This window comes from Rhinolophus ferrumequinum (genome assembly GCF_004115265.2).
Source record: "Rhinolophus ferrumequinum isolate MPI-CBG mRhiFer1 chromosome 5 unlocalized genomic scaffold, mRhiFer1_v1.p scaffold_110_arrow_ctg1, whole genome shotgun sequence".
NCBI classification, from domain to species: domain Eukaryota; kingdom Metazoa; phylum Chordata; class Mammalia; order Chiroptera; family Rhinolophidae; genus Rhinolophus; species Rhinolophus ferrumequinum.
The window spans coordinates 13,179,550-13,305,544 of record NW_022680355.1 but is presented as its reverse complement, the minus strand read 5'-3'; the positions used below and the strand labels follow the sequence as shown (position 1 = coordinate 13,305,544).

Sequence of the window (125,995 nt, the reverse complement as noted above, 5' to 3'; positions counted from 1 at the left end):
TTTTTTTTAAAACTACCATTTTGTTTATGATAGCCAAGCACATGCCAAAAATAATTTGAAGTGTTGGTTCAAGTACAAAATACAAATAGATTAAATTTATCCGTAAGATTATGAAGGCTTACTGATGATTTTTTTTAAAGGTCAACCACATTCTGTCTTTAAGAATTATACTTTATCTCCACGAGAGAAAAACAGACTAAAAGTTGAGATTGCATTAAAATACTTAAAAACAGGGACTACAAAGTTGGCATCTGGTTAAAATATATGTCACGGAAAATAATAAAAAGAAAGTCAGAAAAGATAATTAAATCTAAGATTAAATATGAACTATTTAGAGAAAGAAGATAATAAAATAGATTTTTAAATTAGAAGAAAATGATAGAGCTGTTCAATTTTAAAAATGGAATATATAATAATAAATTAAAAATGAAAATGAGATGTGTAATTAACTTGAAAGACATTTTAATAATAAATGTAGTTATTACTAATACATAGGGATATTTATTAGTATGTCAAATTTATAAGAAATCTTATATGAAGTGTAAAATATTTTAAATGGTCCATAATATGGAGATAAACCGACCAAAAACAGACAAATAGAAAAAGCTACATAAAAAAGACAGTTGAGCTTGACCATTTTTTTCTGAACTTCATAGGATATGTATTATAATATCTGTATAACATACAGAAAGTGACTACATGGTTTTTTATTCATTTAATGAAGTCAGTATTGTTTTTACCCCCAAATCTGAAAATTACAACACACATACACACACACACACACACACACACACACACACACACACACACACAGTTTGAGACCCACTTAATTGATCAAAAAGAATAAATATGATGCTGGACAACATTTTGACTCCATGAAAGAATAACCCACGATAACTGAGAGTGGATTAGCCTAGGAAATTGAGGCTGGTATTACACAAGAAAACTTATCAAAATAAAAAGTTGGGCAAGAAAAAATACTAAAGATTATTGCACTATCTCAATAGCTAGTGAGAAGCCACTTGATAAATTCCATTTTTTTTTTTCAGATTAAAGTGCTGAAAATATTAGTTTTAGGAGGCAATTTTTCTTAACATGATGGGAGGTGTGTGTGTGTAAGTAAGAAAGACTATGCAGAAAAATTACTTCTCTCTTAAAAAGAGAAACCAAAAAATAGTTTTGTAGAGGACATGATTCATTATCTAGAAAATCTAGAGAATCTAAAAAAAAAAATACTAGAGGTAGTACTTTTTATCCAAACAGCAAAATAAAAGGTGAACCCACAAAATCAATTACATTTGTCTTTACTAGTGATTACACAAAAAATACCATGAAAAAAGTACCTTTTTAACCAATTGTATTGAAAGCACATAAGAATTTAAGTCAGAGATTTATAACAAGAAATAAACTGATAAAATAAAGGAAGACATGAATAGATGGAGCACTCCACTATTAGAAATACTAACAGTTAATACCAATAACTGAATTAGCTAATAAGTAATTCATTAGCTAAATTACTATATACATTTTATAGAACATTGATGTTTGTGTCCCCATAGAAAAGTTTATAGAACCTAAGAACTCTAGAGGATAAAAAGACAATAAAAGCCAAAATAACCCCATGATTTTAAAACAATAATTATGCCTAGTTCTTTAGATTCTAAAATATATTACAAAGCATAAATTAAAATATATGGTTTGAGGCTTAAAAATAGAGACACCAATCAATGGAATAAAATAGTGCATCCAGAAATACATTTCCTATAGAATATATTGCAAATCTAAAGCAACACAACATTGGGGAATGAATTTAGCCCTAAGTAAATGTTATTGGAACAATTAGATAGTGGTATGAGAAAGAACTAACTTGGATCCATTTCTTCTCCCCTTTGGCAAGCCCCGGCTGGACAAGCTCCCAGCCAGGTGGGTGCCTCCACCCAACCCTCATGGAAAAATCCTGTCACAGCTTTGCATTATCTGCTGAGATAATGCCTCTGAGCAATCGAGACCCTATGGCATATTTTTTAAAAATAATTATGGTTCCCAACATTATGGCCTTTTCAGTCATTCGTTTCATCTCTTGATTGTAATCTGATCTACGGAATCACCTCAGAACGACCAAGCCGAGGGCAGCCTGGGTCAGTCTTCTCTTTTCATGCCAATAGCCTATCTCCAAATCCCAAGGTCTTGGACAAAACACCATGTTTGATCTCTTCATGTTCAGAAGCTCCACGACTCCCTATCAGGGTGTGTGTGTATTCAGGTCACCGGATCCTGGGACCCTCCCACCCAGCCCCAGGCCCGGGCAGCTGTAATGTGCATTGAAAGTATCCACTGTAACTTAAACTCTCCTGATTTATAGGATGGAAATCACTACTGTAAATGCCACCAGAATATTCACTTTCATATATTTGAAAATCAGAGAAAAAAATTGACTATATTGGAAAATGTATAAGTAAAATAATAACTCATTAAGTACTCAATAAAAATTTTAAGATATATCAACCAACCTGAGATTCATGACTCTGAGGGTAATTCATTGTGGTGTAGCTAACAACATGTGGCGATAGCCATCACACCTTTCATAAAATTCACTTCTGGTTCTATCATTGGGAACGTATAGTTCTAAAAGTGCAAAGTCAAAGGTTAACTAACTTACAAATACCTCTATCTGACCCGCAGCTGCTTGTTCATTAGTTCAGATGAGACATAATCTGCAGGTCTGTTTTCTACACATACATGAACTCTGATGGCTTCCTTCTCATAGTGAAGTCCAGACATTTTCCTTTAGGTTTTCCAAGAATTATTTATTTTAGTGTCTCAAGATGATATTCTATTATTCTGTCACATCTTTTTTTCCCCCTTTTCTCTTAGGCACAGGTATGGGTTAATGTAATTTGGGGCCAGAATATAAAGAAGTTTCAAAAGAAAAATGTTAGAAATTCGATACATGTGCCACAAGCCAAAAGTCTGACATCAGAGAGTGTGGGGCTTAAAACAAAATTTTGCTTGGTTCTTGGACATACTTACTACCTGTTGCCCTGACTCAGGCCCAGACTGAGGGAGGCATGGGAGGGTGGACGGGAAAATGAGGAGTACATTGATCAAATGCTTCTACCTGAAAGTGACACAAGTCATTTCCATTCATAGTTCAATGGCCAGAGCAAGGCACATGGCTGTGCTTCATTCCAAGTGGGGAGGAAATTGCAATCTTTTCCTGTGCCTGGAAGAAGAAGGAATTTGGATTTTGGTGTAGAATAGTGTCTACCACTGGAGGAAAGCTGGGACTGAGACTGTGTGTTCAGTGGGAAGAAAATTGGATGTTACCAGAAGAATTAGCTCCAGAATTTGTGGAATCTTGGGGAGGCCCTTGAACTTCCCACCAAGCATGGAATAGCACGTGCAAATCACATTTACCTAAACAGCAAAGGCGAGTAGCTGACAGAGGGTTACCGCAGTCACGAATTTGCACTTTCCATCAGATCCTGCGCCCCCTCTCCCCTAGGCACCCAGACAGCAATGCTGACTTAGCCAGGAGGCCCTTCATCATATTGGGAAGAAAATAAGTCTTTGGAGTCAACTGATCAGGAGAGGACTCACTTCTAGGAAACACGGGGTGTTTTCAGTAGGGAGCTGCTGTGTGGCATCAAGAAAGAGGGCAACAGATCAAATACATGGTGATGGCTAGTGAACGTACAATGTGATATATAGATGACGTATTATAGAATTGTACACCTATATAATTTTACCATTGTCACCCCAATAAATTTCATAAAAGAAAAAAAAGAAAGAAAGCACTTTGGGAGATTCTGTAAGAATGACTTTAGAGCCATTCCATAATGGGGGGAATGAGGCCAGTTTTATTTGAAATTTCTTTCTTTATGTTTATTTATAAGTCTATCTGTGTCTTTTGGATGGTATCTATATGCAACTCTGATAGCCAAGAGTCACTTGAAATGTTTTTTCAAAATGTGTTCCCACTAGATGGCGCAACGGGCTCGCCCATTTTGAGCTGATCTAAAGGACTCCTGCAAAGTAGGAAGAACTTGAAAGCATGGATCACACAGTTGGCGGGGAGGGAGTTATGAACTACTGTGTCATTCTAGACTAATAAGACGCTTTAATGTAGTGCATTAAATAAGCATAATCTGATACTGTTAGAGCCAGTTACGTCGTTTTCCTCTCCAAAAACATTGAAATCATCACATATTAAAACTACTGATTGATTCTGACATACAGTAATGAATATACAAGAGTGCTTCACTTGTAAGTATTATGCACAGACTGTACTTGCAAGTCAGGAGATGTGGATATTTATTTACAGTAAACTAATCAGCCAGTCAAGCCACCAATAGTCACTGACTACTTTCTATTAGGTTGGTGCAAAAGGCATTGCGGTTTAAAAGGTTAAAAATAATTGCAAAAACCGCAATGCCTTTTGCACCAACCTATGCAAAGCAAGCTGTCAGACTTTCTGCAGCACATGCAGCCGTCTAGGGGAGTGGTGAAGAGCCATCTTTGAGGGCCCAAGTTTGCACCTTTCATTTCTACCACTTATTAGTAGCTATAACCTTGGGAAAATTACTCAACCTTCTTGGAATTCTTGTTAAGTAAAAAATAAATACCGTATGAAGTTGGCCACTGTTTCAGCACCTGCTGCAGATGAACATATCCTGTCTGGTGGAATCAACGTTTTCTTTAAAAAAAAAGTTCTTATCACGGAATGTTTCAAAACATAAAAAAAAAAAAAAGACTAGCATGAGTGCACATGAGGACCACTTTTCTCAGAAAACACACCTTTCCATTATTTACTTTTACCATGTGTTCACCCCAGCATATTTGTACTTGTCACAAACTTATAATTCCAAGTTACCCTTAGTGTCAGTTCTCCATATTAGTGCTATTGGAGTATGGGGAACGTTTTTAAAAAATAACTGTTAAAAATTGAGATGAAATCACGTGACATAATATTGGTGGCACGGAGTATATTCACAAAGTGATACAACCACCGCCTCTATTGAGAATGGGGAGGTTTAACAGACGTCATAAGTTAAGCATTGGGCTCTCCCTCCATTTCCGGTTACGTGGTTTGCCTTGCGGTCGGCTGGGACGCTGTCTGTGGGGAGTGGGTGGGTCTCTTTTTTCCTTCCCCCTCCTCACTCTTGGTCCTCAGCCCTTCACCAGCTGTGTCCTATATGGTACCCAGGGCGAGAGAGGGAGGTGAGGGCTAGGAAAGGCAGCTGTAACTCAGCAGAGGCTCTGTGATGGTTCATTTTATGTGTCCACTTGGCTTGAGCACGGTGCCTAGATATTTGGGCAAACATTGGATCCTTGTTTGAGGGTATTTGGGGATCATATTAACATGTAAATAGGTGGATTTTGAGTAAAGCAGATTGCCCTCCCTCATGGGGGTGGGCCACAACCAATCAGTTGAAGGCCTGAATAGAACAAAAGACTGACCCTTCCCTGAGCGAACAGCAGAACAGCTCTGTACTCAAACTGCAGCTCTTCCCTGAGTCTCACCCTGCAGATGTGGGACTCACCACACCTCCACAATCACGTGAGCCAGTTCTTTACAAAAAATCTGTTTCTTATATGTACACATCCTGTGACTTCTGTTTCTCTGGAGAACCCTGACTAAGAAGGTGCCCTTTGAGTGCGGCTGATTTTGTTTTTCTCATGAACAGGATGGCAGGACACTTTCTCCTGTGGGGGAATCTCCAACTGCAAACCCATTAGCAGCAGCCGTGTCCTGCAGTAGTTCAGGCCGTCTCCCTCAGGCCTTGGCTTCCTGCTGTCTAACCCACCTTGCTGGGATCATGTCGAGTGTCTCCTTGCAGTTCCTACATGGAAGCCAAGTGACCCCACAGCAGCTCCCTCCACAGCTGCTCGTCTCTTCCCACAGTGTACACACACCTGCACCCCGGGCAACGGACAGCTCCCACCTCAGGTTGCCTTCTCCCCTCACAGATGGCTCCAGCCAGCCTCTAGGGGAGGCGCGACACCAGAGTGCCACAGGGGTCCCTTACCTCGGTCTTTTCAGGCATCAATCCTCCAGGAAGGTGATGTGTGAAGGGGCACAAAACCCGTTTGGGGGGCACATCTTTCCAAGCACTGCATGGGAGTGATGGTAGCACTCACTTTGCAATGTGTTACGATGTATCATTTTGTTTTTGATCTTTGACAGAGTCCTTTGGAAGCTGCTTCTCTTTCCCCTCTCTTCAAAATGCAAAGTGCAGGCATTGGGGCAAGATGCCAAATAAACATTCAGAGGACGCGGTAGGCTGGATAGCAGTCCCCAGTATATCCCCCGTCCTAATCCCCAGAACCTGAAAATATGTTACTTCACAGGGCAAGAGGGATTTTGCAGTTATGATTAAATTAAGGCTCTTGAGATGAGGAAATGATCCTGGATTATATGGGTGGGCCCTAAGTAATCACTAGGATCCCTGTAAGAAAAAGAGAGAGATGAGGGTCGGAGTCAGAGAGGAGATGTGACGGCGAAAGCGGAGGGTGGAGTGATGTATGACCATGAGCCAATGGAGGCGGCCCCCAGAAACCAGAAAAGGCGAAACATTCTCCCCTGGAGTTCCCAAAGGAACAGAGCCCTACCAACCCACTTTTATTTCTATTTACTTTTACTTTTTTATTTTAGTTTATTTTTTGTTAGGTTCAATTGTACAAAACAATTAATAGTTAGACATTTACTCTATTCCCTATGCTGTACTCCATATCCCGTGACTATCTATCTATCTATCTATCTGTCTATCTATCTATCTATCTATATATATATATATATATAAAATTATAGTTGACATTCATTATTGTTCAGCTTCAGCTTCAGGTGTGCAGCGCAGTGATCAGGCATCTACACCGTCCATGAAGTGGTCTCCCTAATAAGACGAGTGTCCATCTGACAGCCTACAAAGTCTTTACAACATTATTGATTATATTCCCCAAACTGTCTTTCATATCCCCATGGCAATCTTGTGGTTACCAATTTGTACTTTCTAATCCCCTCCCCTTCTCCTTCATCCCCGCCCCCTCCCATCTAGCAACCCTCATTTTTTTCTCTATATCTCTGAGACTATTTGCCAAGCCATCGTTAGCCTTTAGACCTTCAGAGCTGTAGGAGAATGCAGGTGTGTTGTTATAAACTACTACATTTGTGGTCATTTGTTACAGCAGCCAAAGGAGACTAATACGGCTGTTCTCTCGGGCATCTGTCACTGAAAATATTCATACATACAAATATATCATATAAAAGAATATTTGTCTGTTGTGATGATAAAATTATCTTGGTATAAGGGGGACCTAATTGGCATTCCTATTTAAAAGGTGGTAAACCCATGGCAATGTAAAAATAAAAAACATACTCCATTACAAGTTTCAATTACTGAGTCAGTGGCATTTTCTATGATATATTTAATGACTTAAAAAAATTATAATAGAATTTAACAGAGGCCAAATATTCAATAAAAACACAGCAGCCTTATGAGGAAATATAAGCTATGTAGATATTTTGAGATTTGGATATCATGGATTTATTAAATGGCTGCATCATTTTGAACACCTGCAGGAGTTACTTCACCATTCTCAAGTCATATTTTCATCTGGGTGATGGAGATTCTTGAGGAAAAATAAGATATGGCGTGTACAAATGTCGCATAATGTTGGCATAGGTTGTATTAAGAAAAACAAATTAGCTTTCTCTCTTGTGTTTATAAAGTTATTTAAACGAGACTCTTGATAGAAAGGGGACATGTACTGGTATTTCCATCCAAATGGTGGTGAAACCATGGCAATATTTTTAAATAAACAAAATCCATATACCCGATTAGAAAGTTATGGAATCAGTGCCAGAGCTGAGGAATGACCCCGTTGGGTTTCTTTGCCCAACAATCTCCTCTATTAGATGTGTCATGTCTAATTGAATGTCTTTCTTTATTCAAATCAGGCAGATCAAAAATAAAGGTGGTGAATATGGTATAGAGAAGGTAGAAGACACACACACACACACACACACACACACACACACACTTGCTGGAAAACATTAGGGATGGCAAGAAAAGACCCTGCCCCCTCCTCCACCTAGAGTCACTTTTTCTACAAGGAGGTAGAGGATAATAAATGTTATTTTTAATTTTCATTTTATTTTGAGAAAATTATAGTTCACAGAAAGTTGTAAAAATAATACATCCGGTCACATGTGCCCTTCACTCGATTTCCCACTGGTAACATCTGACATAACTACAGCACAGAATCAAGATCAGGGGAATTGTCATTGGCACAATCCACAGACTCACTCAGATTTCACCAGTTTTACATGCGTGTGTGTGTGTGCGTGTGCGTGTGTAGTTCTATGCAGTTTTGTCTCACATGGAGAATTGTGTGACTGCCACCACCACAGACGCAGAACTGCTCCGTCACCATAAAGATGTCCCCCAAGCTGTGACCCTTTCATAGTTACACCCACCCGCTCCCCTCTTCAGTCCCTCGCTGTGACCCTAAACCCTGGCCAACACTAGTTTCTTCTCCATTCCTATAATTTTGTTTTTTTCAAGAACATTATAAAACAGTGGTACACTGTGTGACCTTGGGGAATTGGCTTTTTTTGCTGGGCATAATGCCCTGGAGATCCACCCGAGTTGTTGTATGTGTCGCCACTTTGTTTCTGTCTATTGCCAAGTAGTATTCTGTGCCTCGAATGTTCCATAGTTTGTTCCGTCATTTAACCATGGAACACTTGGGATGTTTCCAATTTTGGATTTTGATGAATAAAGCTGCTATGAATATGCACAGAGTTTTGTATGGACATAAGTTTTTATTTCTCTGGGATCAAAGCCTGGGAGTGGGATTCTCGGATCATATAGTAAGTGTATGTTTATTTTTCCCCCCTTTAATTGCTAAACTGTTTTCCAACATTGCTGTATCATTTTACATGGTCTCCCTCAATTCTGAGAGATCTGGATTTTTTTTGCATCCTTGCCAGCATTTGGTATTGTCACTGCTTTTTAGTTTCAGTGGTTCTAATAAGTATGTGGTGATGTTTCTTCGTGGTTTTAATTTGCATTTCCCTAGTAGCTGACAATGTTGAACTCTTGTCACGTCTTTAGTTGCCGTCCATGTGTTCTCTTGGTCTGTTTATGGCTTTTGCTCATTTCCTAATCGGTTATTTATTTACAGTTGGGATTAGAAAGTTCTTTGTATGTCAAAGGACCCAATTCCAAATATCATCACGCTCGGGGTTAGGGCTTCAACATACGAATTTTGGGGATGGGGGACACAAACTTTTGGCCCATATGCAGGCGATGCCCAAGGACCCGTGGCTTTTCTCTCATTCCTTCCTGACTTGATGGAACTTAGAACCCATCACCGCATCCATGGGAAGGCAAAGAACCTAAACTGAAAGCAATAATTTAATTAAAAAAATCCAAATGGATGGTTCATCATGAATTGGTAAAAGTCAAGTTCGTTCTCCACGGGAGAATGGGAACTCAGTAGGGAGACAACCTTGAGATGTAGAAAGAAAGGATTACATATTTCTGTTCGGCAAGTCTGCACCTGTGCGATCCAAACCTGCTACATGTGTTACAGAGACCAGAGGCCATCTCCCTCGCCAGCCAGGCAGCCGGCACCAAAACAAGCTGATGACAGCTTTGTTGTCAGGTCTTGATTTCATGCACTGTGATACAGTCTTGGCACCAACCACAAAACCAACACCTTTACTTCAATCAAAACCCTTCCAAAGGCACACCTGTGGCTTTTGGCAAAAGCTCTCTGGCCATCTCCCAACATCTGGAAAAGGTTTGGCAAGTCTTCAGGGAGAAAACACACCCCATGGATCAACTTCAGGCTGTTCTGGCCTCTCTCTTCATGCCTTGGAGTCAGAGAAAGTAGCGGGGTGGGGCCTATGTGTGGGCACCGAGGCGGACTGCACTGACCCTCCCTCTCTATCACCCCATCAGCGGAGCTCTGTGCTCTTCCAAGTTTCCTGTGGCCCCAGGTTAAGGCCCAGAAAACTAGGACACCACGTCTCATCCTAGGCGTCCTTCCAAAAGAAAGTAAAAATGGTTCTTAATCTTGCACTGAGGTTGTTCAATGTTTAATGAGCATTTCTATAGGACAAGCCATCACTCAACCGACAGATCTTTTTCTTCAGCACTATTTGCCTGACTTTGCATTATGCATTGATGCAGTAATAGACTAGTGAATGCCTGAGAATGAAGAACTGGCTGTGATTTCGTGTGTTTGTGAGCACCTCTAGGAAATAAGGCTAAATTAACGCTCATTGTGTCCTCTGAGAACCACGGGAATACTAAAGTTATATTACTACGTACAGAGAGTGCCAAAAAATGTATACACATTTTAAGAAAGGAAAAAACTGTATTAATTGTAATATGTAGTATACCGATAACAAAAGAGGAATACAAGTCATGTTTGACTTCTGCAATTACAATAGATGCTCAAAGTGGTTACCATCAGTGTCCAGACACTTCTGATTACAGCGAACTACTGCTTGAGCATAGACAACATCGCGTAAAATGTGTATACATTTTTTTTTGGCACCCCCAGTATTATAAGCTTTAAACATTTTTCAGAGTGAGAAATGCTTTGAGTGTGTGTGTCTGAAGAAAGATTCTAGCAGTTTCTGAGAGCAGATTTTTTTGGGGAAGATCCTTGAAGGGACAAGGCATTCTGGGATAGAAATATAGAGCTAGGAGTGGGGAAATTCATGGATTGGAAATTGCTTCTCTCACCATGTAGAATCCAAGTGCATCTAGAATCTAATGCTCTACAAGAAGATTAAGCATCAGAGAGTATTTTATCAAGGGTCTAAAATTCAGTTGTTTTCCCCCAGTTCTTACAACTGAAACTCTCAAAAAGATGAATACATCATAAAGAGGGATAATTGCGCGCCAAAATGTTTTTGGCAGTTGCGGAGTCAATATTTTGTTTTTCTTTGAAAATATTCATCTCCGGAGAGGTAAATACCATATCTAAGCTCTTGCGTCCAGTGAGGAGCCATGCACACTGGTGTTCTAGAGGTTCCCAATGAAATGTCCAACGTGAAAAGCATATCATTGTACCAAGGCTTCCTTACTAATTCAACAAACGTTTCTCAAGATCAGGTGATGTGCTGGCTGCTGACAAAATGTACAAAGATGAATAGAACACAGAGCCCGCCCTCCACTGAGTCTTGATTTAGTTGGATAGACAGACATACAAACAAAGAGATGAGGGCTCCATTAGAGGCAAGAATAGCACTTAGCAATCTGGAGGTTCTGACATTTGCAGGATGGGATGTGGAGTCAGGGGAGGCATTGCAGGAAAGAGAAGAATTCATGCAAAGCAAGGGAGCAAGAAAGAACAAGAACGTGTTTAGGAATCCAGAAGTAGTTGAGTATAGTTACAGTGTGTGTGTGTGTGCGTGTGTGTGGTGTGGGTGTGAGAGTATGTGTGGGGGAGTGTGTGTGGTGTGTGTCTCAGAGTAAGTGTGTGTATGGTGTGAGTGTGTGTGTGGTGAGTGTGTGTTGGGGGACTCCCAGGAAGGGAGGCTAGAAGTGGGGAGTGTAGTTCCCGCCCGTTGTGTGCTGCTGAGGTTAGTAATTATCCAACAAGCCCAAGTCAGATCAAGTCTGATGTGACAGAAACCTGAGGAGTCAGCTCTTCCACTATTATTACTGTTGTTATTTATGTTATAGTTACAATTTTAAATTACTGACTAATCCTGAATAGGTAGTACCTGTCGAGTGTTCAAAAATCAAATATTAAATGTAAAAAACAAGTCCGTCCCTTCCTCTGCTGGATCTGCCCAGTCCCATCCTGTCACCACTCCGCCTTCCTCACTTGTCCCCATTGTTTATATTTCCTAGAATTTCTTTAATCAGACACAAGCATTTATGAATATGCTTTCTTCTTCCTTCCTTACACTAAAGTCAGCACGCAGTACCTACGACACTTGCTCTTTTAGCTTAATGATTTACTAGGTTGGATATCTTTATCAAATACATGGAAAGCTTCCTCATTCTTCCAACTTCATAGCATAACTTTATATTTGACCAGACACCTGTTAATGAACTTTTGGATCATTTCCCATCTTTGGGCATTAGAGACAATGCTGTAATGAATAACTTGTGCTCACATCGTTTTGTGTCTGAGCGGCTTTATTTGTATGATAAACTCTCCAAAGTGGGTTTGATGGGCCAAAGAGTAGGTGCATGTGCAGCTCTGAGAGGGACTGCCGCCCGAGCCTGACGTAGATGAATCCTGGGTGGACAGTCGATAGCACTGAGGTCATCAAAAAGTACTTGCATTCAGCTCCTCACTTTATAGTATTGATAACGGGAGCAAGCAAAATAGTAATAATTTCTGTCACTTCTAGGTGTGTAGTATGTTTGTGGGGCATGCAGGCAGGATTTCTGAATCATCTGGGAGGTTTTTCAAATGACGTGTCTCCCAGTGCCTTCCTAAGATTCTGGTTCACCATCTCCTTCTGCTCTCCCCAGCATATTCACACCCTTGGAGACATACTCCCCCCTTTTCATTCTCCCACTCTGAGGGCTCACAGGGAAACACTGTCAATGGGAGTGACAGAAAACTTAGAGCAAAGAAAGGCCAGTTCTTTAAAGTAAAAAAGAAACTTTATGAAAAAATATAACACAATGCCTTCATTTTTCTCCTTTTGCAAGGAGCTGGAGCAAACGCTGTCATGAGCCCACACTGGTCAGCAGAATGGCATTTGGGGACCCTGCTTTCTCATTTCCCACCTTTCAGCTCAAGAAAATTCTACAGAGAGCTTCCCAAACTTGAATCTTTCCTCCAGTATTTTGTATTACCATTTCAACAATGTCAAAGACTTTTCCGCTCTTACACCCTCCCCTTCTGTCTCCTTAGTGTTCTTTCTTCTCCATCTGGCTTTCAAAATCTGATTCATGCAAAGAATAATAATCCACTTCCTTCACAAAGACATCTCTAATTATTCTAGTCCACAATTACAGCCTCACCCTCTTCTCCACTTAGCGTCTCACATATTTGTTAGTCCTACCTTCAGATCTAAATGGTACACTCTTCCAGGTCAAGCATGGACCATGTCTAAAACTTTAGTTATACTGCACACAACTAGCACAGGGGAGTGAAATGGCAGATACACATTCTTTCAGCCATTAAACATACTGCATGTCGACTGTATTCCCAGCCATGTGCCAGAGACTCGGGATATAAAACTGATCATGAGACAACCTTTGCCCACGAGGACATCAGAGTCTAATTTGGGTCTCCAATCTGTAAACAGATCGTTAAAATAAAACATGATGTATTACACTTTGTGACTAGTTGATAAATTCAGCAAATCATCAATCAGAAGAAAGTAGAAAATTTTATTTTCTATATCCTCTTCCACAAATCTCTCTGGATAAAACTCAATGGTTGATAAAATAGGTGAAAAGTGGGTATAACTAGTCTCCCAAGATATCATGGGCTCCTGAGAAATTGTGGAGCCAAAGCCAAAAAGACTCCATTTCCTCCTATCTCTTTGATGGAGGAAGAGGAGGAGGAGGAGGAGGAGGAGGAGGAGGAGGAGAAGAAGAAGGAAGCCAAGTTTGTAAAAAACTGTAGTGATTTTGCAAAGTTGTCAGGGGTCCAAGAGAAACACAAGGTCCTATAAGTACCGTGTTTCCCCAAAAATAAGCCCCAGTTAAGATCGTCAGCCAGATGAACGCATTTAGTACGTTATGACGATGTTCCAGAAGAAGACATGGCTGTGTTTGAATAAATGTAGATTGTTGTACATGAAAAAATGAGACATCCCCTGAAAATAAGCCCTAATGGAGCAAAAATTAATATGACTCAGTCTTATTTTTGGGGAAACACGGTAGACAAAAAGGTGAGACCAAGGAGGGGAGAAAGAGCTGGCCCAGGATAGAACAATGGTCTCAGACACTCAGGAGCATTGGGGAGGGCCCTAAGGGGGGCCCAGAGGACTTGAGGAGGGCTTCAACCCCAGAACAGCTGGATATAGGAACCAGGGGGTATCAGGATTTAAGTTCAAGGCAAAGGAAAAGAAAACAGACCACCTGCCTTCCTCTTCAATCTCTGCCTTGGCTAGAGTAGCCATGGCTTTGGGCCCGTCAATGAGCAGTCACAAGTGGGAGATCAGGATAAAGCTGGTAACTGAGTCTGATTCTAAAATGTGAGGACACTTGGCCCATCCTTCAGTTACTTGGGGAGACATTTCCTTGAAAGAGCTGGCCAGAGCGCCTCTCAGACCCAGGCCGACAGCTCCGAAGCCCTTGCTGCTGAGTCCTGCGCTTGGATTGTGTTGGGGAAAATCTGAGGTGTTGCTGAAGGTTTGCCTTTAACGGGCATGTGGTCCTGGGCAAGTTCCTTAAGGTGTTTTGCTGGAAAAATCAGGATTGGGCTAGGTGTCCTTTAGGGTCTTTTCCAGCTTTGAAGTTCTAGGAGATCAGTAGTCTCAAACCTGAAAATCCGCTCCTGCAAGTGAAATGAGAAACATGGAAATGAGAAAAAGGATAAATGTGTGTGGGGAAACCTCAGCTTCTTTGGGAGGGACAGTTCGTTTTCATCTTTATTTATAAGGCCAATATAAATCATTGCCTATGCTGGTCTACAGTGGTGAAAAACTTTCACTGGGTCTTTATTTATACCTCCCTAGTTTTTAAAGACCATTTCTATTTGGTCATACAGGTGCTCAGATGTCACATAAAAGCCTAGGCTATTACAGCTGGCAACTACTGGGAAGTTCATGACTCCCAAATCATGTAGCTAGACAGCGGTCAAGTTCAGATGATAGCCCAGCCTTCCTCTTCCCCAGCACAACGAGCCCGGCCTCCCCTGTTCACCCACGCAGATGCAGAGGAAAGCCCCCAGACTAAAAAATCTACCTCCCTAAGCGGAGGGCAGGGAAAGACCAAAGAAAGAGGCTGGCCTCTCCAGTCTGGTAATGAACGGAGCTTATTAAGGGAAATTTACATTCAAGGTATGTCTTGGGTGGCTGCAAGACAAAATGGATCCCCGTGCCACCTGGCAGGAGCCAAAGAATGATATAGGGTAAAGGGGCGGAGGATCAATCACCAGTACTAGTCCGTGAATGCTACCAGGTATGGAAATGACATGCCTGACCAGGTCAGCACAGTGGCCTGTTCCAGGAACTAACAAGTAGCAGGAGGCAGGGGAGGGCTGCTGATTTATGTCAGAAACAGTGTCAGTTACCATCAGACAGTCTCTAAGGGGAGTTTGCAGAAAGCAGCCTCCGTTCTGGCTCGGGTTCAGCTTGCAGAACAGACAGGGATCACATCATGGAACACTCTCTTGTGCCCACCCACAGCCCCAAGTCTAATGCTGTTCTTCAAATTAAGTGCTAAACTTATATTTAGCACAGTACTACAAGTTGTGAAAGATACTGTCCTCAAGGAACTTCTACTCCAATTACAGACACTGGCCTGAAAACACACCTTAAAAATGCCCCAGCACCACAGCTTGGGGTTGAATTGGAGAGTCCTACAAGATGAAGAAGAAAACCCTCACTTTCCTTAATATTGGACCTCTGCAGAAATCAGTTGGGACAAATTGGACAAAGAGCCGATATAAGGCCAATAGATGTAAGTAGGAGAGGAGGTGGTAGGAAGGGATGATGATATGTGGTCCTAGTTCTCTTGGAGTAGGGCTTACAGGCAGGAATTCCTGCCCGTTCTCAGGAATTTTTTTTCGCTTTCCCGTTCCCAAATCTCGAGAAAAGTTGGTCGGGAAATTGGGAAAATTGGATCCGTGAACCCAGGTGGTTGATAGTATTGGCCGTTACTTTGTGGAAACGATTCATCGTGGAGAACAGAAAACAGTTTGTATCTTGGGATTCGGGAAGGGGAAAACGAAAAAAATTCCTGAGAATGGGCGGGAATTCCAGCCTGGAAACCCTATCTTGGAGGATTGAAATAATACAGCTGTTATTGTCCCAATAACCTTTCAAATAACCTGGCTTTTTCCAAATACAACTTGCAGTTCACAAGTAGGTATTTTTTCCTCTGAGAGGGACAGAAGTAGCAAACCTGGATTTCAGAAGATTTGGGACCATTCTCAGTTAACAAGAAGGAGGGGGTGTCAGCAGTTTCTAAGTCGGCCTGGGGTGTGGGACACATTTGTAACTCAGGGTCAGGTTGTCAACTAAAACTAAAACTAAAAATCCTTTCACTTCGTTCAAAGCACTCCTTTACCAGTGGTTTTGCTGTGGAAACCTTGTGGGACCAGCTACTGTCACTTCTTGTTGGGTACATGCTTTTTTAATTAGTCCGTGGTTAGGCTATTAAATGATTAACTTCTAATAACAATGCTTTCCCTTTCATTTATTTCACAGTAGCAACATGCTTCTGTTCTTTTTTCTTCTCCCGATGTCTCTGTTGAACAAACAGCCTTTCAACAAGAGTAAATAAAATATTTTAAGAAGAGATACCACCACAAACTAACACACCCACTGTTTTCATTTTTTCAAGTTTCTTTCCCTAGTTCTTATGTCCATGCATGCGTATTTTTACCTAAATACAACCATTCTGATGATACAGTTATGTAATCTGATTTTCCCCCTTTATTTTACCCTGGGAACGTTTTTCATGTGTCCATAGACTTCGTGATATTATTTAATGGCTGCATAATATTCCACAGAATAGATGTTCCGTTTTTTGAGTGGGCCATTTCCCTGTTCTTGGCTGTTGAAGTTGTTTGTAGTCAACCCCTCACTATTATGCAGCTCATCAATTTAGATGCAATTGTTACAGAGACACAAAAATGTCTTTGAGGCGATGGTCTTTTGGAAGAGGACATACACAAGCAGTTCCAGCGATGCTGTGTGCCTACCAGACCAAAAGGTGGTGCCCAGACTCTGACAGGTCATGGTTGGTAGATAATAATTCTTCCTATGGCAGGATGGACACATCACCAATAGTTTGTAACTAAGGTAACAGTGGTCTGCATTTCCATGATTAATGACCAAAAAATCAGAACTACCACACTACATGGTGCCAGCTCTAGCTTCCTCCATCCTGTCCCCTTATGGCAGAGCCACATAAATGCCAGCACTTTTTGCATTAGACTACTAATTAGCATTAGACTACTAATTTGGCTTCTAAATATCAGTGCCTGAGACTAAGCCGCATATGCTGTGCTCTGGGCAGAGGAAAGGTCTACTATTGTCCTTAGGTTGGCAGGAGGGGGTGCAGGTGGTGGTACTAGGTGGGAACTGGCATACCTTTAGCAGGGAAAGGGGGAGTATATATAGCAGCCGACCGGGTGGGCTCTGTATGAAGTGTCAAGCTGGCCCTTCCCGTGTCCTCCGACAGGAATGAAGCGAGTCCATGAAGAAGCATTCCACATCTTGCGAGAGAGAAAGGAGTTGGGAGGTGGGGTGGCAGGTGTCACAAGAGCCGGATGGAGAAGGCTGCGAAGAAGGCAAGGGAGGAAGGGAGTCGGGACGAGCTCCCGGGGTCTAAGAGTTAGGGGACAGGGCTGAAGGACGGGCCAGGAGCGGACCCGTGGGACGCGCTGTGCACGCGGCTGGCCGGGCTGCAGGGTCTTCTCCCTAGAGCAGTGGGGACCCGGCTCGGACACGGGGCGGCGCGGGGCGGGCCGGGGGCGGGGCGCGCGGGGCGGCGGGCGAGAGGGGTGGCTGGGAGGCGGGGCCGTGCACCTCCGCAGCCGCCAAGCCCGGGCGCTGTCCCCTGGGCGCGTCCGCTGCCCGAGCCCCCGCGCTGTCCCCTGCGCGCGTCCCGCCGCTGCCCAGTGCCGCCATGCTCCTGCTGCTGGGGCTGTGCCTGGGGCTGCCGCTCTGCGCGGGGTCGCTGGAAGAGGCGAAGAGCTGGGGTGACACTTCGGAGCAAGTAAGTGGAGATCTGGGGGACCCAGGAAGGGCGCCGACTGCTGCTCCTTCCCATCGCCTCCCTCGGGCGCGTGGACGCTGGGCAGGCTCTTGACCTGGAGGCGAGGAAGGGAGGGACCACCCCCATCTCCTGTCACATCGTCCCCCGTCTCCTCTCCGTTCCCCAGCCTTCTGCGGGGGAACTCCCCCATCTATTGGTCACTCGTGGTGAGAGTCTGGATGGTGATGTTTCCTGCAGAACTGTGTCTGGGACTTCAGAGTCCTGCAGAACCAAATCTCCTTGGCTTCTGTTATCCGTGCAGATTACTGCTCGTAGTTTTTTATTGTTCATTTGTGAGCCAGAGCCCTAAGCTAATTACAAGGATCTTTAAGACAAGTGTGCAGGGCAGGGCGTTGTTGCTGTGGTTACCAGCTCTCCAGAGAGAAAGCACAATCTAGGGAAGAAAGTTCCCAACTGTTGGAAGCCTCTGCTTTTCCCATCTGAAAGCAGGGAGAACACGACTCTCCACCAGGTTCTTATCACGGGGTTAGCAGTTTAAAGGTGGCCGGGTGGCAGGCGGAGGGCCAGGAACCAAAACATCTCATTTCTCCTAGTTAGTATGCTGTGCATCTGCCAGGGTTTGTGTTTTAAATGGCTCAACCTCACAGGTGGATAAAACCCACAAACATGAAATCTCAACTCAGTGTTCGATGAACAGAAAAGCTTTATGAAAAACAGAGAACAAGTTCACAGGAATATCGGTGTAAAGACCTTGGAGGGAGAAGTAGCTCTGTCTCAGGTAGACATCGCCGCACGTCCTGGTGTGGTTTGCACACACCTCATTTAAATTATATTCAAATTGTATAGCCTAAAGCCTGTTTTCGCATGATGGGAGGAAGAGATGAGTAGACACACTTCCCCCCCCACCCCCCCCCCCCCCCAGCACCTTGGTGGGTTTGCAGAGCAGATCTGGAAGACAGAATTGGCCTGAGCATCAGATGGTTTCCTTCATGTTGACTCTGCCTCACAGATGTGCTTTCTGCAAAATGGAAGAAATGGTCATCTCTCATAGGCTTGTCAGGAGGCATAACCCATAAAAATTCCAGGAGGCTGTGCAGTGGAGAGGGGAAAGTGCTGGCGGGGATCCAGAGAGAAAGGCTGGCCTTAGCCATTTCCAGTTGTGTGGCCTGGGGAAGCCGTTTCATCTCCTCGTTCCTTCCTTTCCTGTTGATCACAGCAGGGAGAACGTCTCCTTGTGGGCATACTTGTAAGGATTCAGCGGCTATTTTGTGGCAAGAACTCGGTATACAGTGAGCACTTAGTAAATGAGAATGTTTTAGTAAGTGGTTAAGGGCGTGGGCTTGATGCCAGGCTGCCTGGGTCTGATTCCTGATGCTGTCATTTAACAGCTCTGTGACTCTGGATGGGTTGCTTGGGGCCTCAATGTCCAATTCTGTAAAATGTGGGAAATAATGGGATGATGAGGATTGAACAGTTAATGTCCCTAAAGTGCTCGGAACAGTGTCAGCACTTCATGTTGGCACTGACGGGTCGGCTGGGGCAGCTGAAGTGCTGAGGGAAGGAATTTAGGGTAAAGATCTTACAACGTTTTGGGGGGTGTGGAGGAAGGAGTGTGTGGGAAGAACTGCAACAATAATTCTGTTTATGCACTAGGAGGAGAGATTGAAGTTCTAACATCTGCAAGTCCAAGGAGGCTAAGCCCCCGTAGAATAACATGGGTTTGGCCCCTTGTAGTGATTTCATGCTGTCTTTAACCCATGGCCCTATTTATTTATCTTGAAACAGACTAACTTAGAAGAAAACTCCAAGACAGAAGAGTTCTGTGAACCTTTGCAATTTAACCTTTTTATCTCGACTCTATTACAATTTTTAAAATGTACTTATTTATTTATTTAGTGTGAGGTAGGATTTAAGAGCACAGGCTCCAGAACCAGACTTTCTAGGTTCAAATCCTGGCTCTACACTTTCTGGAGAGTTACTTAAGTACCCTAAATACTTACTAAGTCTGCGAGCCTCTGTTTTCCTCATCTCTAAAATGTGGATGATGTGACTTAAGAGGATTTTGAAAATTAAGAAAATTAATGCACTTAAAACTGAGGGCAGTACCTGGAAATGTAGTTAGTGCTCTAGTCTCAAAATGATGGTCTTCAAAATTACATGTAAACTCAAGTTTTCTTATGTAACTGAATATGCCTATTACTTTGCATTGCAGTTTCACAGTTGTTATCTTATTTGTCATTTACCTTTAATTGGAGGTATTACTAATAATACCTTAGACTCAAATTTCTTTCTTATCCATAACCAATATTCCCCATAGTAGGATTTTTCAAACTTTGGTGTGCAAAAAAGACACTCAGGGAGCTCATTACACATGCAGATTTCTGACCCCCACTCCCATCGACTTAGATCCATTAGGTTTGCATGGGGCCCAAATGGTTCTGATTCGGGTGGTCTGTGGACCACAGTTAGAATAATACTGCTTTAAACACATCGTTCAGGAAATTAATATTAAAAAAGAAATCTCTTGTATAAAATCAGACTGCTACAAATTTAGCTGTTTTGTAAGTTTCAAGTTGATATGGTTTCTTTAAATAAGAATAGGGCTGTATTCCTGTTATTACAAAAGCAGTTTTTAATTTACAAAATAATAATAGCCATCAATTATTGAGGGTCCATAATGTCCCAGAGAGTTTGCTAGGAGCTCTATGTAAAAACAATAAGAAGCAATCAAGTGTATGGTTAAGAGTACTCCAAGTGGAGCCAGATGGCCGGGGTTCCAATCTGGATCCCACCACTAACTGGCTGTGTGTACTTGAGCAAGAAACTTAACTTCTCTGAGGCAAAATTTCATCTCTGTCTGCAAGATAGAGTTGTTAATAGTTCCTACCTCATAGGCATAGGGGTAGGTCTGGGTTTTGAGGTTTACACAGTTTGCAGGGCCCTCTTGAAAATAAAGAATATCACATTGTGACTACCCAACTAGGTGCTAAAGTGAACATTTATTTAGGACGATAAGCAAATCACAACCAATGATACATTTGACAAGCCGACAAATACTACAAGTATCACCCATTTACAAGGGATTGTAAAGTGAGGACTTGTGAAGCTTATTACATTTTATTAGCTTCTGAATGATAATAAAATATGAAATAAAATAATAGCAAATCACTTATGCTCTTACGGTTGTTGTGAGGATTAAATGGATTAATTCAGGCAAAGGACTTGCCTATAGTAATGTTCTCTATTGTTAGTATTTATGTATAGCCTGGTTAAATCTCTGATTATCACTGCAAGGACAGTCTCGGCATTCTTACTTTACCCACGAGAAGCATGGAGGTCCACCCAGAGGTGTGACGTCCCTATGTGCTCAGCCTGGATTGGAACGCAGGTATGCTGATGACAAAGGCAGGTCTCGGTGTCGCCTCCAAAGACTAAGCCACTTTCATATTGACAATTGAATGTAGTTTGTTTCAGTGTGATTTTTATTTGTAGCTCCTGGCACGTACACAGTGTTCGATAAATGCTTGTAGTGGTACCACATCGATTGGGATGACGCATTTCTAATTCCCCGAATTGAGAATTTCTGGAGTTTTAATGTGTTAGGATCTCTCCCTCAGAACCAAACCTTTGCATTTGGGAAAACAGAAAACCAAGGCAACTGTGCTTTTTCTTTTCTCTTTTTTTAACTTTTGAAAAGTAAAGGAAATAAAAGATTTTGTGAGCTCCAGACCATTCAATAATGTCTCCTTTTTATGGGCATGGGTGGAATTGTTGAAACGGAGGCGTAGAGCTGAATGGGGAAGGAGATTCCCCATTGTGAAAGAGATTCCAGAGATTTCCTCACTCCCAAACCAGCCCTATCTTGTTTCTTTGTGGGGCGTGGGGTGGGGGGGAAGGAAGGCTGGGGATATCCTGAGAATCGGGTGAGGAGTTGTATGTGGCTTGCCATTCCTAACTAGCAGTCTTCCCAAAACCTAGATGCTCAAACTTAAAGCAGTCTTGCCTACGGTGCTGTCAGAGTTCCAGTGGGAAGTCCCAGCATGCTTTCTCAAGAACAGCAGCATCTATTTAGGAAGATGGGGTTATGGTATGGGATGGAGACCCGAGCATTCTGGGGAAGGGCAGGAGGTCCTGAACCTCTTCATTATGTTCCCACAGGCAAGGTCCATTTCCCTTCTTTTTCACAGTTAAAAGAAACAGAGACTTGCCCAAGGGTAGTTGTATTTCTTTTTTTTAAGTTGCCTGGAAATTGTTTGGAGTTTTAGCCCCAGAATGAAATTTCTTCTTCCATTACTGAATTATGGGCAGCCCAAATTGCAAATGGTTAATAGCTGTACAACCTGCAGGAACATTGCTCCAAAGGAAGAACACTTTTGTGCAGGTGGTATAGAAGTATCCAAATGGGGATCTTCCCAGACTACCCCAGGTGATGGATGGTGTCCCAGTGTCTTCCAACCTGTAGCCTTTGGTTTTGTTTCAGGTCCTACAAGAGATCTCTGAGGCAACTGATGCCTGAGTTCCCAGGTCTTGGTTTCAGGATTTCAGAAGTGGGGGCCAACTGGTCGATGCCTTCCTAGTTCACTGCATCAGGCCCTCGGTGGTGTGCGGCTGAGGCTGGCCTAGGTGCAGCATCTCATGGCTCTGTTATGGGACCTAGAGTCACAGACCGAGTGACAGCTCTAGAGGAAAGTAGAGGGTGTGAATCCTACCTTGACGACTCTGTCACTCAACCTGGGTCATTAAAGCACCCACACCAGAAAGCAACGTATGTGGTCCACGTGTTCAGCGTCTCTTCACCACAGGTAGAATTAGGCTTTACTGCTCTCCTGACTTCCCAGGCTCTTTCCCATTTATGTACTTTTTAGAGTGCTTTCAGGGTGTTTCTCCTCTTTTCCAATTGTGATCCAACACTGTGATAGACTCTGGGGAAAAATACCATCTCTATTGTCCAACTTATGTCATTTAAGCAGCGCCTGCTGGTATTGACCTATAGTTGGACTAACTAATGATGGGGGAGCTGGGGGAGATTGTAAACGCCTCAGGCCTGATAGTGTTCTTGCTACATCACTTGTGCAAAGGAAATCTTCAACCACCCTCTACCTCCTGGAAGTGAATGGCCACCGTCACCTACACAGCCACCTTTTCTCTCGGGCCCCTGGCCAACAACCAGGGCTGTCCCATGCTCCCTGTGTGGGTCTTCAGCCCGCAGCTGGACTCACGGATGCAGCAGCTGTTGGGGGTCAATCCTCGTGGACCCCAGAGGAGCCCCCCCCAAAAAAGAACAAAAGTTCTGGCCACATCATCACAATCATGACGATTGTCATGATCACTAAAGAACATAGTGCAGTCTTCTTTTTTTCCCCATTTCCTTTGTAATTTATAAAAATTACTTTGTCTAGTAAATGTTCATGAGTATATTTGTTTCTTTTAAGTTAGGTAGTATGGTCCTTGATGGCAAGGACATTGACTTACATTTCCCAGTCAGTGTTGTGGCCTGGACTTCTTCTGTTCTGATGCTGGAAGAAATAAACTCAGCTCAGGAAGAGCGAAGAATCGTATTTGTACCATCTCTTAAGTCTATGATTTGGGGCCCCAAGCAGCTTGGTGGAGGCTCTAAGATTATTATTCACGACAGTGCTTGATATTAAGCTGGAGTCAGTTACTTCTCTGTCCTTACACCTCGCTCCTAGATTCTCATAAGGCAATGGGATAACACTCAAACAATGAAAGGGATCAGGAACGCCTAACTGAGAACAATGATGATGACATTGGTGTCATTCCACTTCAATCCTAGCTGGCACCAGGAATCTCTGTATACCGGGAAGTTTTGATTCTGGTTCAATCTGAGTTTAAAGTTGGACTGAAGTGTAGCCATAGTGGTCCCCTGAGAGGTCGGATAATCATCTCAAAAATGAAAAACCAACTTCTCTTGTTCTCCTTAAAGCTTGTTTATTTTCTTGGAAAACCTATTTTACAAAGGAGGCAACTTCAAAGAAAAGACTTCAATCAAAGAACATAATACCTGAGAGGGGCTGGGCTTTTCTTCTGACCATAGTTATGTGAAGTGGTCCCCAGCCAATTTCACAACTTTAGGGAAAGGGAAAGCCTGAGATGAATCTGCAGAACTGGTAAAGACCTGGCCTAGCATGCTTATTGTGGCTTTCCTTGAACAATCTCACACATCCTACCTCATTTTACAAAGAGAAACCAGTATCCTCCTAGTAATTGGTTGGTTCTTATTTGGAGTCAGGGCAGATGTCAACCTAAGTTCTATAGTATTTCTTTCTATTTCATGTTCTATAGAATAGGCTCTATAATGACTTATAATGGTAATTTACGAGTGTGTGTGTGTGTGTGTGTATTCTTTTCCCCCAAGGAGGGATCAGGGAGAGGATGGGGATTAAAACAGTTTCTGTTACAGTTTTAGTTTACAGATGGAAATATCTTTTTTGTTTTTTCTATTACTGGAAGTAGTGATTGCTAATTTGTCAAAAACTGAAGTAATACAGAAAAGTTTAAAGAAAAAGAATTCAACCACCCAAAGTTAATAGCCATTAGCATTTTGGCTCACATTCTCCGCGTACAAACACTTTTACTTACAAAAACTAGGTCCTGTTAGAGATCATGCTTTGTTATCTGATTTAATCACTTAAACATGTGTTGTGACTGTATCAGTCAGAATTGGCTGGGCTATACTGTCGTGACAACCCCCAAAGCTCAATGTCTCAATGACAAATGTCCATTTCTTGCTTATACAGCTTGTCCATCTTGGGTTGGCAGTGGAACAGGAATGTACTTTGTAGTCACTCGGGGACGTGGGCTTTATGGAGTAGCTGCCACCTCCAACATTGCTAATTACTGTGCCATAGAGAAAAAACATTTCTGCAGGATCACACATCGATAATTAAATACTTGGACCAGAAGTGACAACTGTTTCTTACATTCATAGCTTATTGGCCAGAACCTGTCACATGGTCCTGCCTTCCCACAAGGGGCCAGGAAATGCAATACTTATGGTGGAAAGCTAGAGAAGTATTCGGTGAACGGCACCCAGTAAAGTCCAGAAAAATTAACATTTACTGATGTCAATAAATATATTAGATCTACATCATTATTTTTAATAGCTATATTCTAATTAGTCGGTGTATCACAATATATTTAACCAAGCTGCTTTTTAAGGCTATTTTCGGCTATTTCCAATTATTAACAATTGTTTTAAAAGATGCAAAGAATTTTCTTGTACATTTATTGTTTTCTTCTACTGATTCTTTTTCCCCTTATAATACTTTTCTGTAAGTAGAATTTCTAAATTAAAAGACATGCATACCATGGGAACGAAAGTGTTACAGCCACTAGGAAAAGAGTGGCGATTTCTTAAAAATTACACTTAAATTTACCGTATGACCCAGGAGTTCCACTCCTAGGTATCTACTTGAAGGAAATAAAAACATATGCTCTACACAAAGACTTGCGTGTGAATGTTTATGCAAGTTCCACACAACAGCCAAACAATAGCCCCAAAGTGGAAATAACCTAAATGTCCACCAGCTGATGAATGGATAAACAAAATGTGGTCCATCCATGAATGGAGTACTATTCAGACACAAAAAGGAATGACGTACCGATACATGCTACATCATGAATGAATCTTGAAAAGATTATACTACGTGAAAAAAAGCCAGTTATGAAAGACCACATATTTTATGATTTTATTGATAGGAAATGTCCAGAATGAGAAAATCCGTAGAGACAAAATAGATTAGTGGTTGCCTAGAGCCAGGGGACAGGCAGGAGTTTGGAGGTGACAGTTAAGGGGCGTAGGGTTTCTTTTGGGGAAATAAAAATGTTCTAAATCAATTTTTGTGATGGTTGCACCATTCCATGAATATACTAAAAAACATTGGATTGTGTACTTTAAATGAATGAATTTTATTGTTTGCAATTCATACCTCATAAAGCTGTTTTAAAAAGATGCATAAAATCTGGGCACATTTTTCAAGTTTTGGGTCTACGTTGTCAAATTACCCTTCAGAAAGAACGATGTATTACTCACAGTAATAGTCGTTAACACTTCTGTTATTTAAACAGTGTTTTTCACGAGTGACATTCAACAGCTAGCTAGGACTTTTTCATTAATCCAGAGTCGCTGGTTAATTAATATGATTTTTGAAAACGAGGATTTCTATCACCTTCCCATGCCCGTCCTCTGCATGTGGGAAAGTACAGCAAATTATCCAGAAAAAACACAGTAAGCAAATTCAAGATAAGTTCAGTTTTGCTTCCAGAGTTTTCTGGAGTTTTGAGTTGAATAACTGAGCCCATCGGAGTAAAGCTGAACACGTTTACTCATTTTAATGAACACAATAGCAAAGAGCTTATTTTCAAGCCCCAGTTAAAATGAAAGAGTGTAGATATTCTCATGAACTCTTAATGCTTGTCATTTTACCCACACCCCTGGAACAGAGTTAAGGGCACTCAGGTAATGTGACGACAGGGGTTAAGCAGTCAACCAGATGTGAAAGGCGTGACTCCTACTTCTGGCCTAGAAGCTCCCTGATGAAAAGTCAAAGCTGCTTTTCAGGGTGGATTTTGAAGTGACTTTCAACCCCCTCATGTAACTCCTTTCAGAATGACCTCGCAATCACATTTCACGACTCTTCTCTTTTTATAGGTTGGACTCAGGGTCCCAAGGCAGGTCCGGCTGCTGCAAAGGCTGGTATGTATATTCAGGGTGCATCTTGTATCTGCTCCCGTGTGTCTGTGCGTTTTTGAGCCAGGGACTAACTTTGCTTGCAGCTCCTCCAAAGCCTATAAAGTTGCTTCTAGAAGGATTCTAACATCACACAGCATGTGTAGCTTTCATAAGGCTTTCTTTAAATGGATTTTCCTTTCCGGAAAGAGACTGATTTTTTTCAGTAGGCCTATGAAGACAAAGTACGGAGTTTTAAAGGCCTTCTTAAAAAAGAAAAACAAAACCTAAATTTACCTTAACTTCTTTTTATGACATTCTTACCCAAGAAATAAAGGCTTCCTCGTGAATTGAACAACTAAAGCAAGCAAAGAATTCACATTTGTAGATTAAAGCTCCATGCGATGCAAGTTGAGCAAGGCTCTCCAGGCCTGTGGGAGGCTAACAGGTGGGAATTTGGGCATTCATTCAACAAGTATTTTTTCTGAACGCTTCCTGTCTGCCCTGCACTGTTCCAGGCACTGGGAATACAGCAAGGGACAAAACAGGCCAAAGACGCTTCTTTCATAGAGCAGGAATGCTGAAGGGGGCAGAGATAAGCAAAGTAAATAATAAATTTTAAGTGTATTAGTAACAGAGAAGATGAGTACCATTGAGAAAAATAAGACGGCAAAGGAACATGGGGGACCTTACATACATTGGCGTCTAAGGGATCCCTCCCTCCCTGCCTGCCTCCCTCCCTTTGTCCCTCCCTCCCTCCCTCCTTATCTCCTTCCTTCCTTCCTTCCTTCTTTCCTTCCTTCTTTGCTTCCTTCCTTCCTTCCTTCCTTCCTTCCTTCCTTCCTTCCTTCCTTCCTTCTTTTCTCCCTCTCTCCTTCCTTCCCTCCCTCTTTTCCTTCCCTTCCCTTCCCTTCCCTTCCCTTCCCTTCCCTTTCCTTTCCTTTCCTTTCCATCCTCCCTCCCTCCCTGCCTCCTTCCCTCCTTTCCTTCCTTCCTTCTTTCCTTCCCTCCTTCTTTCCTCCCTCCCTCCTTTTCTTTCTTACCTATGAGATTTCTGATCACTACTTTCAAACAGTGGGATCCTATAATCACAGCTAATGTTTACTGAGTGCTTGCTATATGCCAGGCATTGATCTAATGGCTTCATGTGTCATAGCCCAATCACCCTTGTCACAAGTCCTTGAGGCATTTTACAGAGGAGAAAACAGGTTCATTCAGCGAGACTGAGGAACTTGCCCTAAACTCCGTGGTTGGTAAGAGGTGGTAGCAGTTTAAGTCCCAACAGTCTGGCTCCTGAGTCTTGTGCTCTTAGCTAATACACCAAACTGCCTTCTCAGTTATATGTATTTTTCTATTATTCTTTCATTCACCTGGCCTAGATCTGTCCATTCTTTTAGATGGTGAGAAATGCTCCAAGTTGTTGGCACATCATAATTTATTAAGCTTTCTATTATTGATGAGCTTTCAATTGTTTTTCAGGGTTTTATTTTTCCCCCTATAAACACCACTGCAAAAATCTTTTTGTTCATTCTATCGTGTGGGTGTGTTTAATATTCAATGGCCTAGATTTTCAGTAGGAGGATTGCTGGATCAAAGTGCATGTACATTTTAAATGTTGATAGATGTTATCAGATTACTTTTTGAATACTGTTCCACTTACTACTGTCTGTATTAATTCCATTTCTATCAGCAGTGATGAATATGCACATTTCTGCCAGCAGTAGATATAATTACTCTTTTTTGACTTGCCAGTCTCTTAGATATAAAATGATATTTCACTGTGCCTTTAGCTTGCATTTCCTTCACTACTTATGAGCTTGGACTTTTTTTGGCCATTCACAGTAGTTCTTCTCTGAACTGATTTTTTTTTTTCCAGGTCTTTCACCCATTTTTCTATTGTGTTTTTTATCCCCTCATTGCCAGTATGTTGAATAACCTTGTACAGTGTGGATACTCTATTTTTGGAAGAGTTCTCACTAAAATCTGTCATCTGTCTATTAACTTTGTTTATGGAATATTTGCCATATGAAAAATTTTAAGTTCCAGAGTAATAAGTTTGTCGTTTCTTTATAGCTTCAAGTTTTCATTCTTGACTACAAAGATGTGCTTGAGCCTTTGGCTTAGACTGTCTATGTAACCTCTCAGATTTTCTTAGAGTGCTCTAGGAATTGTAAGTTTTACTCTTACATGTATCATGCTTTTCTAACATGAGCTTTGCCCATTCAACCAGGACCCGAATGGTCTTTCCAGCAATGCACACCCCTTCAGGGACTGCACATCACCTGCAGAGTTAACTCCAAGGACATATAAGGCCCTGCATGATCTGGCTCCTTTCTGGCTCTGTGGCCTCAGTTTACCCTACAAGTCTCCTTATATTTATATTAACTGATCTGCATGTTCTGTTCCCTGATGAATAGAATGTGGGTAACAACAGCTGGGACTCTCCCATCACAGCCAGTCCTTGACCACAGGGATTTGCTTGATTTCACTCTGAATTAATTCGTTACCCTTTTTATAAAGCTCCGTGGCATCACATACATGCAAAACAATATTAGTAGTTTGAAAGCCAGAGTTGTCTTTGTGTCTGCGTCTCCATGGCGCTTAACAAATACAGGCCTGGTTCTCCTACGACAATTCACTGTCATCATGTAACCTCCCAATGTAAAGGGCCATGCCTGGCACCTCCTTCATAGCAGTTGTTCTAAAATTTGTGGACTGGATGTGTTTTAAGCAAACGTGATAAGACACATAGACACGGAAATGATCTTCGTGAAGGAAGACTCACAGATCCGTGGGAACAGGAGGCATGGCGTGCGACGAGGACCAGCTGGGGAAACCCAGGGCCAATCAGGAGACAGAACAGGCAGGAGGACAGCACAGTCCAGAGCCTTTACTGTTTTGGTTTGGTTTGGTTTGTTTTTTGCAGGAAAGAATTGGTGAGTAAGCTTAGGATTGGATAGTTTGAATAATTTAGGCAGGCTCTGGGCTACAGTGGTGGTCCCTCATTGTCCAGCATTGCCCTGGGATGATTCAGGGCAGGGGGAATATTGATTTGGTGTGTGAGAGTTTGATAAAGGAGGTGGTTGGGAATGCGGGCCCTGGACTGGTTCCTGGTAGATCAAAGGTGTGCTCACAGGGGAGTTGTTTGTTATCCCTAGGAATTAGAGACAGCAAATGCCAGAGCATCAAGAATATAGAGTGAATCAGAAAGTATACACAGTACAGCAGGTAGCATGGTGAGGGGTGTCGTTACCTCCTGGAGGGTTAGTTATACATGAGGTCAGACAATTAAGTTCATGAACTCATCCTAGAAAAAGTGCTACCTGCCTCATTGCTAAATATCACTATGGTCACCTTCCAAGTACTCCTCTTGGGAACCTTGCACCGATGCCAGTGCCCAGTCCACCTTTCAAGCAATTTTGGAACTCTTTTTCTGGAATGGCCATCAGAGCTGTCGTCATATTACCCTTGAGGTCCTGAATGTCACCAAAATGTCTTCCTTTCAATATTTCCTTTATTTTCGAGTAAAGAAAGAAGTCATTGGGGGCCAGATCAGGTGAGTGGGGAGGGTGTTCCAATACAGTTATTTGTTTACTGGCTAAAAACTCCCTCACAGACAGTGCTGTGTGAGCTGGTGCATTGTAGTGATGCAAGAGCCATGAATTGTTGGCAAAAAGTTCAGGTCGTTTAACTTTTTTATGCAGCCTTTTCAGCACTTCCAAATAGTTGACTTGTTAACTGTTTGCCCAGTTGGTACAAGTTCATAATGAATAATCCCTCTGATATCAAAAATGGTTAGCAACATTGTTGCAACAAGTTCGCAAACTAAATTGTCAGATCTTATATATGTCTGTCTCCCCACTTCCAACTCTAAACATTACGATTTATCTTTTTTGTAGGAGGTGTGTAGAGCAGGCTTTTTTTCGTACATAAAGGTGATAATAGCATTTGCTCTTTCCTCTCCTCTAAACATAATGAAATATTGCTAAGTAGAATGTATTACCACAAATAAGCAATCCAAAGCTGAGGCGCCCCTCTGTCTACAGGGGGTAAATTATTTCTCCAGTCTGGTAAATGCAGCCCCTAGGGAGGTGCCTTGTCTGGAGGTCTTCTGCTTAATGGAATAACAACATGGGTTGTGCTGTTTTTCCTCAAAAAGGAGAGGCCTTAGGGTTTCGTAAAATCTCTGGACCTGGAGTCAGCCAAATGCCAAGCCTCAGCCTTCTCCTTTCTTAAGCAAGGGGGAGCCAAGGTAGATGGTTTCGAATGTTCTCTATCTCCTCCAAAATTATTTATTCTAATGGTTCCCGAAGAACTGTTAGACCAGGATGAAACAACAGGTTAATCTTCTGGGAGGAGGCCTGGCTTCTGGCAAATTCCATCACACATTCCTCAGTTACATTTCCAGATGGCATCTCGGGTAATTCAGGACATCCTCTGGGTGACTTGATTTTAAAAGACTCAGATGAGTCACACGAAACATTTGGCCTCTTGAGAAACTAATTAAGACACTCCCTGCCTCAAACTGCTTTTCCGTCTGTTTAGCTTTTGTAGGAAAATAATGAAGAAATTATGATGTCACAGGAAGACTTGATATTTGCCCCGTTTTCCAGTTGACATCCCCAAATGAAATGACTTAAATATAAAAATAGGAAGCATGTTGCCTTTTTAAGAACCATGCATTGGGAAAAATTGAGGTACCTGTTTTATATCCTTCCTTTTATGACACATTTTCATGAACTTCTGTCATTCCGAGTTCTGTACTTGGCTTTTTGGGGTTTCCTTTTCCTGAAAATTTCATGTACCTGATCAGTATTCTTCTTACAATGTGCCTTTCTTTCTGATTAAACTGCTCGGTTCTTTGTTCCAGGAATGGGATGTGGTTCTTTACAACTTCCATGAATTTTGTGTTTTTAAAATGTTCTTTCTGTTCTCTTTCATCACATACAAATTCTACAGCTTTTTAAAACCCTTTCTTTTACAGATGTCACTGATTTTGCTTTCTTCTGAAAACTGTAAGGTCTTATAGCCAATAAGTCATGAATATATGTATATATATAGATATAGATATATATATGTGCCAAAAAATGTATACACATTTTAAGAAAGGAAAAAACGATTAAAATGGTAATAATATACACTGATAACAAAAGATGAATACAAGTCATGTTTTACTTCTGCAATTACGAGAGGTGCTCAGAGTGGTTACCATCAGCGTCCAGACACTTCTGATTACAGCGAACTACTGCTTGAGCAACGTTGACCAAAGTGTCCACTTGTATACATTTTTTGGCACCCCTGGTGTGTGTCTGTGTGTGTCTGTGTGTGTGTGTGTGTCTATATATATGGATAAGGAGATATATATATATATATCAGATATATATATATATATATATATATATATATATATATATATATATCCTTATATCTTTCTATGTTGCTTTTTATTTTTGCACTTTCTTCCCAGTGTGATCATAGTGCCTTGAGAGAAGGAACCATATGTAATATTTCTTCCCCATCATTCATAGAATTTAGTCTATCACAGTGCTTAATAAATACTATTTTATTAAGATTTCCTTTTCTTGGGATATATATTTTTCTTTAATCATTCAAGATTCAGAAAATTCAATTCAGTTCCGTAAATGTTTTTAAGGTTTACCCTGTGCTGAGAGATGTGGGTGAAAAAAATGGAGTAAGTCTTGCGCCTGTTTTTCGTGAGTTTACAATCAAGCCGGGGCGGATAAGGGGTGGGTGGCTTAAGGGGAGATAAGGGGGGGGCATAGGTTTGTACAGAATCGACTTTAATGGATTGTAGACTGACGATGCTGTGATAGAAAGGCAGAGGCTACGACCCATAAATAAGAGCAGGGGCTCCTGTGGGAAAATAGTAACTGGGAAGAAGCAGTTACTGGGAAGAAACGAAAATAGTTAAATAGTTTCCTGAAACTTTCATCAGCCTGTCTCTTGGGCCCATAAACTTTGCTTCCTATTCTTGATGTAATGTTACGGAAAATTCTACTATATCCATAATCTAATTTAAGTCCAAAGAAGATGCTATGGTATAGTTAAACTGAGTATTTTGTCAGGTGTCTTCTAATTTTCACACTTTACGCTCAATGAAATTATAATTGATAATCATCTTATAAATCAGAACAAATCAACGTGACATCAAAAATTGTCCCAAGTGTACCAAGAAGGAGATTTCTAATTATTTTGAAACTAGTACTGGGCAAGGACTGCTACTGATGGAGCTACGTTATTTGAAATGCTGTGCAGCTAGAGCTTTACACTCTGGTTACCTAAAATGTAAACTTAAGATTTCCCCCTATTAGTACTCTACCTTTATGTAAAAGAGCTACATAGATTGAGAAGAACTTTTGGACAATGTCAGAATATGACAACACTGCAGAATGGGTTCAGCTTCATGTCCTATGTCTTGAATGTTGACAATTTAATGAATGATCACTGAGGTTCACAGGTAACTTTTGAATCAGCAACAAAGACTGAATTATATTTAGCATGCTTTTGGAGTTCTGTATTTTATTGGCCACCTAACAATGGTTGCTGCAGAAAGCCTTGAATGGCCAGGCTGCCTCTGAATCCTTTCACAAAAGAGGCCAGGATTGGAAGTCAGTGACTCCAGGTTCTCACGCTGGGTTTATTACCTCCTACCTGTGAGAGCTGGGGCAGTAAACTGATTGGCCTACGTTCGTAAAGCAAGGGGATTGGACTTGCGAGTGTCTTATTCTTTATGTTTTGTCTTTATAATTTATACTGTAACTTCATTCAGTAGGATTTCAGGGTATTTCTAATATGCAGAAGTCTAGTTCACAACACAAAACAAATAAAAGGCATAGAGATCAGAAGTAACATAGAGTTCAAAATAACCAACAAAATGACTAAATCCCACTCAAGCGCGAGTCACAGTAAATGCAAATGAGACCAGGCGGGTGTTCCAGTTTCTATTGCTGTATAAAACCTGTCCCCCAAACCCAGTGCTTTAGAGCAACAACCATTTTATTGTACTGTTTGTGGGGCAGAGGTTTGGGGAGGGCTCAGCTGAGTGGTTCTTCTGGCCACATGATGTCCGTGCAGGTTGCTCTGTGCTATTGAGCTGGCAGATGGGCTCATCTGGACAGTTCACTATAGCTTTGTTCATGTGCTGGGCCCTCGGGCAGGAATGACTGCTGCTGGACTCCGCTGCCACCGTCACTGCAGTGCCTATATATGGCCTCTCCAGTGTGACAGTCCCAGTCTTACATGGTCATGCAGGGCCTCCAGAGAGTGTTCCGACAGACCTAATGGAAGTGGTGAGGCTTCCTGTGACCTGGTCTCAAAGTCCCAGCAGGATATCACTGCCAGTGGATTCGGTAGGTGAAACAAGTCACTAAGGCCCAGATTGAAAGGGAAATGAATTAAACTCCAGCTCTCAAAAACAGGAGAAGCGAAGGATTTGTGACCATGTAAAAAAAAAAGCATTATTATTTTTCTTTCATTTTTTAAATTATTGTAGTAAAATACACATAGCATAAAATTTACCATAACGCTTTGAAGTGTACAGTTCAGTGATACTAAGCACATTCACACTGTCATGCAGCCATCAACACCACCCATCTCCAGAACTGTTTTCGTCTTGCAAAGCTGAAATTTTGTGCCCTTTAAACAGTAACTTCCCCCTCCGCCTGTCCCCCAGCCCCTGGAAACCACAATTTTGCTTTCTGTCTCTATGAATTTGATTTCTCTAGGAACTTCAAATCAGTGGAATCATACAGTATTTGTCTTTTTGTGACTTATTTATTTTACTTAGCATAATGTCCTCATGGTTTCTTGGTGTTGTAGCATGTGTCAGAATTCCCTTCCTTTTGAAGGCGGAATAATATTCTGTTATATATATATACCATATTTTGTTTGTTCGTTCAACCATTGATGGACACTTGTGTTACTTCCACATTTTAGTATTGTGAAAAATGCTGCTATGAATATAAGTATAAACAGGGCCCATTTTTAATCTAGTAGAACAGAGGACATCCATGAGTGTGAAGTAAGGAAAAGTCCAGTGAAAACGCAGTGAAAATGACTACTCTCTGTTGGTCTCAGTGTTAGTGAGATGATTGGGATTAGTAGGTCCTGGGAGCTGGGAGTCTGGAATGTGGGTCTGATCTAAAGTAGCATTAGTGCCACCATTAGTGCCACCATTAGTGCCAGCAGCTCCTGGTCATGTGGGAATGTGCAGCCAGAGTGCCCATTTTCTGTTTCAAGAGAAATGGGCATTAGAGATTTTTATGTGAACTTACCCAATTTTGTAAGTGCTATCACCTAAACTTAAATTTTTTTTTAAAGATTGTGCAAGTCAAATAAAAGTATCTATGGGCTATATAATTTGAGATCCCTTCCTAAAACACACCAGTCAGTAAAGATAGATAAAAGACTGATATCACAGCCTACTTGCTTAAATAGTGTAGACCAGGGATCAAACTTTTTCCTAAAGGAGCAGATAGTGCTTATCAGAGGCTTTGGGGATACAATTAATTAGCACAGACTTTCCTTTTTCCTTCGGGCTGCTAATTCTCCAAACACTTTCTTGAACTCAGTATTGATTCCCATTTTACTATAATGTGATTGTAGTCCAAATGGGAAAGCCCAGCATACAGGGTCTCTAAGTGGATGTTGAAATTAATTTGAAAAGATGAGAATTTCTTTAGGCATGCTCTGATTTTTGATCAATTCAGTGATTCTATAAATGTGACCTAAACGTTTATAACAGAAAAATGTATAGACTTGAGGTACTTTACTTCTAAAATTCCAACAATTCATTAATCTATTTAAGCAATGCATATTCTCTTTTAAATGGGACATCTTAACTGTTCATTTGTTCAAGTTCGGTTAAAGGATTTGCGTCTATGTCAGAAACTGGTTTTTCAACCACGGTTGTCTTACAAATGTAGGGGGTAAAAAGTGGGACAATCAAGAGAGACAAAGAAAGAAGCAAAGAATCACGTGCCAGTGTCTCCCAAATTGAAAGTTGTTTCTCTTATGGAGAAAAAAGACTTACATCTACCCCCAAAATGGTTGAATCATGCTTTCACACATCACTGAAAATACTGTGTGTGTTAATTCTAACAGAAAACCAAACCCTTGATGACAGAATTCTCAGTGAAGTCGACCATTATTTCTCGCTATGCCTTCACGACGGTTTCCTGCAGAATGCTCAACCGAGCATCTGAGGACCAGGAGATTGAGTTTCTGATGCAGATTCCAGCCGCAGCCTTCATCACCAACTTCACTATGTAGGTGACTCATGGTCAGAGACCCTGGAGCAAAGATTTCTATGTGGGGTGGTCAGGGTGAGCCTGAGATGATGTGTGGTCCACAGTCTTTGGCTCTGAGAATTTATTTTCCAGTGGATGGTAAATGGGTCAGAAGGCTGATTTCTTGTTCCCCTTCCTCCTTCTCTCCTTCTCTTCCTTCTCCCTTCCTTCCTCTCTCCCTTCCTTCCTTTCTTCTTTCTTCCCTCCTTCCATTCCCCCTTTTTTCCCTCTTTCTCTCTTTCCCTCCAATAAGTGGGTCCCCATTCAGGGCCACACACACTTCCAAGTGATTGTATACTTCTGTTAAAAAGACAGTACTGCTCTCCTCCAGAAATTCTATAATAATAATAATAAGTAAAAAAATCAATAAATCAGATATTTTCAGACAGTAGCAAATGCTATAAAGATGGCAAGTAGGCTTGAGAGGGCTCGTTTAGGTCGGGAAATCAGGGAGGTGGCTCAGAAGAGACGATGTTTAAGTTGAGATCTGAATGATAAGACAGCATGAAACCTTTGCTAGGCAAGATATATTTCTTCTTTTCTTCTGAACTAACAAGTAAAGATCTGCAAAATAGGGTAGGTGTTTGGTCTGAATTTTACGCCTGAGCACGATTCACATTGGTGAATCGTCATGGAAGTTGGTTTGAATAGATCTGACTTCTTTCTGGAGAATCAGAGGCATCCTGGGTTGGGTCTTACCATTTGGATCGGTTAAAAATTGCCATAGAATGAAACGAGTGATTCAAAGTAGTGCCCCGATTTGGAATATAGTTTCTGCATAGCTAAGAGGCAAATAAAAATATTTTCTCGTGTTTTCATAGTTATGAGATCCATGTTTAAGTTTGTCTCGGAAGTGCCAGCTGGTAACACAGCTGTCTCTTGTGTTTCAGGCTTATTGGAGACAAGGTGTATCAGGGAGAAATTACAGAGCGAGAAAAGAAAAATGGTGATAAGATAAAAGAGAAAAGGAATAAAACCACAGAAGATAACGGGTAAGTGCCATTTAATTAAGAATTAAAAATTTACTTCAGCAAAGTGTCACATTTTCTACCTCTTTGCCTAGCCATTTGATCTCTTTCCTTCCTTTAAGTATTTTTTGAAAATTTTTATCATCATAATAATTAAATCTACCTGGTTAACAATATAGTCGATAAGGGTTTATAATAAAAAGGAAGATTTTAACACTCCCATTCACCAGTGCTCATTTTCTAAAACATTCACTTCTAATAGTTTTGTAGTTTTTTGTAGTTACCTCCCTAACTGTAAATATCATGATAGTCTTGCTTTTTAAAAGTTTCTTGATAAAAATCAGACATTATCTGTTGATTCTCTGCTATGAAGACAGAGTATTTAGCATAATTACAATAGTCCCATTTTCCCTCTTGTATTCCAAAATTTTACATTATTATTCCTTCTTCTTCCATCAATTTGAGCAGTTATACCGTCTTACATGATAACATTATACCGTCTTCCTTGATAACATTCCCTCTCTTACACTTCATCCTACCTTTCCAATTCCATTTCAAGCACCTGTCTTTTCTTACCTAATCATTTATTTTTGCATTGTCAGAGTTACTAACATTTAAATTCTGATCTGTCACAGTATTTGTATTTTTGGTTTTGTTTATGAACTGAATCTAAACATTGAAAACCAAGAGGTAGCGTTTATTTTTTGATGATACATAAATGAGGTTAACTGCAGAACCACCTAGTACTAAGATTTTATTTCTCTCTCTACCAGCCCCTTTGAAGGAAAATGATCTTAGTATCTAGGTGAAATGAGAACGTGTAAACCTGTTTCGTTCATTAATGAAAGGATGTAGTTTTGAGAAAGCTTGTTTTCTAAAATCATAGACTGCCAGAAACTTTGCTGTTAGAAATCCTACTAATGAGAATGGACCACATGAGTCAAGGGTTCACTTTAATACAGAAAACAACCACGCTCCACAGCTTCAGATAAGAGGTTATCAGACACGAGAGTCCACATTTATCTTAATTTTGTAGTTGCTAAGAACAAAGAAACTTGAGTTTGTTTCTCAGTCCTGGCTGATATTAAATGCTTTACACACAGCCTTGCTTTTCTTTGAGTCTCCAAACACTGTTTCATTTAATTTTACCTACACTCCACCCTTTCTCCAATCTTATAATAACCCTGTGTCCTTCTTTGTCTGGCAGGATGCTCCATGATGCCTCTGGTACGTAGTTTACCTTGCCACAGCAGGTTATTAAAACCTAACTTTGTTAGACTCTAAGTGGATCCCAAGGGTCTTTGTTAGATATACTGTATCAGCATTATCTTTTTCTACAGTTCATAAATTGTTCAGAATCATGCCACAGTTTAGTTTAGTTAGATCACAACATATACATGTCTGTTTTTCCTGGAGTCTAATTGTCTTTCTTATGAGATAAAACTTAATTTTGTTTGTCGCTATTAACATCTAGCAAGACACATAACTCATTTGAAATGGTGACTAAATGAAGAGCTATGACCAAGTTTTTGCAAGCAGTGACATCCATGTCATTGCCAAAAGTAACTGGAAGGAATCACTGAGTGGGGGAGACATCCTGATTCCAGAGCTGTTAAACATGGAAGAATGGGTGTCTCCAGCTCCATGGAAGACTGTCATTACTTTACAGCCTTGTCACGTAATGTTTACCCTGTGACGTCTTTTCATTTTCTTTTCTTTTTTTTTAATTTATATTTTATAAAGTTTATTGGGTGACATTGGTTATTAAAGTTATATAGGTTTCATGTGTACAATTCTGTAATACATCATCTATATATTGCACTGTGCGTTCACCTTCCATCATCATATATTTGACCCTCTTTACCCTCTTCTACCACCCCCTCTCCATCCTTTACCCTCTGGTAACCACTAAGCTGTTGTCTGCGTCTATGATTTTTTATTTGTTTGTTTGTGTTGTTCATTTGTTGCTTTCAGTTTTATCCCACATAGGAATGAAATCATATGGTTCTCGAATGTTTCTGCCTGATTTTCATTTTCATCTAGGTTGGTTTCATTACTTCTTGTATTCCATATCTTTCTCTTTCTTGGTTCTCACCTTCACCTTGCTGGAGTGTATTCTGAAGTAGCTGCCTTAAAATGGGCGTGTGAGAGGCAAACTTTCCAAGACTTTGATTCAAATGTTGACTGTGTATGGAATTTAAGATTCATAATAATGTACCATCCAAACTTGGAAGACATTGCTCCAGTGCCTTGCAACATTCAGTATTACTGATGGTGCATCTAATGTGGTCTAGTACCATTCCTTTTATTTGTTTTCTCTGCCTGACGTTCTGAAATTGGACAATAATGAATTGAAGTGTCAGTTTTTTTTCGTTCATTCTGCCCACCTCTCAATGAAACGTTTCCCTCTTAACACTTGCAACAAACACTGTGTCTCTTTTCAGCTCCGGGAAAAAGGAGTGTAGGAAGCGTATCATCTTAGTCATTCATTTATATGTGGACTTGGAGTTCTCCTCCCTATCTTTGGTCCCCCTTCTCATTCCCACCTTGTGGTGTCCTCCTGAACCGGAGCCTGCAGTGTCTCTGAAATTCTGCAGGCAGTTTGTTTCTCTTCTTCGCTACAGTCTCTCCCTATATAGTCTGAGCTGTAGAGTTCTTGCTCTACTGAATCTCCAAATATTCCAGAAATGTTTTGAAATGTCCCAACAACTGAGAGTTGCCCGTGCCCTACTTATTCTTTTGGTTTAATCCTTTACTCTCCCTCTTATGGTCAGTCTGCCATCTAGAATCAGAGAACCCTCACTCCGAGTCTCCTACACACATCCACCAAACTTTACCAAGATATAAAAACCTCACATAGTAGCTATTTCAAGTTGTGTAAAACATCAGGTTCCTTTGGCCATCCCTACAAAGAGGAGAATGCAATTCACATCTTGACCCCAAAGCTCTCTTTTCCAGCAGTTCACCTATTTCAGCGTCCCCTTTTCCCTTTGCCCCCCTCAGTCTGACTCAGGGAGAGGGAGGAGAGTTCAGTAGTGTTTGAATTCTCTACTTTTCAGTATTCTTTGCACCTTTGCAACCTTGCTCTAATGCAGGCTTTTACCTCTCTTCCCAATGCTAACTTTTATTTTCAATTTCTAAGGACCCTCACAGAGTGTTTGGTGTACCCCAAGGGGACTTGAGGGAACCTGGCTTTCTCTGACCCTCTGTTCCCTTTTCTTTTCCTTGCAGGGAGAAGGGGACTGAGACCTTCAGAGCCTCCGTAGTGATTCCCAGCAAGGACAAAGCTGTCTTTCTCCTCAGTTATGAAGAGCTCTTGCAGAGACGTCTGGGGAAGTACGAGCACGTCATCAGCGTGAGACCCCAGCAGCTAGTGGGGAAGCTGATGGTGGAGGTGAATATTCTGGAGAGGTCGGGCATCGCGTCGCTGGAGGTGCTTCCTCTACTCAACAGCAGACAGAAAGGCAGCGGGAGGGCAGAAGGTGAGTGGTTCTTGCTAGGTACCCTCAGGTCTTCTGGGGTAATTCACAGCGGGGCGCTGGCCTTAGAGAAATCTATAAAACGCATGACACCCCTTCAAGAAAGGCTCTGAGTGTTTGAGGGAATCAGAAAGATAGCAACAAAACAAAGATAGTGCCCTGTACTGTGTGTGTGTGTGTGTGTGTGTGTGTGTGTGTGTGTCTGTGTGTGTGTTTAAAGCTAGGCTCTATCAGAAGATTTAAAAATGTTTAAACCATTTGTCACAGTAATCCCACTTCTGGGAACCTATGTGAAACAGCTAAAATATTGGGAATGTTACATACATGAACCTGTTTGATAATGTTTGTAGTAGCAAGAACATTCCTTCATGCTAAATATTCAACCATACGGATGTGATTAGGAAAAGATGGTTATAAACACAACTCAGCACGTGACAGGGGGAAAAAAGACACAACTGTACATACCATATAATGTTAAATATGTTATAGAGCTGACAAAAGTCTAGAAAATTGTATAAAATAATCATTTTGTATTAGGGTGAGGGATGGTGGGATCATTTTCTTTTTTTTTTTCTTTTTTAATTTATTGGGGTGACAATTGTTAGTAAAATTACATCGATTTCAGGTGTACAATTCTGTATTACATCATCTATAAATCCCATTGTGTGTTCACCACCCGGAGTCAGTTCTCCTTCCATCACCATATATTTGATCCCCCTTACCCTCATCTACCACCCCCCACCCCCCTTACCCTCTGGTATGATTTTCTAAAAATCTATTTTTAAAACTACTAGTTTATATTAAATATTCACTTGTGTGTGCCTTATCCTATAATACCCATAATGCTTAATGTCACATTGGGTAACAAGACAGATGTGTCAAAAAAACTGCACCACATCAGAACGACAAGATTTCAGATTGTTGTGATGTTGAGATCAGGCAAATGCTAAGTGACAAGTGAACGTGCAGAATCTTAATTCAACCCCTGTGATTGCAAGGAGCGTGGCCCAAGAAGGCTTCTTGTGCATGAACATTTAGGAATGAATATTTGGGAAGGAGAGTGGAGGAATGAGTTGACAAGTAGGATAAGAGACCGTTGTGAAAATAGTCCAGACTTGGAGCTGGTCTATAGAAGAATAAACAGTATGGAAAGTATACTTACCTCACCAGCACACAGTTTAGTTAACGACTCTCCACATGATAAGGAATTTACCCTCAAACACTGGAGTGTGTCTGATCTGTGAGGGACTCAGGTCTTTTGATGTATGTTGACTCCAAACACCGAGTTTGATCCTCTCAATCCGGATCTAATTTGAAAAGGTAAGAATAGTGTCAAGATACCTGACATTCAGAAATGGCATGAGATACAATACACCACTCTTATGTCATATAGGCAGCCCCATGTATGATTAACAGATTCTAGTTCAGTTATTAAATGTAACCTTGAAAAATACTACCTAGACCCTGTGAGATGAAGCTTGCACGTGGGCCAAACAGGGGTGATAACTATCTCATAGGGTCACTGGAATGTGTTACTGTGTATGACGTGCCTGGGCCAGAGTAAGAGCTTAATAATTGTTAAATATTGTTATTGTCATTATTATCTTATATGTACTTTTTTCCTTTGCAAATATTTATCTCCCCAATTAGATCATAAGTGATTTGGAAGGCAGGTCTTTGTCTAATTAACCTTTGTCTCCTTACAATGCCTTTTAAAGAGTAGACAGCTAAGTAAGTGTCTGCAAATTACAGATGAAAAGCAAAAAACAAACAAACAAACAAAAAAACCCCAAAACCAAAATGACTAACAAAAAATGATTTTAAATTTCATTTTTTCCTGATCATAACTTATAGGGAAATTTTTCTATGTACAACTATGTGAAGGAAATATGTTTGCGGGGGAAGAGTCTGAAAGTTGGTAGGGTCTTAGAAAGGACACAGCAGCTGTGCAGTGTGTCTTGGGTTTATGTCCAGGGCTTGGTAGGTGTGTCCAGGCCCTCGGCAGGCGATTCTGAGGGTAGTTTTGCTGCAGTCATGAGACATCTGTGTTTTGCCTCGTGTAGAACCACTAACTCTTCTGAGATTGTGGTGCATGTGTTGTTTGGAGGGGTTATGAATTATGATCGTTGGCTGAAAAGTTGCTTACTTTTCAGGGCCTGAGAGAATCTCAGAGGAATTTTTCCAGACCATTGATCTCTTGGGAACTGTTTATTTTTAAGGAAATTGTTTTCCGAGGTCTTTATAGCGGAGCAGACATTTTCCCTCCAGAGCATGGTGGTTTCCCAAGCATTTCCCTGGGCCAGGTGCAGTGGAGGGATTGCCTTTTTTTGCTCTTCATTGCCATCTTTCAGAGCTCAGCAGTGATTGTTTCTGCAAAATGGCAGCCTCAGCAGAAGAGGAACAGATGTGATTTTTGTCTGGACACTATTGCGTGTTTCCAAAAGAAATCCAGGGTAGAGATCAAACTAGACTCGGCCTTGCATCAAAACATGAGCTGTAATTGCGTGAATGTGGACCCCAGCCAGTACATTCCTCTGATAGGGCAGGCTCTGTGAAGAAGTCAGACTTCTGGAATTTCTCTAAGCAGATCTGTGACCACGGATGCATTTTCATCTTTAGGGAAGCAATTCTAGAAATGGATTGCTACGTGCTAGATACTAGATTCAGCACTTGCATGGATCATTATCTTGTTCAATCTTTATAACAACCCTCTTAGGGAGCTTTTGTAAAATATTGAGGTTGTGAGTTCAAATTCCCAGTCTCTCCCTAGTTCTCTAAAAATACCAAAAAAGGCTAAAAGCAATATCACCTATCTTTGCCCCAGTTTGCTTTTCTGTTGTGTCAGAATTGGGCCCACGGCTATGGAATAGTAAATTAATGCGCTCCTTCTCAATCTGTAAACTAATTCTGTGAGGTGTGATCTGGAAGCCAAAAACCATAATAAACTCTCTGGATTATTAAAATAGTTTACTTATGTACTCAAAGCGTATGTGATTTATGTAACTCATGGCTCAGAACCTACAAGATGACAAACTGGTGTGCAGTGAAAGGCAAGTCTCTCTCTCTCTCTCTCTCTCTCTCTCTCTCTCTCTCTCTCTCTCTCTTTTGTCCCCCACACCAGTTCTTCTCCCCTAAAATATTTTGATGATTTATGGCCTCAGTAGAAAGAATGTTTGAAATTCAGACTATCCTGGAATATACTTGGGATGTGTGGTCATCTGAAGGCAAACACTGAGCTAGATATTCCATCTTTGTGATTGGTTCAAATTCAAGGGTGGTTATTTCACTCTCTGTGTTAAAATCTCAAACTTCCTATTGTCCCATAGCCCTAAAAGTAGTATTTCCACGATCCCCCTGCCCTTTTTTTTTGAATAGGAAGTTTTATCATTTGTGATGATATCCCTAATAGCTAGGAGTAAAATAAAATGAGATAAACAAAGTAAGAAAGAAAACCTTGCCTGTTTTATCCAGCAGCTCTCAAACCTGGCTAAAACCTATAGTCACCTCGAGAGGTTAAAAAAACAACAACACAAAAACACAAAGAAATATAGACGACTGGGTCCTCCCTCAAACACTCAAATTAGAATTTATTACGGTAAAGCCTAACTCGCTGTATTTTTGGGTGATATTCTATGAATTTATGTGAGAAACTGAAAAAAAAAAGAGTGCTTTTAATATGTTTATTTATTTGTAAAATTAAAGAATAATGCTGAATATTTTTTTTACCACTAAAGAGGTATGGTGCTATATGACTTTACTAGTTTAGCCTTTATATTCTTTGCCTTTTTGAAAAGCAGTTTTACTGAGGTTTAGTTTATATAGCATAAAATTTACTCATTTTAGGTGCACAATTTCCTGATTTTTGTACATTTGTAGAGTTGTGCAACCATCACCACAGCCTAATTTTAGAACATTTCCATCACCCCACAGAGATGCTTGTACCTCTTAGCTGCCACTCCTGGTTCCCACCTCAGCCCCAGGCAACCACTAAACCACTTTCTGACTATAGATTTCAGATAACTGCATTTTTAAAAAGCAGCCCAGGTCGTCTGATCCTCAGTAAGTGTTGGGAACCCTTACTCTGGACTTCCCAGCAGAATTTAGGGGTGTTAACTGTGTCCGGATGTTGACCTCCAGAAGCAGCTTGTAAATTAAACAGGATTAATTCTTTAATTTCCCAGACCCTGAGAATAATCTCACTTTTGATCTTTATTAAAATGTGTATCATTCCTCTTTTCTACCAACACGTTTTTACCAGTGGCTACAGGCCAACACAGAATTACTCACACAGTTGGTGGGAAAGAACCTCGTCTCGTGCCCAACTTCTCCTCACCAACATAGAACCTTGAGATGGACAAGTATTGACAGGCCGTCTCAGTGGGGTTGGCGCTGTCCTTCTAACACCGTCTCAAGCTCGTTAAACTAAGTGTCCCATCTTCTTTTGGAAAAGGCAAACAGGATCGTTCAGCACATTTTTGGTTTCAAAAGAGCTTCTCTGCTTCCCTCCATCCCCACCATGGCTTCCTGAGCCTGTGGGAACTGTCCCTCTCCTGCTCTTTCCACTCTCCCCACCACTGTGAGAGAAGAGGGTCCCACCTCTGCAAGCCTGGCTTATGCCCACATTCATCCTGGCTGTCTCACACAGCCTTGGCTTCTTGTTTTCAAGCGTTATTTGGCTTTCATTCCTACCACTTTGTTCCCTAAGACTTCTTCTGGGCTGCTAACTCTGTCTCCAAGCCTCCCAGCTAGAATTCTCAAGAAATCTCAAGTCCTTGTTTCTGTCAAAACTAAGGGACCCATGTGACATCACCCTAATTTGACATAAAAAGGAAATTTTATTTTCAGGAACAAGGAGACTTTCATAATTGTCTTTGTGTTCTCCCGGTGTCTGGTTATCATTGACCATGTGCCACACTGAATACAGTAGAAAGGTAGAATATCGACTTGTGCTCTTTGGAAAAAAAAAAAAAAACATTTAAAAAAGATAACCTACAGAATGGGAGAAAATATTTGCAAATCATATATCGGATAAGAGTCTAGTGTCTGGAGCATATAAAAATTCTTCAACTCAAACACAAAAATGTAAACAACCCAATTAAAATATGGACAAAGGACTTGAATAGACATTTCTCCAAAGCTGATATACAAATGGCTGACAAGCATATGAAACGATATTCGAGACCATTAGTCATTCTGGAAATGCAAATTGAAACCACAATGACATACCACTTCACACTCACTGGGATGGCTATAATAGTGAAAAAAGAAACAGAAATGGAAAATGCATTTTGGCAAAGATGTGGAGAAATTGGGACCTTTGTATATCGCTGGTGGGAATGTAAAGTGGTACAGCCACTGTTGAAAACAGTTTGATGGCTCCTCAAAAAGTTAAACATAGATTTACCATATGACCTAGCAGTTTCTCTTAGTATATACACAAAAGAATTGAAAACAGGTGCTTGTACCTGAAATACTTGAATTGAAATACTTGTCTGTGAATGTTCATAGCAGCGTTGGTTACAATAGCCAAAAGGTGCAAACAGTCCAAATGTCCATCATAGATGAATGGATAAAGAAATCGTGGCCTATCCATACAATGGAATTAGTCATCCATACGAAGGAATGAAGCACTGACACAAGCTACAACACGGATGAACCTTGAAAATATTATGCTACGTGAAAGAAGCCAGACTCAAAAGGTCACATGTTGTATGATTCTACGGATATGAAATGTCCAGAATAGGTAAATCCATAGAAACAGAAAGCAGACTGGTGATTGCCAGGCCCTGGGGGAGGAAGGAATGGGGAGGCACGGCTGAATGGTTACAGAGTTTTCTTTGCGAATGATTTTAGAACTGGATAGAGATGGTGGTTGTCCAACATTGTGAAAGTACTAAACGGCACTGAAAATGTACACTTTTGAGCGGTTAATTTTATATTATATGAATTTTAGCTCAAAAACATAAAACGAAAAATATCACATTTTTGGTCATTAGAATCCCACTTCTTCAAGTGCCCTGGAAGCCACGTTTGCTGTGCTCTGTAGGGGTCCAGCTTTGCATCCTTTACATGCCTGGGAAGGCAAATAATGGGACTAGGTGGAATTCAACCTACGGCTTGCTTTTCAATTGTATCACCCCTATGTAAACTTCCTATACAATGTTGACCTTCAGATAATCCTAAGAACTGAGAAGCTTATTTAGAAAGAAGAGAACCATGCAAAATACAGTTTCATTGCCTTGGCTGGTGGAAGATGAGGTTGGTGACGCTGTAGCGGTCTTTGAGAAAACGCTAGTGACCAGCCACATGTCCCGCAAGATCAAGTCACCTCTGACTGGAGACCAGCACAGTGTCTTGTATTTCAGCAGATGCCCTAGACAGGGTCGATTGAATCTGTTTTAAAATTTTATGTTTTTCTTTGCTTGGTCTGTGAACCTCATGACTTTGCCTTTTGTTGTGAAGGTTTTCTTAGAATTGTATCCTAGGTAGGTGGCACGGTGTCAGGCATACAAAGGGCGCTCACTGAGTATTTGTCAAATGACCTTAGGAATAATAATAAATTTCATGGTTGACAATGAAACGGCTATCAGGTTTTCAACACTTTTCTGGTTTAAGTTGATGAACTTTGTCAGCTCTCTTACTTTGTTGTGAAGGGAGGGATTAGGAGACAGAACTTGGTTCCAAAGGACGGTTATAAAAATCTAGATCTCTTCTTCCTTTGCCAAGATTGCCAGATAAAATACAGGATGCTCAGTTAAATTTGAATTTCAGATAAACAGTATGTCCCATGCAATATCTGTGACATACTTATACTAAAAAAAAAAAAAAAAGAAAAAAGAAAAAGAAAGGAAGAAAAGAAAAAAGAATCATTCGTTGTTTTTATCTGAAATTCAAATTTCACTGGGCATCCTGTCTTTCTATTTGCTAAATCTGGCAGCTCTGCCCTATTAAAGGGCTGCATTGTGACTGATCGCCCACCCAGGTCTAGTTCCCTGCTGCTCCGTGCCTTCCCCTCCCCCCATCCAGCCTCCACTCTGCAGCTGGAAGGGCATGGCCCTGTTTGGCCTCTGTGCATTTGCCAGGAAACAATCTGGTTGTTATGTGAGGGTTTCCAGCATTGTTCAGTGCAGAAATTATTCAGGTATGAATCATTTGCCTTCATAGTTGGGTTTGTTTTGTTTGGTTTTTAATACCGATACGAGAACCCATGTTATCTTGTTTGTTCTGACAATGGCTGTAGTTCGGTCAAGGTCAACTGTGAGCAGGATGGCTCAGAGAGACCCGGAAGGGTGGCTTTCTCTCTTTAACTTCACATTGGTGAGCAACCTACTCTTCTGGGAGACCTCATCTGTTTCTTCCTTTTTCCTGCTGTGTGAGGTGGGATGTTGTCTGGGCATATGGCACTGTCCACCATAGCTGTGGCTGAAACCAGAGATGGGTCTAGGGCATGTGACACTGGTTACCAAGAGCATCTGCCACACCCACCAAAACACTTTCTAGGTGATCCTCTTGAAGGGCTCCTCTGTCCGTCTGCCAGACTATATACCAATGTGTTGAGTCATCTTCACGTTACACGTTCAAAAATCTTGTGTTGAGTTCTCACCATGTTCCTGGCACTGTGCTAGACACTTGGAACCTAAACATGACTACCTTTTGTCACTGCCCTTGAGGAACCAGAGTCAGCAATTTTTAATAATTAAAAAAAGTGTTTAATTGTGGTGAAGAGCACATAGCATTAAATTTTCCATCTTGACCATTTCGAAGTGTACAGCTCCGTAGTGTTGACTTTATTCATGTTGTTGTGCACACAATCTCCAGAATTTTTACTTCTTACCAAACTAAAACTCTATATCCATTCAATAACCACCCCCTGTTCCTCTTCCCCCAGTCCCTGGCAACCACCATTCTGCTCTCTGTCTCTATGAGTTTGACTACTCAATGTACTTCATATAAGTGGAATCATACAATATTTGTCTTTTAGCGACTGGCTTATTTCACTTAGTATAATGTCCTCAAAGTTCATGCATACTGTGGCATGTGTCAGGATTTCCTTCCTTTTTTATGACTGAGTAGTATTCCATTGTATGGATAGACCACGTTTTGTTTATCCATCATCTGTGGATGGACATTTGTGTTGCTTCCACCTCTTGGCTATTGTGAATACGCTGCTCTGAGCATGGCATGTAGGATCTTCAAGACCCTGCTTTCAGTTCTATTGCAACAAAAGTGGAATTGTTGCATCATAGGGTAGTTCTATTTTTAATTATTTGAGGAACCGCCATACATTTTTCCATATCGCTATACCATTTTACATTTATAGCAGTGCACAAGGGTTCTAGTTTTTCCACATTCTCGCCAACGACTTGTTTTTTTTTTTTTTTTTTTTTTGATAATAGCCGTACTATTAGGAGTATCAAGTAGGCAATTTTGAACAATAAAAAGAGAAAACCCTCTGTAAGGTTGAATCTATAAAATGACACCCAGGTTTTCTGAAGGATTGGGCTGTGTTTTACCTGCAGGCCCAAGGACAATGTAGAGGAATTTAACAGAAACCTCTCCCCTCCTACTCCTTTGTTGCTCTAACGCTACTTTTGGTTCAGTTTCAAGTGCTTAGGGCATCTAGTACTGAGGTCCTCAATGGACACGAAATGATATCGGGAAGGGATAATGCATGTTTTTAGGGGTGAACTGCTTTTAGAATGCGTGAGTTGCTCGTTTTCATGCACATTTTCTCTGGGGAAGTAAATCAAAGAGGGAAAACTGAGAGTCAGTAATGTATTCTTTTAGGAAGAAAGAGCATTGAATAAGTGGTGAAGAAAGCTGCTTTACTAAGAAATCTGGGCAAACACCACTTAACTATAAAGTGATAGAGTTGAATTTGAACTCCTTTAACTGTAAATTTACGTTATTATTCTATACTATATGTAGCTGCCATATCTATAGGATGGTATTTTCCTAGAGGATGTAAAATACCAAATATCAATATAGGGAAGAAAACCCCCTTCCAATGAGAAAACTATATATAATAGGGGACTTTTGAAGGTATTTAACCAAATGCTTTCTCATCTTCATTGTCTCACTTTACTCTGAGACCCAGCCAATATTTTTTTTCAATTGAAGTATAAAGAACATACACTATTATGTTAGTTTCAGGTGTACAACATAATGATGTAATAATATTTGTATGTATTGCAACTTGATCACCACAATAAGTCTAGTTAACACTCATCACCATACATCGTTACAGATTTTTTTTCTTGTGATGAGAACTTTTAAGATCTGCTCTCTTAGCAACTTTCAAATATGCAGTACAGTGTTATTAACTATAGTCACCATGCTGTACGTTACATTCCCATTACCGTTTCTTTTAATACTCTGGTGATTTACTTGGATTGTGTTTTTATTGCTACCATCAGAGATAGTTGCCCAATTATTCTCAGTATTTTTGACTGCCCTGTATTTAAGAAATCTCCCCACTGAAGTCCAGGGGAGCAGGTCCATGAACAAACGTAGATAATTCAGCCACTTTTCCAAGGGGAAATGAGTGGACAGTGTTTGTGTGCAAATTCTTTTGTACAATCACCAGGTGTTGGCTGCTTTTCTCCAACCGTAGGGAACCCCAGGGTCCACAGGAAACAGAGGGCAGGAAATCCCTCTGTCCATGGACTCAAAGGGGCGTGGCTTCCAACTGACGTCCTTGACTGTGGTTCTTTGCTCCTAAATGTTTTCACCTTTAGTTATTTTTACATAGCAGTTGGCTTCCTTCCCCGTCCCCCCCAATGTGGTTGTCTAGGAGGAGAATGTTTATTTGTGAATAACATCCATGTTCCAGGACATATATATTGTTTTCTTCACCCTTCATACAAAATATATGAAGTGCCTGTCATTACAAAAGAGAACCAATGAGAGGAAAGTTTAATCACACTGTATGCATGGTTCTTAACCTTATGTTGACTCCTTGGAGAATCTGGTGAAAGCTATGGACACTCTCTCCAGAAAGAACACAAACACGTATGCTTTCATGCAAAATTCTGTATATAATTTCAGGGCGTTCTTGGGAAGCTACTAACTGCACTGCACTTTATATAAAGATTGTTCTGTATATAAACATTCTTGAATTTCTGTTATGCATGTTTACTGAAGTGTGCCTCTTATCCCCTGCAAATAACGACTATTTGTTTTTACTAAGCCCACAGTGGTGTAGAGAAACCCATTGTGGCAAAATGTAACATGTATATTATCAAAGTATTTTAAACTCATGAGTAACCTTTCATTCTAGTTAGAGAGAACAAGAAGCTACTTCTGAAGGGGAAGAGGCTGGTGGCTAATAAGTGGCGAATTGTATCTTCATTGCTACCATCAGAGGTAGCTGTGTGCCACCTACTATGTGCCAGCCAGCAAGCTCAGTTCCTTGTATATGTGATCTTACTTAATTCTGACATTGATTCTAGGACGTGGATTTACTCCCGTTTAACAGATGTGGAACTGAGGCTCACAGATGTTAAGTTAGTCATTTTGAGTCTGTAGCACTCGAGAGCCCACTTTGTTCAGTAGTATGTGGCTTCTACAATAACACATATTTTCTTGTTTGAAAATTCCGGGCTTTCGACAGGAAGAGAGCATCATGGGGATGCTGGTGACCTGAGAAGGGACTGAGAATAATTGGGCAACTACCCTTTGCTGGTAGCAACAAAGATACTATTCAAGCCAATCAGAAAGAGCCATTAGTGAATATCACTGAGGACACACTGGAGGCAGTTGTGTGCCCCCCGAAAGGTTATCTTGTGTGAGACCACTGATGCCTGGATTAGAACAGGAAGATGACGTTAGAAGACTCAGCTTCTTCCAATTCAGACCAATTGCCACAGTTCACTCCTACTCCAAACCAAGTGGGCATGAAGGAAAAAACCAACAGGAGGGAAAGATATGTGGCTTCTCATTAGACAAGTAGGTCAGATTCTCCCACTTGGTTTGCTCCCAACCTCTTCCCTTGCCCTGTTCATTATCTTTAGAACACAACCCATGACTGCTGAGGGCCCTGCTAATAAAGCTCATCACGCCTGTGAACTATTTTGTGGCGGTCAACAGTAAGGAAAAGCTGAATGGTATCATTCCGTTTTGGGATTTTGGTCAGTGATGGTGGGACAGCCTATACTATACTTCATTGACTTTTTTGTTTTTCCTCCTCAAATAAGAGAAATTTATTTGCTAGAGATATTACTCTGGAATTTTTCCTAGCCAAATTAAGAGGGAGTGGAAAATTCACTGGGTTTCATTGACCATGTGGTTCTTAATGGGTGGAAGTCAGCCTCAGGAGCTAGGCCCCTTAGTGAGTGACCAAAATGAGAATCAGCCCCCAACTTGGGCGTATAAAATAGGCCCATTTAGAGGAAATCTCATGAATTTTCATCATGAACTAGTGAACATCAGAGGTCAGTAGGAAACTAAACTAATAATACACTACCCTTTCTCATGGCTTATATCAAAGAGCCTAGTCAAATGAATTATGAAGAGAAAAATTATACTTTTTAATCCCCAGTGCTTTCATTCAACCATGAATGGTGTTAATTCATGGTAGTTGTAAAGAGCATTTCCATGAGAGATTGAAACAAGAAAAAGTAGGTACATACTGACAGTACAAAGAGTCAGATCTAATTACAGTAATGTTCGAGGTGTGAAAATTAAGTTCACAAATTCATGCTAGAAAAAGTGCTACATACCTCATTGCTGAATATCACTACAGTCACCTTCGAAGTACTCCCCTTGGGAAGCTATGCACCGATGCCAGCGCCTAGTCCACCCTTCAAAGCAATTTTGGAACTTTTTCTGGAATGGCCATCAGGTCTGTCATCGTATTACCCTTGATGTGCTGAATGTCATCAAAATGTTTTCCTTTCAGTATTTCCTTTATCTTTGGGTAAAGAAAGAAGTCATCGGGGGCCAGATCAGGTGAGAAGGGAGGGTGTTCCAATATAGTTATTTGTTTACTGGCTAAAATCTCCCTCACAGACAATGCGGTGTGAGCTGGTGCATTGTCGTGATGCAGGAGCCATGAATTGTTGATGAAAAGTTCAGGTTGTCTAACTTTTTTCACGCCGCCTTTTCAGCACTTCCAAATAGTAAACTTGGTTAACTGTTTTTGTCCAGTTGGTACAAATTCATAATGAATAATCCCTCTGATATCAAAAAAGGTGAGCAACATCGTTGCAACAAGTTCACAAACTTAATTGTCAGACATCGTGAAATGTTAAACTTAGAGGCCATCGAGTGCCACCCAATTACATACATCAAAAACATGTGACCATTGTCTCTGTGCAGGAACCAGAATCACCTTGATGTCTTGCTAAAAATAGGACTTTGGGGTCCTACCTCCAGAGTTTCTGATTCACGGTTTCTGGGTGGGCCCGAGAGTTTATTTCTAGCAAGTCCCCCGGTACCGCTGAGGCTGCTGGTCCAGGACCACATCGTGAGAACTGCTCTACACCATCCCGGCGGGTGACTGAGTCACCCAGGGTTGGCTCCAACACTTCTAATGAACTGAGCTGTGAAAGCGGCCTCTGCCAACAAGACACGTGTCTTAGAGCTTACTGATGCTGCACGAAAAGTGCTTCCCGGGAACTCTCTCCCTAGTCCGAGTTCTGCCAGCTGGAATTACTCTGAATGCACCTAATATATTCTGCTATCCAGCTCCCAATGACTTTATTTTTTAAAAAAATTGGGGTATTCATGTAGAATAAAGTGTATGCATAGTCTGACAATTAAGTTTGTGAACTTGTTGCAACAATGTTGCTAACCTTTTTTGATATCAGAGGGATTATTCATTGTGAATTTGTACCAACTGGACAAACAACCAAGTTTACTATTTGGAAGTGCTGAAAAGGCTGCATGGAAAAGTTAGACGACCTGAACTTTTCGCCAACAATTCATGGCTCTTGCATCACGACAATGCACCAGCTCACACAGCATTGTCTGTGAAGGAGATTTTAGCCAGTAAATAAATAACTGTATTGGAAACCCCTCCCTACTCACCTGATCTGACCCCCAATGACTTCTGTCTTTACCTGAAGATAAAGGAAATATTGAAAGGAAGACATTTTGATGACATTCAGCACATTAAGGGTAATACAACGACTGCTCTGATGGCCATTTCATAAAAAGTTCCAAAACTGCTTTGAAGGGGAGACTAGGCGCTGATGTCAGTGCATAGCTTTCCAAGGGAAGTACTTCGAAGGTGACCGTAGTGATATTCAGCAATGAGGTATGTAGCACTTTTTCTAGGATGAGTTTGCGAACTTGTCAGACTGCATATTATGTGTACAGCTGGATGGATTTCTATATATGTACACACACATTCAGCTACTTCCAGGTCGAGAGTATTTCCACCACTCCAAAAGATTGACTTATACTCTTTCCCAGTCATTCCTCACCCCCAAAGGTAACCACCATTCTACTCCAATTGCCATGAATAAATTGTGCAGCTCTTGAATTTTATATAGATAGAGGCATAGAAAATATTCTTTTGTATCTCATGCTTTACTCAAAATGTCTATGAGATTCAACTGTGTTGTAAATAGCAGTTCTTTCCTTTTCGTAGTATCCCAACTTTGACATATTGTCATACATTTAATTCCTTGACCTTTCTTCTATTTTGTATATATTTAAGGTTCCTAGTAATGTTAGCTAGGACGACTGCTTCCCGTGAATCAGAAGGGCACTAAGTACATTACATCACTTAATCTTTCCAATAGTGTGAGTTTGGTAGACCATTAATCCATTTAACAGATGAGATAACCAAGGCTCTGTAACTTGCCCAAAGTCCCATAGACAATGAGAGGTAGAGCCAGTATTGAATGCAGGGCCTTCTCATTCATTCATGATCCTGAGTGCTTAGCTAGTGTGTTATGCTTCTCATTCTTGGTGCTTTGACAATAATCAGTGAGAGGTTGACTCCGGAGAACATGCAAGTTTCCTTCTAGTTCGAGGACTTTTCCATTTTTCAGCCCGTTTTCCTTCCCCTCCATCCTCCCATCTACCAGGCTGGTGAACAGGGGGCTGGCACTTGTCAATGTGTCATCGAGATTTTCCCAGTCCCGTCTTCAGATGAGCACCTCTGTTGGAAGCATAAGACCCTCCATACAGCTGTCTTTCTACAGGAATGAACGCTCCTATTTGCTGGCTCTCTGGTCCCTCCCCCAATTCCTGCCCTTGCTAAGTACAAATAATAGAAGACTCAGGTCTGCTCTGTGGTTCCTGTTAAGGTTATACCTAAATGTCTCTGAAAAAAAATTGTCTGTTTTGTGGAAGAAAATGTTTAAACTTCCTTTGTTTTTAAAGACTAATAAACCCTCAGCAGAAGGAAAGTTATTCTTAAATACAAATTACCACAGGCACATTATTCTTTGTTTCCTTTTTCATTTTGCTACTTAGGGATGGAACTTTGCTTGTCAGTTTACTCCATGGTATCAACTTGAATAGATTTAAAAAAATATTAAGATGCTTTGCAGCAGTTTTAAGTCTGGCTTTGGTTCAGTATCTGGGTTAAAAAGTCTCCGCATACACTGTTGTTTATGAATTCTCCGTTTTATTTGCCTATTCTTTATGGTGTATGCAGACCTAAAAGTTTGGGTTTCTGTTTCTAAATATATAGACATGGTGGTGTTTGGATTTGTAAAGGTGGGTAGTCCATGAAATAATTCTGTGTGTTCTAACAAGAAATGAAGTTTAGGCGTTAAAAACAGGATGCTCTTTGCTTTAATAAGTCATCTCACTATTTTTTCTTAAATCACGTGAAATCTGTTTATCTGTTTATCTTTGTGGGATTCTAATTTATATCTTAAGATCTGTGCTGGGGAAAGCTTTGGGAAAGGTGTTTTTTTGTTTTTGTTTGTTTGTTTGTTTGATTGTTTTTAAAGAGTCATAAACTGTCTGGACAACCCGTATGGTAGGACAACCAAATGATTGTTTGAGGAAAGGTGTTCTTTATGGAAGTATTCCATATGGAAGAAAGGACAGAATCACAACACACCTCTTGCAACTCTAATGAAATAGTGGATCTAAGCAAACATCATCAGCAATTGATAAAACTCTTAAGTGAAAGATCAATGAGGAACATTATCATGGGTGATCAGGTGGACCATACGGGAACCCACCATCAATCTTACCAGCGCTAAAAGTGGACGACTCGCTATTATGTGCCTTCTGATGTGATGAAGTAGTCAGTACTCAGCACCACTTCTAGCCAAGCCTCCAGCTCTACCTATCAGAACACAAGGAAGACAGGGCATTGAGCTGTGGTTCTCAGCCTTGACTGCACGTTAGACTCACATGGGGAATTTAAAAGTCCTGAGGCCCAGGCTGTGTCCTGGACCAGTTAAATGAGCTCTTGGCCTGGGCGTCAGTATTTTTTCTAGCTCCCCCAGATGTTACAGTACAAGGCACTAGAGGAGCAAGTTAAAAGACAAGACAAGAAAACAATCATGAAATACAGAATGCGAGAAAGTCCATAGGACAAATGACCAGTGTTTTGTAACACATATACGTAGCAGTAGAAAAAAGGCTGGGGAGAGGGGTGGACACACTTGTAGATTAAAGGAGACTTAAGAAACATAAACCAAATGTGACGTGGGAACTTTGTTTTGATCCTAATTCCAACAAACCAACCATCCCGAGACATTTTCTGAAGAATCAGGAAAATCTAAATACAGACTGAGTATTCGACTATAATAAGGCCTCAAGCATTAATTTTGTTACTTGTGATAATGGTTTTGCTAAAAAAAAAGTTCTTATAGTTAGAGAGTCATACTGAAGTATTTATGGATGAAATACAATGTCTGGGATTTGTTTTAAAATACTCTAGCAAAAATGGTGAGGGGATACATAAAAACAGATACAAAAGATTGATGAAAAGTTGATGATTATTAAAGTGGGGTGATGGGTACATGAAGGTTCATTGTACTATTTTCTCTACTTTTGTGTGTTTAAAAATTCTCATAAGAAAAGATTTCACAGGAGGCGTAAAGGTGAAATATACGATAACATATCTCTTGTATTGTGATGTATTATCAGTACAAAGTCTAGGAAGTTCATATGGAATACAAACCTTTATATATACAAACATACACAATGTATCTGTTCAGTTATTAATCATGCGTATATCTTGTTTGCAGGTGGTGCTAGGCTGCCTCCTTCTACTGTTGTCAACCAAAATGAAACTTTCGCCAAAGTCTTTTTTAAGCCTTCTGTGATACAACAAGCCAGGATCGCCCAGAATGGCATTCTGGGAGATTTCATCGTTCAATATGATGTCCATAGGGAACAGAGCATTGGAGACATCCAGGTAAGGGGTTCGTTGTTGATATTTCATGTTCGTTGCCTGATTCTTCTAGTTAGACTCAGAACTGGGGTTTCCAGTACTTACCTAAGGGTGACAGAACTTTGTGAGTCTTAGGAAATTTGTTTTAACTCCAAATGTGTCTCCAAGGAGACTACTGGTGTTCCCTGGCTGGAGGCTGAGGGTATCTATTTACTGCTTCAGTAATCTGGAGAGCAAACGAAATCTACAATTTTCTCTGTGATGTTTTAGATGAAGTTAGAATTTTACCTCTTCTTCATTTTTAATTAAGAGAGACTGGTCCCTGGCTCATTTCCCTTTAGCTTTTATTGCTCCAGGGACAGGGTCAGAATAGTAAAATGTATTTTTGTGCATCCAGTATGTAGATAACCTTGACGTCTCAACTTGTAAGATGCTTGGTAAAAACCAGACAATGAAGGAAGCAGGATTCCCAAGTGACAAGGGGGCAGAAAGGGATGGATAATTTAAACTGAATTAGTCAACATAATCAATAAATTTTTAAGGGATGATTTTATCCTTATACAGATTAAATTAGCAATTCATTCTCTTGGAAGGAGCAGCACCATAGATCCTTTTGCCCTGGGTGTGGAATCAGCCCCTAGACCCCATTTCATGCTGTCTTTGACTTTTATATGTTCCATGGGCTGTCCGTTCTACTTAGTTTTTCTACCTATTCTGGGTGCTACCGTTTTTCCTTTCTCTCCACCCCCAGGTTCTAAACGACTATTTTGTGCATTACTTTGCCCCCAAAGACCTTCCTCCCTTACCTAAGAATGTGGTGTTTGTGCTGGACAGCAGTGCCTCCATGGTGGGAACCAAACTCCGGCAGGTGAGTGAGTGCCACAGGGCCATTTTTCCCTCTCTCCTTTGCCGGGGACAATGATGTTCTCTGTGGGTAAAATTCAATTGATGCCAAATGTCTGCGTTACCCTTCAGCTATTCTGCCTACAGAGGACATTCCTGAACTGATTCAGTTAAGCCATTGATGTTAAGGGAGCAGAGGGACATGTTATAGAAACACCTTGAAGTAAAGTGGGCTGAGAGAGTGGGTAATGTTGAGACAGGACTGCACTGAGGGTCACTCAGCAACACCACTGTGGATGGAATAATTCTGTTCAGTAATGAGGTCCTTTGAGAACAATGGCAGGCAATTATTGGTACCCCCCAGCTTATCCTTAGAACAAAGGATTTGTATCTCAATAATTCAGGCCTGATGTTCTCACAGTATGTAGGATGAATCCTAAAATTCTAGGGATGGGAGGGACAGTAAGGGTCTATGTAGTGTATACTGAAAAGTAAGTTATCCCCAAAACATTACTATTTACACTTTTTTCTTTTTTAACAAACCACTGGAAAAAGCTATGCTTATCTTACTCTGATATCCTGGCTATCAGAAAGTTGCATTTATAATATATTTCCAACTCACGTAACAGAAAACAGCTACTGGGTGCCAGACTAAGTAACATCTCCACATCCATTAGAAACTTGGCTCTCTTAGCTTTCCTTTCTTAACTCATTATCTGTTTTTATCAATTAATAATAAATATGTGGTTTAATGAGGAACAGGTATCTCAAACCTTGTAAGGACCCTCTGTTTCACCTGTTTCCACCCCTAAGTCTCACCCCACAGACACTTGAACCTGATTCTAGCTAATAAACTATTGGACATATTTTCTCTGTTATTACTTGTGAATGGTCTCTTTGGCCATTTAGATTTAAAAGTCATGTAGTATAGAATATTGGTCTTTTTTTCATGGCATTTAATTTTTCTTCTCTTCAAAACAGTAAAAAACAAAAAATATCCAAAATGTGATATAAAGATTAGCTTTAACTATTTTGTTTCAGAGGATAGCCAAATATAATTTCTCATTAATACAGGGGGAAGGTAACCTCACCTGGTAAGTCAGCTTCCTTTAGGTCTTCAACATCACTTTCCTGTACAGAAGTCAGCCTGCTGACTCCTCTATTTTTACTGCTTTTCTTTCCTTTGACATCTCTGATCTTCCATCTGAGATTACTTTTTCTTTTGCCTAAGGAACAGTCATTAGTATCTTTTTAAATGTGGTCTGCTGGTAAAGAATTTCTGATTGTTTATCTCTCTTAAAATGATTGATTTCATTCTCATTCTTTAAGGATACTTTTCCTGGTATGGAATTCTAGGTTGGCAGTATTTTCTTTCAGTCCATTAACAATAGATTCCATTGTCTCCTGGCTTCCATTGTTGCTGGTAAAAAGTCAGTTAGATGTTTAATTTGTTCCTCTAATGGCAACTTTTATTGTCAACTGCTTTTAAGATTTTCCTTTGTCTTTAGTTTTCTGTAGTTTTAATACAATGGTTCTAGGTGTGAATTTCTTCTTATTTTTTTCTGCCTGAAGTTCCTGGGACTTCATGAATTTGTGGACTCAGCAGAAAATCCTCAACCATTATTTCCGATATTGCTTTGGCTAACTTTTCCTTCTGGGATTCCAATGTTAGATTTTTCTCTCCATGGTCTCTATGTTTCCAATGTGCTCTTCTATTTATTCCAACATTTGCCTTTCCTTAGTTCACGCCAAAACTATCTTCCAGTTCACAAATTCTCTTTTCAGGTATGTCTGATATGCTGTTAAACTCCTCCATCAGGTTATTTCAGTTGTTACATTGTTTTAGTCTTAGAATTTCCATTTAGTTCTTTTGCAAATCTGCTCTGTTGCTTTTTAGAATGTTCGGTTATTTTACAAAGTTTTTAATGATTTTTTTCCTCAAGCACAGTAAACATAGCTATTTTAAAGTCTGTATGCCATCATTCCAAATTCTGGAGATGCTTAGGAGCTGTTTTTATTGTTTCTCATTTTCTCTCCTTGTGTGACTTGTTGTATCTTTGATTGCATGATGTACATTATATTAAAAATTGTGTTTGTAGAAATAATTTGAGGCCTAAGATGATGAATTATGCCTGTTGAGAAAGTTTAGATTTGTTTCTGTTAGGTAGGTGCCTGGGGACATTACAGTCTAGGATCACTTTAGTCCATGTTTTCACGGCTTGAGATTTTTCTGGGCAGCCAAAATGGCTCAAAGTTGGATAACACAGTTCTTTCAAAAATGGGTTTATTTTTATTTTTCATAAAATGTAGTGGGTTTACCAGAGCGCCTATCCTTGGTGGGCTGTGGACTTCAACTTTTGGCCTCAAGACTACTAAATGCTCAGTCTCTCAACACCTCTTTCACCTTGACAAACATCCCTTAGACAAAAGTGATCCCCGATACTGAGCCCGCCTCTTAACATTTTCATCTTCTCCCAGATGTTTTTTCTCATGATTTTGTTAAAGCTCTGATACTCTCAAGATTATTTACAAATAGACATTTTGTTTAGCTTTTAAAATTGTTCTCATTGGGAAAGTTGGATACAGATTACCTGTAGGTTTTCTTTATGGGCACCATTTCCCAAAGTTTTATTCACGTATAGTGAAGCATTATTTTCGTTATTGATGTTTGAGAGATCACACAGCCTTTCTATATTTATGAAGTACCCTGTAAAGTTCTTTGCTCTACGTACTCCAAGTTTTTAAGTGCCATCATTGGCCAAGTTGATTTTGTGACTTTCTTGGCTGGATAATAGGATATTGACAGAAGGATAATCATTGCTTCTTTTGAGACCACTGTTGAACACAGAATGCAGCGTTAATTAAGTCTTGTATCTGACCTAGTATGATAATTGCCATTTGGATTTTGAATCAATTAACAGCTCCTGAGTGGGTGCCATATGAGTATACTAGTTTTCTTCATGTGTCTTGTTAAATTCCTATATACCTATAAAGCTTCAGCATTTTTTTTTGTCTTTAAGACAATGAGCTTCCTGAGGGCAGGGTTTGGTTTTCCCCTGGCAAAACATAACTTGATGAAGATATTGATGATTAAAGTTACTGCAACCAATCTGAATTTGTGTTACCACCAAATATTTTGTAGTTTGATATTTTTACTTACCATAAAAAAACTATATATATATTATTAAATATATTATATTTTATATATATATATATATTAGGTATTCTTTAAAGGTCTGTTTTCAATGGCCACACGAAAGCACTATTCTATAGGTACTTCTATAACAATGGAAATGCTCTATATCTGTGCTATCCAATGTGGCAACTACTAGTCACATGTGGCTGTCAGCACTTGAAATGTGATTAGCAACTAAGGAACTCAATTTTTAATTTAATTTTAATACACTTAAATTTAAAAAGCCACATGTGGCTAGTGGTTACCATAATAGACAGTTGAAGAAAATTTACTCACTCTACGACCCATGAGAGACTTTTAAGTTCTTTTCTTTCTTTCTTTCTTCTTCTTCTTTTTTTTTTTTTTTGCTATTCTTGACAGCATTTGGATGATTGTATTCATGTAAAAGTCCTTGACCACATGCCCAATCGTTTTCTTAAGTTAGATTCTTAGAAGTGGAATTACTGGGGCAAAGAATACCAACTCATTTGTGGTTTTTACAGATATTTCAGAAACATTTTCTAGAAAGGCCATACCAATTTATAATATAGATAACTGTTACCAGAGTAGGAATTCAAAATGGATTAAGCAGTTAAAAGTAATCAATGAACCACACTCCAAAATATGTAAGAAAATATATGTGTGTATTTAACTGGTTTTGAAGTAGGAAAGGACTTTGTAAGCCTAGAAGCAATGAAAGTAATTCCAAAGGAAAAAAATAAGTAAACCTTAGCTATATAAAAATTCTCGACTTTTGTTTTAAGTAAAAACAGAATAAAAGTGAACAAAAGATGGAAAAAATATGCAGCAAAACATTTTTTCTTTAATAGATAAAGAGCAATAGGAGTTTATCTTTAATATATAAAGAGCAATTCCAGATCAATAAAAATGAATCCTGTATAAGAAAATGGGCAAAGAATATGAAACAATTTAGAAGAAAGAAGTAAGAAGATTTAAGTAGATTATGAAAAAGTGTCAATTGTACGAGTAACTAAAAAAATGCAAATTTTAAAAATACTATTTTTATCTTCATATTGTCAAACTTAAATAATGTAAATTACTTATAATGACAGTTTCTATAGTATGCATTTGCAGAACTCAACAAAATTATAATATTTCGACTATTTCCCAATAAACACTAAGAAACACCAAAACAGTAAAAGGCGTGGTCAGTTCTACTGCATCTTCACACAAAGGCCATCAGTCACCCTAAGGCCACAGCAGCTTGCAGCACTCACGTCTTCAGATGCCTGAGTCACTTCAGAGTTTAACCTCAAACCTGGTCCATTCCAGTGCACAGGGTCTCCTTCCACTTTTGATGGGAGAGCTATCAAGAATTTTCTTAGTAAATAACCCCCAGAAAGGTAATTCCTTCCCCAAAGTGTGTAGAGAAAACCAGTTAACCAAATCAGGGCTCCTAGACTTACCTTCATAATAATTTGGGCACTTCTTAAAAATGCGGCTTGGAATACTTTCAACATGCTAAGGGTATCACACGTACTATTGAATAAAAGAATATGTAATCTTTACAACAATTTGGTTGTCATTCCCATTTTACTGATGAAAAAAACTGAAGCTTTGCAAAGGTAGATAAACTCAGCTAGTAAATGGCAGGGCCAAGCTTCAAAGCTTGGTATGACTGTGAAACCCATGAATCAAACCGTAATGCTACGTGTATGGTGTCTCAGTGCAAGTAGCAGTGTGATGAGGCAGCACTCTGCAATGACAGACGTACAAATGGCGCAGGGCCAGTGCAGTGTGACATTTCAAGGCTGCATTTCAGAAGGAAGGATTCCCTTGCATTGTGCAAGGGCAATGTAATGATAGATGTCACTCCATTTGTAATTCCCCCCTCTTCCTTCATTCCTGGATATGAAAATCCCATTCCTGACCAAGCACTGAAAATCTGGCATGCACTCTGCTGGCTTCTAAGATACAGCATGGCCTCTTTCCAGGAGAACCACCCAAGAACAGACAAACACATGTCAGAAGCCTCTAGGTAATTTCTACTGCCCATCGCTGCTGCCTCCAGCGGTTTTGAAAACCATTGACTATCGTAGAAGCTCTCAGCTTCTCTAAGGACACAGCTCTGAGTGAAAAACTTAGTTGGCTCTTTGCAGCATCTCATACACAATATCATGTCCACGGGTGAGGAGGCAAATCACAGAAGCACAGGGCTTTCATGATGTGTCAGTGGGTTTGGCAACAGCAGACATTTGTCACAAGTCCCCTCAAAGTCTATGAAGGATCATTCACTCTTATAGTGGATATTCTTGGCTCCTCTCATCTCTGATGGGCCTGAAATACTTCCCTGTCCTCATCACTAGGTAGACCACATCATTGGTGTGTAATAATTCCTTGAGCAATTTATTTATAAAGAATTGTAAAGATTATTGAACCTTAAAATATATACACGTTGAAGGATATATCAGTACCTTCCAGTGCCTGAAGCTGCGTGCCTCTAGTATTTTCTAGTTCTGGTTTCAGTCCCAGTGGAAATGTGAGCCCGGAAGTCAGGACTTAAGCAGCTTGGGGACAGATACAGACCTCTCTCCTTCAGCCCCCAGGTGGCTGACACATGGCTCGGCTGTTTTCTCTCCCACGTGCGTTTGCTTACCAATGTGTTGAGTGATAGTTCTGGTGCTAGGTTCAGGCAAGATTTCTGCCTCCCAGTTGGAGTTTGTAAAACTTCTCAGTGAGAAGGGGAACTGAGAAGAGCAACAAAAAATTGTGATCAGGGCAGACCTTTTTCTTGTTCATTGCATGCTTGTAGCATGGGCACCAGCAAACACACATGCCCTCGGGAACATTAAGGGAAATGTATGTCTAGTATTTAATAGATATTTGTCCTCGATCAAGGTCTGCATGTTTTTCTCTGTCTTTTCCCTAATCTATATAATTAGATTTTCTACTTTCACCTTCATATTAGGGAGCTTGGCTAAGGGACCCTCTTTGGCAACCAAGCAGTGACTAATGAATGTATCATTTACCAGATGTCTTTCATGCTATAAGTTTCACAATTCATTTTCATAATCGGTGCCATTCTCTGCCAATCCTAGACTTCCATTAGCTTTTGGAAGGTTGTCTTCCTTTCTTCATTTAATTTAATGCATAGTTTTAGAGGGTAAAGAACAAGCATAATGTTTCTTATCTGTAACTGCCAAATTTAAATGAGGGGAACTGTGAACTGATAGCCTGGAGAACTGACATCTGAATGCTGCTTATGTTTCCTTCATTGGCTTATTTCATGCTTCAGCACACCAGCTGCTTCTTCACTGTCCAAAATTGGGCTTCCAAGAGCAATTTGGATGTTTTATGTGTCACCTTATAGGCAAATAGTCTGTAAGCTCCACAGATTTGGGGACCATCGTGTTTTTGATCATGATGGTACATATTCCCAGCTCTTAGCACTGTACAGGACAGATAGTAGATTACAACTTTCACTGCAAAACATACCAGCACATACATATTAAGTGTAGTGTGCATTTTTAAGACACAGTAGCTACCGTTGAACGACTAGTACATATAAAACACTCTAAGCATTTGACATACATTTTTCATTTCTTTTAGCAATCCCGTGAAGTAGACGTTATTATCCCCATTTTATAAATGACAAGGTGAGGGGCAGGAAGGTGATGTAACAACGCTGGAGTTGTAAGTAGAAAAATTCAGAGTCAAGCCCAGCCTACCCCACTCTAACGCTCTTCACTGTAACGTTCTTCACTGCTAGACAGTAAGATAACTTGAGACCCCCTCTCAAGCTTTCAAGCTCTGTGTGTTCTTATTGCCAGGTCACGTGATGTGGCATGCTGCCCGTCTTGGGTGACTGATGTTCGCTGCCCCAAGAGGCCTCAGCCAGCAGCGTGGTGTGGTGAAAAACCAATGGAGCTGTTCTGCTCTGATGCATAGAATTAACTATTGGTGTTTTGTTATTGAACTTGAAGCACACCTTGGGCACATGTGGGGATGCAGACTTCTTTCCCCTTTACCGTTTGGATTGGTTAGGCTGAAGGCAATCATGGCGCAGGTGTAGAGTGACGGCAGGTGGGTGGGTGACTGTGCGGCCCAGTGATGTCTAGTGGCACATTCATTCTAGCTGTCCTCTTTCAGAACATGTGATCTGTCATGGCTCGGTGGTCTAGACTGATGACTATTTGGTGTGTGGCAGAGACCATTTCAGATAGTGTTTATTCGCATCTACTTAGCTGCCCTTAGCCAAACACTAGCAGATGTATTTTAGAAATGCATTGCAAAACAGACATCTGGGACTTGGGGTGGTGAACAGAAAGCAGTAGGGAAAACTGCCGTTTTTTGACTCTGACTCAGAATATGAGGAAATAAATGATGGGCAGAGGACACATTTTTTCCCCCAGGCCACCAGTGAAAAGTTGGACATTTTCTTTTTAAGAAGTGCTGTTAAATGATTATAATATAGATAATTTAAAATAAATTAGAGGTATCCACTACAATTTTTTGTTGTTGCGGCAGTGAAGATTTACCCAAATGAGGTCATGTTTAACATTTTCTGAGGATCTCTGAATGAAGGCATTATATGGCTCTCTTAGAGAGAAGAAATGAACAATATAGAGCTTTGAGTATTCCTGCACTATCTGTTCGGTCTGCAGGCCTTGTTCCCAGCTTCTGAAAACATCAAAAAGCCTAGCTTCCTCTTTCAAATCACTTCCTAATTTTGCACTCAAGGGTGGAATGGAGATTGGCAGACTTTCTCTGTAAAGGGCCAGATAGGGCCCAAAAGGAAATTTTGGCTACAAGTAACAACACGATAAACACTGTAAATGAAAGAGGATTAAGTAAGATAACAAATATGGAAGTGCTTATCGGAGTGTCAGAAAGCGGTGTCATTCCTGGGTTGGCATCTCCTTGGCTGGCTGATCGAAACTGCAGACGTCCCCTTCTCTTGTTCAGGACACCCGACTCTCCCTCAGGATCCCATCTTGGCTTTGACTCCAGACTTCAGATTCTCAAAGAATGCAATAACTATTGATTATATGCTCTGGGAGAGGTACTAGGCATAGGGATGCAAAGATAAGTAAGGCAGACAGAGCCTTTTCTCTCGAGAGGTCCAGAGGAGAAGGAAAGCCATGTGAAAATCGTATGCAAAGTGCTACTATAATAGAGATACAGGTAAGCTGCAATCAGGGTGCTGATCAGGTGTTTTTAGGGATGCAATAGGAGGTGTTGAATCAGACCTCCTATCAGAGGAGGGGATAGTTGAGTCAGTCTTAAAGGTCTTTAAGGAGTTAGTCACGTGGGTGGGATAAGAAAGGGAGAGAGAGATGGATAGCATGTGCAAAAACGTGGAGGTGGGAGAAAAGCATGTACAAGAAAAGCATCATGCTTTAGTTAAGGACCTTAGAATTTTGCTGGGGAAAGAAACATGGGACAATCCCATGTTAACCAAATTCATCATGTCACGTAGATAGTGGAAAGGATTTTAGGGACAGGAAACAGCTCGAGGTAGTCAACAAATGGTTAATGGTGGAGGTGACAGAGGAACTAGACCTTGAAGATGGGATACAATTTTCTTGGCAGGAAAGGAGGGAGTGAATTCTTGGTTGGGGGAAAACATGTAGAAAGGCATGAAATAAGAGTGAATATGTCATAGCTGGAAGGTTCTGGTAATATTTTGAATTACATAACTTGAAAACCATCCTGATATGAACATTTAGAGGCAGATAAATTGTAGCGAGTCTTTTAAGTGCATGACTGAGCTGGTAGGAAAACAAAAAGCCACAGATTCTAAGACTGAGAAGGGAACAGAGAAGTAAAGTGGTGAGGACCCCAGTTACGTGACAGTTTCCCCAGGAGAGATGCCAGTCTCCACGTCCTGGGGCCTGAGGTTTTGATGCCCATGTGTCATGGCGATGAGAGCTTGGGCTCCCAGCATGGGAAGTTGAGTCTGAGATCCTTGCATGGAGCTGGTTCTTCAGTTTTCTTAGTGGGCAGAAGAAAACTCCTGCTTGTATGGACCCTTGAGCTCTCCAGAATCAATCTCATATCGCAAATAAGGATAAGTACAACCAAAACTCAAAAGAAAAAGTAGCCACAGATTCTTCCTAACCTCCAACAATTAAGTTGATCTGGGTTTTGAATCTCTTCCCTCCTGCAAGAAAAAGCCCACTTTCTAGTCTCCCAGTGTCTTGAAAAGTATGGAAAGAGGGAAGGAGACGCAGGGGTATCACCTTCTCCCTGCCTGGTGGAGGGTGACTTCACTTCCTTTAAGTATTTTCTTACACCTACAGTCTTCGTGTACTGATACGCTGCTTACTTTTTTCGTAATTGTCCACTGTTTCCTATTTAGCATGGTGTTTTCACAGCCTCTCCATATCTTTCTGTTATGTTCTTGATGTTTGTCAAGGCACATCCCTGGGGGTGTACAGTGAGTGGCATCGGGTACACTTACCCCAGGGGAGCAAGAATCATGAGAACTCAGATGTAAGGAAAAGTTGAATGGGTGAAAGGACAGTCAGAGAGTCAAACACCAAAAAAAGAAAGAGAAAGAAAGAGAGAGAGAGAGAGAGAGAGAGAGAGAGAGGGAGGGCGGAACGGAGGGAGAGAGAGAGAGAGAGAAAGGGAAAAAGAAAACAAAATCTGTAGAATCCAAATATGCAGTTGGGTAATATAAACTTCAGAATTCCGACCAGGCACTGGGGACCAACAAGTCAATCATGTTGGTCAGTAGATGTGACAGAACATTGCTGAAGGACACCAATTGCAAAGGAGATCTGTAAAGTTAGGTGAACTTCTCTCGGTCAGCATCCTTTTCTTTACTTCCTGTGAGAGCAGGAAACCATCCCTGCAGATGACCACCTGGAGCCTACAGACAGAAGTGATAAGGCTAGATTCTTGGCCAGAGTGACAAGTATGGGACAGACAGTGAGGGCAAATCCTAAGGACTAACCTTCCACATGAAGACAAGTGAAAAAGGACTCTGTTTTGAATCTTGAGTTATTTACACATCAAACATGAAAAATGGATGTGCTTAGTACGTCCTAGAGAATCAAAGAAGTGTTACTGGCTAAGAGCTTTTTAGAAAGCTGTATAATGACATTATTAGGTAAATGTTTGATACATTTGTCAAAGCAAAGTCAAAACATTAGGTAACGAATCTTAACATTAGCCAGAACGATAACACGAGAGAGTTTGCTTCTCAAGTTAGAATGATGTTATCCAAACACAGAGACTAATGATATTTAGTTATGTTTACATTGCAAAAAATGTTCTAATATCTAAACTGATTCAGACACTTTTTAAGTTAAGGCTGAATTTAGCCAGAATTTAGTCTTTAATAAGCATTCTCTTTTAAAACCAGTCCTGAAGCAATATTGGTAGCTAGATCCAAACCTTTACTCAAAGGTGCTTTTCTCTTGCTTGGAAGAAACAAGCATTTTATATTTTTAAACAGATTGGGTAAACATATGTAAATAGGTAATCAGAACCAGAGTTGCAATATAATCTAACACAGTATTGCATTGACAGAGCATTTGAAATTAGAATTTGAACAGTAAGTGAAATTATAATAGCTTTAAAATAATATATTTTAAAATATAGGAGGCCTATGATTTTGCTTAATTTAGGAAATACACTATTCGTAATAGTGTGAACATTAAAACGCAGAGACCAAAGAAAGAGCGTTTTCTATATTTAAGTTCTAGGTGAAATTTCAAGTTAATATATAGCTGTTGACTCAACTGTTTGAAAATATTGGGAGATATGATGTCTTCTATCCTAAATTTTCCATTTATATAAATAAAGCTCATGCGTTTCTGCTCCTCTTCGAAAAGAACATTTTGACAAATAGAAAGAGTTTGTTTCTTGCAACCAGATTCCTAAAATATGACTGAGACACCACACCTTTTTTGGATACCTTATGTTTCTTATAGTTTAAATTTTTTATTGTTAACATAAATTCTATAATGTGGTTCATTTCAGGAGATATTTATGGCAGAGTGAAAACAAGAGGGAACCAGGCGTCATGTTGTCATTAATTCTCTTTATGAGTTTACACAACACCTCTTGAAGTGTACTTATTCTGTAGTCAGTGAAGTAGCATTATATTTTAATATTTTGGTTTTTTCTCCGAAGCTAATCTGTTGCTAGATTTTTAAAAAAGGTATAGCAGTGATTTAGACACAGATATAGAAAAATGGTCTTTCTCACTCGATTTATCACCTTGTTTCTAAGGTTGGGATTTTTAACAAATCTGGTTAATTGATGGGTCTGTCATGACAAGATTTCCAAACACTTCCCTTCAAATCACTGAGAGACTTGTCACGTGTAAATATAAGGTTCTACTACTTTTTACAGAGTAAGTTTCTGTGATCTTGAAATGCTCCTTCTGAAACATAATTGATACCCATGGACTGGCAGCATGTCTCTGGTCTTAGCCAGACCCGGTGACTTGGGGCAGTGCATGTCTGGATGCCTGTGGAGTGTGCCGAGAGGTGCTGGGATGGCGGTCGTTCCATTCTCCTTATTGTGGGTTTAGACAGGTAGTGAAGGTTGCAGTGAAGATGTGATGTTTAAACTTTGATGGAGTCACAGGCTATGATTTGTTTTTGTCTAGCCCTTCAAGTATAATAGAACGACTACAGTCCATACCACCACCCAGGAACAGGACATCTTGGGCACTGAGGGCTCCCCCTGCTGGCACCAGGAAGGACTACAGGTTAACAGGAGGATAATATAGAGAGGTCTCCCTCTTCTCCCCACCAGTGTCTGTTATCTCCACCCGTCTCGGAAAGAGAGAAAGCTGACCCGTAGCCAAAGTTTGTACTGGATGTATTCCTTTTCCTAGTATCATGTCTCAGAAGCTTAGGGCTGTTTTCATGGTATGTATCTATGATCACGATTTTCCTTCATGGCTCAAATCAGACTTTTAGAAGGTCTTAGCGTTCATTGTTGGATTATTTTCAGCTGTTCATCATAGACGATTTTTCTCTTGGGTTCATTTAAAAGGACTGTGTGGACCGATGAGACAGAAAATGTCAACTCTGTGCTAACCATTTTAGAATGAGGCAAATGGCAGGACTGCTTAGGGGAACAGCACCACCATTCTGCTGAAAACACGGGATGGTTAATATCGAATACTCGTGAACTTGGGTTTCTTCTGTGATGTCATGGGCCTCCCTTGTATTAGGCCCAACAACCCAGGGTTTGTGGTACAAAAGCCTTTTGTGTCAGAGTTAGTTCCTTTTGAGTGTGGTTTGACGCAGATGCAGAAATATTTGAGAAAAGCTGCACCAAATGGGTACCCGGAAGGAAGTGGTAGCAAAGCATGGGCAGGCAGCTGGTTTTTCATGGGCTCCATTCATGTTTCCCTCTGGGGGTCTTGTTATGCAATGCTTCTCTCCTTGGGAAATGTTTCCTCACCGTTCCCGACACGGTAGTTAGCACAGCAGATCGCTTACCCCTTGGAGGCTGTGCCAAGAGCCCACAGCTGCTTAGGCTCAGTTTTGCAGGAAAGGGGGAGAGGAAGCTTCCAGCCCCTGGTTCAGCACAGCTTAACGCAGGGCCCAAAGTGCCTCCTGGACACTCCTGTCCCTGGTAATCGTGCTACGAGGGGCAGCGTGAGTGAAGAATGGAAAGGCGGCTGCATCTCTGGGGCCCAGCTCTGCTTCTTCCTGCAGACACCACTGGGCAGACTATAGAATTTGCTTTCCTGAAATCTACTAGCGAGGAGGACCAGGGCCAACCCTACTGAATGAATGGAGAACCTGAAACAGAGAGTTTATTTTTATTTGTTTATATCCCACCTTGTCCTTGAAAGACTTTAAATGGACAGAGATTAAAAGACGTACTTAATAATAAACCTACAGCAGAGCTAGAATTAACTTCTAAGACATTGTTTTCAAAGGAAATACCTTTCCCCCCTTATAACCCAAGGAAAGTACAAAGGAGAGGAATTCATCACTGTAAAATCGTTTCAAACAGAGCATAATCCCTAGTCGTTGTGATTGTAAACATCCAGGATTAAAAGGAATCTTGTCTCGTGCCAGCATTCAGGCCAAAGCACTTCTTCGCTACCTAAATAGTACAAGAAATAGGTCCTTTTCAGTTATTAGTTGCATTTGTGTACCGTTCTATCATCCTTCCGTCCAAACATAGCCTGAATGTTGTAAAGGTTCCTTCTGATTACGTGTATGGACTAGTGCTTGCAGACTGCCCCCCTCAGATGGGCGGGGAAAGCTTGCATGCTTGTTGCCTGTGGCTTGGTCCTTTCAGGAACGGTATATACCCACTGGGCCTCTTGCTAGCTGATCTCTTTAAGAATTCTGTTTTCCTCCCCAGCTAGGCCCTTATGTGCAAATTACCCTTCTTTACTTAAGCATAGGGTTTGGTTTTCCTGTCTCTTCCCAATTACCCTCTCTCCCCAAGATTTACTAACCCTTCCCCAATAGGCTTGCCCTCCAGCAGTGAGACGCAGAAATCGAAACCTGTCTCCCCACGTCAGCCCTGTTCTCGTCCCCACATAAAGACGAATGAGGATGGTAACTTGCTGAAAGCTACTCTTCTGGTCTCAAAGAGGAAATGTAGCTTTACAATGTCAGACATTTAGCCCTCCTTCCTAATCAGACCCATACCCCACTTATATTCATCTCCATTGAACTCTATGCAACATGTGTAATCATACATTTTATATGCTATTTTGAAAGATCTCCAAGGAAGACAATTCCACAGACTCCTATGGTCACCTATTAGCAAGGTCATTTTGGGGTACCATTACTCCAAGTGGTGCGTGTTGGGGTTGCTTGTCTCCAGCAGGCTGGTTTCTTCCCAAAGTACAAGGCCACTAGGGGGAGCTGTGGGGCTAGGGGGAGAAGTTCCAGGGACATGGCATGCTGGGGTATCCAGTATCTGTTCTTTCAGGTCAGGTTAGGTGGAAAGGGCGTTGGGGGCTCGGTGGTGACAATCCCAGTCCATCGCTTGCACTGGCAGGGCTACCAGCCACCATCATACACTCCTGGGTTTGGGAGGGACGTTAAGAGGAGGTAGTTCATCCCCTCATGGGATGCCCCTTGGCCTTCAGGGTAGTTCAAGCTTCAAACCATCTGTATGGCACATTCTCTGCCTTTCTGGGCTTCCTCTAATCTTTCTGGAACGTGCTTACCCTGTTCTCTGGACTGTATTCTTGGAAAAAGTTTGACTTGGTTTCTGTTCATCTGCAGCATGTAAACACACTGTGCAGAGACATCAGCGTAAGCCCACTTACATTTATTCTTCTACCTGAACATTGACCTTCTGCCTGCCTTGTAAGCCTGCTATAGAACGTGGAGTTCCTGGGGCCATCGGCCCATCTAAGGAGAGGGTAGGAGCCCGTGAAGGGTTAATGGCTGGTGGTGGCTGCAAGCATCAGTGGCAGCTTCTCTCCAGGACCCTTGGGATGAAGGCTGGGAGGCCACCCAAAAGGTCCTAATGCAACTGGCAATTGAGCAACTGTGAGCCCGCTCGCCTGCCTTCCCTTGGTTCATGTGAGGTCAAGTTGCAGCTGTGGCCTTACAAGGTCATAAGAAACCTGGAGTTGCTGAGCTAAGGGGAGGAGCGTGGAGAGGCTTGAACAACTATCCCTACAGCAGAATATCCATCACAATGGGGGAAATATCAGCAAAGGAGGTCTTTGGCACACTATTTAAGGATCCTTAAGGATGCCAGCAGCTAAACAAACAACACCCTTCTGACGAGCTTCCCCTTGTCCAAGCCTGCACGCTTGGTGGCTGGCCAGCTCGGAGCTCCAACAGGGAGCACTGCGGCTATTTCCAAGTGTCTGCCTTAGAGCTGGGCTCTCAGTGGCGTCTCAGGGACAGCCACTGCTTGCTGTTCTCCTGTCGCCTCACAGCTGTGGACTTCCCAACTTTCCAGAGGTCTAGACCCTTGGGCAGCGAATGACATCGAGCCGTCTGATGCTCGCCCTGGGGTTGTGTTGACTCTAAATGGACAGAAGGGTGAGGAGACACGGTATTGCCGGCATGCTGGCTAATGCCATCAGTGTCAACACTTAGGGCACTCCGCCCATGTCTGTTTATTGTAATATCAGATTTGTTTATTTTTACTTGAACACTCTCCATCAGTCAGCTCAATGATTCCTCCATATCGCTGTTCTTAGTCTTGTCTGCTGTGCGTTCTCAAGAACAGGGGCTGTGTCTCTCTTACTCCCTGTATGTTCACTCAGTGGAATCCCACCTCTCTCTCATTTGCTCATTCAACAGGTATTTACTGAAAGCCTACAATGTGTAAAGTACCAAGTTAGGAGGGTGGGAAGGGCCAGGGCCCAGCTGCCTTGAGGAGCCCTAGCTAGTGTGACAGATAGATAACTTATTCACCGTTCACTTACTCAGGAAACATGCACCAGGCGTCTATTCTGCAGCCAGACACTGCTGGGGATGAAAGAGAGAGTTAGCAAATGGAAAAAGCTCCTGCACTCAGAAGTGTAGAATTGAGTTGGACAGACAAGTAAATGCACAGATATGTAATTACATGCTTTCCGTACATGTTGTGGAGGAAAAGAGAGAACAGTGCAGGGAGGGGAGGCAAGAAGCACAGTCTTGGAAAATGATGTCTAAGCCCAGAACTAAAGTGGCTGTCTCTAGATGGGGGTGGGGGAGCTTTTGTGAGTTTTGTATGTTTTTATTCTGATCTTTTTTTTTTTAAGGAATATATATGTTTTTATATTAAGAAAAAATATCAAAGTAAAAACAATGTCTATTGCTAATCCAGGGCAGAGGTGGTCGCGCGCAGATTACAATCACGAGGATGTTTAGGAAGACGAGGGTTTGCAAAAAGAGGTGGAATGGCCAGGACTGGGTGGCTGAAGGGCACGAGGCTTAGGGAGACGGGCAGGAAGAAGGTGCAACACGATGTCCGGTTTCTGGCCTGGACCACCGGGTGGCTGGAGGTGCCATTCTCTAGGACAGAGAGCAGCAGAGGAGAAAAGGTTTGGGTAGAAAGGCAAAGCTTCAAATCTTCCACACGATGAATCTGAAATGCCTGTGGACGTGCAGGGAGAACTGGCCTGGATCTCAGGAGAGTGGTGAGCTCAGGAGCAGGTGTGGAAGTCATCTATCCAGTAATCGGGACCGGATGAACTCACGGAGGCGACGTGTGTCATGTGAGGGGGCCTGAGTAGGCATCCCAGGGTGGGCTGAGAAGGAGGCACCAGCAATCGCGAGGGAGGACAGGTCAGAGAGGAGGGCATCCAGGCTGGTGCCAGGAAAACCAGAGGCGAGCAGAGCGTCAAGAAGGAAGGAACCGTCATCTTGGTAGAAAACCTCCAGATACTGAAAAATGGCTTCCAGGTGGTGCTGACAGGTTTGGGGTATGGATTCTGCTTATTATCACAAGATTCTTAGACACATTTCCTGGGGGTGAAAGTCAGGGATGGGAGAGGACAGGAAATTCGGCTGCTAGAGTGCCTGTCCTCTGAAAAACCAGGAGTAATGGGACGGAAGGAGGAAATGCCCAGCACCAGAAGGAGAGGGCAGAGACTAGAGGGGGACTCTTAGACCCTGAATGAAAATAAGCCTCTCGTTGCCATTCTTTTCTCATGGAAGACCTGGGGATGAGGGTGAAGGGTGGGGGGATGGGACCAGCCTCTGTAGGATGAGAGGATGGATTTAATGAACTACGTTCATTGTTCTCGTCCTTGTGTGGATGCTTTCTGCAAGCATGTTATAGGAAATGAATCCATTAATTGCTGCCAGAAACGAAGTGAAAGAAACAAAGAAATAGACAGAGCCCGTCAACATGCACGGAGCTGGAAGGGGTCCCAAAATCAGCTGCACATTGTAAGGGTTATAACTCAGAGTAGGCCCAGTGCCAACAATCTTGGCGCTGAGATTCCACTGCTGCTCGTATACATGTGGGCCCCGGAGCCCGACTTGCTGGGTTTTCATCCAGACTTCCATGGGGTGTGAGGCGTAAGCCCTTCACACCTCAGTCACCTTGCCTGTAAAATGGGAATTTTAATAATCACTTTACGTCCTGTGGGTTGTGAGGATTAAATGGGTCCATGGCCTGAGCGTGTAAAAACACTGGCACTTGGCATAAGAGCTGGGGAGCAGAGGGCTCCCAGGGAATGCTAGCTGCCCATGCCATCATCATCATTAAAGTCTACTGCTTGCTCAACCTGGGGATGAAGAGATGGGAGAAAATGAGGTACAACTGTCATTCATTCAGTAAGGAGCCACCAGGAGAACGCTGGGCGAACATCTGTCTGCTCAGGAGAGAAACTCTTAGCTTACTAAAAGAATGTCATGTACAGATTCAAAAGTAGATATGTCCAGATTCATTTTCTAAAGTTCCTATGGAATTCAAGGGTTGGATGCTGAGATGTTAGAGTGAATACAGCTGAATGCAAGGTTGAAGAGTAAGACTAAAGCGAGGAAGAGGGACCATTCTGCAGGGAAAAGATAAAGAAACTGGGGCAAATTCGCATAGATGGAGGCAGAAGGTGCAGTGGGAGGGGGCAATCCCATCTGCAGCTGGTTATAAAGCAAAGGCAGAGAGTCATGGAATCTGGGAGAAGACCTACAGAATATGTTCAGGGTAACCATACAGTTCCTTACCACACGTCACTCTGCAGTCACTACTCCAGACTTTACTGATTCTCCTTAACTCTGCTTCCTCCCCGCACTGGCAAGGCAGAGTGAACACTTATATGACACACTGTGTGGCTGGCCCTGTGCTGAGTGCTTTCTATGAGTGCTTTCACCGATTTCATCCTTGTGACAACCTGATGCGGTAGCACTATTATTGTCCTACTTTTGCAGGTGTAGTAACTTAGGCACAGGGACAGGGGAAAGGTAGTCGGTGATGGGACTGACTACCCAGGGCCCCAGGGGCACACAGAGAGTAAGGGACGGCTCGAGGCTCATACCGAGACCGCCAGCTCTCAAGTCTGTGCTCTTAATCACTGTAAAAGCCACCAGATGTCGTTCTTGTGGCAATTATGTAATAAATGTCCCGTACTTCATATGCTGAATCTCTTTAAATGTCTAACAACAATGCTGTTTAGAGACAACAATACATGGTCGATTATTTTAGCAACTCTTGTCCAGGTTCCTAGAGCCTTCCTGTTTGTGGTTTCATACGGTCTTTTTCTTCTTTCCTCAAGTCATGTCTTTTGTCCTCACCTCTTGTCCCCTCAGCATCTCCACACTCACCCGGGTCACTTCGAACCATCACACCTTCTTTGCTTCTTTTCAGAATGTCCTCCCTAGTCTTCCAAGTTCTTTTAAGCCTCATTCTCAAACTCCTCCTCTGTGAAGCCTTCTCTTGCGCTCCAGCCCACAGTTTTCTCCGTCTTTTTTAATGCCTGTGGTATTCACTATTTGTACTTGTAATCTTCTAATTCGTGAAATGTCCATTTATTCATTCATTCATCCATTCACGAAGCTTCTCTCCAGCCCCTCCTGTGCGTCGGAAGTTCTCCTGCAAAGAGTCACAGTACACCAAGAGAAAGAGACCTAAAGCAAATAATTATTACTGAGTAGTCTGCACTTTATAACACAAGCGTATTGAGGCCTGTCCTAGTCTAAAGGAGGGAGGGATCAGCTGTCTTTGGAGGCTTAGAAAAAGTTTCAAATAGAGAATATAGTAGTACATCAGCTGGGTTTTGAAGAATGACTGGGGGCTTATTGGGTGAAAACAGTGGGGCACAGGCAGTGGGGAAAAACACTTCACGTCAAGAGAACAGCAATTGTGAGAACATGGGGGGCCTGATACACCACGTCTTACAAAAGCATGCGATGTTTCATGTATTAAACACCCACTTGTGTCTTGTATAAAATTGTCACATAGCTATGTCAGTTTTTTCAGTGAGCTGACAAAGTTCCTTGACGTTTAGCCACGTGCCCTTTACATAGCAGGCTGTTCATGTGAACCCTGAGCTCCTTCCTGGTGTGCAGGTTCCCAGCCAGGGGACATGTGGACTAATGTGAGCAGATGTGACTGTTTTGGTTTTGTGTTTGCCTAGACCAAGGATGCCCTCTTCACAATTCTCCACGACCTCCGATCCCAGGATCATTTCAGTATCATTGGATTTTCCAACCGGATCAAAGTGTGGAAGGACCATTTGGTGTCAGTTACGCCAGACAATATCAGAGACGCCAAAATCTATATTCACCATATGTCACCCACCGGAGGTAAATATGAGTCCTCCTTTTCACGTTAGCTTTGACGTGATTATACACAAGTAGCTAATTTCCCCCAAGAGGCGAGGATTTGAATGCTGAAGCTATCACAGGAAAGGCGATAACAGCTGAGAACTTTCCCAGAAGCTTATGTTTCTCTGAACACCAAATCTGTAAGTTCTCCTCTTCCAGGCCCCGAATGAAGATGGTCAGGTAAGTTATGAAGGGAAATACCTGATAGCGTTTGGAGCCTTTCCTGGTTTATCTCCCAGGTCCGGAACAATGAAGCTGTTTTTGTAAAATGTTTTGGGTGGGGAATTAAAGCCAAATAGATGAGTCAGTGTTTTGTGTGCTTGAGTCTTAGCACCTTAGAAAGCAGCAAGTGGAACTGCACAGCTGAACCCTTAGTCCCCTTGCAGGGTGGTCACCGGGAGCAGAGCAGGAATCCCAGGAGGTCTGGGAGATGCCGTAGATGGAAAGTGTGATGAGCTCTGAGTCTTTGCACACTTGGCTTGGGTATGGTGTCCAGGTGAGTGTGCACAGGAGAAAAAAGTCATAAAGAACTCTAGGAAAACTAGAGTATCAGAACAGTGTGCTAATGTTACCCGACTGTGTCAGATGTAAGGTCCACCAGCTCAGGACCTGTGTCTTACTCTTGCTCTTCTCTCGGTCACTAGTGTAGTGGACACATGATAGGTGCTCAGTGGACCTGAACCTGACCCCTCCTCCCGTTCTTAAAGGCCCTTTACAGAGACGCCATCTCTCAGAGTTGCTGTCTTGGTTAATTCTGCTTTCGTCCTCTGGAAACATAAAACGCCCAGTTCAGTCGTCCTCCCTCGGAGATTTTTCATCTTTCACATATTCGTTATTTCTTATCCAAGGCAAAGCTCTGATTTCCCAAATGAATTTCGTTTGGAACTTGATCTTGCTTGGACCAAACTGTGATTGGCAATGGGATTTCCTACCAGTCTCCACAGCAGTGTGGTCTGGGAACTGCTTTACTGGTTGATGGGAGAAATAAAAGATTCGATTTAATATTATAGCGATGATCTACAGCAGGGAATCGACAGGGCTGTCACGTCCCCGAGGGAAGAAACTCGTTGTGTCCCCTAGTTCCTAGCACAGTCCTTGACTTGTAGCGTATGCTCAACTGATACTTATTAACTTGAATTTAATGGTACTTCATACAATTAGAAAGTTATGTGGTGGTGGTGGTGAGGGGGGTGATAAAGCTGTAGAAAACAGTTGACGTGCATTACGTATGTTCTTTTAGAATCTAAACCTTAGAAACCTTCCTGGTTTTATTTTTTTCTCAGCACTTCATTGTCCCAAGCTCTGCAGGTGAACAGAAAATTAATCCACTGCTCTCACAGAAGTGTCACGTCAGGATTGGGAGCATAGATTCTGAAGCCAGATGGCCTGGATTTCAATCCAGCTCCCCTATCCATGAGTCATTTAATCTCACTAGGTCTCAGTTTCCTCACCTGTAAAATGGGGAAATAACAGAGTTGATCTTAGTATCAAATGAGTTAAAATATTTAAAGTACTTAGCAAACACTTGCCAAATTTCTAGACAGGCTGTGTGACCTGGAATCACCCTGTATATGTAGGTGACCTCTCTGCACCCCGACACTGCCACATGTCTCTCCTGCTCATGCTTGAATGGTTCTGCGTGATCTGTAGCCATGAATGTGCTTCCAGGTTAAGGAGGCATGTGCAGAGGCTTGAGCGGTCCTGTTTTGGTGTCCCACAGGCACAGACATCAACGGGGCCCTGCAGAGGGCCATCAGGCTACTCAACAACTACGTGGCCCACAACGACATTGAGGACCGGAGCGTGTCCCTCATCATCTTCCTGACGGATGGGAAACCCACCGTCGGGGAGACCCACACCGTCAAGATTCTCAACAACACCAAGGAGGCCGCCCGAGGCCAAATCTGCATCTTCACCATCGGCATCGGGAATGACGTGGACTTCAAGCTGCTGGAGAAACTGTCGCTGGAGAACTGTGGCCTCACCCGGCGTGTTCACGAGGAGGACGACGCGGGCTCACAGCTCATCGGGTCCGTTGTGTGTCTTCTCGGGACAAGGAGAGGATGTCAGGAGGGGGTTGAGGGTTGGGTTTCACGCGAGACTCAGACACCAGCGTGCATCTGACCGATAACTCATGACAGGGGGTGACGTCAGAATGGGTTTTGAAACCAGGCAAGTCTGGCTGCAAGTTCTGGCCCTGCTTTGTGACTTTAGGCAAGATTTTACGTTTCCTCATCTATAAAGTGAGGATTATGGCCAGTCGACAGAATTTGATGAGAAAACCTGTGTGCAGTATTGGCAGAGTGGCTATCAGGCGTTAGGTGTTCAGTTAGCTCTTCTGGTTATAATTGTCTTCTTGACATTTCAAAGCACTTGCTGGTATATTTACTCTAATTCCACCCTGTGAGTTAGCTAGGAGAAGCAGTGTTATCTCCATGCTGAATACTAGTTAAAATGATCTTATCTTTATTTGGAAGCAAAATGACCAGTTGACACTGGTCACTGATTATAGATATATATATTGGGGGGCAGAGAAGAAACTAGAACTCAGGTCTTCTAACTCAGTTTAGTGCCTTACCTCAGATATCATGTTGCCAAACATCAGGTATGACTTTGTTGTTGATTCAATGACATGCTAACTCCCAGGTCAGCATTATTGCTTTAACCCACCTTGTGGCATATACGAGGTATGACCAAACAATATGGAGAATGTTTAAATAAAAAAAAGATTATTACACTAAAAAACACATTGCCATTAATCCCCCTCAAAATACTCCCCCCTGCTTGAAACACACTTATTCCATCGTTCTTGCCACTTTCTGAAGCAGTTCTGGAAGTCCTCTTTCGTGAGTGTCTTTAAGTTGAGCTGCCGTGGCTGCCTCAAGGTCCTGAATCAATTCAAAACGTTTATCCTTCATGATCATTTTGACTTTGGGGAGGAGCCAGAAGTCGCACGATGCCAGATCCAGTGAATAAGACGGATGAGGACACACCGTAATGTTTTTATTGGACAGGAATTGCCGTATACCAGAAGTGATGTGTGACATGGAGCCTTTTCATTGTGATCACAAAATACGGTGGATGCTGCTGCCGGGTGCCATCCAGTGGAAAGGCAGGGATCTTCAATATGGGAAGCAGGTGCTCGCTTCGGCAGCACATATACTAAAATATGGGAAGCGGCGTGTCGCACTTTAGTAACAGTGTGTGACAAGTTTCAATTTGTTCGGGGCAGTCAGACGGGTGTGAGCTATGGTTGAGAAGGTGTGTTTTAAAGTGTGCCATAAATCGTTCTCTGTCATGACACACATCACTTCTAGTATGGCAATTTCTATCCAATAAAAAACATTAAAGTGTGTCCTCATCCACCTTATTCACTGGATCTGGCACGTGCAACTTTTGGCTCTTCCCGAAAGTCAAAATGATTCAGGACATCGAGGCAGCCACAACAGTGCAACTAAACACACTCACAAAAGAGGACTTCCAGAACTGCTTCAGAAAGCGGCGAGAACGATGGGGTAAGTGTGTTTGAAGCAAGGGGGAGTGTTTTGAGGGGGATTAATGGCAATGTGTCTTGCACTGTAATAAATATTTTTATTTAAACATTCACCATATTTTTTTTATCACACCTCATATAGTAAATACTTACAAGGAAAGTGAGCTTTAGGTAGATTTAGGTGTTTAATAGCCATAATCAAAGAATATTCATTGATAAATCTATGATAAATGATAAATCTAACCGGAGGTCACTGAGGTGGGCAATAAGATAGGTCCTTGGGATGGAGCTATCCACCACTTTCCCTCAGCATTTTGTCAAAGATTTAAATCAAATCACAGATTAGCTTCCCACATTTTCAAAATCATTCAAAACTACATGCAAAGAGGGAGACTCTAATGCATTGTCTAACAGAATTGAGATTGCATAATGTGTTCATAAGCAAAAGCCACTACGTTGAAACAAATAAAACAGCGCTGTCGTACTACTAGAAATACCGCCAGTTCCCAACATTTATGGAGAACTTACAATGTGACGGGCATTTCTACACACATTGTTTCACGTGATCCTCACAGAAACCCTACGAGTGGGTATATTAGGGTAAAGGCTAAGTGGCCGTGCAGATGACTTTCTCCTGTAATCGTTGGACAGGATTTGTTCTGCTCCATGACAGTCAGGTTCCTTCCACTTTACTGCTCTGTACCCCTTAGGTGTTGTTCTTAACTGCAAGGTTGAAATGAGGTCACTGTCACTTCTGTATTCCAGCACTAAAAGGAGGGAAGGAAAAGAAAGCCAGGGCAAGCCATTTTCTTTCGAGTAAGCATTACAGAAGGTGCACATGTCACTTCTGCTCATATTCCATTGGGGAGAACATGGCCTAAGAAATGTAGTTTGTAGCTGGATGGACATGCGCCAGTTAAAACTCAATTGTTATGAAAGAAGAGGAGAGTGGGTCTGAGAAGACAGCTCATAGTCTACCAAAATAGTTACTGTTAACGTTCCAATTTTACAGAGGAAGAAATTGAAGTTCAAAGAGGTTAAGTCGTGTGTCTCAAGACACACAGCAAGGAAGTAGCTGAGATGGAGTTCTAACTCTACACCCCGTGGTCTCTAGTTCTTTGGAAAAGGGATTTTAATTGTCTCTTTACTCAAAATGTAGCAACCGTGTAACATAACTGGGAAAAAAGCTAATGCAAGCAAATGCTGCATTACACAAAAGCGTAGTGTCAAAGTGAGGGTCAGATTTCTCAAGTATAACATGCTAGTTAAAACACATCTGTAATACGTGCTTGCTTCTAAGAAAAATGTTTTAAGAGGCCCTTCAAGAAACAGGTGTGTACAAAGCAACGTTACCAAGAGTGGTTAAGAAATCTTTAACTTCTATCACCTGAAGAATATTTAATGAAATGAGGGATCCATTAGGCTGCGTGAAAAGATGAGTTTAGCAGTGTTTGTCAAGTATCTAAGTGTTGAAGATGGGTTAGTTTAATCCATGCTGTGCTGCTCCAGAAGCAACACTGAATCCAGTGGGTGGAAACTGCAGGGAGAAAAAGGGGATGCCTCCTCCTTCCTCATCAGAGCTGTTGAAAAGAGACAAGGAAGCCTTGTGAGACAGTGAGTTCTCTGTCGCCAGTGGTGTTGAAGCTGCAGCTGCATGGTCTCCTCTCAGAAATGTTCTGCTGGGTAGAATGTTGGATTTGATGGCTTCTGAGGTCAGATCCACCCTTCCAACAGCCCACAGTTTCATTGAGGACCTGTCCTGCCTGCAGTCAGGGAAAGGTCCTGACTCTCTCTCTCTCTCTCTCTCCCTCTCTCTCTCTGTTCTTCTGCTCCAGGTTCTACGATGAGATCAGGACCCCTCTGCTCTCGGATATCCGCATCGATTACCCACCCAGCCTGGTGGAGCAGGCCACCAGGACCCTCTTCCCTAACTACTTCAACGGCTCAGAGATCGTCATTGCTGGGAAGCTGGTGGACAGGAAGATGGATCGATTGCATGTGGAAGTCACGGCCAGCAATAGTAAGAAATTTGTCGTACTGAAGACGGACGTGCCCGTGGAGCCCCAGAAGGCGGGGAATGACGTCACAGGAAATGCCAGGCCCAAGGGTGAAGGAGAGGAGGACTCCAACCCCCTTAGGCGTCTCTGGAGCTACCTGACCGTGAAGGAGCTGTTGAGTTCCTGGCTGCAGAGTGGCAATGAGCAGGAGAAGGAGCAATTGAGGCAGAAGGCCCAGGCTCTGGCCGTGAACTCTCACTTCCTCACCCCATTCACCTCCATAAAGCTGAAGAAACCACTGCAGCTGAAGAAGCTGGAGGACCCCTATGGCATGTCTGCTGCCACCGGGCCTGAAACAGTGATGCAGAGCCTGCAAGGCTCCAATCTGCAGCCAGGTAATGAAACTCCGGTGACGGCCAAGTGTGAGGGGCCTAACATGTCCTGTCTACCTCCTTTTCAGGCCAAGGTCATCTCAGCAGTAGCCCGTTTTAGTTTGCTGTGCTGTAATGTTTATAAACAACAACTCTACACACAGCTCCTAGTTTTCACAGAGTGCATTCAGTTATTGGGTTTATTTTATTAACACTGGGATCTCTGCGGAGAAATTAGAAGAGGTGGCAGTTGTCTCAGAAACTGCCCAGTGAAGTCAGTCTATTCATGAGTCATCAGTACTGACTGTGCAACAGGCGCCAGGCATGACTGGACATAAACAAATGATTAAACATAGATTCATTTTTTTAACTGCCTTTCCATATTTTTAAGTACTTTGGAGTCACGTCATTTGATGTGCACGCTAGATTTTATTTTCCTGAGAACATAGGTGAGGACCAAGTTCGATTGTTGAGAGAATTCACCTGTTACATACTTAGCATTCAGCATCTAAACAGAAACTGTCATTATCTGTCTCAGCGCCATTTTGACGGTGGAATTCGTAGCAACAAGAACAGGAAAAGGAAAGGAAAAGTAGGTCAACCAAAGCAGAGGATTTTATTCTCAGTAATATATGTTTGTGGAAAACAGCATGTTTTTTATGTATAACATTTTTATTAAATTCCTGTCAAGTTCACGTCTCCTAAGGAGAGGGAATTGATGTTAACCCTGGGCCTACAAATGCTGTCTTATTTATTCCTCACACTCTAAACTCTGAGAAGCACCTGGGCATGGTGGAGAAAGCACACGTTAGGATCAGGACAGAGCTGAGCTTCAGCTCACCGAACCTCCTGACCAGCTGTGTGGCTCGGGGCAGATTTCTGAACCTCTCTGAGCCTCTATTCCCTTATCTGTAAAATGTCCATAATAGTAACTTCTGAGAAGAACTGTTGCAAGGAGTAAATGTGTTAAGTCTTTGGCACATATGAATGTTCTACAAATGTTAGGTACCCTCTCCCCTGAGGAGTGCAGAACTAGAAATTGATTGAAAAGTTCAGACCTTGATGTGGAGGTTAAAAATGATATGTTAGGGGTTTTTTTGTTGTTATTTTGTTTTGTTTTTGTTTTCTTTTTAGAAAGAGTGGAGCTTGTCTTGGCAAAACCAGTACAATTTTAGTTCTGATGAAAAGCAGGTCACGTGATGCTATGAAAAAGCCATATGAGGAACCCAAATGATTGCTCAAAAGAGTTGTTTGGGATAGAATTTTCCAGAAGCATCAGTTAATACTCAGGACAGTCTTTCTTGTTCTGAAGCTTGGATGGATTTTAAATCTAAATTTTAGGGCCAGCTCGGTGGCTCAGGTGGTTGGAGCACTGTGCGCCTAACGATGAGGTCGCCGGTTTGATTCCCACATGGGCCAGTGAGCTGCGCCCTCTACAGCTAAGATTATGAACAACGGCTCTTCCTGGAGCTGGGCTGCCCTGAGCAGCCGGAGGTGAGCAAGGAGGTGAGCAAGGGCTGCCGTGGGCTGCTGGTAGCCAGCATGAGTGGCTGGCAACTGGCGAGAGCTGCCAACCGACCGACAACTGGCAATCCCCCTGGCAACCGACTGCCAGCATGGGCCAGGGGCCTGTGTCCTACACAACTAGACTGGAAAACAACGGCTTGAACCAGAGTAGGGGGGGAGGCGCAAGAAGGGCGGAGAAAATTTAAATGTTAGTGTCTGTGGCAGCTGCCACTCCCCAAGGCTCATCAGAGTAACCATCCAAACTGCGAAGTTGCTTCTCCCTGCCTGACTCTGCCCGTGTCCTGCTGGCCAGGGACCCGTGTAAAGAAGACAGGCTCTGAGACACAGTCAGATACTTTCATCTTTAATTTCTGAGGAGCAAAAATCAGTGAAGAAGAGCGTGATCTTGTTAATACCAACAGTTTGAAATAAGATATTTATTTTTAAAACTTAATTTACATTTAGGTTATTCTTTAATTGATTATTTCTGCCTGCTGCTTTAGGAATTGGGCTCACACACACACATAGCTACAGACACGGGACTATAACAATATATGTTTTACATTTTTGCAGTTTTCTGTTTTTTTTTTTAATTATGATAAAAAAAAACCCAAAAAACAAAAACATCCCTCATAAGATACAATTCACCATCATAACCATTTTAAGAGTACGGTTCAGTACTGTTAAGTATGTTCGTACTGTGAAACGGATCTCCAGAACTTTTTCATCTTGCAAATCTCAAACTCTGGACCCAATAAACAAGTCTACTTTTCCCCTCCTCCCATAACTATACCTTATGTCTGAGGGAATATTCCCCCTATTATATACACAGAAATCACAGAGAAGAAGGACAGTGTCTAATTTATAAAAGTATAAGCCTACGCACGCTACACCTTCAATTGTGTGTTGTGAGGCCAAGCTCCTTCTTTAAAAAAGATGATGTTTTCGAGTTTCCCCCAAGATATCTGAAAGCTACATTTTACTGATCTCAACCCTCTCCTCTCTGTACCCCTCTCTTCACCCTCTTTCATGAATAACAGTGGTTGTCTTCATCCTTCTCCTTTCTAGGACCAGCTCTCAAGAAACCATACAACCCAAGAATTAAAGTCTCCAAGACATCAGGTAAAGAAAAGAGAGTGGTTTGTGTGATTTGAGAGTTTAGATGTTTAGAAAGTGGACAATCAGGAATTCCCTGAAGCCAGTTAAAATACCAGCTCACAGAAACATGACACCGGGACCCATATTTACTGAGCGCACGCCAGCAATGTGGGGCAGTTCTGAGAACCTGGATCATCATTAAACCATGACATAAACACCGTGGGTAACACCATCCCTGGGAGCCTGGCAGCAGCCCCCGAAAAACAGGCAGCAGAAGCACGTTCTCATAATTACTGACTCATAAAGACATTTGTTTTAGAGATCTGAAGTATACATGCTTCCAGCTCCTGGGGTTACATGCAGGTTTTATAAAAATTATCATATCTAATTTTTAATCCTTGACGTTAGAGGAAAGAACAGATGAAAAAAATACCATAAAATTTCCTTTGGCCAGCTTCCTGGGATTATGATACAAATGCGGATGAATAATAACACCAGGGCTAGGCTGAAGTCTTCAAATGCACGTATGTCCTTTGTAAGTCTTGCTGCTGGTGTGCTGGACGTGCCTGCTCCTAAAGCTGGGGACATCCTGGAAATAGGCTGTGGGAATAGGAAACATACAGTCTCCAATGGAGAGAACATGGTTCCTGGGAACCTACACATGCTTATGGAATGCAAGAGAACCTTCCTCATGGACTGCGTCGCGTGAGGACTTTCAGACCACGCCTCTCTTTTTTGGAGCAAGCAGTGTCTCCCCTTGGGAAGGGATTTGGGAGATTCGATGTGGTGTGAGCCCAGGAAACTCTCAGAGAACTGTCCCCCAGCTACATTCATACCAAGAGCGTGCCAAGAATATGGCCCAGGAGTATTATCTCCCATCGGTGTCATTTCTTTCATTTACAGAAGACCAGTACTTCTATTTCTTTCTGTGTTGCCATTCACAAGGTGCTTGAGGCACTTCACAGCGAGATCAGCCAGGCTCTTTCAAGGGCCCTTCTGAGTCGTGGTGAGGCAGAAAGGGTTTTCGGCAACGACACCAGGGTCATTAATTTGCTTGGCGGTCAGTCTTGACCTCCTGCCTCACATCCCCCGCCATATATAACGCATATACATACACGTATGTACATCGAGTACAGAGGTATTCAGAACAACGTTGTGTTTGGTGCGTAAGTTTGAGAGAAACTAACTCCCCAGTCTCGTGAGAGAAGAGAATTGATGTAGACTCTCGGGAAACATTTTGTCTGCACAATAAGAGACAGGGCTGTCCATCTTACCCGAGGTGCAAAGGAAGAAAATGGCCTGGAACGAGGCCAGCTAAACGTGTGGTCTCCTCTGTGGACAAAAATTGGAGAGAAAGAAAGTCAGTCTGGCCCAGAGGAGGGACCTGCAACGTCATCGCTGACGGTCCTGCCGAAGCTCCTGTGTCCTTCACGTGTCCTCAGCCCGACACTGGGCTTGGTCATTACTCCTGCCACGTAAGGGTTGTGACATCTGGCACTTTGAATGTCCTTAGTGCCATGCAGTGTGGCCACAGGAGAGGGAGGGTTCTCACCCATACCTCTACACTTGGGCCGTCAAGGAGAGAGGAAAGAATTGGGGGAGGCCCCGTGGGGAATTGAAGCATGTGGACTCAGTAATAGTGGGGTGTGTGGTGGTCCCTCATTCCTTTCTGTGCCTGGCTTACCTCTCAAAGCTTAGTCGTCTGTGTTTGGCCAAGGTGTGGTAAAAGGAGCATTATATTTGAATTTAGGGGACCCGAGTTCAAATATTCACTTTACCACGTCCTAACTGTGTCACTTGGGTGAGTCACTTCACCTCCCAATCATCTTCGTCATTTAGACATTCAGGATCACGGACAGGATAAAATAAATAATTTGTGAGAAAATAGAAGAGTACGGAACCCAATAAATGTCTTTTCTTTCTCTTTCTCTCCTGTTCTTTTTCTGCCCTGCCAGCGGATGGAGACCCCCATTTTGTTGTGGATTTCGCCTTGAACAAGCTCACTGTCTGCTTCAACATTGACGGGCAGCCCGGGGACATCCTACGGCTGGTCTCTGATCACTTAGACTCTGGTAAGTCCTGCCCTGCGTGGTGCCCCTGGGCAAGAGCGAGGTGCGTATTCTGTTTCCTCGCTTCCTATGCTGCATATCCAGGTATATAAGGGGGCAGGTCATAGATGCTCAGCGAGGATCGTCGATGGTTAATTAAAGGAAGCAGACTGTGTGCTGGGCCTGGAAGCAGGAAGACATGCGTAGGAAACACTGCTCTCTGACGTAACTCATTCTGTGGCCTTGGAGACTTGACGCGGGAACTTCTGCTATCTCCCTTGTAAAACAGAGATGGTGATCCCCACTCTGCCGGCCGCACCAGGCTCTTATAGAGACCACATTAAATAATGGACAGGACGCTGTTTTGTAAATGCACACGTGCTGTATAAACTCACAATAATTATTCTTATTATGTATTTCCATTCAACAACTGTGATGATGGTGGGATGTTCTCAACTCATCTCTCTCGGTTCCTTGAGGATTGAGATGTTAAGGCCGGATGTCAGTTATGGAGCTCTGTGTGCACAGAACACGGATGTAGGAAGGGCTCCGATCCCCTTTGTTCCGTAGAGGGACCGCGTTAAAGGGATTGGTACATGGAAAGCTTCTCGAGTTACACGCAGGTAACAGTGCCTCGGGGAGGGCCATGTGGATGGCCACACAGCCAGACTTTATGACGACAAGCTTTGCAGTGGACGTTCCGGTATTTCTCAGTTCTGAGGAAATGAGTTTTTTGGAGGGCTAGGTGACAGAGGGTCCCATGGCTGGGTGACACGGATGATGTCATTATGTAATGTTTGATCCCAGGCTGATTTCCCACCTTGCTGTCCTGTGGGGCTTCCTAGTTTTTAGAGCTAAATCTCAACTTGTGTGTGACTCAAAGGGCCCAGGAGTGAGCTAGGGGCCTAACTATCCCCCACCCTGCAGGTTCCCACCCCCGTTGGCACTGTTCCATCATTTCTGTGTTCAGTGTGGCGTCCGCAACGGGAAGCTCGGTGGAAGGTGCTTGGAGCCTGGCGGTGGGACTACCTGACCTCCATTCATTCTGGGGTTCCTCCTTTCCCTGACCCCTTGTCCCAGAGAAGGCAGTTCTCCCCTGGAATGTCCAAGAAGTTGCGAGTGACGATATAGAGGAAGAGCATCCCCCAAGCAGAGAAAACAAGAGTTAATTATATAGCAGGCTTTTTTTTTTTTACTGCAAATTCCTCTGAGAGCAAAATACACTTCACGGGCATCACCCAATTCAATCCCAAACATCTCACATGGGATGGCCACCTGTCCAGACAGCATGGTTCCCCAGGGGCCTGGCTCACAGGCGACACTCAGGTCTAGAAAAGCTGTCATTGTATTCCTGACGGTGAAGGAAAAAAGAAAGTTCTGTTTGCTGGCCATCGAAAGCTTACACACACGCCACCTCTCAGAGCCTCACGACAATCCTGTGAGGCTTCATAGCCCCATCTGACAGATGAGGACGTTGAGGCTCAGTGTTTTAAAGTGATGTGCCCAGGGATGCACACTTAGAAGGTGGAAGAACTTGAGTTTTTGGACTCAACATAATTCTAACCTTTGCATTATACCACACGCTCAGATCAGTGGTGACTGGTAGATAAGGAATATATGTCTTGGTCCCTCTAATCAGAATGAAAGAAATCCGAGAATGCACGCCAACAAACACGGGAACCCTTTCGGTGGCATATTGACCCAATCCTGCATCGTCCTTCCGCCATCCTGAGATGCTGGTCAAACACGGGGAAGAAATTCACTCATAGGCGCTGAGTGGCCTCCACTTGCCAAAGTTCACGGTGCAAGACATACAAAGATAAGGCCAGAGAAGGAAGGGAATTCTGATGGGACGCCCTTAGCATGAAAGTGGGGATGGTTTTTCTAACGCCTGCTCTCTTCCCCTCCGCCTTTGAGGTGTGACAGTGAACGGAGAGTTAATCGGGGCCCCGGCTCCCCCCAACGGCCACAAGAAGCAGCGTACTTACTTCCGCACCATCACCATCCTGGTCAACAAGCCGGAGAGGTCGTACCTGGAGGTCACACCGCGCAGAGTCATCTTGGATGGTGGGGACAGGCTGGTCCTCCCCTGCAACCAGAGCGTGGTGGTGGGGTGTCGGGGGCTGGAGGTGTCAGTGTCTGCCAATGCCAACGTCACCGTCACCATCCAGGGCACCGTGGCCTTTGTTATCCTCATTCACCTCTACAAGAAGCCAGCCCCCTACCAGCGAGACCACCTGGGCTTCTACATCTCCAGCAGCAAAGGCCTTTCCGGCAACTGCCATGGACTGTTAGGTACGCAGCTGCCCTTCGTGGGCCAGAGGGGAGGGGTCGGCTCCCGGGGGAAGGCTGGTGTTGCCGACAGCGTCAGCTTGGCTGAGAAATGCCATGGCAGCGTGGTCTTTATACATATCATGGAAATTGTATTTCTTGCCTCCTGGTGACTTTCTAGAATAGGAATGGGCTTTAGAGGCGAATTCTCACGGCCTTCTGGGAAAGCGAGCAAAGAAATGGGGAGTAATCCTCTCAAGGTCTGGTTCCTTACCCTCAGCAAGAAGATACAAAGAAAGGGCAGTCCACAGCCCTGCACGCGGCATGAGACGGTGTCCCTTCCAGGGGTCACCCCTGTTGCCGTGACACCAGGCTATTCACTCAGGCTGGCTCTGTTTGACGTGAAGTTTCGTGTGGGCCCCTTGCCCACAAGTTAAGAGCAGCCGCCGCCAGGGCTCAGTTTAGAAAGCAGGATTTCCTGGCACTGGAGATGGACGTGCTTCTGCAGCACCTGCCTGCCAAGCGCCAGCTCCCTCTCACAGCCACAGACCAGGATTCCTTGGCCTTCGCGGTGCCCTCGCTTGACCTGGAGAATGCAATTATGCGTCTCAAGAACAAACTGAACCCCGTGCTTGCTGTACCCTCAGCCCAGTACAACGCACTAACTGTATAATACGGAGCGGACTTTTGACGAGGGAGGAAAGAAAGGAAGGCTGGCCCTTCTTCCCTATTTATCATCCCCACCTGCTTGTCCTCCTAACGCAGTGGCAGGCTGTGGTTATCTTTATTTGCTGGGCAGGCAGCTTTCCAGTGTTAGCAAGTGGACAGCTTCCAGCTGTGGGGGCCACTACCTATAAAGTCTCGGGTCTCTCCTCTCCAGACCCGCCAGAACAGTGCATTCTGTCGCTGATGCTGGGAAAGCCACGGGTGCCTTCTGGGAGGCACCCAAGCCTTTCAATTAAAAACCGTCCTGCCACTAACATCATTAATCCCCCTTCTCTGGGTGCCACATGTGCATTTGCTGCTAAGGTATTTCTTTTTTTTAACACAGTGTGGCTTTGCACTTGACTTAGACTTGTTGCTTTTCTTGTCCTCTCAGGTCAGTTCCTGAACCAGGATGCCAGACTCACAGGGGAGCCTGCCAGGCCCAGCAAGAACGCTACTAGTCCTCCACTCCCCAAGGCAGGTGGGGGTTCTGAGACTGTCCTGAAGGTGAAAGGGCATCAGGTCCCGGTGGTCTGGAAACAGAGGAAAATCTACAATGGGGAGGAGCAGATAGATTGCTGGTTTGCCCGGAACGCCACCCAGCTGCTCGACGGCGAATACAAGGATTACCTGGCAGCCCATCCTTTTGACTCAGAGACTACATTCAGCCTGGGAACATCCAGGGGACTCTGACACTAGCAGCCTTAACGTAAGAGTGCATGACAGGGAAATGGCCTTTGGGGACACCATGGTGTGGTTCTTGTCGCTGGCACGTGCCTCGTCTCTTGGCAGTTGGCTGCAGCCTGCAGCCTACCCCTGGTGGCCTGTAGACCTGACGTCTGCTTGAGCAAAGGGTAGGGTCAGGAAGCTGGAGTGAGATGTTATTTCCTCTGCTTCCTCCTCCTGTGTCCCCCTCCTTATGTACGATAGAGAAAGGTGGTAGCACCAAGGTGGGAAGGTCATAGTTGAAAGCAAGAAGTCTGTATCTTGTACCAACTGGCTTGTCCATCTCATAGCCTACCATAAAGTCACTCTGATGAAGGATGGTTGCCACCAAGTTTGTTTCCTCTGCAAAAATGGCCACGTTTGGGCACGCTGCTTTCCGCCTTGTACATGCTTAGGAATCTGTCCTCCTAGTACTGCTGTGTCCTCTAGAAGTGTGGCCAGCCTCTGCTTGAGGCGACCTTCTGATGGAGCCCAGACCACGGGTCAGGCAAATAGCATGTAGATTTGATCACTGTAAACCATTTAGTCTTTGCTTGGGAGAGGACTTTCTTCTGCTGTGATAGCTTGCCCTTGAAAATTAGTTTCTGTTTTTATATTAAAAAAAAATTGATTGAAAATAGAAAATCTATATCCTAGCTCCCCATGTCTTTCCAGTGGGCTTTGTAAACCACTTGACTTTGCCAATGGAGAGTCTCTTATTTATTCCAGTAAGCTAAGTGCTTTTAATAAACAGGACCGCCCCACGTGGATGTTTTTTACTGGCCTGTCGTGGCTGGAGAGTCGGCCCATTGAATGGCGAAGCTTTTAGTAGGTTCAGCCTTCATCATAATTGTGGGCTTCCGTGCTCACAGTCTTTCAGGAGGTGATAAACCGGGTTCTTGCAGTACCGGAAACTTGGGAGGTAGACACAGCCCAGGGCGCGACCGTCAGCTTCCCATAGGAGTCCGTTTGCACGTTCTTGGCAGGAAGTGTGGACATGCTCACGGAGTCTAAGAAGCCTTCCCATACCTCAAATAGGCAAAGCCATGAAATCAGCATGACTGAAGGGCTCTGGTTCTAGACGTTGGACAGATCTGGTCCCAGTAGAGAAAGTTAAAATCATGGACAGGGGTCTTCAAAAGACAAAAGTCAGTGACTGTCACCGTTCTCGTTGTGGACCCCCTCTGGACAGCCCGTCCTTATTATCAGGGGGACGTGAGGCTGCTGATGGCATTGCAGCCTCCTTTGCCATCCTCTTCGCCAGTTCCCGCTCTCGCTCTGTTTGGTCTTTTCAGGACGTCCGGGGTTCAGTAAGCCTAATGCTCACCGAGTAAGGGGCATAGTCAGGATGCAGATGGACGCAGGGGACACTGAGCCAAATGGCAAAGAAAGAAAGATTTGAGTCAGAGAAATAGAGTATTTTGATGTGAGGCTGAGTGACATAAAGGCTTTTGTGCTGGTTGCACTGGAGGTTTTTCCCAGTCGGGAGCGACTCCAGAGCAGACTTTCATGAAATATGGAAGCATACTTAGCACTTGGAGGGGAATCAGAGTTACAACAATTGTTTATTTTACTTATCCTCCCGTGGGAACCATCTGAGCAGCCGGACAACCTCCACGTGTTCCTGTCGGACCAGGCGGCTTCAAGAGATGAAGTTAGTACCGGGATTTTCTGGCCTGTCTCAGTGTCTCAGTCTCTGTCCACTGTGAGCCCACCAGACCATGGCCTTCCAGCTGTGTCAGTTTTGACTCCCATCCTTTCAAACTAGCTGCTTGTTTTCGTGCCAGAGGTGTGAAGACACCTGCCCAGACTGACAGATGCTCCCATATTTCAGAGCTCAGAGTTCAGAGGAGGAGCGTGAGTCCCAGCCAGCCAGTGCCTGGTCAGGCTCCACGGGGATGTCCCTGTTATATAATCTTGGTCCCAACTGGGTAGATGTCCCTGAGCCCAGAGGCCAGCCCGCCGTGTTAGCACTTGGAGTTAGCTGCAGAGAGGAGGCTACCTCCAGGCCTTTCCAGTTACTACGGCTTTTCTATGAGCACAGGAGAATATTCCAGAAAGCTACCCATCAAAAAAAAAAAAAAGTTAAGTATTGACGTTGAGCTTTTATTTTAAAGTTTTTATTGTAGACAAATCTCACTTTTCTTTCTCCCTCTCTTCAGTTATACATCTATGTTTCTCGCTAAAGGTATCTACCATTAAATTTTCTGTTTTAGCCAGAGAGTGATATCTGGGAGCCCAAAACTCCACACCCGTGTTACACGTAGGGCCTTTTAATTTGGTTGAAAAATATAATATTTTCTGTTGGAATGTATGTTGTGAATAGCAAGCTCTTTTAAAGTCAGTGCAGGGGAAAGGAGGAATTCTCAGGTGGGGAAACTGAGGCAGAGTGCAGTCAAGTGATTTTTCCCACATTGTATAGAAGACTTAGAACAGGGCCAGGCTGAACCTCCAGAACTTCTTTTGTTAGCTTTGACACAATTTCACCATTTGGGCAATCTTTTGTTTTCCTTGAGAATTTATAAATTGGGGGGGAGGTAATTAAACAAAAAATTGAATGAGAATGAGAAATACGTTGCAATTGAGGAGATAAATTTTATGTTATCGTCATAGAGTCATAACAATTGACCAGCTGGGATCGTCAAAGTCTCCATCTCTGTTCCCGTCCCCTCCGGCATCTAAAAAAGAAAGGCATCTATGGGTCATCTTTAAGGGTCTCCTAATTTAAAGTTTCATGTTCCCCAGATAAAATGGACTGAACGTTCTCAACCTGCCCATGCTAGACACTTTATCTTCTTCTATTCGACTTTTCAATGATTTACTGCTTCAGGCTCCAAGGAATGGGTGTTTGGGAGGATAAACCATTAAACCATCTTGACCCCCACTGCAGCTGAGCAGCTGTGATGCAGGCACCAGGAACTGAGAAGAGCACCCCTTTGTTTCTGTCAGGGGTAGCATTAAACTTTCATTGAATCACAGATCTTCATAGGTGGATCAGAGACAAGATTTATTTCTTTAAATTTATCTCTTGGCTAAACTGAATGCTATGGACAAAATGTTTTTGTCTCTCCACCCCCCCAAAAAAAATATATGTGCTGAAGCCTAAATCCACAGTGTGATGACATTAAGAGGTGGGGCCTTTGGGAGAGGATGAGGTCATGAGGGTGGAGCCCCCATGATGGATTAGTGCCCTTATAAGAAGAGATACAAGAGAAATGATCTCCCTCTGCTCCATTATGTGAGGTCACAGAGAGAAGACACCATCTAGGAACCAGGAAGTGGGCCCTCACTATGCACCAAATCTGCTGGTACCTTGATCTTGGACTTCCAACTTTCAGAACTGTGAGATATGAATGTTTGTTGTTAAGCCACCCAGTCTATGGCATTCTTGATATAGCAGCCTGAGATGACTAAGACATGGAATCAAAATATGAATTATTTGGATTCCTTTGAGCTACACAGAATGTATACAAACAATGCTGTTATTAAATATGGAGGACTCTTGGAATCAGAAGAACATGACCCAGGTAAAATAAATAGCAAATAAAATAACACGGCTAAGCAAATACTTAGAAATGCAACTTCAAATATTTATTTTAGTCGGTTTAAAAGCATAAGTAGGGTACGAGATAGTTCACATTCAAGAGACATTTTTCTTAAACAAAAATTTGTAGAGTGACGTCTAAAAGAAAACAACATATTGGCATGTTTATGTTTTGAGGGAACATGGAATTAAAGCTACAGAGAATAAAACTTGATGATTCTAATTGCACTGCTTATTTTTAGGAATTCCTGAATTACATAAAAATATATGTAAATGGAGTAGTGAGTGACATTGGAAGAATAATGTTAAAACAACACAAATTATTCTATGGAACAGCAAATATGTAGCAGCCATTCCTGACCTTTTATAAAACTGTCAAATATGAGAGGTCTTAAACCTCCCAGTCCCTTATTTTCTGGGACCCTGGCATCCCAAAGTTTTGATTGCCTTTTTTTTTGGGTCACTCATTTGCACTCACTGGCCATCATCTTGCTTGGAACTTCTGTTTGGCACAAGGTCACTTTTCCTCCTCGAGGGGCATCTTTAGCTTGTGATCTTAGTGTTCCCACCCCCACCAGATCTTGCTCAGATTCTGAATGGAGCAACACCTGATTAGAATCAAGCCAGACACAAAGCATGGTGAGCTGTCACCGGGAGGCTGTGTTAAAAGCAAGCAAATGCCTGATCTCAAGGGCACACAGTCAACCTCTCTGGGCTGAAGCTTCCTCATCTCTAAAACAAAGGCACTGGATGAGATAACTTCTCAGATCCTGTGATCTTTATCTTCTGCCTGCAGATGAAGATAGTTCCTGAACTTCCAAGTAACAAGTGCAAAAGGATTCATTCAGTGACTCGAGTTATTTCGAGATGCAGTCAGTGTTCCCGAACTGGGATTCAGAGGAAGACATTCAAAGTTCATGTGTTTAGAGCAGGAGATGGAATGAACGCCAAGACTGAAACCGGGGGAAATCCTGTAAGAGAACTGGGAAGAGGGTTGTTACCTGAGTAAGGAGGAGGCATGACTATGGAGGTAGGAAGGAAATTGGGAACCATTCCAAAGGTGGAGCGTTCTAAGCTGCAAGGAAGAGCATAGACAGAGGCAACCACGCGAAACGTTTTCTTCTAATAATGTGAAGCAGCTGGGAACGTCTTCCATACTGAAACGGTCTCCTTGCCCCGTTCATTTTGGGGTTACTGAGAACCTACAGTGGAGAAAGCTTGCTGAATCTCAGGTTCCTCCTCCCTTTGACCCTGTCCCAGATCTGTCTCCATCACCTGCTTCCTTTACTCCCACTCCTGAGATACGAAAACTGCCTAGGGCTCCACAGGGCTCCCACGGGCATTCAGCCACGTGTCTTCCCTGAGGTGCATTGGCCTCAATGCCTGCCGCCTTCCGCAGCTTTCTAGACCACCTCGGCCTCCAGCTTTCCACAGGAATTCGCCTTTTGTTTTGCTGAGAAAACTGCAGGAGGAGTTCCTTTGTTCACTCCAACTATCTCTTCATGGCGCTGTCATCCTCATACTCCCTTCGTTCCATCTGTACCTGTCTACCTTCATTCCAGATCCGCTCCCTTCTCACTTCCCCTGGCAGTTGCCTCAGTTATTCCTTTTCTTCCTAGAATCTCCAGACTCTCATTTCCCCACCAGGTCCTTCCCTCTTGATTTCAAAGGTCATTCAGAAGTCTCCTCTGGTTTGAGAGGATTGTCCCTGCTTGGGCTCCCTTCGGCTTCTGGGTTCTCTCTCTTATTTCTGTGCCAGGCTTGCTGTAGTCTTTGGTATTTGAACCCTCGTTTTTCTTTTTCAGTCAGTTGCTTAACTCATCATATCCAGCTTCTGTGTTCACGTTAGTGGAACTGTATCTCAGACGTCAAGTTATCATTCCTGAGGTCTGGCTCCAGCTATCAGTGTCTCCAACCCCTACTGCAAAGCTCTGTTGGCCTCTTTTCTTCTAAAATGCTGATCCCTTTACTTCTTTTTGGGATTTAAATGTATTCCCCCTCATCTCTTTTGCTGCATTTCTTTCCTCCTACCAACCTGTGGACTTACCCTAAAGTTCATCCTTGGTCCTCTATGCTTTCCACTGCTCATTCTTCCTTAGAGACCTCATCCACTTCATGGCTCCATCATCTGGCCCTGTGTCGAAGGCTCTAGAATATAAGTCTGCAGTGTTGACTTCTCATCTTAGGACACTTCCTTTTAGTTACTCTGGCATCACCTGAAACACAGGAATAAAAGCAAGCCTTCTGTCTCCAAAGTGTCTATATTTGTATTGTAAGTATTTGGAATTTGGGATCTGAGGAGATAGGAAGAAATCCCAGCACAGTCCTTTTCTATTCTGATTGTTGCAAATAAAGGTGGAAGCGTGTGTGTTTGCACACGTGCACATGCATGCATGTGTACATGTGTTGGGTACATTTCATAGGCCAACTCAAAGTTAATTTTTATTGACACAGCATTCTTCCTGAACATTCTCTGTGTTATTTTCTCAAAACAACAGCTGTGTTTGTGTAAGAGAAAGCCAATGTCCTGATTGCTCACTGGGAATTCCTAGTTATATAAGATGACAAATCACAGGCACCAAGTTTGTTAACATGTCAATCAAATAATTTCCTTCAAAATTCATTATAAATACATTTTAGTATGCTTTTTACAAATAAATTTTATTAGAAATACATACAGACAACACAGGAAATACAATACTCCAGATACCTGAGTGTCAGTGACTATGTGAGTGGCACACACACACTCTTTCATCCTGTTAAGTTTCCTACCGGAAGTCAACCTCACATTGCTAGGATCTTTTAGCCACGAAGGTAACATAAGCTCTAGAAATGTTACAGAATGCTGAAATCCAGCTTCTATTCTGAAAGTTCACATGAAATGCTGCAGAAGAAGCAAATCTTTCCAGGGGAATGCAGAAACAGTTCAAAGTCTGAAGACGGCTCAAAAGTGAAGTGTATTTGCTTTTGAAGAAGGCTTAGAATATTCCAGGAATACTCTAGAAACTACAAGTTCTCCTATACTGCTTATTTTTTAAAATCTCTTCCTCTGCTTGCCTGAAAAACTAAAATGAAACACTTTAAGAACCCGTGATGAAAACACAGTATAAAACTTTGTATATTATGGAATGACAATAGCATTTTAAATTGTTCAAACACTTTTCCCAGGAGAGAAAATACTTCAAAACAAATATATTCACTTATTCATTCATTTAACTAATATTTAGTGGGCACTAACTATGTGGAGGGGACAGAATGCCCTCCCTCCCCAGCCGTAGAGATAATGTTTCTTGTAGTTAGTTATCATAAAAGACAGACCGCAGTGAGCCCTTACAGCGGTTCAGATAAAATGTGTGGGGGGTTAAAGAGACTGTTTTTAACCTTTTGCTGGCATTTGATCCAGGTCTCACAGAACTGGTGGGGTTGGAGGGGGGGAAATGTGCAGGAGTAGCTTATATAAAAACGTATTCTTAATTAAAAACACAAAAAAGGAAAGGAAAATGAATTGTCTAGGAGAACTAAAATGCAGGGAGATGGCGTGACTTGCCAGCGTCACACAGCTGTGTGAGCTGAGGCTGGCCTGGCTGCAGGCCTTTGTCCGTCAGATGACAATGGGATGTTTTGGACAAAACAGATACGCTACTGTGACTGTGCAGAGCCCTGAGTGCAGGACCCGCCTGTGTGTGTCAGCTGGCTATCCCAGGCCAAAGAAGACAGGATGGGGTAGGGTGCTGTCTTGTGTGTCCCCAGATGCAGTGACTTCAGCATTGCTTTTTGCCCTGAAAGCAAGTGTCCGTTGTATACAATGGGCTTTCTGACTCTGGTCTGGGTGCCAGGTGGGCAGGGAATTCTGCTGGGGTGAAGACCACAGGATCCCTCCAAGTGCATCTTTCCCCCCTTTCTCTTAGAAATGACACCCTAGGAAACAGCTCCCTGTAGATAGCTTTCTGAAACAAATCATTGTCTGCTTGAAGGACATGGGAACACATCTTGGGGACTCGGGCCTGGAGAGCCAGCTGGAGAAAGGGGGTCCCAACCCCCAACCCAGTGAAATACACAGAAATGGAGAAAGACAGAACTCACGTGCACATTCAGTAGTTTTTAACTGTCACTTGTCTTTCTGGGAAGAGGCCCAGACAATGTGGCTATTGCTGTGATTAACGAGCATCTGGGCTGCCCCTGGCAGAGAGACACGGGCTGGGGAGACGGGAGCCCCAGGAACTTCCCTTTTTGTCTGTGCAGGGGGGACAGCCCTGGTTTCTCCGGAGGAGATGAGCAAGTCCCAGTGAGAGCACATACGTCTGACAGGGGACAAGAAAGGAAAGAGCTGAGCACAGACTCAGATCTGGGGCCACAGGCCAGTGAGAGTTAGTGCCCAAGGATGGGGGACAGGAGGATGCCGGTTCTGCCCAGAATCCCATGGCCCGAAGGTAAAACACTTGAAAACAAATGTGCCACGTCACTGCCCAAACTCACTAGCACATCCTCCATCCCCACAGTTCATGTGAACTGAGCGAAATCAGATTACAAGAATTCCCCGTATTTGCAGCAGGGAGCAGATTTCCGAAGTTCTGTGAGGTTCTGCTCGCAGGCCCCTTCCTTCTATGTCCCACACAGGGCGGGCGTGCTTTTCATCCCCTGCTCCTCCTTTCTTTCCTGTCCTTTGTCTGGGGCACGCTTATCCCATGGGCACTTCAATACAATGGTTTATGGCTATTAATAAGATGAGGTAGATCTGTGTACACGGACAGGGAAAGCTGTCTGGCACATATGAAGTTAAAAAACAAGTTGCGGAATAGCTTGTATAGTATGCTCCCGTTAGATTACAGCACCGTGATGCCTAATATCTCTTGAGTCATGGACACATTTCAGCACCTGATAAAATACGAAATCTAAAATCTCTCTCCCTGGGAAAAAAACCCCAAAACTACCCCCCAAGTGGATGTCTTACTAAAGTCATCCAAAGCAGATCTCTTGTTGCTGTTTTCAGGTGGCAGCCAGGCTAGACTCAAACCTAAGCGCCTTGTACAGAAATCTAAGCCTAATTCATCTGCTATGGGTCCTTACATGACCCTTACTACCCTGGTTTATTCCCAACTGCCCATCCCTTTTAGGCAGCAGAGCCTAATTCTAGGCACAATAACTAGAATTGTTTTCTTGTTCCCAACTCTTCAATTCCTTAGACTAAAGCATTTCCCAAGACCTCCCTGCCAGGTCAGGCAGAGACAAGTCTATTCTTTCCTGCTTCTAGGGTCATGGTGGCAGCTGAGCCCCAGTGTGACTCGCTGATGACCACACAATCAGCCCAAGCCAGGCCTGACTTACAGGTCCCAGCTCAGTTCACTCCCAGAAGCCAAGGCCTTGGCGCCCCTCTATGCGGAGCCTGCTAGGATTACAGCTGAATGTCCCCGCGAGAAAGGGGAGAACAATCGAGCAGGTCGAGTAAAGCCCCGGCGTGTCCCCGCGCGGTGGGTCCCTGGCTGCTGTTTCGCCGCCGGGCTGCTGAAAAGAATGGGGCTTATTATATGTGGGGGGCGGGGAGGGCCAGCGAGGTGTTAAGCAGAGAAAATGGTAGAAATTCAAGTCGCAGCGATGCTGGCAGCCCGGCGCCTGCTGTTAGACAGTCCGATGAACTCGATAAACCCCGAGGCACTTTCCCCGCACCCGCCTGATCTGCCTGGGAGAAACTCTAGCACCGGGTGGAGTGGGCAGGGCAACGGGAAGGGTGCGGGGAGAGGGACTGCTGGCAGCCTGCGCGGGACTCTCTGCGCCTGCTCAGGGCAGGCCATTCAACTTCTGATTTGGTGACATAATGGGGTCTCCAGGGAAAGGAGCTCAGCTGGGAGGGGCCCCTGCTGCTGGGACCGGGCAGGGGCGAGAGGAAGAGGGAGGGAGCAGGGCAGCAGCAGGACCCCAGTTCTCCAATGCTGGGGATCAAGCCTGAGGCTGAGGCCCAAGGCCCCTCCAGGGAAAGGGTCTTTGTCAATCCCTCCTATGATGCTGGTGAGAAGCCCTTCCCTTGGGAGAGTGGCAGCCAGCCTAACCAACACCCTTGTGCCCCTTTCTAGGCCTAGAGGTTGGGGTGACCTCCCTTTCTGGTGGATTCCAAAGGTGTGTGCTTCATCTTAAAACCCTCCAGGCACAGCCATAATGTGAATGTACCTAATGCCACTGAATCATACATATAAAAATGTCAAAAATAGAACTGCCGTGTCATCCAGCGATCCCATTGCTGGTATACATCCAAAGGAAACTATTATCTCAGAGACATCTGCACCCCCGTGATCACAGCAGCTTTACTCACAAAAGCCAAGGTATGAAAAACACCTAAGTGCCCACGGACGGGTGAATGGATAGGAAAATGTGGCACATTTATACAATGGGATATCATCCAGCCTTGAAAAAGAAGGAAATCCTGCCATTTGCCACAACATGGATGAAACCGGAGGATTGTAGGCTAAGTACAATAAGCCAGACAGAGAAAGACAAATATTGCATGGCATCGTTTATATGTGGAATCTTTAAAAACACACACACAAAAAAAACAGTGAAACTCATAGAAACAGTAGAACATTGGTTGGCGGCGGCTGGAGGGTGGAGGAGGTAGGGAGCGGGAACAACCTTTCAGTTATAAGATGAGGAAGGTCTGAGGATCTAATGTACGACATGGTGACTATAATTGATAATGCCATATTGCATAATTGAAATTTGCTGAGAGAGTAAAACTTGTGCTATAAACAAATGGTCGAAAGAGGGTGAAGAGGATAGTTTTGCACATGGATGTTCATAGCAGAATTATTTACAATAACCAAGAGGTGGAACCAGCCCAAGTGTCCATCAACAGATAATGAATGGATGAGCAAAATGAGGTCTTTCCATACAATGGAATAAAATTCAGCCTTACAAAGGAAGGAAATTCTGACACAGGCTACGGCATGGATGAAACTTGAGGACATTATTCTAAGTGGAATAAGCCAGTCACACGAAGGCAACTACTGTATCATTCCACTTACGAGGTATCCAAAATAGTCAAACTCTGGCTGATAGCCCTCCATTTTCAATGATAAACAAAGCCCAATTTTCATCTGACTGTTAAAAAATAAATAAAACCTTGGAAAATACGAGCATAAAGAATTTCTTTTTGTAAATTTGATTTTTAAAGTATTCTTTGGGTCCCTTTTGGGGAAAAAAGAGACCTACTTCCAGGAGAATATCTATAAAGAATAAAACACCTCTTCTGACAGTTTGAGTAGGCTAAGCCAGGAAACAGCAAGAAATGATCTCAGAAGTGAGATTTAGGGGTGGCCTAATGGCTCAGTTGGTTAGAGCATGAGCTCTGAATAATAGGGTTGCCGGTTCGATTCCCACATGGGCCAGTGAGCTGCGCCCTCCCCAACTAGATTGAAGGACAACAACTTGGAGCTGATGGGCCCTGGAGAAGCACACTGTTCTCCAATATTCCCCAATAAAAAAAGAAAAAGAAGGGAGATTTAGGATATTTTGCCAAAATTGAGAAAAAGATTGGGTCCCAATAGTCCTATATTATTGGAATTTCTGCTTGTGACAAAGGGAGTGGGATCCTGTCCCTCACCAGTGAAGGTCTGACCCTCAAGAAAGAAAGTGTGGCATATTGAGCAGACCACTCAGTGAGTGTTCCTGGTCTTCCATGGGCTGTCGTTGACCATGTGACTTTTGGGAGGCCCTCTAATGCCTCTAAAACATTCATTTCCTTCTCTGTAAAATGGAGATCTTCGGGACTGCTTCCCATTGATTGAGAGAAATCAGTGCATGGAATCTGGTGCCATATCTGGCGTATACTAAATATTCAAGAAAGATAGCTACATATCCAATAAATAGCCATGCAACCAACTTTCTCTACAAAGCAACACCCCTTGAGTCCTCACGAATGCCTCTAGGTAATTCGGGCACCGGTTCCTCACTAGCCTTTCTGAATAAAACTTGGGTAGATCCCAGGAGTGGTCAGCTCGCTCCCGGATGGGTCTTTTCTTTTTGACTTGGCTTCTGAGGCCATGAGCCTGCCTGGTGCTATCAGGCTCTGCATTCAGGGGAAAGTGCCAATCGTGGCTATGCAGGAAACCTCATCATGTTTCTATCTCCCTGCTCTGCTGGAAGTGAAGAGTGTGATTCCCAGGACCGTGTGCCAAGGAAGGTTTGGATGTGTCTCTCGCGAGGATGAGAATGAATGCCACACTCCTGCACTGAGTGCTGTGACAGACATTTTATCCCCACACATTGTTCCAAATGCTGCTGCTGCCAGTGGGAGAAAATGAGATTCCCTGATAGGACTGAGCTGACCCTTTGTCTACTAAGCTGCAAGGAGGAAACCTATCCAGCCTGACACTTACTGTAATTGAGGAGAGGGAGGGACAGGGGCAGCATGGTAGCCCCTGCCACTTGTGCCTAAGTTGGGGCCCACCTGGCCTCACCCTTTCTATTGAGTCAATGAAGATGCTGAACGCTTGTTGTGGTATCTTAGTCAACTAGGGCTGCCATAGCAGAATACTCCAGACGGGGCTGCTTACACAACAGATATTTCTTTCTCATAATTCTGAAGCTGAAGTCCAAGATCAAGGTGCTGGCCAATTTAGTTCCTGGTGAGGACCCACTTCCTGGCTTGCAGAAGACCAGAGGGCAACCTTCTCATTGTGTCCTTGGGTCCTTACATGGAGGGGTAAGGGGGTGGAGAGAATGCCTTCTAGTGTCTCTTCTTATAAGGACTCAAATCCTTTTGAATCAGGGTACGACCCTCATTTAGCCTTAATTCCCTCCTTACTCCAAATATAGTCACATTGGAGGTCCCAAGCACAGGGTCCACTTAGTTTCCTCAGCTCTGGAAGGAGACTACCGGTGTGGCAATACATGTTTTAAGAGGCCTACAAGTTATTTATCACTATTAGGCTCTGACCCCATTCGTTAAGAGGGGAGGAAGGCTTTGCTCACACCTTGGCCGAGAATAGCTTCCTTCTCCTGGGGAAGGACCACAGTGACCTGGCATCTCAGTCAGCTCAGGCAGTGCCCACACTTGGGGCTCATTTGGAAGCAGGGGGTGCAATGTTAGGGACTTTTATTGTCTGAGTGATTGTCTTGTTCACCACTTCACTTTCTAAGAGAGGAAACTGAGGCCCAGAGAAGTAAGGTAGCACAAGCTTGTTGGGGCAGGACTTGAACTCAGGACTCCCAACTCCTGGTCCAGGCTTCATCTAATTTTGGAGAACCATAGTCTTCTCTGAGGGGCAATCATTCCTTCCTCAGCATTCCTGAGCCTTCTTCGTCTCACCCTGAGCTCCACAAAGAAACCCTGCTCTAGCGTCCATTAGAAAGAATCACACCCAGCAAAAGGGACACTTTGTTCACTGACGCTGGGAGGGAAAATTGGTACCATCTGTCCGAGAGTACCTTGGCGGGAAGTATCATCTTAAACACACATGTGTGTTCCTTGACTTAGTGTCCTTCCGGCTTCAAGGGATGCCATCTATAAATATCACTAAGATGTGAGCAAGACATTCGTGGACAATGATGGAGCCAAACTAGAAACAACTCAAGTGTCTAACAAGAGGGGATTGGTGACATTACTCATGGTACATTCATATGAGGGCATCTTATTATGCAAGAATATTTAATGACATGGAAGAATGTTCATGTATGTTAATGAAGAAGAAAGCTGTATACAATTCATAGAAAAGAAGACTGGAAGAAATGTGTCAAAATAATAATAGTGATTATCTTTGGGCAGTAGGATTATACATAATAATAATTTTTTTTTATATTTAGTAGTATCCAAAGTTTATACAATAACTATATATCTAAGTTTCTATAATAAATATATATTAATATATATGATTGAAGATTGTCACTATTGTTTGTTTGTTATTTTTTTTGTAGTCATGATCAAGTTGTCCACCACCCAGAACATGATGGCCTCAAAAAGGAAATAAGACATGTAGATGATAACAATGACTTGAGATAGAAAATGATTTTGAACAAAACCCTGAAACTAGACTGTGAAAGATGGTGAAGCATGTGTCTGTCTAAGGTCCTGGGAAGAGAAGGGGGGAAGTGAGGAGTGTGGACATATGGTTCTGTGTTCAATGCGTCTCTAACTCTGTCTCCGACAGCCAGGCTCACTTCCAGCTCCCAAACCACTTGTTCTTGGTCATTTGTTGATGGTGAAAAAAGGATTGTGGCAACAATATTTATGATTAAAACTACTTGAGGAGAAGGGGAGCTTGGTGGGTATGGCGTGGACCTCCAGCAATTTGAATAAGTCAAAATACCTGAATGTTCTAAGTAGCTAAAGAGTCCTTCCATTTCTGATAATTGGTGCACTTGGGGTTGAAATAAAGACAGAATGTTTTCCATTCCCTATCCTTTGACGGAACAGAGGCCATGACAGCCATCAACCGTCTTAGTCTAACCTTCCCATTATACTTTATTTGGAGGCTGAATCTCAAGGACAGGAAGCATCAGAACAGCATTCAAGTCACTAAAATGTCCAGGCTGGTCGCAGAGAACTGGGATAGATTATGTCCCAAGGAGAATATTTTGCAAAGCAAGCAACACGAAACTCCAGCATGGAACATCTGAGGTGTATGCCTCATGGATTGTATCCTCTGCCCTGTAGACACGTTCAGTGATTCTCTTCTAACTTAAAGAAAAGAAAAATTACTGTATTGCTTTATGGGTTCCTTGGGGGAAATCCAGATTCTTTCGAGAACTTCCTTTGTCAAGGACCCACACAGTTCTGTTGGCTCCGCCCCTTCCTGAGCTGAGGGACCCCAAGGCTAGCTTCCTGGCTGTGCTAGCCATTTTGTCCTCAGAAACCCTTTGAGACGCACTCACATGGACAATAAATGACACACTGAGCATCACTAGGAACAGGTCCAGCTGAGGGTCAGGGATGTAGTCCAACAAAACCATCTAGAGCTGTGGGGGAGAGCATCACACGGCAGTGGAGGAGAATCCATTCAGCATCTTTGCTGTCGACACTGTGGCAGCCCTGTCTCTGCGGTGAGATCCCCTGTGCTCCTCCCTGTCTGTTTTCAGGTAGCAGGAAGGAAATTGAATATTAAGCTTGTAGCTCCCAATTATATATGGCAAAGGAAGACATGATGCTGAGGGACAATGACTTGAAATCAAGTAGAGGCAACTCACAGTTATTCACGGCCATGGGAGCGCAGAGATAAGTCTTGAAAGCCACAAGGGAATGCTACCGAGGTTTCCTTTCTGCCCCAAAGTTTTTTGCCCAAACTGCTTCAGGGGGAGTAAGATGGACTAGTTTATGGCCCCATGGAGGACCAGAGAAGCAGCTTGAATGTGAGTGACAGGTTGAATCTGTACAATCATTGCTTGAATAGCCAAGAGTTGGCCACTTCCAATCCTTCTGGCACCAAAACCTCACCGCTGTCTGGAACATCAACCTACAGAACTGCCAGAAATGTCATCCGACTTCTTACTGTGGTCCAGCCGACAATGAGCAGAGCAAGGCTGGTGGCCACCCTCTCAAGTGACATGGTCAGCAGGTTCGGGAGCCAATGCCCAGTCCAGGCCTTGCTTGGGGAGGGTTGCCGGGAGGACAGAATGCACCCAACAGGACCCATGGACTAGGACACAATGGTTCCTGCAAAGGAGTCACATCAGGCCACTCAGTGAAACTGGCCGATGAGTTCAAAGTTCAGCTTGTAATGGAGACATCACTGCTTCCGAGCTCTGAAACTTGAATGATCAGTGCCACCTGGTGTCTAGTGCTGACATTCCCCTATAGAGTCAGCAAACAGAGTGCAGTAGAGAGCAATACTTGCCCATTTGCGGGGCACGTCAGGGGGCCTGAGCAGCTCAGACATGTGTACTGTTTTCCCAAATGTGATTGCTTTCCATTTCCTGCAGTATTAGAATACCCCGTTAGGTTGAGACCCCAGTAATTGCTTTCTCCCCATTGCTGCTCTCTATCCCCCAAAATCTGATTCAGGCGACTTCCTGGTAGACCCCCAGCTCTCTGCACACCTCTCTGTTTTCTGTCGGACTAGACAAGGCTCTGAGGACAGTGATTCTTTGTCTTCATGGCTCCAGTATGTCGCACGGTGTCTGATCTGTGGGAGGCGATTAATACTCACCGAGTGGATGAAAGAACGGAGAGGGAGAGGCCAAGAGACTGAGGTGGGGCTGATTTTAACTCTGATCATGTTCCTTTCCAGAACTATGTTTCTTGCACAATGGAGGGAAGCAGTGTTCTGATCAGCTTGCTCTTGCTTGTCTCCTTTTCTCCCCTTTCCTCTGACTTCCCTCTACATAATTTTCCAACATGGTCCCCACATAATTATGCACGGATCATATCATTGTTTCTCAAACAGAGGGAAGCACACCACCATTCTTTTAGGTTTTATACAGATACAAAAATCAGTAATATGGGCTCTCATAGAGAAAAAGTCATTCTCGTTATGCAGTTCTCGTTCAATCTGTCTGATTCTGACCCAGAAAAAGAACAGATTATGTTACTATGCCTTTAACACCTCTGGAATATCCACCTTAACACAAAAATCACAGACAACCATCACAGACAAGACCATCAGCAGGCAACAATACCTATCTATGACTGAAAAGTTGAATTATTCCCAACACAAAGAGGAAATGGTCATCATGTGACATGGAGAGGTGTTTGTTAACATGGCCAAGGCCATCATATTGTGATATACAAATGTATCAAATCAACGTGTTGCACAGCTTAAACTAACATGATGTTATATGTCAAATAATTTCAATTAACAAATAAGTGCAACTGAAAAATTTTGACTTCCAAACCAGGAAGACTAATCTGTTTACAGTAGTGATTTAAGTTTTCCTTGCAAAGTAAATGTATAAAGTTCACTGAGTCAGCTGAAAGGAAAATATTAAGCAAATCACTGTAAAGACAGTACATGTTTATGGCCAGAAGGTGGCCTGTAATATATGAATAATGGAAATTTCAGAAATGCTTGGATCACCAGACATCTTCTCCTCCTGTCGCTGCCTTTCTGCACACCTGGCCTACCTGTCCAGGACCTGCTTGACCACTTCAGAGAAGATGAGGGAACCAGGGGAAGATCTAGCCAGAGGTGGGAGTGCTCAAATGGCTGCTTACCCCCTTGACACATTGTTGCTGCTCAATATGGCTGCTCTGACAAGGCTGTTCTGTGCACCACCGTGAACGAGTCAACCCTGAGTTTGTTTTCCCTGGGGCTGCCCCACTTCGCAGAGAAACTGGTGAGCCAGTCTCAGCTTGGTGGCGTCTTATTCATCAGAAACCTCACTAAGGCTAGTGAACGGGCCTCTCCCCCGGCCGCATGTGGCAGATTAGATATCTGGTGGCTGCCGGGGCAGGCGAGCACCGACCCAGAAACACGTGGTGACTGAAGGTCTCAGGAAAGAACCAGGGTGTCCATGATCCTAGGCTTTCTGGGTAATGCAATCTGAAAATCAATTCTCATTAAATACAAGTGATATGAATACATCTGACAGGGTACATCTTAAGTGATAATTAAAAGCACATTTCCCGACGCTTAGCTGCTATGAAATGCATCCCTGTTGATGCCACAGAGGGGGTCTCGTGCTGAGACCCTGTGGACGGTCATTAGCTCCCCCAGGAAACCTCAGAGGTCCTGGCGTGTCATTCATTATTCTAATCTGATTTTCTTTACTCGGGGGAAATGGAACCTGGCATGGGCACTTTCTCTCTGCAACGCCAGCAACAGTCCTTACAAAGCAATTAACATGGTCATAAACCAAGGGATGAAGGCTGTGCACAAATACAGCCTTCAGTGTGATGTACGGATGGCATTTATTCATCGTTAATAGCATCCCACTACATTTTGTAAACCTCTCTCGATGAACAGAAGGAGACATACATGGCAGCTGAGATGTTAGACGCTGGAAAGAATCTCAGTGTCTGGGGCCCCCACAGTGAGAAGTGGCGCTGACAGAGGCTTCAGACTTTCGGAAAAGGATGATAATTTTTACAATGGCCAATAATAGCTACTAATTTCAATATCAAGATGTCAGATTTTATCTCAAAAACTACTGGAAATGACGGGACTGTTCAATCTTTCTTCTGAACTGGACTTACACATCATTAAAACATATCATGAAGGCATAGGACTAAACAACCAGGCCAAAAGAACAACAACAACAACCTGTCCTTATATGTTGTTTTAGTTTCCTAGGGCTTCCCTAAAATACCACACACTGGGTGGCTTAAAACAACAGAAATGTATCGTCTCACAGTTCTGGAGACTGGGAGTCTGTCGTGGAGCTCTTGGCAGGGCTGGACTCTCAGAAGCCTCTAGAGGAAGATCCTTCCGGGCCCTTTCCAGTTTCTGGAAGCCCCAGGCATTTCTTGGCTGTGGCAGCACCATTCCCGTCTCTGCCTCTGGTTTCACGTGGCCTTCTTCTCTATGTGTCTTTTCGTCTTTTTATAGACACCAGACATTGGATTAAGGGGCCCGGCCTTACTCCAATACACCTCATCTTAACTAAGTACATCTTCAGTGACCCTATTTCCAAATAAGGTCACATCCTGAGGGGCTGGGGGTTAGGACATCAACATGTCTTTTCTTTTTTTGCGAGGGTGGGGGTGGGGGTAGGGGAGACTACAATTAACCTTTAAGACACATGGAAAAAGAGATTAGTCAATAAATAATGTTTGGATAACTAGCTAAACATTAGAGAGAAAAATGAATTTCTTAATTCTTTACTGACTCATGGTGAAATACCAAAGGGATCTGAGTTTTCAATGTAAAAAAAAACATTCAAGTATTAGAATCATAACTGCCAACACATAAAATGTATGTGCAAGCCTGGTTTGAAGAGCTTGACACCTATCAAAATAAATCCTCACAACAATTCTGCTGTTATTTCCATTTTACATTAGAGGAAACGGAGGCACAGAGAAGTTAAATAATTTCCCTGAGATCACACAGCTGGTAAGCAGCAGAGCTGGGATTCAAACCCTGGCAGTTCGTTTCCAGAACTGGTGCTCTTAATTTTAGATGATTAATAGTCTTGGAGGAAGGCAAGTCTACTGTCCGTTTTTTACTTTATGCTCTTCTGTGGTGTTTAAAATTTTTAGAATGGATATGTATTACTTTAAAATTAATAAGAAAATTATTTGATCTTTCTCCTTTCCTCTTTCCCCTGCCCCCCCCCCCACCGTCTTCCTCCCCCATGTCCCCTCCCCTCCCTAATCAGACTGTTAGTCTGTCTGAGATTTGCATCTAAAGGAATCAGAGGCTTCTATAATGGAATATTTATGTTAGAACTTCACCCTTATTTCTCTATCTTTCTGGAATATTCTGTCTTCCTTGGTGCTGAAACCCAGTAACTGTTTCTCACTCTGTGAAGTAATATTTCCTTTCCCAGTTCTGAAGACTACTGCTTGGGGTTTTCTCTATACCAGTCTTCTCAAGCAAAAAAGTACTTGTGAATCATTGGGAGAGTTTGTTAAACAGTAGATTGTGGTTTGGAGTGGGGAGGAGGAGGAACCTGAGATTCTCCATTACCAAAAAGCTCCAGGGAAAGCCCAGGCCGATGACCTTGAACCATGCCTTGAATATCTAAACCTCTTCCTTCTCCATCAATTTACTTTGTACTTCTCTTTCCTTCAGAAAATCAGGACAGCAGAACTTGAACTAAAAAAAGACCAAGGCTGAAATCTTCTAAGAATCTGTCTTTCCCAGTAGGATCCTCTGGGGAGCAGGCTTTGGGGTAAAAAGAAAAACAGGGTGGGAGTACAGAGCTTTCTTGTTCAACTTGTGGAAACCTGACCCCAAGAAATGAAGTCCTCTGAAGCTTCCACATGGTGAGAAGCAGGACTCAAAGTGGGGGATTCCCCAGAAGTTGAGCATGTTCCCAAAGAAGCCTGATGGCCAAGAAATGATGCATCAGTACACAGATGGTTTGGGCGCTTTGCTTTTCCATTCACGCAAGCATTTTATTGGTTTTCTGTTAAGTGTGGGTCCTTGTACCAGACACATGCTAAGTTTGTCAACACGGTAGAGAAACCGTGAGCGGTTTGAGTACTGTTTTTCTCCTGGGATCACAAAGGGCTTTAAATAGAGGGTCTTATTCCTATTTACACCTATCAAGTTTAAATTAAGTTCCTGACTTCGTTTGTGTTCTGTTGTAGAAAAGGTTACAATCTTGAAGAGACTGAAGTTAGCCCTTGCCTGTGTCCTCGTGGGTAGCTCACTGCTTCCTCCTCAGTTTTTATTCACTCTCGTTGTCCTCTGTACAGCTGTCTCATAGATACAAGAATGCCTGCAGCTACAACACACCGCACACCCTACAAACTCACACAACTAATGGAAAAAGAGGACGCAGAGTGTATTCAATATCTTCTGAGCAACTCCGAGTCTTCCTCCAGGATCATCCCCATCAGATCTCCAGCCTGGGCTCTAGCCAGAGTTCTAGCCAGAGGTCAGCTTCCACACACGAAAATCAGAACAGCAATCCCAAAGGATCCCTGATCACTTTCCAGCCTGACTAGCATCATGCAGGGTAAGCCGTCCAAGTTGGCTTGCCCAGAACGTGGGAAGGCTGTGTTATGGAAACACTGCCTGGTGTCATGGCAACAGCACCGGAGCGTCCCCCACGCCTCCAAGGGCAGCGGAATGTGTGTCTCAGACCTTATTTTAAGGAGGAATTTTCCCTCCCTCTCCCCCCACCCCACCCCATCCTTTGGACGATGAATGACTACAGATCCCAAGGACCATACTTATAGACAGAGTCGTGGGAAACAAAGCAAAGGGAAAGAACCACGGCTGGTTTCGGGTCAGCCTTCCTCTGAAAATAGCATATAGTTTTGTTCTTACATAAGGAGGAGAATTTACGTCAAACATTCATCCTGTTCTTTGTGCGTGGTATTATTTAGACAATACGGAGAAAGTGTAATATTAGGTAGAACACATTTTGAGAAGTGAAGCTTGACATGAAAACAGCACATCATATTCTAAGCCAAAAGAAGCTGGATTTGGGGTTACCCACTCTTGGATAAGTGCTGTGATCATTCCATTCCTCTACGATGCAGTCGCCTCGGGTCCTCTGTCCTCTTCCTTCCTGCCTCCAGGGTGCCCACCACTGCGTTGCACATCTGGTGGTCAGCTTCTCACTTCTGCGCAGAGCATTGCTCCAGTCCTTGGGGTGGGAAGGAGGGTCTGCCTATTCCCTCTGCCAAGTAACGTTACTGAAGACAGCTGGGAGCATGGTTCTTAAGCAGAGATGGGAGAAGAACCAACACAAATTCCCACTGGGCTTTTCAGATTAAGAAAGAGCCATGTGCTTTGATCAAAAGAGAAAACACAGCCTCATAAGTCAAAGGAAATTGCCTGTGGAAAAAAAATCGTATTTCATCAGGTAGAGCTGGAGTATTTTGGTGGAGGGACTTTTAAATTCCTCCTAGACAGATCAATGTCAAGGCTCACCATCATTTACTCCCCTCACTCCAAGCAGTATCCACTTGACCCTATAGTGACTTTATTCCCACCCACTCCCAGTTTTTGGAGCAACTTGAAATAGTCATTTCTTCCCACCTTGGACCATCTCTGCTTCCCCACACAGAGGAAGAAAGTGAGGCGTGTCCCAGCAGATTCCACTCGCTCTTCCCTGCTGCCTTGTCTTCACCACCCCCAGAGTTACATGCCTCTGTGCTTTTCAAGCTGGATTCCAAGCAACTGTGAAGCGATTCAGTTCTTCCCATCCCCAGAGGAGCAAAGCCATGATTGCATGAAGATCCCCAAAGCAAGACAAATCTGACATTGGTTTTCTTGTCTTTGAAGGGCGATCCAGCACTCAAGTGAGATGTCACATTTTTCAATAGGTCACAGGGCTGCAGTTTTCTTCCATGTTGCTATGTTGTTACCCATGGAGATGAACTGTGCAATGATGTAATGAATGGAGACTCTAAAGGAGAACCGTTGACTGAATGCCCACTCTGTGTAGGGCAGTGAAGAGGTGCCAAGGGGTTGATCTTTAGTTGAGAGGCAAACACCCAAGAAAAGTAACTCATAACAGAGGAGGCATATGCAGGGCTCTGTCGGTGACAGAGTATAAATTCAGAGAAGGGGCAGGATATTGTCAACTAGAGCAGCCCGAGAAGGCATGGGAGCTAGTGTGGCCAAGCCTTGAAAGACGGCAGGGTGGCATGAGTCCAGGCCTTGAGAATGGGCACTGTCTCAAGGGGTGAAAAATCATTGACCAAAAATGGTACTAGATGCAGGAGTCCAAGCTCCTTCTGTTCCATCTCGCCTGTAGAGCTGTCATCAATGACTTCATTCATTCCATCTTGCATTCTCTATATGTAACAAACGGACAGCTGTAACAGAGGACAGCTGGCTTATCACGCAGGCCCTGAGACGGCCCCGTTTTACAGTAATGTGTGGAATACAAAGAAGTACGTGGCATGCTCCCTTCCTCGGAGAAGCTTACACTAAGTTAATATTATTATCACCTGAGTACTTCGGGCTGCTCTGCCCGGGACACCATGAGGCCGGAGGGGGCATGTTAAGAGGTGGGGGAGGTCTGATCAGCATGAGAGAAACCTAATTATAGGAAAATACCAGCACAAACTGCAACAAGGCAGAGACTAGGAAAAGGAGGTGATGGAAATAAACCTTACGTTTAGCACATACTTCTGATAAGAAGACAATTCAAACGAGTGGGTTAAAATACAATTTTTACCAAGTGAGCTGTAGTACATGTTCTTGAATTTCTGTCACAAAACTCATCAATAGTAAGTTTTCTGGTCTAGTGATAAAAAAAGAATGTCCAACAAACTATCACAAGAAAGACTGTGCTAGACTTGTCGGCCACTCAGAGACCTCTTATTGCCCCCTGGTGGGACAGTTTGAGAAATATTAGGACAGAAGGCATGTATTTGAGTAAATTTCAAATATACTAAGTTGGTGCAGAAGTAATTGTGGTTTTTGCAATTATTTTTAACCTTTTAAACCACAATTATTTTTGCACCAACCTAATACGTACACCTCAAAGATATTTCGATGAGAGGGACTTTAAATTAACGTTTGGCCTATTTCACAACCCACCTGAGGTTGCTCAAATAGGATGTGATGAGCCAAGGCTGAGAATTACCTAAGAGTGAGTGGCTTATCGATAGTGTTGGAATTACGGAACGTAGGCTGGAACAAGGCCTAGCAAACGTAAGCTGTGGACCGGAGCCCGTCGAACTGGAGTTGAGTGAGGAGACCGGGCCTGCTGCCTCCAGCTCTAACCACTGTGCCACAGAGCACATCACGTGACGTTCCTAAACTTCTGTTTTCTTCACCTGAAAAGAGAAACAAAACAAGAATCACCTCAAGCGTTGTCATGAAGACAGCAGATATGAAAATATTTCAAAATATAAAACGCCATACACATGTGAATGATTATTAATTATGTCTTTTAATTAGTACCTGACTAGCCTGAAGTGTTACTCAATGGTCAAAACAGAAGCTTGGAGAGTTGGCCTAGTTAATTCTAGAGGGAGGACTTGAGGTGTTCTCTCAAAGAGAAGGCATCCGGCTGAAATTTTGAAAGGAACTAAAAGCCTTGGAAGCTGACCTATTTATGTTAATTTGGGGAAATGGACATAAATGAGGAAACTTCTACATTATTCATGAGGAAAGGTGGAAACTTAAAACCATTCGTTTCAGGAACCCCTGTGAATACCATGTACAAGACTAGGAGAATCTTTCTCTAAGATTTTCTTATTAGCTTCTGACCCTGCTTTTATTTCAGTAGGCTAAACAGTCATGCTTATAATGGAGATATTTCCCCCCGAAATATAGGACAGAACTTAAAGCAAATTGTTCACCTTCCATTAAAACCAATACCAGTAACAGCGATGCTTTGATTTCCAAGAATGTTTGTACATAAACTTGGAAGAGTTATTCTGATTTGACAAGGACGTCTCCGGAGGCCAAGCAGATTCTGCAGTCTGGTTCACACACACCTATTCCGCCTTTGTTGGGGCGCCTTCCTGTACTGCAGGAGGGAGTAGTAGGGAGACATTTGTTAGTCTCCCTTGCAACTGGGCACAGCATGCGTAATTTTATCTGTCAACTTGGTTTGGCCACGAGGTGCCAAGATATGCAGCCAAACATTATTCTGGATGCTTCTGTGAGGGTGTGTTTAGATGACGTTAACGTATACATGGGTGGACTTTGAATAAAGAAGATTGCCTTCTATAATGGGTGGGCCTCGTCCAATCAGTTGAAGGCCCGAATAGAACAAAAGACTGAGCCGCCTCCTGGCAAAAGGGAATTCTGCCAGCAGATGGCCTTCAGATTTCATCTGCAACATCGACACTTCCTGGGTCTCCAGGCTGCCAACCCCCTCTGCAGATGTAGAACTTGCCAAGCCTCCATTATCACATGAGCCAATTTCTTTTTTTTTTTTCTCTCTCTCTTTTGTGGTCAGTTTTATTCATTTTTATTTTCTAGAAAATTATGTATTCATCCATGTCTTCAAGTAGATTTGCATAGAGTTGCTATATGTTATTTTTTAAATTTTGTGTTGTGCTTCCCCAGTTGACTAATTTTGTGTATTTGCGCTTTTCCCTGTCCCACTCCCCCACCCCCACTAGGTTAGGTGGTTGTGGTTTTTCTTTCTTTTTTTTTTTTTTGCCAATTCCCTAAAATACATGTCTTACTATATGTGTACAGATCTTATTGGTTCTGTTTCTCTGGAGAACCCTGATGAATACAGAGCATCTAATGAGATTTCCGTTCCACCAAACAGAAGCAATTGCTTGGGACTTGAATTCCCAGCTGACATGGAGGGGACAGAGGCAGAGTGTGAGTCATGCCTTGTGCTGGTGTGGACAGAGCAGAAATCTGGACTCCCAGAGCTGCAGCGGCAATGGCAGGTGGCTTTCTGACGATGACAATCACAGCTCTTTGGTGGCCCAATTCTGCAGTATGACTTGGGGAGTAGTTCCTGGAAACTCAACCTAGAGTTTCTTTAATTTCTTCAGTCTTACCAGTGATCTTGGGAGTCACTTCACAGCCTGTAACAAATCCTTCTCTGAATAATCTAAGCAGACCAGACTCTGCTGTTTGCAAGTGAACCCTGGCACATCGGTCATTTTAGCTCCTGAAACTCCTGTCGTTAGCCGAACACGGGCTTAATAGCATTCCAACAGGGAGCCTTCTATGATGGCCCACAATTTGAGGTAAATTAAGCTGAAGCTCTGAATAAACAGAGGTTCCACGGCAGTGTCCATTTCTATGATGCAAAGACTAAATCCGCCCATGCTGGAGTTCACCTCCAAACACAGGTGGAAATAATCCCAACATGCCACTACGCAGGACACGGATTTCACTCCAGGCCACAGGGGTAACATTCTCACAGCGGCATCCAGGACAAATTCCATTGGCCCCCTAAGCAGAGGAAAGGGAAGAGGAGTTGCTGAACCAACACTTGCAGCCTTTGCCCATCAAAACAGACCCATAAATGGGTCTCCACAGTGGGAGATGTGGCTTCTCTTTTACTGGCTTAAAAACATTCAAGGCTTTATTTGGCAGCCAGTTCTCTTATGGCAACCCCATTTTATTTAGATGAGCCAGTCTTTCCCCATAGTTCGTTCTTTAGCTAAAAAACACAGGCGCACATTTCTGCACAAGGAAGGCAAGATCTCTGCCCTTCTGGAGAGAATAGTCTGCAAAGTAATAAGGATTTCAGGAAGCCACAGTACTGTTTTCTTCTACCATTTCACTCGCTGTGCCATGTTTTCATAGCTTCTTACCACAGGAAGGTGATGAATAAAATCTGTATTATTTATGTGTGTTCCCCTGGAAGTTACTTCACGCCCAGGGCTGTTGGTATATTCTGGAAGATGCATTATAAAGGTCAGCCCAGCAGGTCTTGACCACTAGGATTGGTAGGAAGTGCACATGGCACAGTGGGCATCAAGACACGCATGTCCCTCCGCTGTCACTCATATATCACGGATACTTTGGAGTTATAACAGCCAGCAAAGCATGCGCCAATGCGTTTGCTGCATTGCAGCCAGAGAAATATCTTATTTCTTAAGTTTTTAATAGTTTACTTTCTTTAACCCTAGGTTTTTTGAAACGTACGATTAACATTTGGGGCCAGAATGTTGTTTGGAGAGGGATCTTTTTAAAACCCGAGTCTGAGCATGTCACCACTCCATCCAGAATAATTCCTATAAGGCTCGCCATGACTTGGGCCCTGCTCTCCTTTCTTCTCCAGTTTTGCACCAAAGTACACCCTCTGCTCTGGTCATACCTTCAGCTTGCAGGCCCCCCACCTCCCCACCATCATATGACATAGCAACCACCACCCCCCTTCTTCACGGCACTTGTCGTGGCTGCAGTTCCACATTTACTCACAATGACTCTTTGCTTAACCTCTTTCTTCCCCACTGAAGTGTGAGCTCCCTGAACAGGAACCAGGGCTGGCTTTACTCTTCCTTTTCTCCCTGGTACCCAGCACAGCGCCTGGCTCATAGTCGGCACTAAATAGAGATTTGTTGAATGGAAGGGTAGATGGATGGATGAATGAATGAAGGAATGAAGAGGAAGAGTGCTGAGTAATTGATTATACTTAAGAATAAACAGAAAAAGATAGGTCCTCACAACAGGACTGCACATTCAGATGCCTATGTTTTTCACAATGCCGCAAGGGAAGAGCAAAGACTAATTAATTTCTGTGCATCTCAAACCCAGCGCAGTGTCTGGTACATAGTGATTGGTACCAATCAGTATCTGTTGAATCGAATGCTATTGTACCAGCTTGTCTCATTTCTGATAACCACTTTCTGCCCAATAGCCTTCAAAGAAACTGACCGATCCATTGTTACAGGTCAAAAGCCAAATGCAATGCAGCATATTCAGTGAAAATGGGTTGAGCTGTTTTCCCAAAGACATGTTCATTTACTATGAAATGTCAGTAGTCCAATAAATAAGGATTGAAGAAAAGGAAAAGTTTATCACCGCGACATCAGGGTTTTCTGCTTTAAAACAGCCAGGATGACAAAGAAAGGCTGAATATCAATTATAGATTCACTTAGCACTGCTAATTGCTAGCTAGAGCCCATTTTCACCTGTATCGCAATTAGTGACAATTAAATATATATATATATGTACAGAATTCAATTAATTTGGGGTACAAGGACAATGGCATGTTGTAGAGTCTGCATACATCCACAGAGCAGGGTCCTGTTCTGTAAGACCTAATAGAGGGACGTCAGCAAAGTGCATAAAAAGGTTCCTATTACTTGCATCATAGAACTGAGAAATAGGCTTCTTTAAGTGTCATATTTTCATTATGCCATTCTAGGTGATACTGTCCTGTCCTATGTCATACGAGTCCATTTTCAAATGCATTCGATTCCAGGCCATTCACTTGGGCAAACATTATAAATAAATGAGCTGGATATAAAATATATATTACAGTTCTCTATATATTATGATGCTTGTCCCAAGGACTTCAACAGGGGAATCAAATTACAATATTTATATTTTATTTACTTTTACAATAATTTATAAGTAATTATGCCATTTTATTTTTGTAAAACGAGGAAATTATGGAGAACTTAAGAAGTATCTTCAGACAAATCAGCAGGACAGTGGATAAGGTAGCAATCTGGACACATTAATATACCTGACCCACAGCATTTTAAAAATAAGCTGAAGTTAAAAGAAAGTCAGTAAGTATTTCTGAAATAGTTTTGGGCTTTTTTGGTAAATGTTAGATTTATCTCATTTGACTTTCATGTGTGGTGAGGAATAAGAACAACTTATGTTGTGTTAGAAGTTATTTTAAGAACTAAGAAAAAGATACCAACACCACCACCACCACCGCTTGTCCCCACTCCACCCCCCATCAATGGGTCATGTTTGGAATATTCAGAAACAAAACGCAATATGATTTTTGTTTTTGTTCACTGTAGAGGAAAAAACAATCCCCTAGAAACTGATCAAATCTTTCCATCTTCTTCAGTGAAAGTGGTCAAATTGGACCAGATGCTCCACAGCCGTCTTTCTTCCTTTGGTTCCTGAAAACGTTCCACTAGAAGAGAAGGAAAAAGAGAACTCGGAATTCCAGCACAATGTTTTCAGACTCACCGAGGTAGGAAAAGTCAGAGACAAGGATATAAAGAAGAAAGACCTGAACCTGTGCCCTATAACTGTGTACTCTCTTTTCTTATTGTTACTGATCACAAGACCACAACCTTTGAAGCAATCTCCATTTTCTCCCCAGGGGGCATTTGCATAACCTCCCCGTTACTGAGGGTCTCCCTGGGGCCTGATCCGTTTCAGTAAAAATATTTGAAGCATGTGGCATTGTAATCAAGTGGGTCCATTGTATCTAAACCAATCCATAAAACAACAAATCTGTTGTTTGGGGATCCTTTTTACAAAGCAGAAGGGCTAGGTGGAACTGGTCTTAATTAATCACTTTTATTTTTCAAGGGGCTTATTCAGGGCGAATATACAGACCTTAGGGATACATAAATCACTAGATGTATCCGAGACTGCTAGAGAAATTTATAAGAGCATTTTCCAATGTGAACTCATGTTGAGTATTTTAATTTCTGAGCAAAAAGGGTCCCAAACCCTATCAAAGTAGCTATCTTCCTCCAATGGTCGGTTCCCCAGCAGGGCACTCTTGGGTCAAAGAACAGTGCTCACAGGACGACGGACATTAGACTCCAACCTCAAGGGTTCCTAACAATGGAGACACACACAATGTCCACTGGAGGTCTCCTAAGGCTTCTGCTGTTCATCAGCAGAATAAATGCTGCATTTCTTGTTCTGCCTCTAAATTCTTACTCTACCATTTACTGCTCCCACATACTTTCCTGTTTCCTCCACAGACGCTGCTAGTGGCTGTCCTAACATGTCCAGGGTCCTGCAGCACCCACTTATGTTATCTTAAACTAGAGGCAGAATCCTGCGCTAATTTTATCTAAAATATGCAAAGAGCTCACCTTGTAATAGGATTTCTCTGTGAAGTAAACTGATAAATTATTTCTGCCTTTTCTTTGTATTACCTTTATAGTTTTGAAAAACACACTGGAGTATAGTCTCTCTCTTCCACTTGCCTATCATCTATTTATCATCCATCTATCCATCCATCCATCCACCGTCTATCTATCCATCCATCTAATCTATCCAGTTCTCGCTCTCTCTCTCTCACACACGCACATCTCTTTGTTTAAATAAAATGAACACAATCACTTGAGTCCTCCAGTAGCTACTTAGACTGGAAAAATCCACCCCACACTGCATAGGCTGTACATACTCACTTCCACTTCCCCAAACCCTTCCCTCTTCTTCAACTTAAAACGTAAAATCAGTTTTGGAAAGCAACCTAAATGGGTGCTTTTAGAATACTTGGGCCAAGTCGGCCAATGAATGTAACGGATATTGTAAAAGCACCGCACTCAAACAGATGAAAGCAGGAGAGGGCTGATGGCATCAGACAAACTGAATGTTTATGGAGGCCACACAAGAATGGGGTGGGTGGTATGTTTGCCTGAATTCCTCTCCTAAATGTGTCTGAGGACCTTCCTGGGGAGCTAAGAGGCATCGCCATCATAATGTTGATATAATGAAAGTGGACACGCCACAGGGTGGTCTGGGGAGAGCTGTCACCGCACATCTCATCAGCCTGATGGCCTAGCATGAGGGAACACCCTTGCCTCAGCCTCCACGACCTGTGACCTCCCTGCCCCCCACTTCCAAGTTGAGAGGTGGTCGTAGGCACGGAAGGTCAATCATAGCCCACCAAGGACAAGTGCAGTTCTTTGTGGATCTGAAATAATCAGTCCCTACACATCCCCAGCAAGAAACATATACATGTATTTTAGAAGAAACTTGGAAAAGGAAAATCATAAAAGAAATAAAGTGGCAGACTGTCCTGGTCTGAGGTCACAAAATGGATAAAAAAGCAAGAGCCTGATAAGAGAGAAAGGGGACAAAGGGAGTCAGAAGAAAGGAATAGAAAGTGCACAGGCCGTCAAGGGTCCCGGCAGGGAAAAGGCACAAGGCCAGCTTTCCCTTGTGGTGAAAGCTGCTAGGACAGCTCTGTGTGGAAATGCATGCTTCCTGGTGCCCACCACGGCACTCAGAGCTCAGACCAAGGAAAGGCCTTGAAACTTGAGCACCTTTCACAAAAAGTGACATCAAATGTTCCCGAAAGTGGCTTTATGACTTCCAGATGATGGAATCTTTCCCAGACTCGTGGGAGTAGAGTTCGCTCTGCTTTCACTCTGTGAAAACGCCCAGAATGTCTAAATCCTTATTTCGTGGTGGGCAGTCGATGGGAGAAAAAGTGCACAGAACTAAGGTGCACTTTCCAGGCAACGGTAAGCTTTAGTGAAAACCGTTGAGGGTTTTCCATAGAAGCTTAGATTCTTTTCTTGATGCCTTTGTCCACCTCCAGAAAAATCACTGCCCAGGCTTTTTACAAAATCCTGTCATACTTCCCTTGCAACAAGCTGACCTTGCTGCTAGAAGACTGGAACCCTCAGAGGCATCTTGTACTTCAAGGGATCTTTATTTTATTTCTTTTTTAATTGACAAGTTGTTTCTAAGGAAATCTTGCCCTCTAGCTTTCAAGTCTCAAAATTGGGTTCCACCCAGTGCACGCTGGCAGATAAACGGATGGATAGCACCATCTAGTGGATTATTGCCATATGGCAACCTGAGTCAAAGGAAAAATGAAGAGAAAGGTGAGATTCTGGGAGGTATTTTTTCACTATCCATAGATTTCCCATAGCATTTCTCTGTAATTCCTATTGCATCATCTATATGTACATCATCTTTCCATAAAGGAGAAGGAGGACTCAGAGTGCAGCCCACTTTCACTTACTAAGATGACATGACATATCTCAAATAGATTTTTTAAATTCACCCATTTGTTACAAAATGATAAAGCAGCCAATTCTTGTCTTCCCAGTAATTACCACTGGGGATATGGGAGACCAGAGAGCACAAAAAGGGCACACACATCTGACGTGGGCCAAAGTCAGTGAATCCTTCCAGTAGCCTAGTGGCTCAGCAGGAAACTGCAAGAACAATTGTGACGTGAGATTGCCAGGCTTCGTCGAGGAGGTAGCCACGAAGAGACGTCTGACCTGCCTGCTGCTAATCTGATTCAATCATTTACTAAAGTGTATTAATTATTATCGTCTGCTGAATAAAAGATGCAATTCATTCTCAAGCATGAAAGTGCACAGTAGAAGTTGCAAAACTGCAAACACTTTATAACCTACATGGGAAGGGATTCACCCCAGCAGGCTCTGGTGCCTTTTGAGATTGCCCTTTGTGTATGCTGCTTGTGGGACTAATTGGATGATGCTCTGCTGTGGTCTGAAGCCAACCTACAAGTATGTTGGTTCTGGGGCCTCCTGGGAGGGGCTCCAGGTCAGGCTCAGGTCATCTACTGCCTGTGACCAGCCAGGGACTACCTGGTAGGGGCTACAAAGGGGCCCCTGGCTGTTCTCTGCCTGTGCTAAACCTGGAAGCATGTAGGAGAGGTCATGCTATGAACTGAGAACGTCTGCACCAGTAAAAGGCCTGGGGTAACTCCACAGAAAGCCAGGACACCCCAAGGGCTGCTGCCACCTGCTGGCTCCTGTAAGGTTCTGCCTCATGCAGTATCAACTAGGGAGTCACTAGAGTGGTCACCAGGTTAATGTAGATTCTGGTTTGGAGCCAGTGCTGACCCTGGAGCTACTCACAAAAGCCTCAGAGCACACTGAGGCCAGTAGCCACCTACTTGGGGCACATGGACTCAGATAGTTTTCCAAGAAAGAGTATGATGTGGGCGGGGCTGGCTGCTTGCTGATAAAGTACATTCAGCATTGGGAGAGTTGGGTGGGGGTGGTCCCAGTGGAGTCAGCAGGGTAGAGCAAGCGGAGCTCATCAGGCCAATCAGATTCAGGTTTGGCCATGTGGGGGCGGGCTCAATTCAGGAAAGATGGCGCCTGCCTGCTGGCTGCACAGGAGGAGGCCCCCTCACAGGGCGCCTCTCTTCTAGCCTTTGCCCTGAAGCCATGCATCTCAGTCTGCCTCCATGTGCCTCTGATGCCCCCGAAGCACCGTCCGTCCGCAGGAGCCCAGGGTGAGTGCTTGCGAGTGCGTGAGTTTGTGCACGGGTCCCTTAAGAAGACATATGAGCTTCCTGCAGACTTCCGTCCCACCCACATGGTCAGAATCCCCACCGTTTTTCACAGCCAGATGTTGTGGGTGCTCTTCTTCCCAACACCAGTACCCCAAGCTGGGGATCCTAGTGTGGGGCTGGAGTCCCTCCCTCCTCCAGGAGGAACCTCCATGGCCGAGGTATCCCTCCTAATTCTCACCTGTCACAGGGAGGTTTGGGGCCTGTTCCATGTCTCCACCCCTCCTACCAGTCTCAAGGTGGCTTCTTCTTTGTATCCTTAGTTATAAAACTTCTGTTTTGCCAGACTTCATGTGGTTCTCCAGATTGATTGTTCTATAATTTGGTTGTAATTTTACTGTGTTCACGGAAGGAAGCAGGCACAGTGTTTATTTACTCTGCCATCTTGGACCTCTCAGGAAGGGATATTTGAGGATAACAGTCCGGTGGTTTTTTCCAGACTTGGAAGCATGGAAGTGTAGTTAGTCATGTTTATTGTAAACTGACCAAGCTCACAAGCTGATAACCTGGAAAATACCTGTGACAAATGATTTGGCCTTGAATCTTCCAAAAATAAATCCATGTGCTCAGATGAAAACGGACCTTCTATTAAAGATGTGTATTTGAGATTCCTTTTGTCCCGAGAAGACGGTAGCCTTCCCTGTGATCTTGCTCCTGAAGTTCATTTTTAGAAACAGACTTAAAATGAACTTGGAAGCAAAGCAAGAATATGGGTATAAAAAGGAGGCAGAGGGAGAGATGGTTTGTTTGTTTGTTTGTTTGTTTGAATAAAATTGCAGTTATTGTAATTATTCAGTAGAGCAAACTTAATTTTAAAAATATCTCCTTTAATCGCAAGTAATTATTTTGGTGACTCACGGCCCAAGGAAATTATCAAAGTCAATAAAATTGTTTCCAGTGGTAATTTACCATCTACAATTTTCAGATACTTCAATCCTTTTATGTTTTCATAAAATCTTGTGAGGAGGCATTACCATCTCCATGTCAGCAGTTAAGTTCTACACCTGGACTTAGGGTGTAGTACAAACAAGTGAGGGAGCTAGAACTTGAACTCCATCTTCTGGCACCAAATCTGTACTTCCTACCACACCACACAGGTACCTCAGCATGGTGCCTTTGATCGGTAATCTCCTCCACTTCTCATTACACTCACTCACTGTTAAGATCACCATGTGTACATGTTTAGAACTTTGAACTTGACCTGCTGTAGATATGCTAGGCACTGCTCTGGGCAGTGGGAAGATAGAAATGAAAACTAACTGACCTTCTGCTATTCCTATTCTTTGCGTGAAATCACAGCTACCGTAATCCTTCGATGGGCACTCACTTACTGAGAAGATGAGTGTGCTAAGGGCAGAGACCATCTCTAGCCCACTGGCCATTGCTGAGAACATTAGGTAGATGCAAAATAAATAAATACACCCCCTAGGGCCCCCAAATGACTTGGAGATGATACAGTAGAAGGTTGGTGGCAGTTATATAGAATAGGGGGGAAAGGAAAGACCTAAATAAATAGATTTTTGATAGCATGTTGACACTATGCTGGTTTATACCCTAATTCATTTCAAAAGTAGACTAAAGGGAACTAACTTACTCTTTTCTTCCAGGCTAATGTGGCTTGGTAACCCAGACAGCCATTAACTCATTTAACTTTCAAGACAAAACTCGGAAATTTTATATGTTGTTTAGGATAAAAAAATAGGCTCATAGAGGTTTGCCCAAAGCCACACAGGTGATGAACAGCTTAGCAAGACTGACCCAGCGCTCATCATGTTTACTCTCACTGCTTCTCTATGAGGGACTCTTGAGACAAAATGTTAGAATTCCTGAGAGCAGAGGATGAGAAAGCGGAAGAGTCTGCCCAAATATCTTATTATGAGACATGTGGAACTCTGATGTACACCGAAGTCCCCTGAACCTGGACTGTGCGCAGGATAAAATGCAGGATTGTGAGTGGTCCCCAGAAGTTTATTAAGTACCACTACTCATTGACCTGGCAGCAGGTCACTTCACACATTTTTGCCAGTGGCAAGTGACAGGTTAGTGTCTGGCTGGTGATACAGTAATTGAGTGCGATACGATGGCAAAGGGGCAGGAAGCTAATGATGTGTTGCCTTGTTAAGCCGAGCTTACCATGCCTCATTAGGTTTAAAGAGTGACCTAGACAGAGTAATTATCAGAGACAGTAAAACTGTTGTATTAAAAGATAAAAAAGCCAGTATCAAAGAGAAATAATTAAGTGCTTAATAGGGCATCTGCTGAACTGAGAGGCTGCAGAGGGGGTCCTTCCGCTGGGTGGGACCTCATGCAACACTAGTCATTTTGGACCACATTCTATTTTTTTTTCAGTTTTGATTTTTTTGATTGTAAAATACACATAACATAACATTTACCATCTTACCCATTTGTAAGTGTTCAGCTCAATGGCACTAAGTACATTCATATCATTGTACAACCATCATTGTCAGCCACATCCAGAACTTTTTCATCTTGCGAAACTGAAACTCTCTCCCCATTAAACACTAACTCCCTACTCCACCCCCCGCCCCCCAGCCCTGGCAACTTCCATTCTGCTTTCTGTGTCTATGATTTTGACTGCACTAGATGCCTCGTATAAGTGAGATCATACAGTGTTGGTCTTTTCGTGACGGGCTTAGTTCATGTAGCATGGTGTCCTCCAGTTTCCAGTTGTGGTGTGGATCAGAATTTCCTTCCTTTTTAAGACTGAACGGTCTTCCGCTGTATGTCTAGCTCACACTTTGCTCATCCATTCATCTGTTGATGTCTGCTTGTGTTGCTTTCATCGTTTGCCTATGGTGAATAACGCGGCTATGCATATGGATACACCAGTATTTGTTTAAGGCCCTGCTTTCAATTATTTTGTGTGTATATCCAGAAGTAGATTTGCAGGATCACGTGGCAATTGTATGTTTCATTTTCTGAGGGACTGCCACACAGTTTTCCACAGCGGTTGTACCATTTCGCATTCCCACCGTCCGTGTACACGGGTTCCAGTTTCTCTATATCTTGGCCAACTCTTGTTATTTTCTGTTTTTGGATAGTATTCATCCTGACAGGTGTGAGGTGGTTGCACCATACCTTTTTAAATGGACTTCAAGTGTACACTGGGTTCCACGTTAAGACATCCACTTGGAAAAAACCAAGGTCATCCTTCATAAACTATATTGACGGAAGCTTCAATTCTGCTTAATTCATGTAT

General features: G+C 42.8%; 1 protein-coding gene across 1 annotated transcript; it reads left to right on the top strand.

The window, feature by feature from the left end:
• The first annotated feature begins 17,682 nt into the window (after positions 1-17,682).
• Positions 17,683-95,882, top strand: ITIH5 (inter-alpha-trypsin inhibitor heavy chain 5). Its single transcript, XM_033100724.1, has 14 exons — positions 17,683-17,885; positions 26,557-26,601; positions 35,698-35,861; positions 36,773-36,874; positions 40,082-40,332; positions 56,496-56,665; positions 57,393-57,509; positions 76,651-76,819; positions 78,561-78,870; positions 82,169-82,725; positions 85,276-85,329; positions 87,261-87,377; positions 89,271-89,648; positions 90,724-95,882. Exons 1-14 carry the CDS (start codon positions 17,796-17,798, stop codon positions 91,020-91,022), a joined length of 2,823 nt encoding a protein of 940 aa, XP_032956615.1. The 5' UTR covers positions 17,683-17,795; the 3' UTR covers positions 91,023-95,882.
• The last annotated feature ends 30,113 nt before the right edge of the window (positions 95,883-125,995 follow it).

Bases quoted from the DNA above. Each gene is read 5' to 3' on its own strand.
- ITIH5 (XM_033100724.1), top strand. From the start codon at position 17,796: ATGCTCCTGCTGCTGGGGCTGTGCCTGGGGCTGCCGCTCTGCGCGGGG. The intron at 17,886-26,556 runs GTAAGTGGAGAT...CTCTTTTTATAG, and splicing joins GGGGTGACACTTCGGAGCAA to GTTGGACTCAGGGTCCCAAG. The intron at 36,875-40,081 runs GTAAGTGCCATT...TTTTCCTTGCAG, and splicing joins AAAACCACAGAAGATAACGG to GGAGAAGGGGACTGAGACCT.